Source organism: Equus asinus, chromosome 2 (assembly GCF_041296235.1).
Source record: "Equus asinus isolate D_3611 breed Donkey chromosome 2, EquAss-T2T_v2, whole genome shotgun sequence".
NCBI classification, from domain to species: Eukaryota; Metazoa; Chordata; class Mammalia; order Perissodactyla; family Equidae; genus Equus; species Equus asinus.
This window is the reverse complement of record NC_091791.1, coordinates 95,882,289-96,026,467: the sequence shown is the minus strand read 5'-3', so window position 1 is coordinate 96,026,467 and position 144,179 is coordinate 95,882,289. Positions and strand designations below refer to the sequence as shown.

Here is a 144,179-nt window from a genome sequence, read left to right as displayed (position 1 = left end):
CGTCCAGGCCCTTCCCGAGGCTCTGCAGTGGGAATTTGTAATTTGTATTTGTTTTCTTAAAGAAGATCCTTCAGTTGTATGAGCTTCCGACCTCGTGACACCTGAACCCACCGCTGCTGACCAGTAACCACTCAGACAGAGTTGAATCTTAGGAGGAGGAGCCCCCAAAATATCTCCCTCTGTGTGGCTCCCTCTGGGCAGATGGACAGGCCTTTGAGGATGAAGGGAGCTCCCCAGAGCTGCTCTGATGACTCCTGGGGCCTGACCTCTGAGCATCTGGCTCCTAAACACACCCTCAATGGCATCCGCCCTTGCATAACTGGGGGGAGAGCTTCCCCATCTTCACTGAGGACTTTCCATGGACTCAGAATCCCATCTGACAACCCAGGCCCAGTGATGAGCTCCTCCCATCCAGTCCACCCTCATGAGGGACCAGAGCTTCAGAGGAGCCAACCAGGCTGAGGAAAGAGGGCCAGGGGCCTGGGGAGCGACCTTATGGGAAGAGAGGAAGATGCGCCTAAAACTCTGGAGCTTGGAGATCAAAGCTCTCGTGGACACTGGGACTAACTGGGTGTGACTAAGAGAAGCTTATTCTAAAAACAAGTTTCAACAGCTACTGATTTGGAGAAATATTCAGAATTAGACTAGACAGGACACCACGATTGTAGAGAACAGATGGCGGGGAGGCGGTAAGAATGACCTGGGTGGAAGGTGGTGCCCTTCACCGTGTGGGAAATGCTGGGGGAGGGTCCAGTTCACGGGTTGGAGGAGGGAGATGTGGAGCTGGTTTCAGACATTCTGACTCTGTGGGGCCTCCAGTTGGTGTTGGGACGTGCTGCCTGCCGGGCGAGGGGCCCAGAGCAGGGAAGAGCTGTGGTGAGACACTGTGGACAAGAGCCATCGGGCTGGGGGATGCGTAATGGGGAGGCCCCGTCCAGACCTCCTGAGGAACTCACGCCCCAGCTGACGAGCTGGGAGCAGCTCGCGCTCCTGCACGGAGCCCCAGCGACAGCGAAACTTCAGCAGCATCAGCTGAGTAGAAGGCCACACGCTCCCTCGACCTCCACACTAGCAGACCAGAAGCAGCGGTGAGCAGAGGAGGAGGAGGGAGAGCAGAGCTCGTGGGGCAGGGCAGGAGGAAGGGCCCTTGCTGGATGTGAGTCAACGTTTCAATCTGGATCCAGAAGTTTCTAGATCTTTCAGGACGACATCAAAGAACTGAGAAGAAACGCACAGTGCAGCCGGGACGTTTTCTAAGGCAATTCCATGTCTGTACCCACTGAGTTCAGACTGTTTGACAGCCAGTTATATCATTATGGCTTGTTTATCGTGGACAATTTTAGAAAACACTCGTCTGCAGAAAGGTGGAAATAAAACCAAGCGTGATCCCACCACTGAAAGAAAAGTATTCTTGACATTTTGTGGAAAACCTCCCGGTTTTTAATGTAGTTTTTTGATGACTTTTTATTTTGATGTAACTTCAAACTTGCAGAAAATTTGCAAGAAGACTATAAGGAACTCCCACATGCTCTTCACCAATTGTCCAGTGGCCCCAGCGGCTTTATCCTTCTTTATTCTTCTCCCCCTTTCTCTCTCTATATAATTATTTCATAATATATTAAATATACTTTAATATTTTTATAATATACTAGTTATTGTGAATACTAAAATAATAAATTTTAACAATATACACATATATTTTAGACAGGCAGACATTTATTTCCTGAGGCATTTGCGATGCAGTTGGAGACATCACGCCCTTTACCTCTGAACACGGCAGCGTCTGCCTCCTGAGGATGGGGTGGCTCTCACACAGCCACAGTGTGCTGTTAGTGCCCTCGAGTGGTTCTGACTCCCAGCGCCCTGTGCCCAGCAGAGGGAACCCTGCCTGGTCTCTTGTGCCATCCTCTCACCCTCCCACACTGTATCAGACAATGCTCTGCTGCTGTTCACAGGGTTTTCATGGCCATTTCTTTCAGAAGTAGGTGGCCAGGTCCTTCCTCCTAGTCTGTCTAGTCTGGAAGCTCCGCTGAACCCTGCCCACCGTGGGTGACCTGCTGGTGTTTGAAATCCCGGAGGCAGAGCTGTCAGCGTCACACATGACCACAGTGCTGCCAGGACCCACATCAGGGAATTGGCATCGATACTGTCATCCAAGCCACAGTCCTTATTCAGGTGACATCAATTGTCCTAGTAATGTGCTTTACAGCAGTTTTCTTCCTGGCTCCGCGGCCAATCCAGACGCCACGTCACCCTTCATTTTCATATCTCTTTAGTCCCCCTGAGTCTGTAAGAGTCTCTCAGTCTTCATCTTCCATGACCTCAGCATTTTAAAGAAAATGGGTCAGTTAGTTCATAGGACAGCCCTCAGCCGGGAGAATTCTGATGCTTCCTCACGCTCCAGGTTGCACTTTGGGGTACAAATACCCCAGGAGCGGGGTGTGTTCTCAGCAGGTCCTATCAGATGCCCACGAAGCGGGTTCATCCCACTGTCAGTGACGCCGACATCCTCCACCCGGGGAAGGCCGGCCCCTAGGAAAACTGGGCTCCCACAGGATACGCTGTTTTATAAACTGCTGTTTCACTTGACAATCTATTAGGAATGTTTATGTCTTACATATTCTCACACAGCATCATTTTAGTAGATGCCTAGCTTCCCATTATATGCACATCATATTTACTATAACTTCTATCATTTTGCCAAATTTCAACATTTCGCCCGTGTGAAAGTGCCCACTTCACCACCTGCCTCCTTACATCCTCCCCAACACAGGGTTTTGTCATTTTCCAAAACTTTTTGTTGCTTTAACTTGTAATCCTTTAGTTAGAATTTGACTTTTTTCATATATTTTGGACAAGTCATGTAACTTCTTATCTTTAGTTTCCTATTCAAATCCTCTGCTAGTTTTCCCGTCGAGTTTTCATGTACTGTTATAATTTATAGTTCCCATGGTTACTATCATATGAACAATTTGTAAATTCAGTTTTGAGCTCTTTCTCGCTTTTTTCCTTTGTGTGTGTGTTTTTTTAATTTCCAAATCGCATTTCCCTTACTCCATTTGTAACCACAGTGCATTTGTACTTGCATTTGTGAATTTTTTTTGCACACTAGTAAACGTAGTTGTAAATACTTGCTCTGTTTGAGTTAATTGTGGTGTCATGTCTTCTGGTTGAAGAGCACACCCTGGAAGCAGTCCAGCGCATCGGCTAAGGGGGCAGGCTTGGGGTCAGGCCGACCTGGCATTGAGTCCTGACTCCCCGGGGTGGCTTTGGGTGGGTCAACCTCACGGGGCCTCAATTTCTCACCTATAACATAGGGTCGTAGTGGAGATTGAATGGGATGCTGCGTGAACAGTGCCTGCTATTGGTTCTTGATAGAGGTTGGCCGTCGAGCTTGTTCTGTTATTGGAACCCATCCCCTTGAGGAACACGTTTAAGGAGACACTGGTTCGCAAGGACGGGTGTAAAAGAGGCCTGAAGAGCAGACACGGGTGCAGACAGAGAGCTGCAAAGACGGGAGGCTGGCTTCCAGAGATGACATGGGAAGCCAGGGCAGAGTGGAGGAGTCGCTCCCACAGCCACACTAATGCTCCCCCACAGTGCTGGGCAGTCGGCTGCGGTGCTCCTCGCCCTCCTGACTCCTCTGGGCTGGGAGTAGGGGGGCCTGGGTGAATAAGCTGTCGTCATTTTGATGATGGTTCACTTTTCTCACTGCACAGATACCTGTCCCCTGGAGACATTCAGAAGCTACCTAAGGCCCCCAGATGTCTATCTGCTGGCTGCTGACTTGGAGTTGCAACCTCAGCCAAAAAGCACTTAAGAGCCTCTGACTGAGGGAAGATGACCCTGGGGCCCCCGAGCCCAGCGCTCGGCACGTGGAGCACGCATCCCCAATTCCTCATGGACAGCCACTGATCTGAAAGAAGAGCCGGCACCAGCCCAGCTGTGGTCCTGCTCACGACCCACGTGTGACGCTAGGCAAGCCCGGCACTCTTGGAACGTCTCTTCTCCTCTATACAGTCATGCTTTTTGGGACAACTTTGCTCTCACAGGACCCTTCCGACTCTGACATTCTCTGATTTTATCATATAGGAATTCGCATAACTGCTTATCCATGAAGCTCACACTCGAGATATTTGTACATCAGGAACCAAAACATGAGGCAGGAGACGCAAACCGCCCAGAGAAGGCAAGGCCTCCGCCCCTCGCCTCCCGTCCTCTGACCTGCTCTCCAGGCGCTGCCTCCTGGCTGAGTGACCATGGAAGCTCCAGTCCGTCTGTGGCCCCTGAAGCCAGGCTCCTGAGGGGCTCCACCAGCAGCCCTCATGACAGACCCCAACCATGGAGATGCTGGTAAGAAGAGCCGAATTCTTTCCAGCCTCAAGATGGAAATTTACAGAAAATAATGTGAGATTTTTGTGGATAACTGCACATTCACCACCACAAATCGTACCATCGCAAAGACAGAAATGTAAACTTTCAGACTTGGGAACACGGCCCGGGAGTGACACAGTAAGAACGGGAACAGTTTGGCCGACGACAGCTGTCCTGTGGTCCAGCAGAGGGAAAAAAATGAAGTTTCTAATTACCCAGCCACAATCCTGTATTTTGATGTAAAAGAGAGGAAACAGCTGAGCTCTGTTCTAGTCACAGACATGCCACAGAGTCGACACAAGAGCCTTCGGCTCAGACCACCGAGGAGCCCATTGCCGCCCCCATTGACGCCCCTCAGACGAGCCCTCTGGAAGCCAACAGCGGCCCCACTCTGTCCTCGGCCCATTCTGCAGGGGCAGCAGCGGCAATTTCCTCCTCAAAACTTACCCCCGAGCCACTGTGTCCTTTCTCACACAAATCTGTCGGGGCAGAAGGAACTGGGCTGGGCAGATCAAGTAACGACCCTTGTTTACTCAAAAATAAACAAAATCACAGCTCATCCGCACGGGCATTTCTATCTGGCCCCCCTCCCCCCCGGATTCTGTGCTTTCTGAAGCTCTGACACATCCTTCATCTCCTCCACTGGGGCCGTGACGTCCGCCAAGATCTCACGTTGGGGTGCAACAGGAGCGACTGGAGCTTCCATCCTAAGATTTTTGGGGCACAGCTAATATCCCATCTCAAGAATTTGTCAGAAGCCTCAGCACAGACAGTCTGGCGTGAAAGGAGGCTTATTCCTAAAAACGGCATTTCTGCTTGGGAAACGCTTAGCTATACCTCAGTTTCCCTTAGGTGCTGCAGGTGCTCAAGGCTGAGGACTCTACAAGGCCCAGAGGGACGATCATTGCGGTGCTTCCTGTCTCAGGATAGGAGCACCCAGCGCAGCTCCTGACCCCAACCACACTGGCAGAAACACGCGCCCCTGGCCAAGCCTGCCCGGGTTTTTCTAGTCATTTGCTTTACTCAGGATGCGTGGGCAGGAGAATGAGACAGACTGCACCGGGCGGGCGCAGAGAAGAGGAGAAGAAATTTGGAAGCAGGAATGAGGGCTCCTCTTGTTGGAGTTGGCTTGCCCCCCAACACCACGGACACTTGACGTATTAATTTGATTTTTCTCTTATCTCAACAACAAATCATTAAAAAATCAGCTTATCAGAAAATATAAAATGAAAAAATATTAACGTGTGGTTGTCATGTCCCCCTCCCCACAGCACAACAGCAAATCCCCTCTCTGGCATGTTCTCCTCCGGCTTCTTCTCCTGGCGGGGGGATCCGGGTGCCCCCGGCTCCTGGGCTTCTCTTCCCGGCAGGACGTGGCCACATCTTAATCACAAGAGGGCAAAGTGATTTGCTCAGTTGATTTGGAAAAAGGTAGGAAAATCGCTTACAGGGAAAAGGAGAGGCTGAAAGGCGGGAGGAGGAGGGAGTCAAGCTGGAGCAGAGCTGGACTCAGGGCGGCTCTCCCAGGCGCTGGCGTGAGGAACCGAGAAACAGGTGCTTAGGGGGAGCTCTGCGACGGGACAGCTGGGAAGAGCGAAGGTCGCAGGAGCCAGGACCCGCGAGGACCCGCGAGGCGTGAGGTGTCCTCTGACAGTCTTCCAGGGACCCCAGGAAAGATTCGGAAAGAGACCTGGAATCTGGGTCCCCGCCCCTGATGGAGCTCTTGCTTATTCCTCAGACACTCGGGAGAAGCTGCTCCAGAAGCCCTTGTCGTGACCTCCCGGTGACCTCGCAGGCCTCGGAAGTCCTAGGCGGCCAGTCCCCTCTCAGTCCCAGGGTCCAGCAGCCTCTTCGAGGTGAGCCCTGACTTTGTGCCGCTGGACCGAGGAGGCGTCTTAGCCCCTTCCCCTGCTGCAGAGGAGCCCAGCGGAGCGACGGGAACCCTCTCCGCCCGGAGCGGGAAGCCCAAGGTCAAGGCGCCTGCAGGTCTGGCGAGGGCTTCCCGGCCACAGACAGCCGTCCGCTGTGTCCTCAGTGGCAGAGGAGCAAGGGGGCTCCCAGGGGCTCCTGCAAAAGGCACTAACCCCAAAGGGGCCACCCGAAGGACCTGACCGCCTCCCCCAGGCCACCTCCTCACGTTACAGGGGCCAGGTCTGCACATGCGGACCTGGGGGACACGCATCCAGTGTGCAGCACGCACTCGCTTCCTGCATATTCTGGGGCACAAACCGTGCGGGGGACTCGAGCCCCGGCAGCTTCCCCTCGGTGTGCTCTGGAGCCACAGCCTGGCTCCCGGGAGGAGAGAACAATACCAACGCCGTAATGATAACGGACTGCGCCGTGCTGGGCGCGGGCTGAAGGCTTTACCCACCTGTCTGCTTAACCCTCGAGGAAGCCCCGGGGCACGGAGGAGGGAACCGCGGCTCGGAGACGCTGAGCGTCCAGGTTCACCCGGCCTGCGAGCGGCCGCACCAGGACCCCGACGTTGCCTCTCCCGCGGCGTCCGACGCCTCCTCCTCCGACGGAGCAGCCGCTAGCCGCGCATGCGCCTCCGCGACAGGCGATCGAACCCGGCCGGGTCCCGAGGCCGCGCGCCGTGATTGGCGGAGCGCGGAGCAGTGCCCGCCCCCAGAGTCCCTATTGGCTGCCTCATAGCTGCGTCCCCGCCCCCCAGAGGCGGCCAAGGCCTGAGCGCTCTGATTGGTTGACAGGTAGGGGCGGGGCTGTGGGCGGGCCCTCGGGAGAGCGGAGGACCGCGGGGCGTCCGGGAGGGAGGGAAGCAGACTCGCCGGCCCGCTGGGGTCCCGGGCCCGGCGGTGTAGCCCCAGGAGCCCCGCATCCCGGGACCCTCAGTCCTGGCGAACCAGGACCGCCGGTCGCCGGTCACCGCCGAGCAGCCGCCGCTCCCTGGACTTGGGTCCAGACGTCCGAGGGTGTCCGAGGGCCTCTAGAGCCCCAGGACTCGACCCCGCCGAATGCGAGACCCCGAGCAGCCCGGCCCCGAGAGGAGGGTCAGCGCCGGGTCAGACCCCGGGCCCGAGGACCTTCCGGGCGGAGGGCGTCTCAAGCAGCACGGGGTCCACCCACCACTGAGCAGATGGGGCCCTGGCGTCCCGCGGCCTCTGCTGAGACCGGCAGCCCGCGCAGGGGTGGGACTGGGCTCCGGAGCCGCACCCTCCGCTTCGGTTCTTGATTTCATCGTGTTTGCTGAGGGAACTTGTTAGAGATGCAAACCCCGGGCTCTGAGACCACTGAATCAGAAACTCTGTCTCAACAAGTCCCTCCGGCGATGCTGATGCTGATGCTGATGCGGGGCCAAGTGTAAGAATCGCTGCTCCGAGGGCGTGGATTTTCCAGAACACTGAACTCCTCCAACGCCGTCCCGTGACTGTCGCTCTCCGTCCCAGGCCAGCGGGACGGGCAGCCGCAGCAACGGGCTTCGGCCCTGGGCCCCGGGCATCCAGGGGGAGTGGCCCGGCTGGAGGGAGTGGACAGGGGGCGCCTTCTCCAAAAGGGACATCTGTTTAATACTACCCTTTAAGACAAGGTGGAGAGTGATAGGGCGACACTGAAAAGAGGTTGGGCAGGCGGCTGAAACTGGGCGGTGAGGTGGGTGGAGACAGCAGGCGGAGGGTGGAGCCTGCTTTGAGCGATAACGTCCCACCCCCAGGCCTCCCCTGCGGATGCACTCCGTGTCGTCAGAGTTCCAGAGCAGCGTCCTCAGGAACAGTGCTCCCTCGACAAATTGACCGCGGAGGAAACTCCTGGAAGCAGTTTACCCAAACAGATCGATACGTAATTTCCAATGAGCAATTTTCAATTAGATCCTCAGTTTGCCGTCTGATCGCTCGCCTGGAACCAGCGCAGGCCTTCGCTCGGTCAGCGGCCGCGCACAGCTGACTCTACAGCCAACGGCAACCTGGGCGCTCGGTTCCATCGCGGCGGCCAAACAGAGGCCTCGGGGCCGTCGATCCTGACTGAAGCGATTTTACCCACCAGGGGAATCTGACAATGTCTGGAGACATATTTGGTTGGCACAACTGAGGGATCTACTGGCATCTAGTGGGGAGAGGCCAGGGATGCTGCTAGACATCCTACAATGCACAGGCCAGACAGCCCATAACAAAGAGTGCCCTGGCCCCAATGTCCACAGGGCTGAGGCCACCGTGGGGGCTCCTCTGCCCGGCAGCCACGATCACCTCCCCGACGGTCTCTCTGCCTCCAGCCTCACTCTGAAGGGCATCTTTGCTCAGGACACACCTGCGTGCGCACACACGCCCATTCCCAGCACCCACCACCCGCAGTTCAGACTGCCAGGCTCTGCAAACCTGGGCCCCCTGCCCATCCACTTCTGTTTCCCCACCTCACTCCAGTCCCTGATCTGCAGTCCCCATTCCAGGGGACTCTTAAACTTGACTCTGCGTCAGAATCTCCTGCACTTGTCAAAACACAGGTCACTGGGCTCACTCCCCAGAGTTCTGGACTGTGTGGGTCCACACCTGGCTGCAGAATCTGCCTTTCTTCTGGGGGATGCTGCTGCTGCTGCTGGTCTGGGGACCGTACCTTGAGAACCACTGTCCTACACCAACTTCCCTTCACCTCCCATCCTGTCCCGAGGCTGTCGCTTCTTCCCAGGACACCCTTGTCCTCTGTCCCATACACACCCGCGTTCCACCCTCGAGGTCCATCTCGATGCCACCAAGTTGTCTCTGACGCCCGGGTGGAAGTGATGTCTCAGCCGCTGCCCTCAGCACTGGGCCCCTCTCCACGGCCACTGATTTTCTTCTTTCACTGGACAGGCACTGGATACATACCTACCAGACAGGAGCAGCTGAACAAAGTTTAATCAAAGGGATCATTGACAAAGACGTGGCAGGAAGAAGGGAAACTAACAACATGGGCGAATTGCCTCAGAGCCAGCAGCCGCTGGAAGCCACGACTCCTCCTGGGAGCAAGGTGGGAAGTGGCTCCTGGAATCTGGAGAGGGTCGCCTGACAGGAGCTGTGGCCTGGGGAAGAGGAGCACAGACCCCGCCAGAGGGTGGGCTGGCAGGGCGGGGGCTGGGAGAATAGACACCCTGGCCTCTCTCCCCTGCGCCCAGTGATGTCCTGCGCATGCCTCCCACTCCTGGACCCACCAGGAGAACAGAGGGCGGGTGGAGAAGGACGGAGAGAGGAGCTGGGGGGCAGACAGCCTCCAGCTCACGGCTTCTCTCCCTACTGCGAAATCCCAGAGTGCAGAATCCATGTCGGACCACGCCAGGATCCACGGCAAGCCCAGGCCTTGGAAAAGAGGGTAGATTATTAATCAATGTTTGCTGAGTGAGTGTCGGCTGGTGAGCGTGTCTGGTGATTAATTTTCAGACTTTTTATTGGAGCTGAACCACTCGAAGAAGCGTCTCAGAACATTCCAAGAGCGTTCCTGGCTCCATAGGAAGACCTGCGGCCAAGCTCCCGCGACACAGCTGGGAACCAGCTCGTCGCCTTTCCCGCAGCATCCACCACGCCCACTTACATGTCACCTTGACTTTCGAAGCAAAGACTAGAGAGGAGGGACAGGTTTCCAGCAGTCGAAGAAAACACGGAGAAACAGGATCAACGGCAGTGACACTGATCTCCTGTGAGTGAAACGTAAGCAAACTGAGTTTAAAGGGAGAAGACTGACTGCAGGACACACTTGCATTAGCAGTGGTCACGGGTTCAAATTTATGTAATTCTTGTAAATATCGAAGAAAAACAGCTGGAGCTTAAGAGAGAAGTGGTCTTCCACTCTAGCTCTGCTGGGCCCATTTATCAAGCACCTACTGTGTGCTGGGGACTCTGCTAAGTGCTTTATGTATTTTATTTCATTTAATCCTCACAACTAGCGTTTGAGCTACAAACAGGTAAGATTTCCATTTTTACAGATGTCGAAACTGAAGTACGGAGAGGGTCCTCAAATCTCCCTGGTTCTCATAGCTAATGAAAGGCAGAGTGGGAATTTAAATCCAGACTTGCCTAATTAAGTCCAATTCTCACTAGAAAATAGACGGTTAAAAGTTGAAACATTAATCACCATAAGAATTCAATTCAGTGACTCTATGGTGCCATTTTACACCTCCTAAATTGGTTAAACACTTATTTTTTTTGAGGAAGATTAGCCCTGAGTGAACTGCTGACAATCCTCCTCTTTTTGCTGAGGAAGACTGGCCCTGAGCTAACACCTGTGCCCATCTTCCTCTACTTTATATGTGGGACGCCTGCCACAGCATGGCTTTGCCAAGTGGTGCTATGTCTGCACCTGGGATCTGAACCAGCGAGCCCAGGGCCGCCGAGAAGTGGAACGTGGGAACTTAACTGCTGCGTCACTGAGCCGGCCTCAAGTTAAACACTTTTTAAAATGTATTATTATTCAGCCCCAGTGCTGCTGACCCATTGGTAGAAGGTGCCCTCACAGAGCTAGGCTGCGACTGGTGAGGCTCCTCTGGGGAAAGCCACCCAGCAGAGCCTGTCGGAAGCCACGCCCACGTTCTCAGAGTCCCTGCTGTGATGGGAAGGCTGGTCATGGTCTGAGGGGCATTGGCTCTGCTCTCTGGGCAGGAGGGAGACGGAGTCTTCAGATATGGGACCAACTGTGCTTCGTTTCTGTGACCTAGCCCCACCGAGGAGCAGCTTCCTCCAAAGGATGGGCGTGGGGTGGGGCACTGGTCCGCCCACTGGGCTGGATCAGGGACAGGATGGGGTCCTCCTGAAGCCCTGGGATGGTGTGACTCAGGGACCAGGACCAAGCAAATGGGCACAGCTGTGTCCAGAGCTGTGTTTGTCCCATCCAGGCTCTCTGACCCGGCCACGGCCGGTCCTGGAGGGGACAGACATGGGTTTCCAGACGGTGGGCAGGTGGAGAGGGTGGCCAGTGGAGGAGCTGCTTTGCTGGCCTGACACCCCTTCCTGAGCTGGAGGAGAGTGGTCTTCTGCCACCCCTGCTGGGGGCTCTGGGAACCGCAGAGGGCTGTCCGCCCCCATCCCGACTTCTGGGGCACAGCAGGAGGTGCCTGCTCTGGGCCCCATCGGCCCTGCCTGAGCTGCGCCTGTATTTCAGCAGGGGCAGCGACCTGGGGTCCTGTGGTCCCGCTCTGTCGCTCACACACTCTTCCGTCTTGGGTGAGCCACTTGGACTCTCATGGCCCTGCCCTGTCAACACAGGTGCCAGTGTCACAACCCCGTCATGCGACAACGCACGTGACGGGTTACTAAGGGCCTGGCATGTAACAGGGACTCAGCAAATATTCGTTTCTCCCTTTTCCTTATTTTTATCCTCCCCATAAATTAGGGAACACCTCTTTGTGGTCTTCATTTTGTACCGTGAGGCCACCTCATTTGGGGCTTTAATCTCCCTCACATTTTTCTTAGATGGTTTCAGCTCCAGGAGCATCGCCAGGTGGGCAGGCTCCAGCAGAGGGGAGTGGAGGGCCGGGACCGGGTCTGCATGGGGACCCAAAGGCGGGACGGAGACCCGAGGGGCGCTAGAGGCTCCAGGAGACCCTGCCCAGCTCTGTCATCAGAAGCTGGAGGTGTAGGGGTCTGAGCTGCATCACCAAACTGGAGACCCTGGAGGCAGAGAGGCCCGGGCAGGGAGGAGCCCAGTGCGGCTCAGGAGGAAGAGGAGGCAGCTCGACAGAGGCCCAAGGAAACCCTCTCAGACGGGGAGACAATCACAGCAACAGTCGCTGCCACTGACCGAACGTGCTGATGTGACAAGGACGTGATTCGGGACCTCAACCAGCGTATTTCCATCTGTGGTGACGTCTCGTGCCAACCCAGCAGACCCCGGCCTGGAGCCTGCTCTGGATGCAGAGGGGCCCCGTGATTCCGGGGTCCAGACCTCGGGAAGCATCATGTTCAAGGAGCCTCTTCAGACAGAGGAGGGAATGGAGCTGCCCCTGCCTCCTCCCCACAGGCTGGGAAGGAAGAGAGACGGGACGGGTCAGATGCACATCACGATGCCCCTGCAGCCCAAATCCCAGGATGCAGGGGCTGGATGCCACGTTGGGTTTCGGGAAAAGCCAGAGTGGAGGACGGCCAGCCTCTGAACTCCCGGAAGAGATGTCCTCCCAGGGAGCCCCTCACCTTCCCAGGGAGCGGCCACACAGTGATGACGGAGACCCAGCGGGTAGGTCAGAGGGAAGGCCCGAGTGAGAGCCCTCGGCCCTCCTTGGGCCTGGAGGGGACCAGAGAAGCCAGGGGATGAGAAAGCCACCGGTTGAGACCCAGGACCTGCCAGGGTAAGGGGTGGGGTGACCCCACCATCAAGGCACAGTTTACAGAGGTCAGATGGAGAGTGTGTCTGAGACTCAGAGGCTGTGCCACCATGCGGAGCAGGCGAGGGCCGGGTCAGGAAGGGAGAACAACTGGGCCCCAACCAAACAAGAAAACAAACTTTAATCTCCACCTCCCAGGAGACAAAAGCCAAAGTAGCCACGGGGATCCTGGCCTCCACCTCGCCTCTCTCTCTCTCTCCAGTTCTAGCCGCTCCCATGCTCCCCTCACAGCTGCTGCCTGGCCCTCCTCAGGCTCTCAGTGATGCCACGCCCCATCCAGCCACAGGGCCTTTGCATATCCCATGTCACTTCCCCTCAAACTCAGCCTCCACTCCAAACGGCACTGCCCCAGGCAGGTCTTGGAGCCCCTATGTGCTCAGCCCTTGAGAAGCAGTCCTCATGGCGACAAAGTCCTCTCTCCAGGCCACCCAGAGCCCAGGAGGCCTGAGGCTGTGAACAGGCAGGGCCGGGGTGCGCACAACCTGGCTGTGCCAGTAAGATCCTTTTTTATCATGATGGGAATTCTGTGGTTATCACACTGTTTGGGGACAATGGGACCTGGGTTCACAGTACCCAAGTGTGTGGCTGCTGAACTGCCCTGTAGATGACTCTCCCGGGTTAGAGGTGCCCCTCACCTTCCCCCGGGACAGTGGGGTTTCTTCCCAGCCCCTCTCTGGGCTCCAGAAAAGCTGGAGCAAACTGGAAACACCCCAGAGCCTACAGAGAGCGCAGACGAGCCTTCCCAAGACCACCGTCAGGCCTCTGCCTTCGAGCTGCAGCGGGGGCCTGGTGACCCCCGCCCAACTCCACGCCCGTCAGGAGAGGGAGCAGGTGCCAGACGGGCAGCCAGGGGCTCAGACAGGATGGACGAGCCTCCATGCCCCCCATTTGGTCCAGACCCTTCTCTGCTGAGGGCCTGCCTGTGAGCTGTAGGACGTCCAGCGGTGTCGCTACCCTCTGCCCACAAGAGGCAGCGGTGTCTCCAGAGGTTGCAGTGTCTCCCAGGCAGCATCATCCAGGCTGAGAACCTATTCCAGGTTCTCCAATAAGGGTCCTGTCTGAAAAGCCAGGAGAGTCCAGAGCTGCGGACGGCAGCTGAGGGTTCCACCGTGTCGGCACCGTCTGGTGCTGGGCAGTTCCCGTGTCCGGGCCCTGTTCTGATGGGAGCTTCGAAGTGGCCACCAGGCCGGTCCACCGGGTCCCTGCGCTGGGGCGGCTGCCCAGGGCCTGGCTGACAGTCCACAGGAAACAGTCCTGTCACCGAGGGACAGTTAGTGAGACATTTTCCTCCTGGAGGTGCTGGCCCCTGAGTCATTGCTGGCACTGCACTCCTCCCCCGCTTCCCCCTCACACCCTCCCCCAACCTAGGCCTTCAGCCTGTCCACCCTGGGCTTGACCTCACGCTGCACAGCCTCTCTGGCCACAACAGAGCCGCTTCAGGTGGCGCCCACTGGCTCGCACACTTGCTGCTGTGACCTCCTTTCTCTCATGTCGCGGAGTGGCTGCGTCCCAGGTTGCAGGGTTACAGCCTCCGGAGCCGCCCGGGGGCCACGTGCACCCCCGCGCCCCACGGGCTCTGACGCTGTGGCCTGGACTCCTGACTCAGTGGATCCATTTTGTACCCTCCTCCCACTCCGGGCGCTCGCAGCCGCGTGGGTAGAGCTCCTGGACTCAAGACCCCCACCCCGGTTCTGGAGCTGGGCTCTCAGGTACATGGGGGCTCCCTGTCACCGGCAGAGGTGGATGGGCACCGGGCTCAGAGGTGGACACCCCGCCACCCACCTCCCAGGTCTCGCCACACCCGGGGTTCCCTTGTCACCTGCCTAGAGCTCCACCCCCAGACCCCTGGGCCCCCATCCCGAGGCCTCATGGTCGTCCCCGCTCCTGGCTCCAGGGGAAGAGGCTTGTGGACCCGCGAGCCCTCAGAGCAGCCCGCGTGCTCCCGGGTCCTCCCGCCTCTCCCACCTCCAAGCCGTCCAGAGCCACCGTCCCCAGCCCACCTTCCTAGCAGCCATCCTCCCGCCTCCTTTTACGAGAGAACAACCCCAGACAGAGCTGGGGCCCCCCAAGGGCTCGCTGTGTGTCACAGATGACCTCTCCCTGTCGCTGCTGCTGCCCCCCAGGCTACGCCACAGTCCCCTCCTGCTGAAGGACCACAATATCTCTCACCTTGGCCTCCCGCCTCCCAACTGGCCACCTCAGAGCAGCCAGAGTGAGCAGCTGAAAACATAGGCTAGCTCTGGTCACCCTGTCTAGCATTGTGCAGGATGTCCATTCCTCTGAGGAAAAAGATCAAATTCCTCGAACGTCCTTCCAGGCCTTGCCTGCTCTGCCCCTTCACAGTCCGGGCGGGGCCTGGCACAACCCTCCCCAGGCCCTCTCTGCTCTGGCCACGCTGGCCCTCTCTCAGTGCCTCAGACCTGCAAAGCTTCCCCTGCCACAGGGCCTTTGAACATGCTGCTCTTCCTCCTGCAGCATGATTTTCACACCCATCCTGGCCTAGATATGCTCAAAGGTCACTTTCTCAAAAGAAGCTTTTCTGATCCCCCAGGAGGTCAGTTCCTTTGACAGACACTCTTTCCTTCAAAGGCACTTACGCTGGATGGCTGGAATGTCTTCCTCCCCAACTCAGCATGCTCTGTTTTGAGCACCAGTATCCCCTGAGCACCTGGCACAGCAGGGGGCACGTAGCTGGAACTCAGCCAACGTTTCTTTGTTGACCGAATCTCACCTCAATCCTTCACCCTCAGCGGGCGTCCCCCGGCCTCTCTCCCTCTCTGCCCACACCCCACACCCCCGAGTCCGTCCAAGGGGAGCTTTCCACCTCCGTGCCCCTCACCACACACCCAGACAGGCTCTCTCGTCGGAACGGCACCTGTGTCTCAAAGTGGCTCTGAGGCCCAAACTGGGGACTCCAGAGCTGTTACCAAGCGTTTGTCCGAAAGCTGCGAAGTTCCACGGGAAGCCGGCCCGGGGGCATTTCCTGGAAACCACTCGCTTCTCTGAAGGAGAGTAAGTTTAATGGTCCCAGGGTCCTCTTGGTCTGGCTGGAGGCGTCTCGTGGGCTCCACTTTTCCGAGCTTTCCGGCTCATCTGCGTCTGGGGGCAAAGGCTGAGGGACTGGCCAGCCTGCGTCTGACCTGTCACACTGCCGTCCAGCCGTGCGACCCTGAGGGATCCACCCAAGTTCGCTGAGCCTCAGGCCAGCGCCTGTCAACGGGGACGGAGCCAGCACCACCTCGTCCAGTCGGGGGCAGCCTCGAGGGGCGTCTGGGAGCGTGCGGGCCGGCGCCTGCGTTCAAATCCCAGCTCTGCCGCTCGCTGGCTGTGGGACCTGGGGCAACTTACTGCACCTCTCTGTGCCGGGTTTCCTCATCTGTGAGATGAGCACCCACCTCAGACGGCTGTCCTGAGGCATTAGGGCGCCCAGCCGAGAGTGAACTGTTAACGTTCTGGAAGATTAATTGTGAAACGCTTGGTGTGGTCCCGGATCCCAAGGGCCCAATGCGTGGCAGCTGCTGTTATTGCAATGTACTCCCTATTTGCCGAGAGCTGGGGCATCAGGGCTCCCTGAGTCTGCCTGTTTGTGCACATGCGGCCCATGCGGAGGACTCTCGCAAGAAGACCCGGGAGAGAATTGCACATCTGTGCGAAGGCAGCAGAACATTGGTCCTACTCGACCCCTCTCTGCCTCCTCGGCCCCTTCATCTGGGGGATTGTCTCAACCAGGGCGCAGCCAAATCTGAGACAGCCCACCTGAAGATGGAACACAGTAAAGCAGGAAGAATTCCTTCGACTCCGATTTTAGAAGTCCAACTTCGTAGATGGAGGTTAGCAGAGAAAAACTAATAGTCAATCGATAATACTGGCCTCTCCTTGGTTCCAAGTGTGAGTGTACTTTCCAGTTGACAGTAAGAAGTCGGGAGTGTAGGCAAGTTTGACCCACATTTTCCTATTTGGTGCAAGATGACAGCCCTGAAGTCAAGAGCCACAGGGAGGCAAGGTCCAGGGCCAGGCTGTCCAGGCTGAGGCCTCCCCTGGACCACTCCAGATCCTGGCATCCACGCCACCTGCCCTCTCTCATCACAGCCGTGATGTGGGACAGCAGGAGAGTAGATTCCCGTGGACAACAGTTAGGATCGGCCCCGGATGCTCACGAGGGCCTCATGGATCGAAGAACAAAAGTGATGCAACAAGTGGGGGCTCGCCAATGATTTAATTGACCACAAGCCAGCACTTGCATTACGCTGAGCACGTTCTCTGACCCCTCTGTGCCTCAGTTTTCTCGCCCATCAGAAGGGTTATTTGGCAGTTATGCTGATGTTTATGGAGGCAATCCGTATTAAATGCTTAGAATGGAGTCTGGCATATGGTAGGAGTTCAAAAAATAACATTTATTAGCATTATTACTGGTATTATTCTAAAAATGCTGAATCACCACATGGAAGAATAAGTACCTTTTGTATGAGATAGGGACCCGTCTCAGAAAGAATCCCTCAGGAAACATCATGTGCTCTTTTCCTCGGCTTCCACCATGACTGTATGAGGGCATCTGCGCTCTAAGAAATGTGTTTCTTGTATGTAAATAATGTCAAAATCCAGAGGGAACGTGACCAAGGGTCACTCCATCTAATGAAAGAATCGGTATCTGTGTGTGTGTGTGTGTGTGTGTGTGTGCGCGTCCCAAGAGCCCATAAGATTTGGAAAATGCACCATTACGTATAAGCAGCACTTCTCCAGGCCGCACCACCCTCTGGCTCCCGTCCGTCTGCTGTTGCAGGTCTTGGGGCCTCGGGTCTCTGCCGTCTCTCCCAGGTGGGCGCTGGAGGGATGAACGCTGTGGAGCCCACGGTGTGTGGAGACTGAGCTGTGTTCTGGGCAGGACAGGAGAGGAGTCTCTGTCCTCTGCACCACGAGGAAGGAAACGGCACTGGCTTGTCTCCCAGAAGGCAGCTTTCTGTGTTCACTCACCACCTGCAATGGGTTCACGGGAGGCTGGTCCAGGAGGCAGCTCTGAATAGCAGATCCTAGTGAGCTCAGAATCGCCCCCCCTCCTCCCCTGGTCGTGGTCCGGGGCAGCATTCTCAAACATCTGCGTGCACGGGAATCAGCTGGAAAGATGAGAGGCCCATCCCCACTTTCCGGTTCAGCAGGTCTGAGGTGGGGCTGAGAAGCTACAGTTCGGACCATCCCACAGGTTAGTCGATGCTGCTGGTCTGGGGACCGTTCTGGGAGGACCACTGATCCAGGTCTTCATGACTGACTCAAGGTGTCTGCCAAGTCCTCCTTCTGGAGTGGGATTCTGGGACCCAGGCCGTGTGCCCCTAGGTCACCTACGTTCCTCCCCCCCTTGCAGATGATCCTGGAGAGGAGTCAGCGTCCAGCTGAACTGGGTGCTTACAGCTGGTGACGGTGGAACGGGGCGTTGTGTGTGCACCATTCTGGGAACCCCGCAAAGGGGAGGGGTGTGCAAGGGGACGCTGAGGGTGTTACCGAGCAGGATCTACAGTCCTCCATCTTCAGATATGCTCCCTAGGCCCTGGGGACTCCATGGGCTCCGCCAGGAGCAGCGGCCTCTCTCAGGGCCAGATCTGAGGCTCCTCTTCCTCCCCGCCCCCTGCCCTCCACTCCTGCCGCAACAGCACAGTTCCACTGGCTTGCTTGTAGGTGGGAATGTCCACAGTAGATTTCTTTTGGAGAAAGCACTCCGTGGCGAAAGTCAGAGGAGTCCAGGACTGCACCCTCTCCGTGTGCCCGTTTAAGGATGAGCAGACATCGCTCAGGTTTCCCTGCCGAGGAGAGGGGGATGCGGAGAGGACAGGACCTCAGTGGTGCAGCCACAGCTCCTGGGAACCTCGGGGGGGAGGGCGGCCAGGCCCCTGGACAGGCCAGGTTACTCGGAGGCAGAAGTGAGATGTGTTTAGGCTCGGAGGACCGGGGGCAGGGGCTGAGCATAGGGCTTCAGTCTGGTGAATTCACAATCCTCTCCACCTCCCCCCGCCCCTGGTGGGGGGGGGTCTTCGCCTTTCTCCTCCTTCTCCTCTTACAACTGGCTCATTGTCTCCAGGGTTCTCCATTCAAATTCCTGGAGGACCCATCCTCAGTTTTCCTTGGCCTTTTGACCTGTGGCTGTAACCGTGTGGTCAGAATGTGCCCAGTTCCGGGCCAGGAGTGTCCTGGGGCCCTGCCCTCAACAGAGGCTGTGGGGGGCGGACTCCTGATTCTTTAAGCAGCTCTTCCCTGATGGACTTTGGGACTTTTCCCCTTGGGGGCATCACACAGCCCCGTCCGGATATTTTGTGCACTTGCAAGAGTGTTTCTGTAGGAGAGATTTCTAGGAAGGCGCGAGGGTTCAAGCGTATGACTGTTTACATTTTGACACGTTTGCCAAGTTGCGCAGGGCCACTTCTCAAAGCTGCTGGTCCGTGTCAGTCAACAGCTACCGGAGGATGTCCGTTTCCCCTCTAGCTCCACTGGCCTCGTGTCCAGTTATCAAGTCTCACTCTGCCATGACCTCTGGATCGACTCAATGGAAATACAGCCACCGCCACCAGCTTCTTATAAAATAACGGCAGTGGGGGTCTCTGAGGAGGTATGGGTATGGCAAGGAGCTAGACCGAGTTATTTGTAGGGGATTCTGAGGAACTTATCGGGAGAAAAACATAAAGAAAGCAACAAAAACAGTTGGTTGAATGAGTAACAGAAGGGGAAAATGGTTCTGTATAGAGCTGGCGAGGCCATTTGAATCCATCCCAAGCCTGGACTTTGGTCTTACGGAGAGCAGGGTGCCCAGGAGCCACCTCAACACTCAGAAAAACCCCAGGACACAGACCTTTCCAACACGACGACACGAAGAGGAAGAGACAAGAACACTCCACCTCCACAGCTTCGGCAGCAGTGCGCCTCAGTGAGCGGGGGCCACTGGCAGGGGACCTACCTGGATGCAGGTGAGAGGCGGCAATGAAGCGACAGTTGTGGAGGAGGAAGCTGTGACGCCCCCAGCTGGGTCCTCAGAGCAAGCACATCTGACCCGAGCTGGAGAGGCCGCCAGGAGCTGCGTATTCGAGGGAGGAAGCCGCCTAAAGGATCAGGGCCTCGCACGGTGACCCTTACAGCCGGTGAACTCTGGGTATGTGGGGAAGGCCCCCTGCACACTCCTAAGAAATGTCAACCTTTTCTGGAGAAGGAAGTCAGTTCTCAAAGAGAGAAGACCAGAGGGCGTCTCAGACGTGAGGCAGCTCTGCCTTTTCAGGGAAATATTTGACCAGTAGGCACCGCTTTTTCTGTTCCAAACTCCATCCCAAATGCTAAATCCTTTTTGAAGGACTGAGGGGATGCTGGTGGTGGTGGGAGCAATTTAAAAACACTTCAAAGCCTGTGAAAACGACCAAAAGAATTCACCTGTAATTCACATTCTCAAAAGTGAAGTTGTTTTAATAAAAGAAAACATCTTTGGAAAGGGTAGCATATAAAATAGAAAGTGTGTATTTCCAATAACCTCAAGCAATACGCGTAACAGAAAAATTCTCCCAGCTCTGATTTTTCTAGACACTCTTTAAAAAAGATAAAAGAAGGGGAGTGAACATTCATAACTAGACATTTCATAAGGTCACTTTTTTTGAATTAGGGCAAATAAAAAAAGAACCATCTAAATCTGATGTTCAAACGACCCTTTCCAGTTTGACTCAGGCCTCTCTCAGAAGTACATTTCCAAGTGCCCCAGATCTTTGAGGGGGGCACACCGTCCCTCCCCTCCTTCACCCCCACTGAGTCTGAAAGGCAAAGAGCGTCTGCCTCCATGCGGCAATGTTCTGTCCAGAACAAGTGCTGTGCAGATGCTCTTTTTCAAGCTAAATAAACTTTTCTCCTTTGACCTTTACTTTCTCAATCCTAAAATAACAGTGTACACATTTAGACTTCAGAATTTCTCTGTTTACTCTAAGGTGGAAGGAAGTTAATTATCCAAATGAGGCCTTGCAAATTTTACTTAAAATTACTCTGAAGATGAATAGTGTGCACTTTCATTTGTAAATCAAGAAGCAGTTAAAAACTTCAAACGTGAGAAGCGTCGTGTAAATAAGCGTCAGTTAGAACCTCGATGCAGAGGCTCAATCTTGAGCGTGCATGGGAATCCCCGGTGGGCTTGTCAAAGAGCCTGCCGGGCCCTCGCCCCAGAGTCAGGCTCCAGAGGTCTGAGGGCCGTGGGGATGCTACGTCGCCCACAGGCTTCCAAGCAGCGCTGATGTTGCTGGCTGGCCAGTGGCTGCACTTTGAGAACCACTGCGCGACAACACGTCCCCTCTACTGAGATCTCTTTCTTGTAAAGATGGAAGGGGGGCGTCCCAGAAGCCCTGGGATATTCTCGATGTGGCTCCACCTGACGGAACGTGTACTCTTGAGGCTCCTCAATGCTCTTCCACCAGGACTTACCGAGCATCTGCTGTGTGCAAGGCACAGACCTTCCAGAAGCTTCCAGATCAGTAAATGGGCGAGATCTGTTCACAAACCACTACCACACTTCCCAGAACATCCTCAGGAAAAGATAAGTGTATTTGGCTGGCAGAAGGAAGGTGACATCCTCACAGAGACGGCTTGGAGGATGGAGCAGAGACAGGGCAAAGGCGCGGGGACGTGAGGACCGACCAGCCAGGACAAGCAGGAGGCAGCATGATGGACAGTGTTGTCTTGGCCAGGACTCCTCATTGCTTGTGACTTAAACTCAACTCAAATCGACTTCAACACAAAAAGCGGAACTTACCGCCTCCCCTAACTGGAAAGTTCGGGGCAGCATGTCTACCGTGCAGAAGGCAGAAGCTCCAGGGAGAGTCGAGAAGCTGGTCGCGCATCCTCTCAGCTCTGCTTTCAGCTACTAGCTGACTCTCTGGTGGGGTCCAGCCACGTGGAGACAGACGGCCACCGGCAGCCCCACACGTTTATTTCACCAGCACGGCAACCCAGATCAAAGACACTGTCTCCCAACACACTGCCTCTTTATCCAAAGCCCCGCAGCTGACATGCACTGGACCCTGCTGGTCACGCATTCTTCCCATGAGGCCAGGGGACTGAACGTGCAGATCGTCCCAGCCTGGGTCATGGGCAGGTGTCGTGTGTGGTGCCGTCAAACCCACTCATACCTCAGGGAGTGGGTAGAAATGAGGTGGTTTCCCAGAAGAAAAGCAGGTGTGTTCCCAGAAGGTTTTGGTCTATGGGGTATCGTACAGGGAAAACAAGTAAGAGCCGCCACACGTGTGAACAGCCCAGAGTTGGGACCACAGGTAACCGTCAGAGGGGGAGCCAATCCAACCAAACGGCCACACTCACTTCTCAGGCCCTTTGCCAGCAGACTTGGGACAACCTGGCTTCCAGCCTGAATCTGGTCCAGGGCAGCATCCTGGTCCTCGTCCCCTCTGCCTGCAGCCTCTCTTCTCTACAGCAGCAAAACCCCCACAAGGGGAGCCGTTCAGCTTGGGAGGTTGCGGTGGAGAAGGGCAGTGGCGGGTCCGTCTAGAACAGGCCTTGAAAGCCAGTCTCTGGTGTGTGTGTCATCACCAAAGGTCTGGTCAAGGCAGGGCCAGCGCAGCCTCTGTGCAGAGATCTCCCACAGCCTTGAAGTCCACTGTTGCTCCCCTAGAAGGCCCTGGGCCTGCCCTGTGCCTCGTGGAGGCTGCTGTGCACTTACCAGTCAGAGCAGGAGCCACTGCTACTCATCACATTCCTCCTGCTGCACCAGTTCCACTGGAGACCAGGCTGCTGAGCCGCTCCCCATGGTGGGCTCCCTGGAAGCCCATCCCTGAGTGACTGCAGCGCCAGCACTGCCGCCTCCAAGGCCCTCTTGTGCCCCTTGCTCTTTGACCAGGGCAATGAGTGGCCAGAGGCAGAGGCGTTGGGGCAGCCACAGAGGGCCGGCGGAGGGAGCCTCGGCTCCGGCACTGAAGGCAGCACCACCAACGGCCATGGCGAGAGCAAGGCCACGCAGGGACGCTGGTGTTTGGCGGATGTGGCTTGATGGAGAAGGAAGAGTCAAGTGTGTTGGTGAAAGTGTTCACAGAGACTATTGTTGGGGCCCAGGCTGGAGGCAAAGAAAGTAAAGCCAAAAGGGGGTAAAAAACGTAGGAGGAACTGGTGGTCTGGCAGAGTTGTGGTAAGACTCACGGCTTGCCGGAGTGGGGAGACAGAAGGCACGGTGGGGTTCACACCGAGGAGGTCCAGGCCCGTGGCAAGGCCCAGAGTAGCCACGATTGCCACCTCCGGAGGAGATGGGCAGGCAGGAAAGGGAGCTGGTCCAGAGCATTCAGGAACTGGGGATGCTGGAGAGGCCTAGACAGGCAGGAGGCTGGCGTCCCAGCTGGGCCGAGCCCTCCTCCAAGCAGCTCCTCCTCCCACTGAGACAGCGACTACTGCGGACTCGCCAAGGACGAAGGCAGTTCCACGGCCAGGTGGCAGGCTTGCCCACTCTGCCTCAACCAGAGTTATCTGCTTTGCTATTCTGTGAATCCTATCAGTGCTGTGCAGTTCAACCAAAATGTTCTGTTTTTTTCTTTAAAAAGAACTGAAAACTATTTTTTGGAAAAAATTCTACAAACGGTCACTCAAAAATTAATAAATCACAATTCTTCAAGATCCCTGATTGTGCAGGAAGGTAAAAGGGCCTTTAAAGTTGGGCGCCGAAAGCTGTTTCTTTTGGAGAAATCAGTGCGATCTGGGACAGCAGGACCAGGGCTGTCACGCCCTTCGCCATGAACCCGAGTCACACAGAATCACCGAGTCCCTCACACCAAGACCCTCCCTGGCCTGGGGGCGAGATGGCCCAGGGGAGGGGCCTGCGGTGGACACAGTCGTCCAGCGCTCTGGGCTTTCCTCAGGAACGCCAAGAAGGCCCAGAGGAGGGGAGCTTCCTACCGCTCGAGATCAAGCCTCCAGTCTCCAGCCCAGGCCAGGAATGTCCAGCCGGGAGGGTGCTGGCCCCTTTCTGTCGGCCACTCTAGGGAACCCTCACTTCTGCTCCGCCTCCTTCTCTGGCGGGAGCTGCTTGCCTCCCTGGGTCTGCCACACGCAGCTCTGCTCTGGGCCTCGGGGCAGGTGCACCACGGTGTTATGGGCACATGGTTCTCGTTGTCCCCAGGATGGAAACCAAAAGACACAACAACAAGAGTAGAGAAGCAAAAGTTCATCAGCTCATGCACAGGAGAGGCACAAGGGAGCCGCTGGGAAAGAAAGGCAGGTGGCCGGCTCGTTAGGGAGCGGGACTGTGGGCATTTATTAGGCAAAGGCTGGGAGGAGCGCCTTGTCGCGGCAGGTACAGGGGGCTGTGCTTGCGGCTCCGCTGTCACGTAGCACGAAGCGTGGGTCATGCGCATGCTAACTCTCCGCCCTGGGTGTGATCTTACTACGCTGATGGGGCCAGGGTCACCTTCTGTGGCTTCCTGGGGGCTTGGGCGCATGTGTGAGCCCAGAAGCATCCAGAGGCTGTGGAACGTGCATCTTGGTGGCCTGATTCTCCCAGCCTGCCGCTTGGTTAGGGCCAACCTTGTTAGGCAGGGTGCCGTGCAGATGCCCTGTCTCGCTAGGCTGGCCCCGTCTCAACAGGGTTAGAAACCCTCTCACTCCTGGTTGCAAAGTCCCCAGAAGACACTCTCTCAGCTGCAGGCTCCGTCTACAGAGCACAACACTCAAAGGCAGGCTCAGCAGTTCCTTTGCTTGGTTTGGATTGACATTTATAATCTTCTATTTTTAGAGTCTGATCTAAATCCTTGGCTTTTATTATTAATTTTATCAAATTTTTTCTACCTGAGAAAGTTTCAAAAGAAAAGATGACTGTGACTTCACAAGGGAACACCTTCTAACTCCCAGATGTAATGACCTATTCGTCTGGAAGGCTCTGCCTCCCGAGCCTCACGGCTGTTGGAAGACAGGAGAGAAGGGGCATTTCACACCCAGTTCCCTGTTCTCAGTCAAGTACACAGGTTTAACCCAATTTCTGAAATCAACTATTTTTCTAAACCTTCAAGCCATAAATGTGAACCAGTACAGATGATGATTCCGAACCCGGGACACGGAGGGCATTACCCAAGTTCGAGGCACAGAACAGAAACACCAGCTGCCCCGAGGGCTGAGGATCCGACCTCTACTCAGACATCTGGTCCCGACACCAGGCAGGTGGCAGTCCCAGAGCCCTGTGATGCCCTGGGAGCAGGGCTCACCAAGAGCGCAAGCGGACGAGAAATGGACCATGGGCTGAACTCCACTCTCATCAGGCCCTACATTCCTGTTGGATATGCCCAGGGTCAAAACAGGAGATGGGTATTTCCCCTCAAGTCCATGGAAAGTGACCCAGGAAGGAGACCCCTTCCAGCCTCCCCTGCCCTGGCCCACCTCTGCCCCAGGGTTGGCTGAGAAAAGGCATTATGTTGACTTCACCTGTGCCCGTCCCCTGAGCAGGACAGCCCCCTCTGGACCTCAACGCAAAGAGTCCTCCAGAGTGTGAGGGTCCTGGTTTTGGCCCTTCCTCAACCCAGCCTTCCTCACTGCTCCTGAGGCCTGTCCATAAAGGACTGCAAGAAGCCAACCCCACCGAACAACCCCACTTCCACTTTGGGACTGACGACTTCTTGGTTCACTTCCACTGAACTCAACACGTGAGGCTGGGGCTGGGCGGCCCTGAGCAGGCAGTGCAGACACAGTCTCAAAGGCTGCGGCAGGCAGGCAGGGAATCAGCGGCTGGGGTCCCGGCAAGAATTGCCCAATAAGGGAGACCGCTCACATGGAGACTGGCCATACCCTTGGCCGGGCTGTCCTAGTCACTTCACCGCTCACTGTTCTCTCCCTCAACAGGAAGAAGGAAGAGAGGTGATCTGTCACCCTGGCGAGTCCTCCCACACTGGCACAGCTGCAGCCAGGACGATGGTGAGGGAGCCCCAGCACTCGGGGGCTGAAGCCCTTTCTCGACCAAATGCAGCCTTTGTGATACAGTGCAGTCTAACAGCACTTTTTACAGCACATCTGGCAGTTGGAACGATGTTACTTACAAATGCTATAAATCCATGTGCTAGCTTTTCCCATGTTATCAAAGATTCCAGATAAATCACTATGAACATCACTCCTCTAAATTAATCCAGCTATCAGTGTCTGCTAAACTTAGACAGTGAGTCATCTATCCACACTTTCCCAAAGTCTGGGTCAACTACACTTGACCAGGGCCTTAAAGATTAAAGATAAAATGCCTACAACTAGTATTAACAATGACGTAGTTTATTGAAAAAAACCCATTAAAAGCATGTCAAAAACAAAGTCTGGTCTGATAATTTTACGTGTTTTGAAAAGAATCCGTCTTTTAAGTGGCTATAAAAATTACTAGCACAACATCAAAAATTACAAAATCTAGTTTTGACTGAATTGCATTTGTTCCTTACGTGGGGATCTCCCCAAATGAGGCCAATGAGGCAGCTTCAGAAAAATCTTCACAGTAAGGGGAGTAATCTCAAGCACATTAGTTACTATCCCTTCAGTAAGGCTAAGAGGAAGCAGCCAAGAAAACTACAAATTTACCTTTTTTTTTTAAAAAAAGAAAAAGGTTTAGATCATCATTTTAACATTTATCTAAATGTGAGTGATGCAATTTACGAGTGTAAAAACACAAAGTTTAAAGGCCAACAACCGAACATTCGTTGTTTTGCTGAATAAACCACTAGACGAATGAGCTATAAGAGCAGCTTGGTTTCACTAACGAAAAGGCAGCGGGTCTCAAGCACATGGTCTCTCCAACACAGCGTTAACCGCTGTCATTCACTGATTCAACACGAAACATGTGCAAGTGGAGGCTGTAATCTCAGCGTGATACTGTGGTGACAGGCACAGGCGCGGCTGCTCAGTGCAGGGGACGCAGCCCCGTGTCGGGTCTGCACATGGAGCCCCCAGCACTGAACAGGCTGCCGGCACCACAGCCCACATCTGACCACCGGGGGTTACACACAGGGAAGCAGTGTGTCGCACTGCAGCGTTTATAATGACTTCTTGCCTTGAACCAGCATCAACTAAAAACACTCTGGAAATGTGTTTTCTAATACCCTCCTTACAATATTTACGTGGACCAACTTTACTGAAAGTGAACGCAGAGATAACGCAGTGTAAAGAAATCGTCCCAGTGTCAAACCTGGGCGACATTTTTTAATTTATTGGAAAGAGAAGGACCCTCCAGGGGTGACGGCTACTTGTTTCTGCCGAGGGTCCTCTGCTTTTCCGCGTGCTCCACAATCTTTTCTTCCACATGAAGCCCCTTCCGCTTCCGCACAGAATTCATGTACTTCCGGGCCTGGTTCTCCGAGTCAGCCTTCTCCCCAAAGTGCAAGTATTCCTCCTCAGTGGTCGGCACCCAGAAGGGGTCGCTGGGAATGACCTTGTCAAAAAAAGGGACAGAATGTGCTAGATTAGGCAAATATCCTTTCATTTCAAACCTCAATTCACACAGTCTTAAAGAAAAAAAGTTAAGCAACGAACAGTCAAGTTTGGTATAAACAGAAGACTCGTGGGAGGGGTGAACAAAGGGAAGTCGAGTCAACAAAACTCACATATTATTCTTTGCTCAGAGTCACTGCAAAACACGAAGGAATAAAGGAAACCATTAATTTTGAATAAAGGACATCTCCCTCCCGCTGGGACAGATGTGGGGGTTGGCGTCTTTTCATTCATCTTGCCTTTGTCCACATGTAAGCACATGTTGGTGACTGAGCTTTTGCTCTGGACGTCAATGGGGATCTTGGGGAGCTGGACCTGGAGGACCAGACTTCCCCAGCCAGAGGCAGACATAAGCAGCCTCTCCTCTTTTCTCTGGCCTACGCCTACTTACTACTCTGATGGTGAGGAGGCCGAGCCCAGGGGATGCCCTGGAGGACATTTCTCTCTGAGGCTCCTCCTTGAGGGGCAGGGAAGCAGCTGAGGAAGGGGCTCAGGTCCTCTGCAGCCAAGTCGCGATGTCTCAGGAGGCAGGACCTTGACACGGACTTTCCTCGGGCCCATGTACAAGGGGCTGCCCTCCAGAACAGGATGGAGGGCTGTGCCTCTGCTCTAGGTGGTCCCCTCCGCCTGACGGGCCCCTTGTGTAGACAGGGCTCCTGAGCCTGACAGTCCTGCCTCTGTGCCCTCGCCCCTCGCTCCCCATGAGTCTGCCTGGCGACTGAGAGGAGAAGCCGATGTGGGGAGCCCGGCCTCTTCTTTTCCCCTCCCACGGGAAGCAAGCTGCCCACAGGAAACACAACCAGCCCTGTTCCTCCAGCCGTTTCCAGAGCTGACCTGCAGCAGGAGCCCGGCCTGCCCTGCCCTGGGCTCTGGAGACGGTGCTCGGAACCCAGTGTTGCCTGTGGACCAGGACCACACGCTTCAAGATTCGGCTTTGTTAGCGACAGAGGTGAGAGTCTGACCTCTATATGCTTACTCTTGCTGTTGTTGTTTCTTATTTCTTAATTGGGCAGAAAGGCCTGGTATTTATTGAGTGGCCTCAAATCCCAACACTTTCCATTTAAAATACAGAAACGAAAGAAAAATATATTTTAAAATAGTCACTTTTCAACACAAGAAAAGGAATTTCTGTGGACGGGGAAGGGAGCGGTTTTTGGAGAGAGAGGAGCCCACAGCAGTAAACAGGGCACAGGCCCCGTCCGCATCCACAGGAGCCACGACAGACGTGAGCTGGGAGGCCGGGAGCTCAACGCCACTTCAGATGGGCCCAACACACACTCTGGGCAGGTGGGCACCAGGACCACCCGGCTCTTCTCTGGAGCGGGGAGACATGTATCTGCCAGTGAGTCACAGACCACGAAGGAGAAGCCGTGCCGTCCTCACCTGGACATCTGAACAGAAGAGCAGGGCCGAGCAAGGGAGCTTCGCCCGCCTGATGGCACCTGGGGAGCTGGTCCCCTCCTGCCCTCGGACTGGAAGCCACGGCACGGCCTCCCCTGGGCCCCCAGCTTGCCAGCGTCCACCTCGGGACTTGGCAGCCTCCACAGCCTCGTGAGTCATTCCCCACAAGTTTCTTTCTGTACGTTCCGCTGGTTCTGTTTCTCCGGAGGACACTAATACACTTTTACTCTGGGGTGATGGCAACGTTTTCGAACTAGACAGAAGTGGTGGATGCATAATATTGTGAATATACTAAATGCAACAAAATTGTTCACTTTAAAACAGTACATTTTATATTATGTGAATTTCACCTCAATAAATTATTTTTTAAAACAGATGGGGTAACTTTCCAGAATATAATAGAGAGATAGAGATAAAAAAAATATGAAAGGAAAGTTAAGAACCATAAGACAGGTGCAGGACACGTCTCAGAGGAGGTCTGGAGTCAGAGGCCAGAGGGCAGGAGGAACGAGTCTTCAGACTGACCCTCTTGCGGGGCCCTGAGGAAAATGGCAGAGCCACCACGCTGTGCTGCACACCTGGATGGCCTGAGCTGAGGCTCCAGGATGGGAGGTGCAGGCCAGGACGGCGCTGGCCCCGAACAGAGGCTGGAAACAAAGCAGCAGCCCCGTCCCTGCGCCGAGGCAGGCAGAGACGACAGACAAGCCGGTTGCCCCCAGAGAACCTGCATGGGACGGTGACAGGCTTTGCAGCAGCAGCAACAAACGCCGGAACACAGCTTGGTGCTTTCGGCGCCAGGGGCCTCAGGGAGAACCAACAATTCCTCACCCAGTTCAACCATTGCCAAGAATAGAGGAGGCCTCTGAGCAGGGGCTGCTGGCACAGACCCTCAACAACGGAACACCCTTAGCAAAGAGATGATGATCCCGAAGAAGGAAGAAGTGAAATTCTCAGTCTCTGTAAGAGGCCAAGCGCAGGAGCTGCCCAGGAGCAGCCCACTCGGCTCTGCTGGCGGTGGTGGGGGGGAGGGGGGAGGGGTGTGCCTGTTCCTCACGCCACAAAACAGGGAGGAGCCGAAGGAGTGAGAGGAGCGAGGTCCATGAGTCCAGGCCAGGGCGGCTCTGGACTAGCCAGGCGGGTGGGTGCCCCGTGGATTCCCGCACACCCCACCGCGTGGTCTGGGCAAGCCAGCTCACACCAGCCAGCGCCTCCGCCCCACCCGCAGGGACGCGGCACAGAAGCCCAACCGCATGGACTGCGCAAGGGTTCAGCAAGACCGCCGACTCAGGCAGCGCACTTGGAGGGCAGCAAGCACATCACCGCCCTCCCCACGCTGCTGGTCAGGGATCAGGACAGCGCCACGGGCAAGCACACTTGGATGTAAGGGAAAGGGAGGCCCAGAAGCTGGGCCGTGTCCCCAGGGCCGTGAGGAAACTGTCAGGCTGGAGCAATGGGAGCAGCGGCTCCACCAAGAGCTGCGTGCATTCTGCGCCAGCAGTTGGACCCCTCGGTGTCCTGTTGCCTCTGGGGGACCCTGCCCGCCCCTCTCCCCATGCCACAACCACACACAGGCGCCCTCAGAGCGAAGGAGGACGATGCTGCAGATGAGGAACCAAGTGCCATCAGGGTATAGGTTACAGAGTGACTAGCAAAGTCCCCAAGGGGCCAGCAGCAAAAGGCTCATTTCCAGAGGAGAATACAAGAAATGGCACTTAGACATGAGCCAGCAGATAGCAGGGGGAGTCAGGAGGGAGCAGGACAAGGGAGCAAAGATCATCAACTAAGGACGCCTCCTGAGGTCCATGTCTCTCTGAGCAGGAAGGACACCTGGCCCACCACGCCAGGGACATACACATGGGCGCTTCCTGTCTGGATTCCACTGAGCATCTGGCCCGGTCACTAACTGGTTGTGCGGCCTTGAGCAAGTGACATAAGCTCGCTGAGTCTCTGTCCTCTACGATACAGCAGGCTGACCGAGGCTGCCCCAACACAAGGATCGTCCTGAGCGTCCACACGCCACCATCTCACCTGCAGCCCAAGCCCAGGGCTGGCAGCAAACTTCCCGAGGAAGCCCAGCAGGCAGGTGGTGCAGCCTGCCCCGTGAGGCAAGGACCCTGAGGACACCGTGCCAGGCTCCTAAGTCTCCTCTCCTCCCACCATGACCCTCCGCTGTGGCTCTGCTTCAGGGATATACAAACGACTGTCTTTCCATGCGGCTGGCGCCCTCAGCCTATACTTGGAAAGCGCGTGTTGACGTGGACCCCTGCACACCTGTCTTGACTACAGAAGGCTGAGCTTCTTAAGAAGATGGGCGTTTCCTCCCCGTCCTGCACATTTGAGCCCCTGCACAAGCAGATGGGGAGACTGTACACCTCCGAGAAAGGCTGAGAAGGCGCCTGAGCAGTAAGAGGTGCTGCTGGCCCAGAAGTCTGCACACACTGTTGAGTGCACTGGGGGTGCAGAGGGGCCGCAGACGCGGGGGAGGACGCAGGCAGTCGCGGGCCGGAATTCTCTGCTGGAGACAAACGACCAACATGAGAGACTCCTGAAATTGGCTGGGCCACCAAACCGGCCCTAAGGGTCCGAGAGAACTGGACCAGACAAGGTGCTTCATGGCAAAGACCAGTGACGATGCAGAGGGCCCTTCTCCCCTCCCCACCATGCAGTCACAGAAGGCCCATCCTTCTCAGAGAGGGTAAGGGAGACAGCCAGAACAGAACACTTCCCTGGGCCATCATCCACAAAGACCACCCTGACAGAGACCATGACGTCACGAGTTGTAAGCTGGTTACTGGTGCCCTCCCCAACCAGCTGGACGACGAGCCATCATAGAATATAAAGAAGCTCCATGTTCTGAGCAGGTCTAAGTTGTGGTAAATAAATTTTTAATCTGTTCAGAAAGTGACAAGATTTTTAAAGAGAAATAAAGGAGGTGCAAGCCGACAGACCCAGACTGGCTAATCTAAGACCAGGGTCCTTGTTTCAAAAATATAAGACCCAGGTGTTTCAAAACAGTCCAGCTCTGCCTGAGCCTCAGCACACATGACTGAGGCTTGCTCAGTATGCTTCCTGAGCGCCAGGACTCTGCCCTCACCTCCATCTGCCCAGCGGAGCCCCTCAGGGGACTCGTTCCTGCCCCCCACCCTGTGGGCTTCCTCTGCCTCATCCACGGGTGCTGTGTTGCGGCCCCTCCCCACGCCGGCCTCTGTGCAGACGTCTTGAAGCCTCTTCCTCAACACACCCAACCAAGTCTCAGAACAGAGCGGAGGGAGCCACGCCTGCCCGGGTAGGCTCATTTTGACTTTCCTTAGTGGGGCAACGAGGCGGCGACCCCCAAGGGCATCCAGGTTGTGCTCTGCAGAAAGGGCCCTGGGGGCCACGGAGCAGGGCATGCTAGCAGCCTGGAGGAAAAGGCACTTTTCTCTGGCCGGCTCACTCAGGATCCACGTGCCCACCGTGGAGGGGTGTATGCAACCCCACAGCTGGAGGGGTGGCACTTTCTAACTCAGGAAGGCACAGCGCTGGCTGTTGGCCTGGGCGTTAAAAAAAAAAATGTCTAGAAGGAGAAAGCTGTGGGAGCTACATTTCAATGTTTTGCCCAGTTTTCACTATGACTCTGGCTGGCAGGTGGGAAACACCAGGTCCAGAACGGCCTTCCTGGGCGCTCCTGCAGCCTATGCGACCTGCAGCCCAGACGCGGTGGGGGGGTCTCGACAGTAACCGGTGAGCCTCCAGGTTACACTGGCACCGATGCTGAACAGCACCGGGTGGTAATATCTTTCTTTCTGTGCCTCTTATCAGCTCCTTTTCTTCCTTTTATAGAAGGAAGAGAAATTCGGAGATTGCTGACTTCAAAGGTTTCCTCATGGAAAACGACTCTAAGTTTATTTTCTCTATTTTTTGAAGCAGCTTCTCTCAGAAGCTCTTGGTAAATGACGTGATGTGGCAGAATACCAATAAGAAAAGCGCCATGGAGGGAGAGCCAGGTCTCAGCCGTGTTATTTCTACCCTAACTATGGGGGAACCGAGACGGCCAAGAACGTCAGGTCAATGACATTTAAGGATAAAGGAGTTTTCAAGACTTTCAAAAACCTGAAGCTTTGGGGAACAGCACCACGACAGGTGGCCAAGGGATGACAGGAGGACGGCAGCAAACTTTACGCGACTAGATTTTTTCTCTGAAGTTATTTATGAAGAGACATTTTTAATAACAAGCTATAACCAGGCCAGAAACTAACCTTTTCAAAACTACTAAGTATGTAGGATTAATTTTCGCTTCTTTTGGTTTAATTTTGAGAGAGAAAAGAGACTGAAAATTTTCACATTAACAGAAACTGCCTATTTGGTAAAAACGTGCTGTTTTTATCCTAGTTGTTCCTAAACACCCATCCTCCCCCGTCTTTGGTGACAGGTGTTTCAGGCGGGCACACAAGCCACCTGGGTCCCAGGGAGCAAAGCACACTTGTCTAGAGAGCTGGATAGTAGACATTTTAGTGTGCGGGCCATAGGTCTCTGTCACAACTACTCAATTCTGCTTGAAACTGGCCACAGAAAATACATAAATGAGTGGGTGTGGCCACATCCCGGTACATTTTATTTATCAAGATAAACAGGCAACAGGCCACAGTCTGCCGACCTCTGATCCAGTCAAGGCTACACTTCCTGCCTCCTTGTGAGGTGGGGCCATCTTAGACATGGGGCAACAGGACCAGATGAAGTGACTTCTGCGACACCCAGTTCATGTCCTTAAAGGGAAGGACTATGCCCTGCTCTTCCCATTCCCCGTTCTTACTGGCTGGAACACAGACGTGATGGTGGGAGGTGAACGGCCACTTTGGACCATGAGTAGAAGCCAACTGTTGACAAAGGCAGCAAACCAGAAGGAGCCTGGGCCCCACCACAGCGAGCCACAGTAGCCCTGGACCACCTCCACAGCCTCGAGAGCCTTCTGCCTTACGTGAGCTGCTCTATTTTGAGATCCCTTCCATGGAGAAGTCTTACATGTTTCCTAACCAATATATTTGCCAATTAGGAAATGATCAGAACTTTATAGATTTTCTAAAGTGTGCTTTATAAAATCACTTTCAAGAATAAGACTGACTTTAAAATGATGAGGTATTTTTAACAAACAACAGGAGATATAAGTTTTCCAATAACAACACCATCACAACAGCTGCTAACAGCTCCTCCAGAGCTGGATCCCAGAGAATCCCAGGGCTCATTCACCTACACCCCCTTTGCTCTGACCAGACACTGTAACCCAGTTTTTGCACCAGCGCTGATCAAGGCCGTCTTCCCGAGATGGACGACGTGCCATCTCTCAGACGTGCAGAAGCACAAGCTGCAAGCTCTGAAGGAGCTTCATGCAACGGCAGTACTGAGGAGGAATGCATCCTCCTCTCCAGGTCATCACTTTGAAGTGGAACACATCTCCCTGCGGTTCTAAATGTCACTTAGCCACACTGCCCTGGAACCACGTCGGTCACTGAAACCCAGGGCAGAGGACGCCAGTGGTGTTTCTCATTAGGAACATCGGTAACGTATTTACATGACAGACACTGTTGTTATTATTCAGGAGCTGCCTCTATAAATCCCATCCTTCTATTTCTTACTGGTTTGTGTTCTTATGTGACAGTTGAGTGCCAAAAACCCAAAACTAAAAAGCCAGAAGTTTGGATAAGTGAGAGATTACTACCCATGAGCTTGGGGATTAACGAATAATTTAAATGTCTGGAGCTACTGTTTTCCACATAATGAAATACAGTAACGATACCAATCAGATATAAGTCAGTAAAAACATCAAAACATCATTTGGTTTCTAGACAAAGATACAAAACACAAGAAAAACTTCACAGTAAATCACTGTTAAATCGTAGTTTGTACTGACAAAAAAAGGTAGCCTAAATTGGAACACTGACTTTGGCTAGATCAAGCATTAAGAACGTGACTTTTTTTTTAAGAAGGAGATACAACTGTTTCGGACTAGCAACTTCACTTGTATCAATTCAGACATGAACTTGCACGTTAAAATTAAATTTGCCCTGTCCCAAGTCAATTTTCCTGAAATGTCACCTTTCTTGACTTTGCCGATTCACTTGACTATAAAATTCATTTTAAAAAGAAAGTTCTCCTCAATTATTCCCATTCTCCCTTATTGTCTAAATTTAAACTATTCATTTGGAGTATTCTAGAGAAAGGGATCCATCTGGCTAAAGGAAGTGAGAGAAATAACAACAGCTTAGCACTGAACCTTAACCACGGGTTTAGGGGAAAACCCTGGACCACCGGCGTGAAGCCCAGTGCAGTGCCACATGCCGAGGGCAGGCCAAGCGAGCGTGGCGGAGACTCCGAGAATGACACAAGGGAACCAGCTTCACTCTGGGGCCACCAGTGCTGGGCGCCAGGCTGGACACTCCCCACGCCGTCTCACAGTGCAGCAAACTCAGCGAAGTCCCAGTTTGTCCACAGCAGGTGCAGAGTTAGAATTCCACACCAGGACCCTCCAACCCCAAAGTCAGCGCTCCTCCCGCTAAACCGCAAACCTCCATGGCAAAAGCGGACGAGAGGAAGTCATTAGAGTCCCTGTAAGCGCAGATGGCAGAAGCCGTGATCCTAAAACGACCTTTCTACTCACACCGACCGTCCTTGATGACAGGTTTCGTCTGGAAGCATCGCAAACTGCCTCTCGCACGTGCCCTCCACGTCCATCGCGGCCTCTCCTCTCTCTGGAGGGCCAGCGTCTACCCCGTCATGAATGCTGTTCAGGAGGGCGGCCCCTCTTGTTGTTACTTTCCCCTCTCAGTTAAAAAACGTGTTCACTTCTTTTCTTCTCTCCCAGCCACGCAGATCTTTCAGTCTTCGTTTCTGATTACTGACGAGGCTGCCTTTTCACCACCTTTGCCGACACCGACAACAAAGGGCTTCCATGAGCCGCTTCACCCCACACCTGAAGGCCGTGGAAACCTGGCGTCTCCATAGCGGGGACCGGAGAATATGCAAAACATAACCGTCCCCTTCTAAATACCGGAAATATTTTTCCCCCAATAGAAAAGTTCCTTAAAGTTTCACTTTCGAAATGTGTGGTTTTCTTTTAAAAATCTAAAATATACCTTTAGAGTGGAAAAAAGGATGACACATTGTGTCTTAACACAGAGAAGGAAGGCACACGTGTGTGTTACAAATCACATCCGGTCTCAGGATCACGCAACCTGGACGAGAAGCCTCTGCCTGGCGGGCGCAGATGCAGAATGCTGATGGCACGTAAGGCGGCCTGCTCCCCCGGCGTCACCGCTAGAAGCACACCCGCAGCGAGAACGGAGGACCGGCCGTGGGCTCTTACCTCCCAGTGGCTGAACACCAGCTGCGGGCTGGCCAGGCCGCTCGTCCTCTTCCTGATCTCATCCGCAAAGCCGAAGCTCTCAGCCACCGGCAGCACCGCCTTGATGGTGAACACGTCCGTCCCCTCCTTCATCTCCTCCTGAAGTACCCGACCTTCCCTCTTCGACAACACGGCGTAGACCCGACCTGCAAAGCCACAGAGCCTGTAAATTTCCTGACCCGTCATGTGTCTCCAGCCACACGAAGATGCGACTACTCACGCACTCTGTCACAATCCACTCACGAGCAACTCTGTTACCAATGATTCTGGTTTACAAAAGCATGGAGACTTTTTCTTAAAGAGTTTACTTGAAAAGTAAAGCAGGACAGTTATAGAAAAATTAGAGATAAAACGTGCAGTCCCCTCAAACTGCCTCCCCCAAAGGCAAGCCCTTCAACACAGCAGGAGAAGCCGGAGACTTTTAAAAGGACGCTTTGAGGCAGTTTTACCCATGAGCTGTCTTTGGGTATGAAATCCAATGAGAGGAGTGTGACTGAGCTCCATAAATATTATAATTGTAATAATTATGAGACATTACTAATGTGGCGATGATAATTATGATGATGACATAGGCTATTTGGGTCTAGTAAGCAAACAACTGGCACAATGACATTTTTATGCTAAAAATTAAAACCACACATATAAATGCTTGCTCATATTTTCTAACTGACGATATTTAAGTGGCACAAGCGTGAGAGTTTTATTCCCCTGAAAAGTGACCGTCTTGGGACCTTCAGTGTCTGCGAACAGTCTCTATCGCCACGCCACAAGGATTTGAACAAATTCTCTGGGCTAACACTTGCACTTCGCCTTTCAGCACAATTCTGCTCACACCCAGGAGGGAGATGGCCCCCTACTGGCTCTGGGTGGCGCCTCTGGGTACTCAAAGCTTCCTCCCAACCAGTAAGCACAACGGACTCTGCAAGAGCAGATGGACTGAAACGCACAGACAGCTGTGAGGAACTCGCTGCGGGTGGCAGACATGCACACTGAAGCGCCTTCCCCACCACTCAGAGCAATGCTCTAGTCACCTAAGTGACCTGGGAACACCTCACCCTTGGAAGCTGAAGCACTGCCGTGAGGGGTAAGTCTCCCCACTGAGTCCTGGGCTCTCCTCCTAAGCAAAAGGGTGATGACCTGTCGTGCCTGCACCACCTTTGCTTGTTTATTTTTTAAACTAGGAACTGAGGACACAGCGTAAAACTGTCTGACTTCCAGCCTTTCTCTCTGACTCAGATGTCCCCCTGGCGGTGGTGATTAAGAAGGATAAAGGTAAGCAAAAGGCAGGAAGCACATGTCTCAGGGTCTTAGGAAAAAACCCTAAAAACTCTCGCGGGCCTCCCTCCCTCTGCTCCCCCCGTTCAGCTGAAAAACAAACTACAAATTCCGCGAGAGCTGAGAGGCACCAAGTTACTGTCTCTGCCCTCGCTGGCCGCCACTTTCTCCCCACATCTCCCATGGGGCAGCTTCTCGCCACCTCGCTGTGTGCTCTTTCTCAACTCCCAGGCTCCATGGGTTGCCCTGCGCTCCATTAAACCTGTTTCCTTGAACTTCATGGTAATTTTTGTATCGCAAATGCCTTTTCTCGGTATTCGTTCTCCACCATCGCTCTGTGGTTTCTGAAGCTGCTGATCAACAGCTCCTCTGACAGCTCCCCAATCTTAGCGTTACCCTCCTCGGACACCCGGCCCCCTGACCATCCTTGCACCGTTTACTTCAGTAACTATTAAAGGGATAATGTTTTCCTAAGAGCAGTCTTTGAGGCTCCACACCCTTCTCTGAACAGACTCTTCGTGCAGAGAGCCAACTCCTTTCTCAGGTCTGTGGACTGAACGATTGATTTCATGCCTGCAGCTGCTGAGACTCTATTTCTAAGCCAGGCCCCTCACTCGACCTCCAATCCCTAGAGGATGCCTGCCAGGGAGGCTGCACCGTGGAGCCTGACTCCCTTCCAAACCCAACACGGCTAAGATAAAGCACATTACCTATGGCAAAAGCAGCTCCACTCTCCCAGTTCTGAATGGTCATTTCCCCTGTCACTCATTCTGTTCAGTCACAGAACAGTGGGTTAGAAGGGGACTTGAGGGTCAACAAGCTCTGCCAGAGTACACATTTAAACTCTGCTGCAGACTTCAAAACTCACTTCCTCCCAGGGCAGCCCATCCCACTTCTGGAACACCCTAACTGGCAGATAATTCCTGAGCCCCTTATCTGCTCCCCTGAAGTTTCTAACCGTTGGTTCTAGTTTTTGTCACATGGGACAAGGTTAGTCCCTCTTCCACAGATCAGCCTTTAGGCTATTCAAAGACAGCTGTGCAGCCTTCTCTGCTCCCATCTAAATACCTCCAATCTTTCTAGGACACGACCTTTCTTTCCTGTTCCATCCTGACAACTTTCCTATCTGAACTGCTATGATTTCCTTACATCTGTCTTGGAATGTGGTACCCAGAACTGAAAACAATACTGTAGGCACAGTCTGAAAAGCAGAACAATTATTATCTTTATCAATGATCTCCTTTAGGCTATAGATTATTTGCCTGAGATTTATACGAGGGGAAAAACACTCTAAAAGCTGACACCAGCAATCTTTATCTACTCTGCTACCTTACTCTAGGAAAAGTTTTAAGGTGGTTTATGGAAGTCAATACCAACAACGGGGTGGGGCGGCAGGAGGAACGAGTAAACGGAGGCACACGACTGAGGGGCCAGAGGCCAGCCGCCGACCGCCCTGGGGTGAGGCCAGCAGCTCCACCACCTCCTTCCCGCCAGCAGGCTTGGATCAATAACTGTAACCGAAACTGAATGTAATTAATCATGCAACTTTTAAGCCATTCAATTTTAATTCCACTAAAACTAAATCCTAAAACTGGGGTACAGTGATGGATCACCGAACAAAGGAAAACAGCTACAATACAACCTTCCAAATGCGCTGGGCTCTCCCGACAGGCGCTCCCAGCACTGGGATGCGTTCGGAGACCCTCAACCTGCTGCTGTTCCCTCAGAAATCGGTGTGCCCCGTCAACCAGCACTTCTGCTCCGTGGCCTCTGACTGTGAATGCTGGGTACCCCTCAACCGGCGTCTGTTCCACCATCACACCTCAGTCACGTGCAGCCGGCTGAGTAATAAATACTTTGATGGAACAAGGATAACTAGGTAAGGACCCAAATTTAACAAGACACAAGCTAGCACAGTAAACACAAGGTTTTACAGTTGGGTTCAACCAACCAGGTGTCCAGGATTAGAGAGAGAATGCCGACAGCAGTTCCTCTAAAACAAACTATGAATGAGTCTCCTTAGAGCTCAAAGCAGCCTCCAGCGTGTGGGACAGAAAAAGCCAATGTAGCACTTAGTTGCTGAACTCAAAATTATTCCATTAAAGCCCATTTCAAAGTACTATCACTTTCAAAAGACCCACCCTGTTTCAAATTTTGCTAATCCAAATTTCTTATAAAATTTCACTGGAAAACCATGTTTATTCACTAAATTCAACTGTATTTTACTTTCTAATTGTTTTACACAATTAAGCTTTGTCACCTTAACTCATCTCTCAAGAAGGAATCACAATGAGCATGGTGTGGCATATACCACTTAATACATTTTTGTTAAATTGAATTATGAAATGCTGATGAAATGTAAAAAGAACCCCAAGTGTAGAATAAGAAAAGGTTCTTAAAAGTAAACAACAAAACCTATTTAAGAATGTTTCTGATGCATTAAGGCACACACATTCTAACAATGCAAGCATTTACTCCTCTATATAAAAACAGAAGAACTACAGTAAGAGAAGCTGTGATTAAAACTCTGCCTAATACTGTCAAACAGAAAAAGATTTTTATATGTGAAGTTATTCCCAGAGACAAGAACAATGACGAGCAACAATAAAAAGAGTTAGTAGGTTAGAAGAAGAAATATGAAGAGACCATTTACTAGTCACATGACAATTAATTAAAAACACAAACCAATTCTGATGTCCATTTAAGGCACTTATCACGGGTGAAAAATAATGATAGAACCACACCTTTGGAAAGTCCATATTACAAGTAAAGAGCGTCATTTTCTTGGGATTATTTCCCCAGATAAAATGATTTTGAGAGGAGTATTTTTCTACAAAATTTCCCATTTTGACCATAAGCAATTCTATCCATATATATAATGATTTCTTGTAACAATCTGTGTAAAAAGAACTAAGTTTTAAAAAGAGACTAAGGGAATTCACTTTTGCTAAATAAAAAAGAACTTGTCTTTTCACTTGTCTTGTGCCGGCTCTTGGAGAATTAAAGTAACTATCAGCAGAGTCTGAAGTCTTCTTGGAAGATCGCCACCCAAGCAGGAAGCAAAAGGCCTTGGAGATATAAACGTCTCTTCACTTCTTTCAGTTGAAAGTGGTGATTTAGAAAGAAAGAGGAAAACACGAGAAGCAACCAGCTTCTACCCTGACGGATCCTGGGCACTAGAAATTGGCTGTCATCACCAGAGCCCCTCAAAGCAATGAGAACGAGCTCAGGGAGGAGATTTTCCAAGCTAAGCAAGAGGGCTTCAAACCAATTCAGGAAAACAGAATCCTAGACCAAATCTAAACATAGGCCCTCTGTAAGGCAGTGGTTGTGGCAGCCATCACACAACCACTGCATGGTCTCTGAGAAACGGGTTAAGATGGCTGCCCAGCGACAATGGCACAGAGACTGCACAGGAACGATCCACATGCACACAGCTGCCACCCCCAGGGGTCAAGGAGGCCCAGCACAGTGGGATCTGTACCTGGATAAGACAAGGCAAAGACATACCTTGCTCCTAAGAGAGAAGAGGACAAATAACCCTGAGGGTTAAGATATGCATCTCTTCCTAGAAAGCACCAGAGCTGAGTCTGACAGTGCCAGGATGAAAACAAAAGGACAGGATGACAAGCGCTGTTTCGAGGAACCGTCCTAGGGCTGCCTGGTCACATGCAGGGTCCAGGTGGTGATTTCTCAATAGAAATGAGAAAATGGGCCCAGAGGGTTGACTCAACAAAGGTGACTCAAGAGTCTGCTGGGAGTTTCCGTCTGATAATCACCAAGAGCTGATCCTGGCTTCACAGGTTGTGCTGAAAATTTGTCTTCTGAGAGAGCAAAGGACAAATGCCACCCCAAATGAATAACATAGGAAAGATGGCAATTTGGGGAGGAAATATGTGTTCCTTGGGACTCCAAGGGAGGGAAAGGATAGGCATAGATGTAGATGGACCCTGGACTTCAGGAGGGATCATTTCACATACATAAAGGAAAAGAAACAAAACCACCCCGGTTTTAGGATAACAAACCCTAAGATAAAATTCCTTTCGGGAATAACAGGAGTCTGAAACATCAATCATGAATTAACCCCATGAGAGAAAAAAGGAGGAGAGACACTCGCCCACCAAAATATGGCAGTAGCTTCACAATAAATCTATTGAGTCCTGGAAGGCACTCTGTTGTATCTTCCAACTCCCATTTTAAAAGGACACACACAGCAGACGGAAGAAGGGGATCCCAACTAAGGGTAGATCAACAGCATGTCCAGGATGTTAAAAACTAGAAGAAGCTAAGTCTACCAACATAACAGAGCTCACGACAACAAGAGAGTCTTTTCCTCTACTTTCGGAATAAGAATGAGACATACCTACTACAGTGAGAAGCCAGTGTAATGGTAACAGAACAGCAGGAAAGCAGGGTTGGTTCTCAGCACCCAGGTACCTGCGTTCTCTTCTGTAAGGACTGTAGCAGGCAGAACAAACACAGCAGACACTGAGTTCGAAATAGCTGAGAAGCGGATGAGCAAAGACCTGGCCTTCTTAAAGGAGCTCGTCTCCAGGACCAGAATTGTATCTCACGGTCCTAAACAAATTTGCCCTTTTGAGAAATTATGGGTAGCAGGGTAGCTGCCAAACTACACCTAAAAGGTAAATGATAAGTTTATTTTTTGAGGATAAAAACACTGGATTCCATAAGCTGCAGACTAGAAAGCCACTTGCTAATTTCCTGTAGAATTTTAAAAACACAATACAAAGATATGTACATACTTACATAAGCATGAGGTAAACCTCCGGAGATGACAAGGACTTTCTAAGACAAAATCCATCCACCTAAGCTTATTTCTTCTTCTAACGTGCTGGTTACGTCGATAGTTGGGAATGCTTTACACATAAAGGACCTTAACTTCATCAAAACATTCGATTCACTGCTTACTGAGTGTGACCAGAGAAGAAAAGTTCCCATGAAAAAAAGGGATCAGGGGCCGGCCCCGTGGCTGAGTGGTTAAGATCGCACGCTCCGCTTCAGCGGCCCAGGGTTTCACCGGTTCAAATCCTGGGCACGGACATGGCACCGCTCATCAGGCCATGCTGAGGCGGCATCCCACATGCCACAACTAGGAAGACCCACAACTAAAAATATACAACTATGTACCGGGGGGCTTTGGGGAGAAAAAGGAAAAATAAAAATCTTAAAGGAAAAATAAAAAAGGAATCAATGCATTAAGATCATGGTGTTGGGACTTCTTTCTCTCAGCATTAAAAAAAACAAAAAAGTTCCTTCACTATTGTTGTAATGTTTATTACATAATATATATATCCTAAGGAAAAAATTAACTGTTTAGGTCCAGTTTACTCATACACAAATATAGGAGTTCTGGTGGGCCTACATCATTTCAATCACTGAAATTTGGATTTGGCTTTTTGGTAAACAAAAGGGGAAGGCATAACTTATTTAAAAAAACAAATGGAGCTGATCCTGACTTTTCACAAGTCAATGACAAGATGCAGCGGCTAAACTGCATTAAAGAACGTGGTACCACGTTGGGGAGGTGACAGTGCGTCTGCGTCCTGCACTGGTCAGAGGACATCTGAGGCGCTGTGTTCAAATGCCGTTGCTTTACTCAAGTGGGAGGGTGACCAAATAAAGTGCGTCCAAAGGACAGCAACCGGAATGCGGGAAGGGCACAAAAAGTCCTATCATGAATAATAACTGAAGAATCTGGAGCGCTTTCTCCAGGATATAAGACTAGAAAAATAACGCTGTCCCCAAATATATAAAGTGCTGCTGCATGAGAGAGGGGCGAATGGTGGCACCATGGCTGGACACTGGTGGGCGACAAGACTCTTAGACTCTTGGCTCACCACAGGAAAGACACTGTCTAACTGTGGAGCTGGCTGTGGGTAAACAGAGGATTCAAACAGAGCAGGCATCCGTCGGGGTTGGAGAGAACGGAGCAGAGCTCTGAGTCTTCAAGGGTGTGAAGGAATCAAGATTCCCTGACTGTAATTCCACCTCTGCCTCCTTGAATTGAGAAGGTTCTCCTCTGGGAACGATCTAGACTGGTGCTCCTCAAACCAATGTATGAATTCCACGAGACGTGGACAGGCCTGCTGCATTCACACAAGGCTGAGCAACACTGCATGCACTCACAGACGTGACCCTCAGTGCACGCTGGCTGAAGGTAGCCCCACAGTAGCCAAGAGTGTGGAGCGCTCTCTCACCCAGCTGTTTCTGAGATGCTGCTGTGCACGCCCAACTAGTCTCAAGAAACCTTACTGTGAGGCAAATCTAAATTTCTTTTGGTAAGATAAAAAGACAATAATTTACATTTCTGGCTTTAGGAGTTAATCAGCAAAAGAACCTTACTAAAAAAAATGTAAAATAACCACATACTGACTTGAAGGACCGGAGTGCTTGAGAAAACCTAACAATTTGGTCCACTCTCATCCGGTGCTCGATTCCCCTTTCTACCCTCACCAGTGAAACCGTTCCATGATCTCAAGAGGGTGAGAACTATTGTGCGCCAGGCACCGTTCTAGGCCCTACATTGTGTTCTGAGGCTCATCTTCACAACCTCCAGACAATTATCTTCCTTTCTAGAGATGAAGAAAGTAAGTCTCAGGGAAGTAAACACCTGTCAAAGTCAAACGGCTACTAAGAGCCAGCGCCCCATCTCTCCTGAGATCCCCAAGGACCTTCCAACGACAGGAAAACCGGGAGTCAGATTTAATATAATGGTTAGCAATGAAAAAGGCCCCAAATAATTCTCTTCTTCAGAAAGGACCCAGAATTCCCAGAAGCCCTTTTGCGTCAGGAGCACGAGAGCGTCGCCTGGCTCTTGGATCCTGTTCAGGACAGATACGCCCACTCACTTGAGGAAAGAATGCTGTGCGGGTTTGGACGGTAACATAAGCAGACAGTTTAAACCTCATTTGGCAGAACTTTCATTACAGAAAAGGGTCTGTTTGTTGCAAAAGACAGGATCAATAGTAGTCAGATGCCCCCCACCCCTCAGGATTTTAATACTTAAGGCCTCTGGGCTTTCAAAGATCTTAGTTCCTTAGTAAATTAGATGATATAGCTTCTGCAAAAAAAAGGCCACAGGAGTTTCAGTTTTTGCCCTAGGACTCCGTTGCTGGGACGCGGTCTCACTGCCGGTCCCCTCCCTCCTTACCGAGCACATCACCGGTGGCCATGATGTCGCAGGTATACATGGCCGCCATGAGACGCTGTGGCTTCACCTGCAGGGCGTAGCGACACGCTTCCTTCATGGCGGCGATCAGCTGTCCCGAGAAGGGTCCGTAGCAGTCAGCGAGGGCAGGCTCTCCCTTCGGGGGAGCCCTCTTCTCAAGGGGCTCTGAGCAGCCACTTTGTGGCTGTTGGTTTTCACCTTCCCCCTGTCCCTCTTGCTCCAGATCACTTTGCTCTTGAGTCCGCTTATCACTTGCTCCTTGTTCCTCAAATTTACTCAGGTCCCATTTTTCCAGAACAAAACAGACGCCCATGAGAGGCTCCTCACACATGGGGCCAGAGAGCGTTGCCAGCTGGAAGCCACTCACGATGCTATTGCCCAAATCTCGGTATCTACTGGCTTCTTTTGAAGCCTTGCCAGCTGCGCCTGTCCAGACTGAGCTCTGAAAGTCTTCACTTTTATTTACTAATATGTTTGGCCCACATTTTCTTGGGCCAAATGACCAGATTCGGTCAACAGTGTTCCTCCACTTTCTTCCTGTTAGATGCTGCTCTAGTTTTCCTTTGAATTCCCAAATTTTCTCTTGGATCTTCTGGTGAATCATGCGAGTATTTTTACCCTCATTCAAAGACGATGTCAACTGCTCCATAGAACGAATCAAATCACTATTTTCTTCCAGAATCTGCGTGACTTCTTCTGGAAGGGGCACAGCTCGAACGTGGAGTGTGGCGAGCTTATTGGGAGTTGTGATGGTGACCAGTCCATCAGAGTCGACTAGGACTCCTTCAGGAATCTTGCTTTGATCTTCTTTTGTTTGGTGTATGACCGCAACTTTCTGTTGTCTGCCTATTTCTTCATTGACCATGTCAACTTTTGGGGGTTTTGTGATTGTTTCTCTGAATGGAATAATGGGTTCAGATACACTGATTTGAATCTTTGCAAACCTACAGACAAATTCAAGAGAAATAACAGAAGGTTATAATCAAAATGGCATCAGAACTCCCAGATAGAAATATTACGCAATGAAGATTCTGCAAAAACACAGAAATGTAAAAATTATTTTACTATGAAAGATCAGTAATTTACATTATATCAGAATTCAAAAACTGCTTCCATTCCAGATTTAGAAGACTACTGCTAATGGGAACATACCTTCAGGGAGCTCTTTGCATGTGTTAGAATTTCACTGCTTTGTTCATTCTCAAAATAAATAAACCACGCTTTTAGATAAGAATGTTTTCAATGGAAAATAAATGTTTTAGTAAAATTTGACATATCAATTTCTTTAAAATAATATTTGCTGATTTAAGAGTCTGGAGAAGAAAAGCTCAATGACTGTAACTCTAAACAGACGAAGAATCACAGAACTTCAGGACATCCAGGCAAACCCTGATGTGTGTCCGGCTTGGGTAACGAGGCTCACAGCAAGGCCCGGCGACCCGGGAGTTTGTCCAGACCAGCACCTTCCAAAAGAACTTTCCGCACTGACGAAGATATTCACCTCAAACGTGACTACTGAGCATTTGAAATGTGGCTAGTACAACTGGGGAAATAAAATTTTACCTTTAATTAAATTTAAACGGCCACACATAGCTACTGAACATTTGAAATGTGGCTAGTGTGGCTGAGGAACTAAATTTTTAATTTTACTCAACTTTAATTTAGTTTTAAACAGCCACATGTGGCTAGTGGCTCCCGTAATGGAGGGCACAGGTCTTGAACCTCAGTCTGGCCTCTGTTTCACATGCTCTCAAGTTTAGTTTCATACTCATTTTCTTCCAAATGAGCTATTAGCTCACAGAGGGCAGATTCTGCAAACTGGCATGGATTGATTCTGATGACAATGACACCATGCAATCTTTTTTTCTTATTGTCTGCCTACCTCATTCCCAGGTAATACTAAAGCTGGGTCTCGTCTGTGTCTGCTACTGGCATTGTGGAACATTTACGTATGTATAAATGTTCGTACATGTATGTATGTACACACATATACTGTATCTGTGTGTGTACATGTGTATGTTATATGAAGTTTTGGGATCCTGGAACAATGCTTTTCCCTGGGAAAAGTTATTCAATAAGGGAACCAAATACTAAAAGTAAAAGTTTTTGAAATACTTACATTTAATTCTAGATTTTTTTCTGCTTTCTACATTTTGTGGGTGTGGGGTGGCTATTTGGTTTACCTGATTTTATACTTGTTGATAAATTTGAAAACTCAATAAATGGATGGTTTTCTAAAAATACTATGTACCAAAATTGATTTTAGAATATAGAACCTAAACAGATCACAATGTGTGGAAAAAGATAAAAATGTTGTGGGGAAAAAATTCCTTCCAAGAAAGGTTTTGGTTTGCCAATGAATTTGCTCACTTTCAAGGACTGGCTTACTTCAGGGCTACACATAGCTGCAGAATATACAATAAGATGGATGTCTACCTGACATTTTATTATTTTACAATTACTTTGATACTCAAACCTGAGAAAAACAGCATACATGGACAAAACTGTAATTCAATTTTACCTAAGAATTCAGATATAAAGACCTACGATAAAATAATGAAAAAAGTAAATATGTGTGTATTTTTTATTAACCACTTATTACATATGAAGCGTTGTGCTACATGTTTTACACATATTATTTCTTTAGCAGGTACATTATTATCCTCACTCTGCTGAGGAGAAAACCAGGTGAGAAAGATCAAGTAACTTCTCCAAAGTCACAGAGCTAGCAAGTGGAGAAGCTAGAATTCAAGCCTCAGTCTGACCTCAGAATCCATGCTCTTACCCATTATGCTACACTGAAAAATCAAATTAAACATATTAAAGGAATAATTTACCACAACACCAAGTAGCTTTTATCACAGGTTATAAAAATTGATTTGTATTAGGAGATGTCTTAAAATAACATATCGCATTTAAAAATGTCAAAGTAATCTATGTTATCATCTTTAAAAATGCTAAATTGAGAGGCTGGCCCAGTGGTGTAGTGGTTAGGTTCATGTGTTCCACTTTGGCAGCCTGGGGTTCATTGGTTTGGATCCTGGGCGCAGATCGACACGCTGCTCATCAGGCTGTGTTGTGGGAGCATCCCACAGAGAAGAACTAGAATGACCTACAACTAGGATATACAACTACGTACTGCAGGCTTGGGGAGGGGAAAAAAACCAGGAAGATTGGCAACAGATGTTAGCTCAGGGCCAATCTTCCTCACCAAGAAAAAAAGAGCTAAATTGACATTCAACAAAATTTAATATCCATTCCTGATTTTTAAAAAAGAAAAGTACTTGAAATCTTAGGAATAGGAAAATATCTTTAAAATTATCATTAAAAAAAAAATGTTCATATACTTAGAACATTCAAGAAAACCAACTGCACAGCTATTGAAACCATGAGAGTGAACACATCTATGACACTGTCCTCTTTTCATTGCATTTTAAGGTCAAAGGGCTTTCAGTCCTATTAGTCCTTCAAATTTCTGAGGTTCCCAAGAAGTCTCCTGTAGCAATCACTGATAAGATTAATTAAAACCACTCCTCCCGTGGAAGTGTGCATGGCATGACACCCGCCAAGTGCCTCAGGGCCAAGGTCCTTCCAATCCTGGCGCTGTAGAGCCCATCAGGACTTCAGGAAGAAGGCAGCAGGCTCAGACCACACTGGCTTGTCCTGTGGCCTCCTGCCATCTGGAGATTTGGATGCTGACAACTCTGACAGGTTCTAGGGCCTGGTCTCCCATTCCTGTACGTAATACATCCTGAAAATGTCTGCAGAAGCTGAACAAAAGCTTATATATTAAAGGCAGGTTCTGTCCTACGAGATCTAAAAAACTCTAGAATTTTATACCTGTTCTTAATGTAAGCATAACTGTGAAATTTAAGTGTCACATAGACCAGTAAACAAAAGCCCACTGACCTATGGTTCACCACAAAGCCAATGGCCATGTGAGCCGCCGCCACCCGAGTTGAGAAACAGCCTTGCCGTACCTCAGAAGGACCATCAAGCCTGCTTCCAGTCCCAGAGGGCAATTGCTATCCTGACTGTTACTGTCACCCCCTTTTTTGAATTCTTTTTACCACCTAAACATGTCACCCCTATCTCTACAGTTCATCCTGGCCTGCTGTTTGGACGTCGTATAAACAAAATCAAACAATTTTTCTTCAGTTGGCTTCTTCTGCTCAACAAGACGCTGAGAGTCAGCCACGTTTGCAGAGCTGGCTTGTTCACTGAGGCAATGCTGTACAAGTCCATGGCATGATCATATCATAAGTTATTTATTTACCTATTTTGTGGCTTGAGTTGTTTCCAGTTTGGGGCTATTAAAATTGCTGTGTCCATGAATATTCCTGATGCACATTTGTCCAGCTTTGTGTTAAGCACACATGGAGCAGAAATGGCAGATCTGCCACCAGAAGTGCCCATCCCCCCAGCAGAGGACACTGGACAACACTGCAAAGCAGCTGCGTGGCTACCACTCCACTCGCCGTGCAGGCAAGTCCTACTGCTCCACGTCTTTGCCACCCTTTGATATTGTGGCTTTTGAAAATTTCAGCCACTCTGGTGGGTATGCAGAGGCACCTCACTTTGGCTTTAATTTGCATTTCATTAATTACTAATTACTAATACCTTAATACTAAATACTAATAATAATTACTAAATACTAATAATAATTACTAATAACAATTACTAATAACTACTAATAAGTTCAATATCTTTTCATATGCTTAATGTCTTTAGACTTCTCTTTTGTGAAGACCTGTTCCAGTCTTGGTCCCCTTTTCTAGGGGATTGTCACCTTCCCCACTTAGTTGTAGGAATTCTTTATATACAGGGGCTGTATGCTCCTTGTCTAGAGTGTGCATCACAGAGGTCTTCTCTAACCCTGTGGCTTACTTTCTTACTCTTTTAAGTGTCTTCTGATGGTTAAACCTTTACTTTGTCACTGATGCTTTATTTTAAGAAGCTTTTCCCTATCCCGAGGTCTTGAAGATACTCTCCTACACTATCTTTCAGGCACTTCATAGTTTTGCCTTTTACACCTTAATCCACAGTCCACCTGGATCTGTACGGCACGAGGGGAGGTCAGGTTGCATTTTTTCTACATGGATATGCAACTGGCCAGCACCATTTGTTGGAAAGTCCACCCTTTCCACGTTACTCCGCAGGACTCTCTATGCCAGCTCACTGATCTGTCTGTCCGTGTGTCACCATCACATAATTAACCACTGTACCTTTAAATAAGTTTTGATTTCCAGTACAGTAAGAACTTCCATCTTGTTTTTAAAAGATTTTGGCTATTATTGGCCCTTTGCATTTCCACACAAATTTTAGAATCAACTTGTCAAGTTCCCAAAACAAATAAACATAAAGTTAACGAGATTTTTTCTGGGATTGCTTTGAATGCAGAATCAGTTTGGGGAAAACTGACATCATTATAATAATGAGTTTTTCAAATTATGAAGATGGTATATACCTTTTTTATATTTCATAGTTTTTGCTTAGAGGGCCTATAAATATGAATGCATTTTTAGTCCTAGGTATTTGATATTTTTGTTGTTACTGTAAACGGTAACCTTAAAATAATTTTCATTTTGTTTATTAGTGATATATAAAGATACAATAGATTCTGCGCATTAATCCTGAATATGGCGACCTTGCTGCATTTACTTACAAATCCCAGTGTCTATAGATCTCTTTGCATTATTAGTTACATAATCATATCATCTGCAACTGACGACAGTTTTAATTTTTCCTTTTCAATTCTTATATCTTCTATTTTTTATTCTTTATAATGCTGCCCAAGATCTACAGTACAATGTTAAATAAAACTTGTAAGAGGGGTACCCTTGTCTTATTTTTGATCTCAAAGGAAAGCTTTCAAAAAGTTTATCAGTACGTGTTTGCCATAGCTATTCTGAAGATACTGATATCAATATAAGGAAATCTCCTTCTATTCCCAGATGGCTAAGAACTGTGATCATCCATGGAGCTGCATTTTATAAATGCTTTTTCCTTTGTCTAGCGAGGTGATTTCTCTCCTTTTTTCTATTAATCTGGTAAATTTACACTGATTGCTATTTTTAATGTTACTCCAACACTGAGTTCCTTCGATAGTTACAGGACTATCAGGTCTTCTATTTCTTCTTAAGTCAGATTTTTCCAGGAATTTCCTCATTTCCTTTAAAATGTATTGGTATGGAACTGCTGGTAATCTTCTCTCACGTTTCCTGGCCCAGGAGAAGCTGCCCCGAACCCAGCACATCAGGGGCCCTACACTCTACGTGACACTGGGACTTGAGGTGCAGTGGCCTTTGGTCAGCACCACTTGACTCCGCTCCCTCTGGCTTCCAGAACAGCACAGCATAAAGTAAGGCCTGACGGGCCTGCGGAACTGTCCGCTACCCTCCCCGCTCAGTCTAGCTGACTTCCTGCTGACTGCCCAGACGAGGGGAACAGGGAGATTTCTCCCTACCTGGGCTCTGGGTGACCTCGCTGAGTTCTGACAGAATCCTGAGCTGAGGTTATTCTCCATCACACCAGGCCACAGAGCAAAGGAAACTGGTTTTTTGTTTCATTTGCTCTTGGAGGGAGGTGTTACCACTTTCAGAAATTGGAATGTTGAGGAAAAGCAGTTAACAAATACTTCAGAATTCGTGAAGTATCTTATTAAGGCAGTATAAATTTCTTGAAAAGCAGGTGTGTTATTGCTTTTACTGTCCTCAATCTATGTCTAAATTATTTTTAGGTATTTGGATATGGATATTTTCTGAAAAAGGTTTACATAGAGTGGTTTCCAGAATAAATTGATTTATTAAAATATTTTAACGCCATGTTAAGGGCACGCATTTCTGGAAAACTAATTTCTCTTATTATATAGCTTTTTTCTCCTGATACTAAAAAGCACTCATAATAAAAACCATGAGATAAACATGAAAAAAGACTAAACAAAGATACAGATAAGTAATTCAATTAAAATTAGTTTTTAGGTTTAAGGGGGAAGATTATTTGAAACATAATTCTAAGTACCAAAAAGTATTATTTTCAAAGTGGAGTTAACGGCCTGAGAAACGTGAGGTTATTTAACATGGATTTTAATTTGGTAGCAAAGAGTGTGAAAAGAGAGAAAGTAATTTAGCTCAAAGACCTCAAAAAATAACATTTCAATCGTTTTTTTAAAAACTCTGAGAATTAGGTTATTTTATACATTATGTCTTACAATTTATCCAATTAGCATTATTCTCTAAGCAACAGCAGAACCTTCAGAAATTCCTAGAAAACGGCAACAAGCGTGACAGACACAGAAGGCCCACCTCCAAGTCTATACTAACTTCAGCTATAAAACACGCCAAGAGGAAAAGCCACAGCACCGTTTCACCCCGAAGAACAGAAAAAAGCACCTCCCGACGTGGCGGGAGTTTCTACAAACCCTGAACGGAGGCGCCGCAGCAGCTCCTCCTGCCCAGTCTAGGCAGCCTCGTGGGCAGAGTTGTGACAGGACTGTTACTACGACTACGAAGTACTGTTACTACTACTACTACCAACTTCACTGGGTTGTTACAAGGATTAAATGAGACAAATAGTGTTTAACACAGTGACTGGCATGTAATATCTAGTACAGAATTATGTTGATCGTTTATAATTATTATTTTAGCTACGATTATTATAGTCCCAGAAAATTTAAAAATAAAGGGAAGGAAGGACATTACAGGGCAGTTCATCCAACAACAAAAACACATGGCCAATAAACACATAATTAAAAAGTTTCAATATCATCAGTAAGTACAGAAAATGTATATTAACAATGAATACCTTTTGTCTTCCAGATTGATAAAGTTTTAAAAAAATGATAATATATAGAATTGGTGAAGGCTGGGAAAACACTTTCAAATACTTCTTGCTAGTTACAGTGTAAACTGGAAGAGTCTTTTTTTGTTTTTTTTCCCTGCTTTATCTCCCCAAACCCCCCCCGTACACAGCTGTATATCTTAGTTGCAGGTCCTTCTAGTTGTGGGATGTGGGACACCGCCTCAATGTGGCCTGACGGGCAGTGCCATGTCCGCGCCCAGAATCTGACCCCTGGGCCTCTGCAGCAGATCGCGCAAACTTAACCACTCGGCCACAGAGCCAGCCCGTGGAAGAGTCTTTCTTATGCCAGCAATATATGCCACCTTTTGAGCCAGCAACAATACCTGTAGGAGTTTATCCTAACCAATTACTCAGAGCTGTGCTTAAAGACCTTGCATCAAAGAGACCAGGCATTTATGAAGCCGAGTGTAATGGTGGCTGTCTCTGCAGGTAACCGAATGATTCTTTGTTTTCTTCTGTATTTTCCTAATTGCTACAATAAACATACATTGCCTTCGGAACAAAGAGGAAAAATGTTATTTACAAAAAGTGATTTGGGATACCTGCTTTACGGCACTTACATATCACCATGATGGAGAAATATAAACACTGTAGAGACCACATTCATCACCAAAGAAGTCTGTCCAAATCACCGCCTAAGTTTACAAAACATGATGCTATTTTCTTGTCCTGATATACTGTGCGTGTGTGTATATACTTAAAGTAAAATGAAAATATTTTATGACTCAAGCTAAAAACGCAAAATTATTCAAACAGAAGTGAATGCTATTTGTGAGTTATTAGAAATTAAACCTATGATCCAACAACATGATAACAGCTCCTGTTGGAGCTGAGGACATTTCCTTTTTCTACAGAAACAAACCATATTCTAAGTTCAACCAGTTTAGGAAACACTAACCACAGCCCACTGATCTGGGACCTATCACTTCCCCATCTCCATCGCCTCCTAACCTTTCTTTTAAATCATCCAGGCATCGCTGAAGATGGACTTCCCCTGCTGTGACCAAGACGTGTTCTCCTGTCTCCTGAATTAAAACCTGGACGCAGGGATCCGCTTGGTTTAACAGCTTCATTCCTCTGACGAGCTGAGGCATTTCACCTAGGTTAACAAAATGAAATACTGATTAAATACAATCTAAAGATGATGTCTATGGCCAGTGAAGGGAAAAGTACAATAAAATCAACTCTTAAAATAATGGCTTATTTTTCTTCCAAATAATTCAGCGACACGAAGCAAACTACCTTCTAGTAATTTATTTGTACAGAGAGCTAACATGAGACACTTACAAGCTTATCCTCAAGACCCCAAAGCTGATCTATAGCACTTCTTCAAATACTCAGCAAATATATAAACTGCCATCATCATACTTGTGACTCCACCTCAATCTTATTACAAATGTACATACTATATACCTAGAAATGTAACAGAACTCTTCCCCAAACAGAACCTATACAATTAACAAACAAGCAAGAGCAGCGTTTAATATGATACTCAATTCAAGAAACTGAACCAGAGCCTCACGTTTAAACTGATTATTTATGAAACTGCTTGACAGAACTGCGAGCTTGAGAGGAACGCTGCCCTTGGGTGACAGCTGGACCACATGACCAGCTGCTCCCGCAGGAGCCACGGCACCTCTGCATCCCATTTTGCAGGGGCTCTTGGAATATCACAGCTGTTGCCCTACAGGTCATGGGAGTTGAGGGCATGGATGGGTGTGGCTGCTTTTTCACCCCTTTCCATAGACTCTGTGGCCACTATTCACTCCAACAGGTCAGAGGAATCCTCTTGTGTCGACCTAGCAGAGACCTTAGCTTTGAAGGCATTTTTACGCAGTCTTGTTTCACTTCCACACTGGAAGGAGGACTCAGCAATTCCCCCATGCCTGGTTTTCAAGATGCCAAACAAACAAAACCACAGGAGCTTTCTGCAATCAGGGGTTGTCAATATATGTTATAAAAGTTGATTATCCATATCTCTTCCATGACCAGTTATTTTTTCACAGTACGTATTTTTTGAAATGAAGCTTTTCTAACGATAACAAACACTTTATAGTGCTAACAATATGACAGACAAGCACTTTACATATATGAACTCATTAACTAAGAGACATGGATGATTACTGTTCTCATTTACAGATGAGGAAACAGGTATAGAGAAGCTAAGGAGCTTGTGCTCATGGCCACAGTCACTAGATTTGAAGCCTGCAGGCAGACAACCACAGCGCCCTCACTCTGTGATGGTCTCAGCACCCTCACAGATCAGCAGCAGGAGCCACGTGTGGGATGCACAGAAGCCTGAGGGAAGACTGCGAGTGGGGCTTCACTCCGTGTGGGGCTGAGAGGAGCATCAGTATGAGAAAGAAAAGAGGACCTGGGGACACATGTTCTGTTCAGAAATAAACAATGCATCTGCCCAGTGCTTCCTGGGGGCAGTATTACTGGAAAGTCTAGGAACAAGAGGGTGGGACATCCCAACAGCCATCAGACACGTAACCCATGGGGAGGAGCTACAGCCCCAAAGTAAGGATGGGCACAGGAAGCAGGGCGAAGAGCAGACAGACAGTCATGTCTGAGGGCTCACAGGAGTGAGGAAAGCACGAAGACAAGTATTCCCAGGCGCCCCACATGTAAAACAAGATGTCGACACTGCAATGACACCAAGAAGACAAACAATGAGGTTAAAATGCAGACCCAGAAATGCAGAATGGGGTACCTCAGTGACACAGTCAAGAACATGCAGGGTAAATGCAGCAAAAATATACCTAACGGGAAAAAGGAGCAACAGTTCTTTTAAAATTATGAAGAAAATTGAGTGCCCCTTCTAATCATTTTAGTTTACTTTTTACAAAGTTCAGACAAATCTAACGATACACATAAGAAGAAATAAACTTTGGCATCTGGATGAATAACCCTAAACAGTCCTACTTGCTGGATACTTCATTTATGGAAAGGAAGCTGGTCTTACTGAGCATCCGTCTGGCACAGGCAGTGCGCAGGGCACCGGCACCCCTGGCCTCACACAGCCGGGGCAGGGTCGCTGCCGTTTGGGGCCAGGCTTGCTTGGTTGGATAACAGCATAGAACAGCACACAACCGTCACACAGACTTTAAAAACTTATAAATTTCTAGTAAAACATTATGGGTTAAACTCTCAATTATTTCTTTAATCTCTATTTAAAACATTTAGATATAAATGGAACAGAAAAAAATTAAGTAAGAAATAAGATATAAAAAAATACCAGAAACACCTAAGAATAAACCACCATTGCCAGACTCAAATGTCGCAACTTAAATAAAAGTGAGTGTCCTTGTGTTGTATGTGCTCCTTAGGGCTGGAGGCAGTTGACAATGGCCAGAGCCAGCCCAGCAGGTAGAAGACAAGAGCAAACAATAAAGAGCCAGGATCTACTGATCGGTGGTTACCAGGGAAAAGGGGGGGTGGGGGGAGGGCACAAAGGGGGAAGTGGTGTACCCACAACATGACTAACAAAAATGTACAACTGAAATCTCACAAGGTTGTAATCTATCATAACATTAATAAAAGAGCCAGGATCTGGACAAGCCCAGAGAAGAAGCAGGTATTACAGAGGATGGCATCAATCCATGCAGCAACCACGGCCCTGTCAGCCCCAATGACAGCCCAGCAAGAGCGTCTCTGAGGCCCAAGGCAGACAGATGGTTATTTGCTAAGACTGGGCCCAGAGGTCAGAAGCAGTCCTCCAAGCATCTGCTCTTGGGTCCCAGGGACCCTCAATGGCTAAGAATATGTCTTAGAACTGGAGGCAGGGGCCGGCCCAGTAGCACAGTGGTTAAGTTTGCACACTCTGCTTCGGCAGCCCAGGGTTCGCGAGTTCAAATCCTGGGCACAGATCTACGCACTGCTTATCAAGCTATGCTATGGCAGCATCCCACATACAAAATAGAGGAAGACTGGTATGGATGTTAGCTCAGGGACAGTCTTCCTCACCAAAGGAAAAAAAAACCTGGAGGCAGAGATGAGCTTTCAGAAGACTCCAGCTCTGGAGACAAGAGGGATAGAGAGATGCAGAGGCAATGAGGCCATCATATACCTCAACAGAAAACTACCATTTTACCCATTTGTTCTCTGGTTCCCTGAAAGCACAGCCTGGAAATTCTTCACTGACAACCACTAAGCACTGGGAACAGCAAAGACATGGGGAATAAGGGGTTAGCGACAGTCACAGGAAGCGAAATATAAGAGTTGATGAGGACTGGTCAGGCACATGGCACAGACCAGACCAGGGATGAGTTATTCCACGGTCTGGCCTACATGAGCATCACACAGCCAGGGGGAGGGCAGGAGACAGACAGGAGATGCTCCGTGTCCATAGCATCTAGCAAACTCAGAAGCACGAGGCAGATGAGGGATTCCTAACCAAGGTGCTTAGGACAAGGTTGTAAGCACCAGTCACATGACGCACGAGCTCTGCTGAGACACAACCTTTGCCAGGGCTGTGCAGGATGCAGAGACGAGCCTGTCCTGCCATGAAGAAGAACGCAGTCTCCCTGGAGAGAAGGGGCACCATGCTCCTAAAACCAAGGTTCCCAAGACAAGGTCTTGGGAGAGCTGGCTGTCTGTATGGCGTCACAGCTGCAAAGACCACTATTTTGCACCTGCATGAAGATGCACAGTCTACTGCTGAGGCAAACGGTGAAGAACCAATTACTAAATGCACACACTGAAAAAGTGTGATGAACACCATATGCTTTAAAAAAGGTCACCTTACTTGGGTGTTTCGGTTCAACAGCAACCCTCACAATAGGGGTGGCTTCAAAGCTGAGTGGTATAAATGGCGGGCAGCATGGTGAGCTGCACAGCGTTGCAGACTTCAGCACAAAGTCTTGAAGGCCTCCTATTCCTGCAGGGAAGAAAAGATCCAGAGGGTCAATAAAGGATGATAAATTCTGAATTTACATGAGAAAAATAACAGTATCAATCCAATATATATGTGACAGAGGAAAAACACTTAAAAATGTTATAGTTGTTTACTGGATACTATTTAGTTACTGTTAAAAATGGAGAAATTCTGCTAGTTTTTGTTTTCCAAATGTACAAATCCTGTTACAACAAACTGGACTAACACATACCTACTTTGACTACAGAAATAATTATGTCCAGACACATATGTCTGAAAATACTAATTATTTCTAACTCTTAGTTTTTAAAATATATTAATTTGATAAGTCTCTAATAAAATAGTCCTTTTTACTAAATCTACTTGCATTTGGGTAAAGGGAATTTAAAGACTTAAAAGTTGATGTTCCTATGGAGCACGTGACCCTAAGCCACCTTCCACATCACCCGGAGTTTAGAAGAAAACATCAGCCCCCCCCCAACTCCCACCTCCCGGCCCTGCCCCATCTCCACTTCAGGCTCCTGGCTGAAGACTGCATAAGACTCTACAGGGTGTGTATTTGTCTTCGAGCAGATGGGAACAGACAGAATGCCTGAGAGAGAGAGATGGAGGGGTCACACTGAACCTCACATCCAGAGTAAGGGCAGACAACATTTCAGAACAGATGAAGAAACATATACAAGTGCCATTTTTGTGCTTTTGGGTTAAGGTAAAGATTGAGGAGGGCATGGAAAGGGAGCCACCTGTTTTAGGGGAAGGTGACATAGGAGAAAGGGGCAGTGACAGTTACTCAGCATTCTACGACTGGACCTGAGCTTAGAAACAACGAAGGAAAGGAAGCAAAGGAAACAACTGTGCTGCCCTCAGCTGAGAAGCCGATGTAAGGGCCAGGGCGACGGGATGCCACACAAGCTCCAGTCCACTGGTGGGGATTAAGCAGAGGCTTCTCACACACAAGCCTGGAAGGCGGCTTAGAGGCTGACCACACGGCGTGGAGCCCCTGCAGCACCCCACCTGTGGGCATCCAGAACTCACCCCCACACTGCATTGGAGGAAGCTCCAGCAATAAGAAAATCTTCGTCACATGATGCTAACCCATCTCCCCCCATCTCTACACAGTTCAGTGCTCCAAAAGTCCACAGAAAACATGCTGCTTCACGTGGACCAACTACCCTTCGGACTTTCAAGGTATTTGTCAGATCCTTTTAGCCCTTTCCTGCCTCACATTAAACATCACTGGCTCCTTTAACTGTTTGGCGCATGGCACGATTTCTAGACCTTTCACGCACAGAGCCTCTTCAGACTGAAGTTTCCAAGGTGCTCACTCCAGTCCTGTGCCTCCAGTGCAATGACTTGGTCAAGGTCTACGTTTCTTATCACTCTACCTCTTGGCCCAGCACAGAGAGGTCTATATATGGCCACAGCTTCTTGTTAACTTCCCCAGCTGGCACATGATGTCACAGTTCCAGGTCTGCCCAAGTTTCCACCAAATCTACTAGAGACAACAACATCTCCCGTGAGGCCAGGGGGTTAGGAACACCCCACAATAAACTTTCCCTTCAAACCTCATCCATTCTGCTTCTGACCTCTGACCAGTATGCACTTCCCTCCTGCACACACAGCACATGGCTTCAACGACAAGATAAACGCTGGTCTTTCCTCTGAATCACCAGGAATGTAGGCTGCAGACAGTCAGTAGATTTTGAACACTGTCTCTCTGAACTTCTAGTTTACATTTTGCTGTTCAAATTACCATTTCTACTCTTGCTATTTATTTAGATATGCCCAGACTTTTGAACACAATTATATTTCTCCCAAAAAGAAAAAAGTCAATACCACAGTATTCCTAATCAAGATTAAGATTTTTATGAAAAAAGAAATGTTCCAAAGATAGTAAAAAAACTACTTGTACTATATGTTAGCATTTTTACTTATTCTTAAACATAATTTTAAAATCTAGGAAAAGAACCATTAAGGTTATTTGGCTGAATCGCAACAAAATGAATGATTTAAAAATCACTTTGAGAATTTCTTGATATACTATCAGATAATTATTAAGGGTACAATTTGATATTTATACAAAATATACTTTAAAACAAGTTTTTGTTTTAAAAATGCCATCAGGTACAATTTTGAAAAGAGAACAGTATATCCATAATCACACCATTCTAATACTGTCACTATTTTCATTTTGATGTATTTCCCTCTTTCTTTTCCTCCTCTATTGGCACACATAATTTATGCTGTTAATAAAGTCCAAATAATTTTGTATCCTTCTTTCTGCTTAAATCATGTGACTTTTCACTTCAGTTGCTTTAGTCACAATTATAACAATTGAGGAGGAATAATTCCTTCACATAAAGTACATTTGCACTTTCAACTGGGGTTAGCGTGAATGGCGTGCTTCCTTCATGGAATCATTTCAGAATTTCTGGGATAGAAGTGATAGTTCAGAAAAAAAAAGAAATCAAAATTAGGGTGATTTGTTCCAAGGATTGAAAAGGGTGCAAGTTTTTTTTTTTATGTATATCCAAAAGACGGCATATGATTTAAACAAAAGAGAGAGAAAACAGGTTGAGGAATGTGGAGCAAAAGCAACTTACTAAACACTAAGAATTCCAGCATTTGGGGCCAGCCCGGTGGCGCAGCGGTTAAGTGCACCCGTTCCGCTTCTCGGAGGCCCGGGGTTCGCCGGTTAGGACCCCAGGTGTGGACATGGCACCGCTTGTCAAGCCATGCTGTGGTAGGCATCCCACGTATAAAGGAGAGGAAGATGGGCACGGATGTTAGCTCAGGGCCAGTCTTCCTCAGCAAAAAGATAAGGATTGGCAGCAGTTAGCTCAGGGCTAATCTTCCTCAAAAAAAAAGAATTCCAGCTTTTTATCCAAATACCAGTAACTTTTGTCTGATTGAAGACACGAGATCCCAGTCCTCTCTGATCTTGATTCTTCTCCACACAAGTAAAATCAGATACACAAGTGTGTGGACACTAGCTCAGACAGGGTGACAGACACAGCCCGGTAAACGCCAGTGCTTCCACCAGTACACACGCCCCTGCCAGGCTGTAGACCACAACCTTCAAATTCTTTTCAATCGAAAATCAGCATCTTGTAAACACTGTCAGGCCAAAATTACTTCTGGGGTCTCTAAAATTCCCTTTAAAAAGCATTTCAAATACAAACAATATTAAGGAACATCTTTCATGTCTCATCTTTTACAACCCGAGACTGAAAATATTGTGTGAGGCCTGGGAGATGGATTAGCCTTCTGTTGACAACATTTTTTCTATTCTTTTTTTTGTTTTGGTTACTAAGATTGGCCCTGAACTAACATTTGTTGCCAATCTTCCTCTTTTTGCTTGAGGAAGACTGTCCCTGAGCTAACATATGTTCCAATCCTCCTCAATGTTGTATGGGGGATGCTGCCACAGCACGGCTTGATGAGCAGTGCATAGGTCCGCACCCAGGATCCAAACCAGCAAATGGTGGGCTGCTGAAGTGGAGCATTTGAACTTAACCACTACGCCACCGGGCCAGCCCCTTCTGTTCTTAACAACAACTACTGCACAGGCTGAATCAGTCTAGATGAGGTCACACTGGCAGGTGGGAGGATGGTGAAATCCTCCAGCAACTCTAACAGCACTTCCAGGGCCCAAGCCCGTCAGTCATCTGCACAGAGCACAGCACCACCATCTTTAGGGAAGTTTGGATTCGTGAAGGGCCCTTTCATTGCCAGGATAAAAGCATTACTGAAACTAAAAACGTTTTGTGGGAAAATATGTTAATGCCCTAGTTACAATACGGTCTCCTAATTACTAAAGTTTTATTTCACGCCAACTTTAACATTACTACACCTGAGAACCATCAACCTGTTCCTCTTAATCTGTTTAATAAGCCTGAGCTAACTGATTCCTTTAAATCTTTGTGGTAAATGCAAGTTACACATCGTGGACATCGACAGAGCCTCAGAGAGCTTGGAGAGCAATGAACACTACCTTTGGAAGGGACATGAGGATTCAGATGGGTATAAAAAACTCTCTTTTTAAAGTACAAGTTCCCAGGGTGAGAACCATTCTTGGAAGACCACCTTCCGCCCTAGGTCCTTCTGTCTTTGGATAGCAAAGCAGCCCATAAGCTTCTCTTGTAGGGAGAGATGGAGCTTATAACCAGCTAATAATACTTCTTAAGCAAGTTACATCAAGCTTTGGGACCCTTTTCTCAGAAGACAGACTACAGTAAATAAGAAAAAGTAATATCTAAAGAAACAACAAAAACATTTTTTTAGAGATGTGTAGGTTTGCTACCTTTGTCTAAATTCAAGAATAGGTAAAAACTTGCTCCTCAGCGTCCTGAACCAGGTAAGAAAGGTCTAACTGAGTGTCACTATCAGGTCACAAGTTATGCCCCAAGAAAGGGTCATCAGGGACCCAGACCAGCACCACTCCTGCAGGAACAGCCTCACCCAGCAGAGCCCAGCTCTCGCCGAGGAAATTCCCGTAGGGCTGGTCTAGGCTTAAAACAGCAGAGGAAATACAGCTGTGGCTGGAGATGGAGCAGAGCACCTGAATGTACCTGACACTGTCCCTCCAAGCAAACACACGGCCGTCAGTGAGGGAGCCTCTGGCTGTTCCTCGGTGTATCAGACCAGGACAAAAGGATCTGCAGAGGCTAGTACATAACCAATTAAAATATTTAAAAGTAATGCTTCCTATTAGAACAGAAATAGATGTGGAAGATTAAGTTATAGAACGGTGGGGAAGGGGGCTCCAGGCCAGGGACTGAGCATATAAAGCCCTGGCGTGTTCTGGGAACCCAAAGCAGTTCAGAACACCCAGGGCAGAGAGCACAGCGAGGGGCTGACTGACACGAGGCTGGAGGGAACAGAAACAGACTATCGAGGGACTTGAATACGATCGTGCTAAGTTTAGACTTTACTCTGAAAGCTGTGGATACAGAGGGACACAGCTGAAATGAGGGAGGCTGTCAGGTCTCAGTGATTGGTTAGGAGTTGGGAACAAAGGACAGTAAACAAGGATAAAATCCAGGTTTCTGACTTGGAAAACTAAGCAGATTATTACTTGGTTCAAAGCATTTCTTAATCTTCTTTTAGGTTCAAAATTTCTTCCTACCGTTTTATTTGTTCTTTATGTAATAAACATTTTATCATATTTTTTTCCTGCAGACTATAGTTTCTCTTTTTAGTTTACTTCTATTTTTTCTCTCTAGCACCTTTTTGTGCTTTTTCTATTTGGTTTCTAAGCTTTAGAGTTTAGAAAGCTGTGCTTTCAAAGAACTGGTAAATATTTATTCAACTTTCTGTTAGTTTTTCAATGACTTCGTTTTCAGGGCACAGGCACAAATAGGCACTTCATAAAGTTTCTTCAATGAACAAATGAACATGAGCACAGTTCCTGTCCTCAGAGCTTAAAATCCGGAGGGAGACAATGGCAGATAAACAGGCGATTACAATATAATGTGATAAATGTTATAATGGGAAAAGTACAGGTTTGTTTACGCGAAAAGAGAAACTGAAAAGTTACAGATGTCCTAGAGAAGTCGACGTACAGAAGCACCAAGATAACTATGCAGATACTATGGGAGGAGAGTGGGGGGTGGGGAGGGCACCAAGGGAGGTCCAGGTCCAGTGAGGAACCAAAGTCATGACCCACAGCTGCAGCGTGGAGCATGCGCAAGACTGAAAAGACACTTTTATTCCATTCATTTCCACTTCTCTTGAATCTTGCAACTGCTATCAATTCTTCTCTTTAGCCAACAAGCATTCTTGTTATATTCGATTTGGAATCAGAGGGACTTGAATTCAGTTAAAGCTCTAACCTTGTGCCAGCTACCTAAGCCCTCCCAAGTTTCAAGTTTCCACGTACAGAAGATGCACATAATACACGTGGTACTTTCACAGGGTGACTGTGAGCATTAAGTAAGATAATCAAATAAAGAGTTAACGTCCCAGGCACAGAGGGAGCATTAACGAAGGGGAGTGGTGGCAGTAGTGGTTATAGCGGTCATGGTACTAAGAGTAGTCTTATTAATAGATTTGTTAATCAATTTAGATTTCTTGGTGTACGGTATGAAATGCACATTTAATTTTTATATATACTATTAACTAGTTAACTGTAAAGAAGGTTGTAATAACTTCTCTATGAGGCTCAAATTCATATTAACAATCAGGTCCATTTATGAGCACTGTTTCCTGTCTTGCTGACTTAAATTTATATTTTATATAGCAACACACGGTTTTAAGTGATGCTCCTTGAGGATGTGCACTCCAATTCAAATGATTTAAATAAATGGGGGAAACATGTAAGGTTTAGCATGTAAGAAGCATAACATGCTTAGTACAGTTTAAAACAATGCTGGAAATTTGTTTTAAGACTTAAAAAAAAAACGAAACAGATACGGCTTTACACAATCAGTAAATTATAACCAGATTTCTTCTACTTTTAAACTCAAAATATTTCCAATTAAAAACAGAAAGCAGAGTCACTTCTGGATGAAACGGCAGTTTCATCACAAGTATACACAAGATCATGACTGGAAGGATCGAAGAAAGAGAACCAAGGAGAAGCTGAAGGAGTAGTGAAACTAGAGAAGGGCGCTTCACACTGAGCTCCTTCCGTTAGCTGGGGGTCAAATAAAAGAAGAACAGCTAGGGTCAGTTCATAACTCCTTTCTTCAGAAAGTAACAAAACTAGTGCAATGAAAAGACAGGCAACCCAACAGGAATATGGGCAAAGAATTAAGCTGTTCCAAGAGAAGACACTGAAAGAAAAGGAAGCCCTAAGCAGTCAAAAAACATATTAAAAAGAATCTTAATCTCATTAATAACAAGGTAAATGTAAACTAAAACAAGGAGATACTCACATCAATACAACTGGTCTAAGTCGGAAGAAACCATGCGTTGGCAAGTACATGCAGAAAAATTAGGCCTTATGCACTGGAGATGGGAACAAAAATTGTAACGACTACGTGGGAGAACACTTCTGCAACGTATAGCAAAGTACGTCCAGACTGAGCAACTCACCAGTTTGATTTCTAGTTGTACATCCCCAAACAGCGTTGACAACAGGCACAACAGTGTATCAACAGAATGCCACACAAAGAGGTGCAATCCAGTGGTAGAAATCTAGGCAACCTGGTACCCGGTCGGGCATTTCTGCTTGGGGCCTACTACTGGCAGGCCTTACAGTGTGTGGAAGCGTCCCACAGGAGGAACCTTCCCCAGTCACACAGCTTTTGAGTATTCTGCTGGACAAACCTGTTTATAATGATCTGAGCTTAAATCTAACTCCATTTTAATAATAGTATTTTTTTGCACAGTTTAATATACACTGAATTTTCAGGAATTTTGTTCTGAAAATGAGTTGTTCACCATTTTATCAATAGCCACTCACACACCTGAGTCATCACTGCCACACATCCACATCAAGCTACATCCGTAGCTGTAACATGCATGTGACTGCAAGTACCTGACTCGACTGTGCCATCCGGTCTAGTCAAACCGCAGCATTGATAGACTGCAATGTACTTTCTTTTAATGTAAATTATTCCCTTTTTATTTATCCTTTATATCACAGTTAGGGTATTGTATTGATGTTTTGAAATTAAGTAGATTATTTTATTTTTGAATTTCATTTCTAGGTGGATGTTCATTATACTACATATACTATTTTTATGATTATAAAACTCTTTTTTTAAACCAGAAGGTAAAAAAAACAGCCTTCTTGTTGCTTCTGTGCCTTGAATACTTGCATTGTTTGAATTACCACACAGCAATAAACCCTGGGATTATGCCGTAAATCCATCACATTTGTATTAATCAGTTTAGGCCCTAGAAACTGAAACTGTGCTCTCCCCTCTGGACTGGCAGACTTGGATTTCCCGGTACTGGATGCCCGCAGAGGGAGTCTTGGATTCCTATCTGATGGGGAGCTGGAATGTTTCTTCAGGTTAATCAAGGTCCTGAGCGTGAGGAGTCTGGCAGCCTTAGGCTGACAGCCCTGCTCCATCACAGGAAGACCCTAACCTCCAGACCCTTCCACAGGCCACCGTGTTGCCTGCATCCCCTGACGCCACCTGTGTCCTTCACCATTTGGAACAATCTCTTTTCCAACGGTTAACATTTTCCTTAAAGTCAACTCAGGAACTACGGAATTTAGGGGCCCACAGAACCTTACAGTCTAATACAGTGACTTATTTGAGGGTCAGGCTCCAAACACTTGGTGAAGGAATACTTCATGTAATTCCTGAGCTTCTTAGATTTAAGTCATCAAATAGCTACTGACCACTCACGTTTACAGGTCTGTGCTGAGCACCATGGAGGAGACAGAGATGAATTAGACCAAGATCCCACATTCAGTTTTCTCGCATTTTGTAAATGTAAGTGCCCCCACAGCATTTCTAAAACTCAGTCACATTATTGCTGATGATTTATTCCAATCCCTGAGCCTTGGAGCTTGAGATCTCTCACACGATTGCCATGTGTCTGCATCCTGATGTGGGAAAGTTACAGCTTCCTTGTAGAACCTACCAAGGACATATAATTCATAGAGAAAAAAGGAACAAAAATAGAATCCTAGCTAAAGTTCAAGCAAACGTAGGTCATTTTAATTCAAGCCAATGCTTTTTCCAGTGTGCGCTTTCCATCCCTGTGAGAAGCAGCAGCTTGTAAAGTGGTTCTGTTATTATGGACTGATCATTTTATAGATCAATGAAACAAGAACTACGGGTTGAATATTTTATGTTAATATCACTTTCAATATTAGTAGTTATGGTTTTAATTTTATATTATGGAAGCACAGTTGGTTAGTACTGGCACTGTAGAGCAGTCAAACCCCTTTATAAAGGACAAAGGAATCCGTCCCAGAGGGTTGGATTAATGGGCACTCAGTCAAAAAAGAGACAAAAATAACCAAAGATGGGGCTCTCGATATATCCATTCTCATTTGCTACCCTCTTATAAAATGACAGATCAATAAATTTCTACCAGGTAACACTTGTCATCACCAACTAAGAACATCCTAAACGCCTAGCAGTAGAGGGCTGGCTAACGAAGTACTAAGATGCCACACAGCCACCAATAAACCGAATCGTGAACACTACTTAGACACAGATAAAGCAAAATACAAAACTCTGTGTAGGTAGGGTTATATAAATAAAAGTTAACAGAAATAGAACTAAAAATAAAAATTGTAATAGTGTTAGTGTTGAGATTATGAATGACCATTTCAGAAGAAAAAATATTGTAATTTTTACCACAAAAAGTTATTAGACACAAGCTGCAAGAACTTTTGATCTTTTTCTTAAGAGCTGCCATTAACAGAATCAAATGAATGCACAATATATTGACACAAGGCAAAGCTGACACCACAGCGCACTGGAGGTCTGGTAATGATTCTACGTCAATGGCATATCCACAATGGAAGAAACAACTGGACCCCCATCTCACACCACTTACAAAAACTAATTTCAGATGGATTATAGGTCTAAATTTCCCAAGTAAAATAAAAAAGCTTATAGAAGAATAACACAGAACAACTTCTTGACTTTGGAGTAAGCAGATTTCTTAAACAGAACACAAAAAGCACTAATGATAAATATTAGACTATATTAAAATGAAGAACTGCTGTTCATCAAGAGATACCACTAGAGAGCAGAAAGGTAAGCCACAGAGTGGGAGAAAATATCTGCAATAAATATATCCAACCAGGGACTTTTAATGCAGAATATATAAAGAATGCCTAAAATCAATACACAAAAGGCAGATAATCTAAAAACAAAGACTTAACAGGCATTTCATAAATGAGTAAAAATCAATGGTCAATAAAGAAATGAAAAGGAGCTTAACTTCATTAGTCATCAGGGAAATCAACTTAAGATACTACTCCATATGCACCAGAGCGGCTCAAAGGAAACAAAACAAGCGATTGCAAAGATATGGGGCAACCCAACTTCCAGATGCTCCTGGTGGAGGCACAAACTGGCACACTCACTAAGCCTGAAACACACGTCTACCCTATGACACAGGAACTTCTCTTCCAACAGAAACATGCACAAATATTGAGCAAAACACACATACAAGAATACTCAAAGCAACATCTGGAACAGCCCAATACTAAACGTCCACCAAGGGAAGAGAGGTAAATTGTGGCAGTCACACAACAGAGCAACGAGAGCAAATGAATCACAGCCATGGGCAGTGACACGGGCAAATCTCACAGCCAGAACGGTGAACACCAGGAGCCTGGCACGAGAGCACATTCTCTGATTCAGTTCACGCAAAGCTTCACAACAGGTCAAGTTAATCTACGATGTCAGAAGCCAGGAGAGCTGCTACTCTTAGGGGTGGAGGGTGCGGGCAGCAGTAACTGGAAAGGCACATGGTTCTGGACGCGGGTAATGTTCTGCTCCTGGATCTGGATGCTATAACACTGGATATGTTGAGTTTATGAAAATCTATCTAGCCGTGGTTTAAGATTTGCATACTTTTCTATATGCCTATTATGCATCAATAAAAGTTTACTTAAAAATGTTATTTGACACAAATTACATGGGTATTTAAAGTGCTTTGAGTCTTTTAGAGATGTCATTAACTGCAACTAATAAACCATTTCAGAGCCTTCAAAAAAGAGCTGGCAGTAAAAGAGCCCATGGTTTATCTCCTTGTATCTTTTCCCTCCACATCAGACAATGAATAAAGAAATGTGTCTTTCACTGCGGTGTCCTCACACGAATTCTTCCGAGGAGATCTGTTCTTGAGCAAATCACTCCCTTATTCCAACAGGCACAGCCAGCCTCCTCCTGGCTGGGTGCTTCCATCTACCCTCCCGGCTCCCGACACGCTGTGGTTCATTCAGAGGTTGGTCCTTTTAAACACCCATTGGAAAATGCTCAAAATGGTTTATAAAACTATTCTTTAGTTTTCGTCTGTTTCATTTTCAGGAAAACCAAACAATCCCCAGCAAACATCATATAATTCTCTACTGCCGCCTTTATTTATTAAAACCATCCAACACATAACCCAGAGAATTTCCAAATGTCTCCTTCCACTCTTACCAGCTACCACTGCTGAAATCTATCTTTAGAGTAAAATAATCTCAGCTCACATCACAGGAGACGTTCCTTTGGCTCTAAGAAAAACAAAGTGCTGTAAAAAGGTCAGCAAAATAATGTGCAAGTCATTTCGAGTTGACTATTTCCATAATATGGGCCCCAGTGGCCTTATGTACTGAGTGTCTGGGCAAAGACCCCAGAAATATTGTGAGGTAAGATTATCATTTCTAACTGGCCCCAAATAGAAAACCCACAAAAAGGGGCTGTCAGGAGAACCTCCTTTACTCTACAGGGCACCTGAATGTGTCTTCTCGAACCATCACAAGTGTGCTCCCAACTTATCAACAAGCTCTGTCCAGTGACACCTGTTGCAGACTAAGAATCCCACTGTGTCACGGTTCCGAAAGGCAGAGGGAGCACCTGTGGAGAAGGCTTCAGGAGACCGGCTGATGCAAACTACCTTCTCGAGGCTTCCCAGGTCGGAATCACCAGTGGAGCTAGAGGAACCACAGCCAAACCCCACTGGCTCTCCGTCCCCACGAGTACACAGAGGGCCTTATTTGGAACCTGTCCATCAACTTCTCTGGGCTGTTCCTCCCAAGCCCATGAGCTCACACGCACCACAGATCCTTAGGCCCTGGTGGCGTTACAGTGCCAACACACTGCAGGGGCCTCTGAAGCAGGGGAAATGCTTCCTCCATATGCTATATTCCTCAGAGGGCATAAGACATTGCTTGGGATGCAGTGTCTAACAGAGGTCAGCTCTGCCAGGTTTTACTCTTGCCTTCCAAAGGTCTTGGTCATGGGAGCAACAGGACTGGGCCACAGGCAAATCAAGTGACAGGATCACACCTCCAACCCTCTGGACTAAGGCTTGGCTACTGGATTACTCTGTCATGTCTGGTTTCCTGTTCCTTAGGAGAAGTTTCCTTCCAGGGGGTACCTCAACTACCTTCGAGGGCCCGTTCTACCAATAATCTGGGTATGTCCCACACCAGCAACCCAGAAAATGATTCAGTCCACGCTGCAGTCAATCCTGGGTGGTAACCCTTTGCGGCACTATTCTGCACTGAGAAGTGGCTCATGGTGTCTGGCTCAGGCGGCAGAAGAGGAGGCTGCAGCAGCCCTCCCAAGTACACCCAGGTGGGAGCCTTCAGGAGACCCGGGGGGCAGCCCAGGTTCCAGATTCACCACCAGAGCAGGCTGGTAAATGCCTTATCTGGAAAACAAAACCATCTCTAAAATAGTCTCTGTTTTAGTTAACGTGAAGGAATTTCTTTAAAGTTCTGAAAACAACTTTTATAGCTTGCTCGTAAAACAGCATTGTCCCTGCTTTAAAGACAAACATAAAAGGAAACTCCCACGAGCCCTCAGAGCTCACCCACTTCCCAGACGAGGGGTCTTAGGGGCACGGTGGGCCCAGGCTGGTCCCAGATCACAACCAGCGGTGGTGGAGAAAGCCCCATTTCCTGACTCCCAGGCCACGGCTCCTCCTCTAGGCCATGTCTCCTCAATGTATCCCAGATGAGTTACCTTGTTCCAAGGCCAACCAACACTCATCCTATTTCTGCTCCTTTCCAGAGTCACTGAAATCTCATGCACATGCCTTTCCTCTACTGAAGGACAGTAAAAAGTGCCAAATCTGAGAGAGAAGGAGAAGACAGCAGGAAGGACTGGAGTGAACAGAGAGGCAGTGGGTCCCCCTCTCCTGCAGAGCTGGCTGGCGCACAGGAGCAGGGTGCACCAGGGTGGAGAGGACAAAGCGACAATTCCTGAAGACTCCAGTGTCTGTGCCCAGGATCCTCCTGAGGGGGTGAAAGGGCTGGGCAAGGAAAGCCTGGGTGCCCTGCCTGCAAATATCCAGACAGGTGAAATCGGGTTAAAATTAACATCAACTGAAACCCACAAGAGACAAATGAGGGGAAAGGTGCCTTGACAACATAGATACAATCAGTAAGAAGACCGGGAGAGAGCACAGGCTGTATGTGCCCAGCTCCACCCCGCCAGGTGACACTGGGACTTGCAGGGTCTGCTGACGCCCTCTGCATGCTCCCTTCCCGTCTGTCTCTATCCCCGCTCCCCATCCTCTCCTGCTCACTGTGGCTTCTCTGCTCTCCACTCGGACGATCCCCAGATCAGCTATGTTGGCATGGAGTCGGCCCTCCAGAGATACCTGCTGCAAGAACAAATGCAGGAAGCTCACTTATGTTAAATGTTGATTAAAACGAAGCAGTAACTGTGATTACACTGGCAAAAAAAGAGACCACCGCAACAGAACACAATGACGGTCACTCTAGCATTGTCTGAAATGGGAAACAACCGCCACAGCAGACTAATTATCCATTAGGAAGGGGGCTGGTTTAAAAACCTTGTGGTACACTCATAAAAATTATTTAGCCACGAGAAAGAATATAGTAAATTTGAATGTGATAACATATGCTAAGATACAGTACTAATAAAATATCTAAGATATATTATAAAAAAGCAAAGTAGACTAAAACAATATTAATAATGAGGTTCCCCCCTTTTGTAATATAAGGAGATACACTTGGAATATGCTGGTAAACATGGTAAGAAGATATACATGGTACATGGGTAAACTTGATAAAATCTCAAGAATGGCAGCCAGATCCTTAAAGTAGGCCCTCCCAAAGAACATGGAATGGATAAAATGATATCACCAGCTCCTTTAAGCTCTAAACATCGAGGGTCTTATGATACCATCATTTCCCTTAGATTCATACATGGCACGCTCTATAAAACTCAATGTGTGCTTCTGTCCTGAATCTAACTGACTGATAAAACCATCTTCAGATGACCAGTAAGACTCGAATTAAGACCCATTTCTGCACTTTGCATACAAGTGCAGGAAACAATTTTTCAACCCTCTGAATATCATTTAAGATATACTATGTGACTAGAACATGGGAAAGAAAAAAAACAGCAGTTACTTGATACGTATCAGATTTATTATCCTCAGCGACAACACAGAAAATAACAATTAATCAAGTAAACACAGAGCTGCAGAAATGGAAGGACCCTGACAGGCTATTTGCTTTAAAACCCCCTGCTGCAGTATGGAACCCCACTCACCACATCCAAGAGGAGAGGCTGCAGCAGCCCACTTCCCCAGGGAGGAGCAGGAGTTCTCATTCCTGTGTGCGTGCGTGCGTGTGCACGTGTGCGCGCATATGTGAACTCGCCTGCTCCCCGTGGAGATCTACTGCCCGGGTGGCTCTTTGGTAGGCAAATGAATACGACATTGCCTCTACCTGTCAGCTCTTCCGGGCTTTCTTGTGTTGTATTTAGATCACATTCCTTGTTATAAAACCATGCCTCTGGCTTTACTTCTGGAGTAACACAGGCCTTTAGATACTTGAAAGCAAGCTATCAAATCATCCCCAACACTTCTGTTCTCATAAATGCCCCTAAAAACTTCCAATTCCCTCTATGCTCCACATATAAATTTACGAGAGTAAAGTACTATATTTAGGTTAAAAAATCATTGCACACAGGTACATTTCTAAGCAGTTACTTGTGTGAAAACGGTCTTTAGTTTGTGGTTGACTTTAGGTTTGTTGCAAACTAGTCTGAGGTAGCTGTTAACTCAGTTTTAGGTTTTCTCAATGGGGTCTGCAGGTGAAAAGGATCACCTAGCAGGAAAGAGAACTTGGCAGCAACAGCCCACTTGTGACCCAAGGTTTCGGGGGGAAATGGCAAAACTAAGTGAGGACCTGTCAGGGGAATTTTACTATAGAATCCCTTTGGCTATATATTAAGTAGCCAAAAAATATCAATTTCTCAAATGTGGGGTAAAAGAAAGTTGATAATCATATTTTATAATAATTTTGTCCTTCTTTGATTCCTTTAGTAACTCAAATAAAGCATTGCCTATGCCAGGGTATATGCCCGATTCTTCAAGCACACAGGCTAAAAATAAACTCGGCAGTCAAGCTTGTTTTCTTGGCATGCGGCTCTCTCACTTGCTTCTCTGGTGAGTGGGTCTCATCGTTTGGTGGGGGGAGAACCTTCGTCTCCACAGGGTGTGCTGTCATACACCACTCCGGGCTCCTTTCACTGCCCTCTGTCCTGCTGCACGGCATACATCCGCCACCTCTCCACAGACGGCAGCAGAGGCCAGCTGAGGCCAGCAGGTCCAGCCTCCCCAAATCTGATGGAAGGAGCTGGAAGAAATGTAGTAATAACAAAGGTTCTAAGCATGGTCCAGCAAAATTTATTCTGTAGCTCGGAGGCACTGAATTTTTAGCCATTTTGAACACTACCACTGGGTTTACAATAGGTCCTTGTGTTCTTTGTTTATGAATAGGGTCAGCTGGCAGCTGGCTAAATTTCTTAGGGAGTTACTGCAGCCAACACGAAAACAAAACCAAGCACAAGATTCCCTAAAAAGTGCAAAGCACTGGGAAGTCTGCCCCGAAGGACAACGTCAGGTTATCTTACAAGTCCAAGAGCAGAACACTCTAGCAGCACACTATTAACGAGGGGCTCACCTTTCAAGGTGGCAGAGACAGTCATGCTTTCATCCTCATGGTTTGGGTTTACTTTCTATGGGGCTGTGTCACTCGAGGACATCAGAGGTGACGAGAGATGTCAAGCAGGCTAGAACAGTGGCTAAGAAAAGTGCCAATCTTAGCTCTCATCATAATCAGTGGTTAATAGTTCTTTTTAATCTAAACATTTCACCTTTGATATTGACAGAAAAGTCGTGATCATAACTGTCTAGTCTTGGAAAGGCCTGACTGCTATGTTACTACGCAAAAGACGTGCAGTTGAGATACACAGGACTCTAAGCAGTGAATGGCACTCCTGGTCCCTGCAGGACACAGCAGAAGCATCAGGAAAGTTCAAGCAGTGACTGGTAACACACACTCACAGCAACCTGAGAGAGATCTCAGGTGTTAACTAGCTTCAGAAAGGTTATTCTAACAATGAGAAAGTCAGGTCGACTTGTGAACCTCGGAGCTCAGTCCCCTGGAGGTGGGGGTTAATCAGCACAGGGAGCCTTCCGCCAGAGCAGAACCTGGTCCTCCTGCTGCTCCACCAGCCACACTCACTGCAAGGTAGGGCCCAGCCAGACCCTCCCAGCAGGACCGACCACAAAGAGAACTGGGACGAACAGGGCCATGCCCCCGTCAGCACAGACAACACTTCATAGGGCTCTCGCGTCCCGTTAAACTGTTTCTCCAGCAGTTCACATCCTTTATGCTATTTTGGAAATTTTTTCCCACATCTGGAAAAAAGTTGAAGCTAAGTAGCTTATAAAGAAGAGGATGAAAATTCCTCACTCCCAAATTCCTCAGAGGTTGACAGATAAGGGGTTACTTGATAAAATGAGGTGAAACAAGCTACTATACAGCCAAAATACACGTAATCATAAAACAGAGAAATGTACAGTTTCTCATCTGAGGACTGCAGGATGAGGACAACTTGCAGGGTGGGGTGAAAAATTAGGAGGCCTTCATTTCTCCAGACAATCAACACGAAGCAAACTCTTCAGTGCAGAAAAAGAAGAAGAAACCGTCTTCAGGGCCCCACCACGACCTCTCAGAGACAAAGCCAGTGTGAGCTCTGCTGATCACAGAGAGGGTCTTTCACCACACGCATCACCCCTCCCAGAAGACACGCAACTCAGAAACGCCGTGTGTGTTTCTAGGTACACCCCACTCCCCACCCCTCCATAGAGTTAGGACATTACATCACCCATTTTTGAAAATAATTAAATTTAAATTTACCTCTCTATCTCACACAGTAAGCCAAGATAAAAATCCAGATGGATCAAAAAGTGACATATGTATGCATTTTGTTTTTATAAGCAATTCACAGTAAACACTAGTAAAAGAAGTGTTTATCAGGAGAAAGGACGAGACTCCTAAATTTCTCTATACGCCACTCTTTTGCTTAATTCATTGTAATGCATATCTTCTTAAAAGAAAGAAAAAATGAAGTAAAAAAAGTTAAAAAATAAAAAAATATTTCAACTTCTAAATACTAAAAAAATCTTAGAAAAAATTATATCTTTGCTCAAAATTTTTTAAACTTCTCTATGGCAAAAATTATAATAAAGTTAAATCAAAAATTGAAAAAATTATTTAAAGTATATATCAGAACAAAGATGAATAGCCTCAAGATATAAAAAGCTTTTTACCAATAAATGAGAAAATGAATAAAAAATAGCCAAATTAAAAAATGCAGCCAAAGACACAAAGAAACAATTCAAAAAAAGAAATACAAGAAATCCAACTTACACTTACATATAGTGTTCAACCTCATTAAGAATAAAGTAAAGGCAAATTTAAGTTAAAACTCAATACCATCAGCTGCTGACATATTGAGAACTCTATATTCTCTATCCTCAGCCTCAAAAGGAGAAGTGTTCTCTCACAATTTAAAAATCTCTGTGTACATTACTTTATTCCCACTCATTCCTTGTGTACGTTTTCCCCCTTCCTCAATGAGAAATTTATCTATTGTACTGATCATACATATCCGCTATTCATCAATTCCAGCGTATTATCTTCCTATTTTCCTTTTTTAAATTTATTTATTTATTTTTGGTGGTTGTTCTTTCTCTGATTTTCTCAATGGAATGATTAATTTTTTCTCTCATTTAATAAAAGCAAAAGCTAGTTTTTTATACTCAGAGTTTTGGAACCACATCTACAGGCTTTGATCTTACTCTTGTCGACTGAAAATTCACGCAGCCACTTTCCTTTCCACCTCTAATTAACAGTGGTCAAATGCAGGGCACTGGGCAAAAGGCAAGGGGGAGGCCACAGACGTGACACAAAAACCTTCTGCCTACAGGGCTAAGGCATCGGCTCTCCAGGAAAGCCCAACCTAAAAGGACATTCCCTATGTAAAAAGGCCAAGGAAGTGGATGCTTCAGCAGCCGAGCATGCAGGATGAACTGAACCATTTCCAAATGTCAGGCGGTCCAGTTTCACTGCATTCTGCTATTGCCAGAGCACCAGTCACTTATTTTTGGATCCATTTTTTACTTAACATCTTTATTTTTTATATAATTAGCTGAACTACAAATTATATAATTTAGGGGGTCAGCCCCGGGGCTGAGTGGTTAAGTTTGTGCACTCTGCTTCAGCGGTCCAGGGTTTCACTGGTTCAGATCCTGGGCGCAGACATGGTACTGCGCTCATCAGGCCATGCTGAGGCAGCATCCCATATGCCACAACTAGAAGGACCCACAACTAAAATACACAACTATGTACTGGGGGGAATTGGGGAGAAAAAGCCAAAAAAAAATTATATAATTTAATTTTTAATAATGGCCAAATTTAACAACCGGTTGGAAAAATTCCTGAGAACTTACGCACTGGCTCCTCTGAGCTGAGGTTCCCTTTTCCACGGCCTGCAGGCCTGTGACCGACTGTCCAGACCGGCTCTCAGTGCCAGCTTTGTGGAGGCCCCAGTACACATGGTTTAGTTTTGTCCTCATCCTGCAGGAAGAGGCTACAACCAGCACAGTACCCGAGTCCTTTCTGATAAACAGGCTCCCCTTGCTCTCCACTGCACGTCCTTCTGCAACCGATGCCCACAACGTGGTGGACAAAAGCCGGGACCTCAGGATTTGTGCAGGCAGTCTGTGCGCACCCCTCCCTGGAACTCCAGCCTGAAATGACCAGCTAATTTCTAGAGCTGTGCTGTTCACCATTTCCTTGAACTCTGTCTTTGATCACCATACTCCTTGGATTTTTGTTTTACCTTCTTACATAGGCTATTTTTAAGAGTAGTTTTGCAAATGTTCTCTATGACCCGTCACCTCACAAAGGACGCTGGCTGGGGGGGTCACAAACACGGTTGCTACTGTGGCACTTCTCTACAGAGGAAGATGAAAAATGATGAAAAAAATATTGTAAAATGGGTATAAGTTCCACTAAGGCTATTTGGTCAAAATGAAATGCAAATGTTTCAAATCAAGGGATTACTATATCCCATAGTTGCAAATTTAATTTTTACTTTGCTCTACAAGTGACTTAAGAGATTGTATTTTAATATCTAACTGGTGAGAATTATTTTGAATAAATTTTTATTAATTTTTAGTTTACTTTATAATAGCCTGTGCAGTTTATATTTTGGGGACTTTACTGAGATTTTACTTGTGATCCAGAATCTAATTTTTAAGTGTAATTTATACATGGAGAACAGTGTTTTAGATATACCTATTATATCAAGCTTACATTCTAATGAGGGAAATACTTGAGCCCAGAAGCTTAGGGAATTCATGAGTCACATTTTCCCCTCTCAAAATTCTGGGGGCAGGAAGAGAAACCTGATGCTGGTCTTATTTTCTTTTTTAGTGGGTATTCTGCTTTGAATCATCTGGATGTCCTGGAATATTTTCTTTATTCTTGAAATTCAGATTTTCCTCTGGAATACTTCTAGGAGTCCTCTCTCCCCCACCTCTGTCCCCTGCCCCCAACTATGCCTATTACTTACGGTGTCCTTTCAATAAGAGGTCCCAGGTCCACGGAAAATTTTCTCCCATTATTTCTTTCTGGTGTAAACACACACACACACACACACATACATATTAATATACACATTTATTTATACTGAATTCTCTGTGTCTATTTTCCATGTTTCCAATCTTTCCACTCAGAATTTTCACCTTTTTTCTTGTGAGTTCTGTTAGAATTTCTTTAGCTTTCTTGTCTTCTCTGATTCAGGTTTCTTCAGTATTCTTCAGGATTGAATCTGTTCCTTACTGCTTTGTTTTAAAATCCTACAACCTGTTTTTGATTTCTAATAACTTTTTCTGTTCTCAGTTCATTTGTTTTTCTTGACTATCTACTCTGGTTTTACCAATGCAGTACCTTCCTAATCTTACTTCGGATAATTATTTTTCTAAGTTTTCCCTGGTTTCTTATAAGAAGTATGTTTCAAACAGTCCTCTCACTTTTGTTGGTTGAATTCGTCTTTCTTTTGAAATGCTGTATCTTTCTGCATGTCCACTGATTCTTCCAAGTCCACTCCAAGAGAGGCAAGTATCCATGTTTGTTTTACGAGCGTTGAGGAGCTGTGCCAGAGATCACGCAGGTTTCTGTCCAAATCTTTAGTCCTCAGGAAAAGAGGAGGGAAGATTTTGGATTTATGGTAAATTTCTTTGCCATCTTGACGATGCAATCATCTGTTAGGTATAAGAAAGGATCAGCAAGCAGAATCCGAGCAGGGGGTTTACTTTTGTCTCAATGCCTTTTTCACATCTTGAGTAATGTAAGCAATAATACTGATTTAATAGATATATATGTGTGTATGTGCAAATTAACCTTAATGTCTATGGAACATTTTAAAAAGGGATATTACATCACAAGTAAAATCTCAGAAAAGTCCCCAACATATATACTGCACAGCTATTATTTTCTGATTCTCTCCTTGATTTTTTCCATCCTAATTAGCATCCACCTTGTGATCAAAAAAGAGGAATTTTCTCTGCTGAAAATGATTTAAAATTAATTTCCACCACCTTAGGTATTTAAGGAAAACTGAGTTTTTTTGCCCCATCTTTTCTCCTTGGCTACACCCATAGCTCTCTCTACACATATTATTCATTATCCACATCTCAGTAAATTGTATATATTCATTATAAAAAAGAAAAACAACACTAACAACAAAAGAAGTGAAATCTCTGGCGTTGCTAATTTCTAAGATTACTTCAAGCAGTAAAGTTTTCTTTTATAGAAAAGAAAGTTTAAAGTTTCATCACGCAAATGTAGCCTATCTAAAACACCTGGAAGTGACTTCAAAGTTTTCAAAGTCGTATTCTAATAGGTATTACTTCCAATCTAACCATTGCTGGCCTTTGAAATACAGAAGCTAAAGGCAGACTGGACAGATCAAATAGTATAGATAAAAGCATTCTGAAAAGCAGACAGTGCTATAAAAACATAAGGTGGTAGCATTAAAAATGGACTTGGACATGAAATCCCAAACTCATTCATTTCAGTGAGTCTCTAAGTCTTGGACGAGGGCAGGAAGCAGCAAGACTTCAAGCCAGATCCATTTCTGCCTCTTACTGGGATCATTTCAGGCCAGTGGACTTCAATCAAATTACACTCCATCTATACACGATTAGAAACAAACTGAGAGGTTTTGGTCAAATGCTATAGTCTTTCACTCAAAGCTACCATGCTCACTTTCTTGGAGGACATTTGGAAATTATGTGATCAAATCCAAAAGTAACTTTTCAAGAGTGGCGTGTGGTCTTTCTGACAAAGCAGAGCTTTATATTTATGGCAAAGTTAAAATCTCTGGCTGTAGCTAATTAGTTGTGATAAAATAATCACAACAATGGACACGGAATACAAATCCATAACAAACCTTAGACTCCAACGCACACATATTAACTGAATGAAATTTATTTATTTCACTCTCGTCCATCCAAGAAATATATAGCCAAGATCTAGCCAAGAATATGGAAGAAATGAACTGCTGAAGATACAACTAATGGGAGTTTGTTTTTAACATCTGTTGAGACAAAGAAGGTGAGGCACACCACATCTAAAGTAAGAAACACAGTAAGCAAACCCGTGTGGAAATGTATGGAGCCTACTTAAGTGACTGAAATATAATCAGATGCACCATTTTGTCCCTTAGGAATTACAAAAACCAGAGTCATTCATAAATAACCATTAGTAATTATTGTCATCAAGTCTTACTGCGTTATGCTTAACTCAGTGCTTTAATAAACGTCCCCTTATTTTGGTCTCACAGCATCATGAGGTGGAACGCCCTTGTGAACTGATATAGGGATTAACAACAGTACTGAATCTGAAAAGGTGTCAGCAGAGAACGCGGTAAATTGTGCAAGGGCACAGATCACACATACCCGAGGGCACAAGGCCTCCTGACACTTGCGTGAGCAAGAACTCAATATGGAGCTACTGAACGGTACCAGACTAATGATATATTCAATGCCAACTCTACAGAACAGATAAAGAGGCAAAAATTGAGTGTGTGTGTTTTTACTGAAGGATACAAGGCAATTTGTTATCAACGGTTTTATCAGAGAAATGGCTGTAGAGATAAGGCTATTAATTTCTGACATTTTCTATTGTTTGGATTTTTCCTATAAGCATGTATTATTTTTGAAATCCAAATGAGTGAAATCAAAATAAAAACATACCAGCTAAATTTGCCAACAAAGAATAGGTATTACTTTTAAAACAGAAAAATCAAATTGTAAGTATTTACATATATACATATATATATATATATATATATATATATATATATTTAAATAAAAGAAGAAAGAAAACCCCCAGCATTATACCATGGTTTGAGACTACCAGATCCTGAAAACAGAATAGTGAACTAATGATCAAACATATTCACTGGAGGGAAAAAAAAAAAATACAGATTCAACTATTATTTACTGAGCATCAATCATCATGCACTAAGCAGTTACCTAATAACTTAGGGCTTAGAGAATATTTGCACTCAATTTATCCATAGCCTTCTTTATTTACACCCAATCACACCCGCTTCCAGCTTTGCAGATACGCAAACCTTACACTTAGCACACAATCAAATACTTCCTCATTATCCAAGGTTTTTACTCATGAGAGTCTACAGCATCATTACATGTAAGAACAGTTAAGTTGTCCATATTCTGTCTAAATTTGGAGGCACTTAGCTCAAGTAAAATTTGGCAAAGCATTTAAAAAGCATAATTTTTTCTGCTGTTGTAAACTGTCAAAATACAGTGGAAATTTGCAACTAAAATTCTAAAAAATGGCATTCTTCCCTCAGCTCATACCTGATTGATTAACTGTTACAGAATACACCTAACTTTCAAATTGAGCAGCCAAACCTATTCTTTAGAAATACACATGGCTCAATGAACCGAATACGCTCACACAACTCTTGGGTCTCTCCCATGAACTCCTTTGCATGGCGCCCCAACTCCTGTCTCGCTTGATCTTGCCCACTCAACTCCAGGGCCCGACTCTCCCAGCTCCAGACACAGCACCGTCCCAGCACTGCTGGCAGCCACAGCAGTTGAATCAAGCTACCCTCCGTCTCTCTGTCTGGTTAGTGGAAAACTCCTTTGCCTTTATATTTAGTAGAACTGCAGTCTTTGAGAAAGAATTTTAATTGAAAAAGAGTTTACAGAAAACTTATTTGGGAGTCCCTAGGTAACAAAGGAAGATAACTGGAATCTCTTCCAAAACTGTGTTTGGTCAGTGGTGCTGTGGGTGAGCCGATCCTCAGCCCCAGCTCAGTCCCTGCTCCTCTTCCTGCAGGACCTCACATCACTCCCGCACTAGACCGAACTCCACCCTTCACTCTCTAAGGACAAACTGTTTCCTAAGGTTCACTCCATAAACATTTCCTGAGCACCCACTTAGTTCAAAGCATATTACTAGAAACTGTCAGAGATACAAAGATGAATCACGTACCATCCTGAAAAAATTCATAGAGTCTAAGTCTTAAACTGGTGGCACGCACAGGATAACATTTCAGTGTTGACTCTTAAAGAATAATTTGAAAAACATAAAAGACAGCCATTAATAGAATTAAAAATAGGATGTGCCTTTTGGATCATTAGAGAATCTAAAAATACAGAAAAGTAGAATAAAAAATGGACTAAAGAAGCATTAAAATCTAAGCATAAAATAAAATAATCAAGGACAAAGTACCTCAGTCATAACTAGAGTGACCACGGAATTCATCATCCAAGCTAGGATTTTCAAGAGTGAAAAGGGCACTATTAGTAACTTATCCAAGACGACAGGCATAAACCAGGATGTCCTGAGCAAGCCAGGTTGTGAGGTTCCCCTAGTTAAAAAAATAAATAGCTCACTTTACTAAGAAAGGGAGAGGGAGCTAACAGTCTTGTTCTCAGAATCTAAAAATCAACGAGGCATATTGAAGAAAATGGAAAACAAAATAGGATACACAAAAAATATTCTATACAAAGAACAAAGCTACAGACTTGTTACATTTTAAAATAAATTTAAATTTCATCATGATCTTGTGAGTTTACCTGGCAATACAAGGAAAACCTGAGAAGAGACAGCACGTGCTGAAACAGAGGTACGGAAATCCTGACGTATTCACTGTTCGTGGGAATATCAATTGATTCAGCCACTATAGAAAACAGGATGGAAGTTCCTCAAAAAATTAAAAATACAACTACCAAATGATTCAGCAATTCCACTTCTGGGTATATATACAAAAGAAATGAAAACAGGATCTCAAAGAGACATCTGCACTCCCAGGTTCACTGCAGCATCATTCACAACAGCCAAGACATGGAAACAACTTAAATGTCCATCCACGGACGAACGGATAAACAAGGTGTAAAATACACACACACTCTCTGGAATATTATTCAGCCATGAGAAAGAAGGAAATTCTGCCATTTGTGCTAATGTGGATAGACTGTGAGGGCATGACGCTAAGAGAGATAAGTCAGACAGAGAAAGACAAATGCAGAATGATGTCACTTCTATGAGGAATCTAAAGAGCTGAACTCACAGAAACAGAGAGTGGAATGTGGTTCCCACAGGCTGAGAAGGAGGGAAGCTGGGCATATGTTGTTGGAGGGGACAAACTTGCAACCAGTAGGTAAGTCCTGGAGATCTAATGCACAGCATGGTGATTACAGACAAAATACTATATTACAAACTTCAAAGTTGCCAAGAGACTAGATCTTTTGTGTTTCCCCCACAAAAAAGAAACAATAATTCTGTGACGTGATAGAGATGTCAGCTAACACTACAATGGTAATCACACTGCAATATGTAAAAAAGTATCAAATCCACATGACACACACCTTAAACTCATACAATGTTCTATGTCAATTATATCTCAATAATAATAAATCTTTTTAAAATCCTGATATATTCAAGAGTGGTGAGAACTGAAGCCGGGAGTTTGAGGTAGAGAGAAGCAGACAGACAGTGAAGGGTCTATGAGGTCTGCACACAAAACACGTCTAGGCTCCCAGGTGTGCGACACCAGCGGTGAGTATAAGGGGCCGGTGGAAAATACTCCTTGGGGGGGCTGGGTGGGGGAGGGTCTCATTACCTCATCTCTATAGTGTCTCACTCCAAACCGGGTAAAACTGACAAATTCTCATTGTTCAGCTTCTCTCTCCTCCCTTTTGAGAGGAGCCAAGCTATTTCTCCTCCCATCCTCCCCAACAGTTTTTTCCCTTATAAAAGACCTGGGCTCTAGTTTCAGCTCTCACTACCCAGGCTTAGAGAAGACCCAGTCTCTCTCTGAGTCTCAGACTCCCTCTTTACAGGAGGACGGGACTGGACGACATGAAATATGAAATTCAAGGACTCTATAAGCAGAATGTCAAAAATCATAGCATATTTTCATTTGAACAATCATAGAAAGTGAGGAGAATCAGTAACAGAAGTATTTAAAATAATCTCAGCTACACAACTGCACACAAAACAAAGTCTAGCCAGTAAGGGATGGCTGGGATAGTGTAATTTGTTGCGCAAGTAAAAACCTCAGTCTCCGTTTTCCTATCTGCAAAAGGAAGATAATAAATTTATCACTCAAGTTTGTTGTGAGGCTTAAATAAGAAAACATGAACAAAGGGACTCACTGAACATTTGGCATGAAGTAGGTACGACATAAAAGTTGATTAAAGTTGGTTTGATATATCTTTAAAGTCATTTATAAAAGTGGCACCTATATTACTATCAGTAACAAAAGATATGCAAATATAATGACATTGATTATGCAAACTGTTTAGAAAGCAAAATTCTACAACTGTCATTTTAGAAAAATTGAAGGCCTGTAGCTTTGAAGAAAAGCAACTATTATACAGTAAATCTACTAATTGCTGCTTCTGTAGGGACCTAAAAGAAAACATTCCCCCTCTCACACCCCCAGGGGACAGAGGTTTTGCCTTTGATTTTCAAAGCATATCTGATTTCTTCCAGCTATTACAGAGTCAAATAATAAGAGAGATTTAGATACAACAGTGAAGGAATAACAACCTTACTTCAATTCTGCACTTGAACCAAGAGACCCAAATCCCTTGAAATATGATCCTCAATGCAATTGTGTGCTGAACTGCTGTAAATTAACAGTCATCTGGGAAACATAAAACAAGACCAATGACAATGTGCTTCCAATTTCATGGAGATCAGGATATTAGTGATATTTTATATTCTGCTTTATTGCCCACTAAGCAGCATATATTTTCATAATAACGCTTTTTCCAAGTAGAAACAACCCAAGGAGTCATAACTCAGTTTCCAAGATGAAGAGGAAACCAAGGGAAAAAACATACAACTGAAACAATGCCTTTAGTATTTGGAAGAGAGGTGGGAGGGGCAGGAGAGAGAAAGAAAGAGCCAAAATAAATTTAAATGGCTGCTTTGAAATCGTTCTTCAGGTTCAAACAGCAAGCTAAACTGATCTCAACTTCTCTATTCTAATAATTCAGACGTCTCCAAACCTCCGACAATAAAAAGTGCCTGCCTGCGTGTGCAGGATGTGGCTGGGCAGGGAGGTAGTTATAGCACCTTCACAGAGGTCCCAGGCTGTGAACAAGCTCCAGCCCAGCGAGGCACAGACCACTCAGCACTCATCTGCCCTCCACCCACTGGCTCGCTGCCCCTGCAAACACAGTCGAGGTCACCAGGCTCACGCGTGGGCTTTGGCGCAGAGCACAGGCTCAAGCACACGTGCAAACACCCAGTCTTTGTTCCTCTGTCTTCAGATCTGAGGTAAATCCGTGGAAAGGCTGCCCCCTTGTGCTCATCTCAGTGTGGCGGAGGCCCTTGCTAGAGCCAGACTGGCTGCGGATGCCTGTTTCCTTCCCTGATGGCCTGAGAGAACAGACCCAACCACCCAACCTCTGCCCAGAAATCCAGGATTGGGCTTCCAGGGAAAGTGTCAACGCTTCTGAGTTGGCTCACATCGGAGAAAGGAGGCACAGCCACGTGTAGTGGACCCTTATGCATCCAATCAGGATGAGGACTCATTTTTTTAAAGCTCCTGGTTATGAGACGAGATCTCTAGGGGGATGGGATTCCTATCTATCAAAAGGCCTCTGGACCTCTGGCCTTCTGACCGTCACTCAGAGCAATCCACAGATAGAGGCGAGGGCAAAGAGGTTCTGTGGACAGCAAAGCAACTTTAAAAGAGATAGGAAATCCCAAGTCATGGGCAGTGGAGAAGGTTCCTAGAAAACCAACTAAGAGAAGAAAAGGCCATAAGAGCTCACCAGACCTATCCTTATTTCACACGGATGTAGATTCAGGGCTGGAATTTCCCACAAAGTGGCCAATTTGCAGGAGGTCTCAACTTGCAAATCCAGTGCTGTTTCTCATATATAAGAGGCTGTCTTGCTGACTAGTTTGGGAGCAAAACTGTAAAGGGCCTATACATAATCTGGAAGATTAAATTTAAGCACCCAGCATGAGAAATCTAACCTAGTGGGCGGAACAGAGCCCAGCATGGAGTGAGCACAGAACACACGTGTGAGAGCAGATCCAGCTGCAGAATGAGGCAGACACAGGGGCGTCTGTTCAGAGCAAACAACAGTTCACTACATGTGACTCTGGACCAGGAGAAAGGAAGGCTCGTCAAAGACAGTGACACCTCCCCTTCACCTCCTCAAATCCCTCCATCCCAATCTCAAGTGAAATGTCCAAAGAAAGGTAAAAATTAGGGAAAGGCTACGTGAACACAGGAAAAGGTCTCATCCAAACGCGAGAAACAGAAAAAACAGAACTAGATGAAATGTCACCCAGGGTCACGAGAATTCACTGATGCCACAAAGAGAGCAGCTGGCCTCTCCCGAAGTTACAACAGGCGATCCTGACCTCACAAACACTCCGGAGGAAGAAGGCCAAGGGGGAACCCCGGGCAGAAGAAGAAACTCTGCCTGCTGCCAGTCGGCTCAACTGGAGAAGCTGGGCTGGGCCCACAACAAAAGACCTTGTGTGAAAATGGGAAGGGCTTCTCCCCAAAAGAGACGAGGACTGGGACGACATTAACTGTTCCAAACGATCTAGTGCTACTATGAACTTCTTGTACACGTCTCCTTACTTGAGCAGACTTAAAAGTTCCTCTAAGAGATACACCTACAAGTGGAATTGTTGCATCCTGGGGTCACGCATTCTTCAAGGTGGTTGTACCAATTTACATCAACAATTTATAAATATTGCCACTGCCCTATATCTACAACAAAGGATACTGCCAGATTTTAAGATTTCTGTCATTCTAATGACCATGAAATGATGTCTTGTGATTTTAAAATGCACTGCCTTAATTCCACATCTCATGGGTCTGCCGCATTTTAGTTCACACTAGAAACATGCTTCTCCCTTCAAGATTACCTTCCTCTAAACCACATATTTCAACTTTTCTGAAAGACCAAAAGAGATATTGAGCCTTCATAATTACTGCTACCACTCAAAATCCAGTTACTGTTATCACTCAAAATCAGCTTCCCACAAACTATCTTCACAGTCTTTGAAGAAATACCTTTCTTTCTGGAAATTTTCTTAAAAAATTCTACTTAACCATTTACCCTCTCCCCCAAAACTATAATAAATATCCTCATACCGAATCTTTGTGCATAATGTTAATTATTTCCTCTGAATCATTCCTAAAGGTAGCTCTTTCAGGTCAAAGAATATAATTATTTTTCAAGATATAATTATCTTTAAAACTCTTGATATATAATGCCAAATTGCACTCCAAATGTACATTTTAGGGGTAAAGAGTATATTTCTTGATCTTCTTGACAATCAGTTGGTTGTCTGCTGGAAAAAATAAAATTTGACCCTGTCACCAAGAAGACTATGGTGTGAATCATCAAGGATATCTTCCAAAACTTCATGAAACCAGAACAAAACTCAAGTTACTTCCCTACTCTGTCATGCATTAGAAATACTAAGAACAGAGGTCAAACGTCTCACCATCAGTTTCTTGAACTTGACTCTGCTTGACCTATTACCACCCACCCTTCCTGCTTCCTACACCTGACATTTGACTTGATGATGTTTAGCTAAACTCCAGGCTCTGGACTCCCCGGCCTGTCCAGTGTCAGCAGGACAATCAAGCAGATAATTCCTCAACTCACAAGCATGTTTCCAATGTCACTTGAAATGGAATATGACCTGTAGTACATTCATTATGTGTAACTCCTAAATACAACTGTTCATTTTTTCAACTATCTGAAATAGGTTTAGTGGGGCCAAAAACACAAATGGAAATGAAGAAACTGAACAAGCCTATCAGCTGAGTTACAGAAGGTGGCTCCACGGCAGGAGAGCCTGCCCCTCCTTGCCAACCAGAGGGCGCGAGGACCTAATGCCTGTAGAGAAGATGGTCTCAGTGGTGTTTCCTCCAAGCTTACACCTGGGACGGCCCCACACTGTCTAAGAACAGCCTGTAGTCCCTTCCTGACTGGCATTCAGGCCAATCTTATATTTCCACGTCTGAGCAATACTCGCTGGACTTCCCGTCTCCACTTCTTCCCAGGACCTCACTGCAATTTCATTTAGTCAAAGTACCATCTGATGATCTGCTAGCAGATATTTACTGTGGCTTCTCTATGCATTTATCACATGCTGCAAAATCTCATTCCTTCCCATGTTTTCCACATTGTTGCGTTGGGAGAGCCTATACACTTTATACCACTAATCATTTCAGTTCTTCACTGCATCCTTCATCTTTCCCCTTTCACTACCTTTTTCACTCCAAAGACCAAGTACAATGGAATTCTATTAAACACACAGACAGACAGACAGAGACACACACACACACACACACACTCCCTCACTCATTCTCTCCTTCTCTTTCCCTTGACCCAATCATTCCTTCAAACTATTATCCCATTTGGCTCCTTTCTTTAACTGACCAACTTCAGCAAAAACTGTTTCAATTATCTCTTGTTTCATCTCCTCTGAGAATCTGGTCTCTATCTTGTAAGTGCCATTTAAGAGTAAAAGAGGAATATATTTTTTGGAGATGGAGGGGAAGAAAACTCCCATCAATAATCCTTGTTCTCATATAATGTCTAGAGCGGCAATGAGCTTATTAATAGAAAATTCTTAAGTTATAAAGCTGTATTACATTCAAAAGAAGTTATGCAGTTTTAGCCAGTTACTTCAGTCAGTGAAAATGAGGATTAACAGACACATCTTAACCTGTAAAATAAGCATTTTACCAAACTACATGCTAACGATTTGATCCGAGGTAACAGCCAAGGGGACTCCAGCCATCCTATAACCTGCTTGGCTGTTTTAACGGCTAAAAGGATAAATAGCTTGTCGCATTTGTAAAGTGCAACTGCAGTCCACCGGCTGGAAACCACTGAATTAGAGCACACATAAAAATCTAACAATAAAGAGAAAATGCATACAGAACCAAAGAAATCCAGCCAGAGTTAAGACTAAGATTCAGGCCATAAACACGTTCATTTGAAAAAGAAAGAGAAAAAATGAACAAATTCTTCTAAATAAAAACAAAAAAGTAAAGCAATATATGATAAGCAGAAGGTAAGATTTAATAAAGATGCTGAATAAATTAATGCACCCCCAAAAAACATAACACATAAGGAATTGATTCTTTAAGGTTGGAAGGAAAGACACAATATGACAAACCACCAAATAAGAATGCTCAAGAAAAAAGGGGGGAAAAAACCCAATTAATACAGAAACAAAAAAGGGTTAAATAACTACAGATACAGAAGCAAATAAAAGTTCTACCTTTCTATATATACTATTATGTGACCTTGGAAAGTTACTTAATCTTTATAAGCCTCTATTTTTCCACCTGTAAAATGTATTTATCTCATTTTTCAGGGACAAAATAAGATAATCACTCCTGAATATACAGTAGTTTCTGGCAGAGTAAGCCCTAATAGATGGTAATTTTCGACATCATTGTTATAATCAATATTAATACTAGACTCCATGCAAACGAACTGGATAATCAATCTGAAATATGATTATCTATGAGAGCACAAAGTACCAAAATCAACATAAGGAACAGGAAAAAGAACGCGAAAAGGACAAGTGATAACACTGTCAAATCACAACCTTGATCAACCAGGTACAGTTGGTTTCATGGGTGTTAATATCAAATGTTTGAAGGCCCAGAAAATTCCTGTGCCATGAAACTGTTTCAGAGAATAAAAAACAATGAAAACCATTCCCTGCTTTGTTACTGGTTTCATGCAGCTAGTATAATGCCGATATCTAAACTCCACAAACATAAAATAAATACATAACAGGCTACAAATACCGAGAAAAGAGCTTATCTCTGAGAGAAAAATATGCAGGTCATAAAACATCACAGAAAGTATGATTTCTTGTATTAAAAATATACTACTACTGAACTGTACACTTAAAAATGGCTAAGATGGCAAATTTTATGTTTTATATTTATCACAATGTAAAAAAATATATGTGCATACATGGATATAAAAAGACTGGTGGTTACCCCTATGGTACAAGATAACTCTTTTTTAGTCTATCTGCAGTTTTCAAACAGACCTATATTATGGCCTACACTATACTGAAAATTATCTTCTAAAAAGAACTTAAACACATAGCCCTTAGAATTCATACATAAGTGCTATTATATGAAATAGACAAATTTATATAATAAAGAAATAAAGCAAGAAACATAAACACAGAATTGGTAATGAGAAAGACAGTATCCTGGATTGAAAGAATCAAACATTTTATGTATCTAGCCCAGATGATTTTACAACTGAACTACTTCAAAACTTTCAAAGAAGATTATCCTACTCTACAGAAAGTTCTCTAGAGTAGCACTGTCCAGCGTGGCAGCCAACAGCCACAAGAGCTTAATGAGCACGTGAAATGGGACTCGTGCATCTGATGAAGTAAACTTCTAATGTTACTTGATTCCAAACTATTTAAACTTAAATAATAATGGCCAGTGGCTACCAATTAGAGAGTGCAGCTCTAGAGGGTGGAAAAGATGAAAGTATCCCATTCTGGAACTGCCACGATACCAAGAAAATAATGACCATTTTATTTATTAAACAATAAAAATCTGGATAAATTGCTATTAAATTGAAACTAACAGTGTATGAAGAGAATATGCAATGATCAAGTGCTTGTGGTGTTTTTCTAGGAATGCAAGGACATCTTAATCAGAAAATAAACATAATTCATGACATCAATTATAGCAAGGGGTAAAGTTCTATAACTTTGTCTTCAGATGCTGAGAATGCATTAATAAAATCCAGTGTATATTCCTAATTTAAATTAAAAAAGAAAATACTTTCTTAGCATGATAAATAAACAGATATGAATCAACAGGCATCAACAAACCTGAATCTAAAATACTAGGGATATTTTTATTAAAGTCAGGAAAGAACTAGACAGAATAGCAGCTATAACTATTATTACCTATTATGATTTTATAGGCAATGTGAAAATAAAAAGAATTAAGACACATAACTATTAGGAAAGAGGAGAATAAAATCCAATTATCATCTATAAAAGAAAAATTATTAAAACCATTTGAAAGTATTAATACTAAGAAGTGACTAGGAAGGCTGCTGGTTATTTACTGATTAAAATAGGTGATTTCCAAATAGAAATGTTGATAATAAAGTATATTTACAAGAAATTCACTAGTAAGTGAATTTAAAATATTATAAAACTACCATAAAGGCTTAAAAGTCACAAACTGTTGAGATTTCCCTTTTAATAAATAAAATCAAATCTGCTAGTAAAACTCTTCAAAGGCTTCTGACTCAATTATCCCACATAACTAAGGACACACACACACACAACTTCATTTGATCCACATTCCTATCAACCCACCAACCAACCACAGCAGAAGTAAAACCAGTTCAGAAAAAGGCTAATTAATACTTCATATTTTCCTCACGTTGTGAAAAGAGGAATATCTTGTTCCCTCTTAGAACATGCCCCTGAAATTTTAAAGATTTAACCACATGGAAGAGATCTGAAAGTATACAAGAAAAGGCTAAAGATTTGGAATTTTAATTTAATTTCCCCTCACATTTTAAAAAGAGCCTGTGACAAACATTTATTTTTAGAGATATTCTTAGTAGGGAATTGAACAAAAGGCTACTGTGTGTTCAACATGGTAAGGTCTCTCTGGTCCCATCTATACCAACTTTTCAAACATGAGGTTGAAATTATATGATTTTAAAGTTTAAATCAACTATTTCCAGACCACAAAACCTATTCCACACTCGTCAGTGCAAGTCCTCCAAGCTGAGTTCAAATGTGAAATCCGCATTTTCCAGTGCCGATAAAAGAACTCTCCTTTAGACTTTGCTACCTACACAGACTTGTTCAAGAATGCCATATAGTGTTTTCATTTCCTTCTCCAACAAAAATTTCATCTGCAGTTGATAAATCTGACTCAGCACTATTTCTGATGAAAAGCATATGAGTATCAGTCATATCACTTCTCTAGTATTTTCTTATTAAATAGGACTTACAACTTACTCTCTAACGAGAGTAAAAAAGATGGAGTTTACAGGTCTGCCCTAATCACTATAAGCATCACTGTGTTAATGTGTGATATGTGTCCTGTCATTGACCTGCTAAAATATAAAAGGAAACAAGAAATCATCTACAATTAGTGGTGGTTGTTTTAAGACATGTCCACAAATTCTTGACATGTCTCCGATCAGAAGGTGGAGCTACTTCCCTCCCTTTGAATGTGGGCCAGTCTTAGTGATTCACTTCTAATAAAGAGAACACGGTGCAGAGAGGCTGAAGGTTTTGGGGCGAGGTCCTAAAAGGTGATATAGCTGCGTGCCTCCTGCTGGGATGCTCGCCGGCAGCACCTAGCCACCACGCTGCAAGGGAGCCCAGCAGCCACATAGAAAGGCCAGACATCCCAGGCAAGGTCCAAACCAACAAGAGGCATGAACCACCAGGCTTGTGAGTGAGAAGAGCCCCTGATTCTAGTACCCAGCTCTGAGCCCCTCAGGTGACACTACGGAACAGAAACGAGCTGTCCCACCAAACCACACCCAAACTGAAGATTCCTGAAAAAACAAAAGCTGTCTTTGTTTTAAGCCACTAGGTTTTGGGTGGTTTATTATACAGCAAAAGATAAGTGGACACATAGATTAGTTCAATCAAATTCTGTCATCTATCTTATTCTTTTCATTTCAACTCCCACCGAGAAGACAAACCTGTTTTAAGTTTAAAAAAAAAAAAAAAACCTGTGCTGACATACCTGGTCTCCATCAACTCACCCAGCCCCCTAATGGCTGCAGCCCCAGCACTCAGGCCCCTTGGCTACCAGCTGGCTTTCTCTTGGGCTGTTTGCTTCTCAACTCTTAATGTACCAGAATCCTTGGCCTCCCCGTCCTGCCTTAAACTTGCTCTGAGCTGTGAAAGCCGCTTTTATTAAACACCTAGCTGAGGAAGCTGCTGCGACCGCTACACGCACTCCAGTTTTCAATCCATGAACAAGTGAAACTTGCCTGAAAAGGTAATTCTGACTCTAAGGCTGGTAACTAGTTCAAGATGCTCTGATGGAGCCATTCAAATGGGTTACCAACCCAACCAAGAAACCATATCAAAAATTTACTGTTCCTCCAATAATAACAGGAAAGGAAACATCCCAAATACTGAAACAAGACTTTTCTCTAAGAAACACAAGGCTGAAAAGTAAAGCTAAAAGGGATTTTGGAGATAATCTAGTTTATGATTTTTTTCAACCAGTGGGATGCTGACATAATCCAGGGAAGAGTTCTGCAGCATGGGCACTACGGACTTCTACCTTACTCTATCCTCACTGAAATGCCAACCTGCTACACTGTAACAGCAATTTTAAACTTCAGTTTTGTTTGTATTTTATAAAGGAAAATGTACAAAATGCGATTTTGTTTATATTTTATATCTACGGCAATAAAATGTGCACCATACAATGCTATTTAATGTTCTGTCCTCAAAGTTCAGGACGTATGCCAAATATAATAGTATATGATAAATATAACAAAAGCAGCCCTGGGAACCCATAAATAGTCTTCTTAGAAAAAAAATTTAAAGAGCTGTTCTATTTTTACCATAAGAAATGTGAGTAATCACTGCTTTAGTCCAAACCAGCTGGGGAAACGGTAGCCCAGAAAGGTTATGCAATTGCTGTGAGGCCATATAAGCGGTTAGTGGCAAAACCATGACCAAAAGTTTGGTATACTCATGTTTTCTAGTCATGTATGAATAGATTTGGATTAACAGAAGGAAAATAATTACTGTATGTTTCAATTCAAAGGCAAGTCAAGGGGCTGGCCCCATGGCCGAGTGGTTAAGTTTGCATGTCCCGCTTCGGTGGCCCAGGGTTTCACTGGTTCAGATCCTGGGCGTGGACATGGCACCGCTCGTCAGGCCATGCTGAGGTGGTGTCCCACATAGGACAACCAGAGGCACTCACAGCTAGGATATACGACTATGTACTGGGGCTCTGAAGAGAAGGAGGAGGGAAAAAAAAAGATTGGCAACAGACGTTAGCTCAGGGCCAATCTTTAAAAAAAAAAAACGGTAAGTCAAAGTGGTTGGCTGGATTTCACCCTCCTTCAATATTACATTCATAATCCTTCTGGTGGACTATCTACCTCCTTAATGTAAAGAAACAGAACCTTGATGGAAGGCCTCAGGCAGCACCAGGCAAACGTGTGGGAAGGCAGCTTATAGTGCCGACTGGCTATTCAAAAGCCATTCACAGCCTTCCTTGCCTTGACTGCAGAGGCTGGAAGAATAAAATACTCAGTCCCTGGCTCCAGAGCAGCTAGGCGTGACCATACGACAAAATTACAAACCAAGCATGGACACACAAGTCACTACGAGGGCATTTCTTCCCAAATAGAAACATTACTGCTGTGAAAAGGCTTTTGGCCCTCGTGTCCTCTTCCTGCCAGGAAGGTGGATGTGATTCCTGGAGATACAGCAGCCATCTTGGTTCCATGGGGACAAAAGCCACATGCTGAGGATTGTGGACAGGTGGAGAGAAGGAAGCTGGCTCCCCGATGACACAAGAAATCCATCACACGAGCTCTGAACTGTCTATCCTCAAGCTTCCTACTGAGTGAAGTTTAAGACTATGGAGTTGGTTATTTTGGTTACCTGTAGCTAAATACAATCCTAACTCTTAAATGGAATAAATCTAGCTTTTCTTTCCTTTTTTTTTTTTTGGAGGAAGATCAGCCCTGAGCTAACTACAGCCAATCCTCCTCTTTTTGTTGAGGAAGACTGGCCCTGAGCTAACATCCATGCCCATCTTCCCCTTCTTTATATGTGGGACGCCTACCACAGCATGGCTTCTACCAAGTGGTGCCATGTCCGCACCCGGGATCCCAACCGGCGAACCCTGGGCCGCTGAGAAGCGGAATGTGCGAACTTAACTGCTGCGCCACAAGGCTGGCCCCTAAATCTAGCTTTTCTCCTCAATCCATCTTGTCCCAAAGTGGTGTGTCCATCTGTCTTATTTTTATATAGTTAAATTTGGTAAATATTTAGTCACCTTTGCCATCACCCCAGCTCCTATCACCACCCACAACCATTTTAAAAGATCAGTAAAAGAAAATGAGGTACATCTCTTTTCTCCAGGAGGAAGAGTTTTTAGCTTGCTTGGTCTCCTGTAGCAGATGGCAGAGTCAAGGCTGCCTCGGGAGGCAGATGAAAGAGAGATGGTTTCCCTCCTTATTAAACACTTAACCTCAGTCTTGGACAGCACAGGGAAATCCAGAAACAGAACAAGGGGAACCAGAAACTACCACACATCAAATTCCCAACCTCTACTGGGGAAAAAGCACAAACACTGGGCCTTAACTGGAGGAGATATTACAAAACCATTCACTCAACAAATACCTTTTCTTTCACTTGAATATTGTGTTGGAAATCCTACACCTCACCTTCCATTTGAGAAACGAAATGGAGTGGTTCTCAGCAATACAGTAATCCCCAGGAAGGCTTACAAACAAAAACGGAGTGTTTTCCATCCTTCCTCCCATGTCCTTACTGATAAAGCATTTTGTTGGCTGTGGCAGCTCAAGGAGCTACACCAACTGTTATAGTTCAAAGGTATTTCCCAAAGGGATGGAAAAGAATGGGTGACACTGATGAGAAGCGAGGAATTCTAATTTGATGCCCCCCCTTCCCAACAAGGAATTTAAAAATACAGGAAAAAAGGTATCTCTGCAAGGGAGTGGCAAAGTGCTTTGGCAAATTTCTTGGACTAAAGTTCACAAACTCCGATAAATCATTAGCTGTTCTGGACCTGTAGTCTGGACCACTTCTCTAAAACATAAAAAGAATTTTCAGCCGAAGCAACCGCCCAGTAAATAGCTCTACAGCCGACAAGGACTAAGGGCTCAGAACCCAGCAGGAACACGGGATACAGCATTCCACGGCACACTCAGTTCCTGTGATGACCCAAGAGAAACTCCTTAATCTGAGACTTTAGGGCTCTACTGAGGACCTCAAAAAGTGAATTCTGGACACAAGGAGCAGAAGCCAAGCACATAATAAACATGAAAGAGATGAGGAATAACATTTATAGATATAAATTGATAACTACTGTTAGTAAATCAACATTCGATAGAACCAGTAGCGTCATAGTCATCAAGACTGACTTGCTTCCAAACAAATGGAATCCCAGCTTAGGATAAAGCATTCACAGATTACTTAAGCAGTACTTTTTTTTTTTCTGGTGAAGAAGATTGGCCCTGAGCTAACATCTGTTGCTAATCTTCCTCTTTTTGCTTGAGGAAGACTGTCGCTGAGCTAACATTAGGCAGTACTCTTTAAAATAGAACTGCCACAATTCACAGCAAGTTATTGATCTCCATGCTAATTACTCAAATGTACTAAGTTAAAGTCTAAGGATGTCAGAAAAAAATTATCAAACTAAAAGAGACATCAAAGTCATTTCCTTCAAAGATGTCACTAAATGTGTGTGGCAATAGGTAAGCTCCCAGAACAGAACGCAGAACTGCCCTACCCAGCACATTTCCCGGAGGGACTTCCTCGAGAGCTTCCAGCTCCCTTCCCATGAGAAGATACAGGTGATCCAGAGAGCAGCGTGCCAGGTGGGGGACCGGGGGCAGGTCGTCCAGCGGGGCTGCAAAGCCCAAGGGCACCTGGCAAAAGTATTAAACAAAAGTGTGAGTTAATAGCTATAAAATTATTTTTATTCATAAGTAAGATATGACGCGGTCACATTTCATGTAAACCTGAACACACAAATTTGAGAAAGTGTAATATAAAAATATCTCACTTTATGAATAAAATCTGAAATAGTGAAATCTCTCAATTATTTGAAATTGCCAAGAATGCCACATACTCATAAGCCTACAGCTAAGTAATATCAATTATCTGTGATATGGCAGCGCCACATTAGCTAATAAACAAAAATCCCCCAGCCCCTTGCTGGTATTCATATGAACCAAGTCATATACTAGTTCTGGTGATTACTGATATTATTTCAACAGAGTAATATTTCATTATTACTATTATCACTTAAAGTTATTTTAATCTTATTATAATGTCCTTCCAGCATTCAACAAGGCTGGTCCTAGTGCTAAATAACACACGAAAATGAATAACTGTGGAAGAGTAGTTAGACCTAATAAAAATGCCAAGAAGATGGCCAAGCAACTGCTATTATATGCTATGTGGTAAATCTGGAGAGAGCACACTGTGAAATATTGGGGACACTGATGAGAAGACACAGCACACACACAGCAAAACACGCTACAGGATAACAGATTCACGAGCGTCCCCTGCATCATATTATTCTTATGCAGGTATTGCCTCAAATTATTCAAGTTTTGTGAAGAATTACTCAATATCTTGAAGAGCACTTGAGATATTGTCTTGGATTATTTAGTGACCTCCACATAAGGCAAGTACCCTGAAAGCACTTCAATCGACCAACTTATCTTTGGTACCCACAGGCCCAAGGCACTGTGCTAGTGCTATGAAGAGAAAAAAGGTTAAGATACAACATACACAAAGATGGATAACATCACAAACATAGAATGAGTGACAAAAAAGCAGTATGGGCAAGTAAATTCATAAAAGCTCAGAGGAGGGAGACGCTATTATGTTAGGGTAGACTCAGAAACTTCATGAAAATGAAGGCCTTCAGGTACATGCCACATCTGAATGTACAGGTTTTAATTCAACGACAGTTCTACAGGGTAGCTCTAAAGATAGGGTGGAAAGAAATAAAAAACAGAAGGATTAAATAGGAAGAAACAGAATTATCCGCAGGCCATGATCATCCACTTAAATTATAGATAAATTATAATTAGTAAGACAGTTTAGTAAGGTGGCGAGACACAAGGTCAATATACAAAAGTTAATTGTACGCCTATATATCAGCAAGATCTATAAGATCAGCAAGAGAATATCTATTTTTTAAAACAGTAAATTTTGAAATAGCAACAAAATATAAGATAGCTAGGAATAAGTCTAACAAAAGTGATTACAGATCTTTATGGACAAAATTATAAAACCTCAGTGAAAAACATTTAAAATAACCCAAACAAATGGATATGTACACCTAATACATTCATGGACAGAAAGATTTTATATCGCAAAATGCTGATTTACGCCAAACACATGTACTGATTTAAAGCAACACTAATCAGGGGCTCCAGAGGGCTTCTCAGGGAACCTGACAGACTGGCTGTAACCTTTGCATGGTAGAGTCAAGACTTAGGAATAAACAAGACACTCACAAAGAAAAACAAGTTAGAAGGACTGGCCTTTGAGACGTCATAACAACTGGAAATGAAAACAGCACTGAACAGAGACAGTGATAGACAAACAGGAAAAATACAGTCTAGCAGTCCAGAGACAGACGAGTACACATGTGACATGTGACTACGACAGCCGGCAAGGCCCACTAGTGGGTAGAGACGAATATTCAATGAACAGTGCTGGAACAAGTGGTTAATTGTATGGGGACAAAAATGAAATTGGATCCCTTCTTCATATCATATACAAACACTGAATTAAACATTCAAACATGAAAGGCAAAACATTAAACTTTAGAAGGAAACAGAAAATTTTTTCTTCAGCATAGTCATAAGTTTAATTTTCTTAAATAAGATACAAAAAGCAAAACACATAATGGAAAAGACTGATAATTTCAGCTACATTAAAATTAAGAACTTCCATCCACTAAAAGACTCTAAATAGAAAATGTGACAAGTTCGAAAATTGGAGAAGGAATTTGCAAAACTTAAACAAGGAATTAGTATCCAACATTTACAAAGGACGTCTAAAATCCAACATTAAAAAAATATATATAGCACAACAGAAAAATAGGCAAATGAACCAAAGGCATATCTTCACAGGAAAAACCATGACTGACCAATAAACATATTAAAAGAGTAATACGGAAAACCACATCAAAAGACCATACTGTATCCCTCAGAATGGTAAAAATTAAAAGCCTGACAAGAGCAAATCTTGGTCACGATGCAGACAATTGGAGCCGTGACACACTCCCACTGGGAGGGTAAACCAGAGCTACCTCGGAGGGCAATGTGGAGTTAACTCATTGAGCTGAAGACATACATACTCTATTCCACCATGTTGTATTACCTAGAATTTCTTGCAAATGTGCACAAGGAAATATGTACAAAAATATTCAAGGTAGCACTGTTTAGATTAGCAAAAAACGAAAGCAGCCCAAATATACAGTAACAGGAAAATGGATAAATAAAATGTTTATTTATATAATGGAATACTATGCAGCAGTGAACAATGAATGAACTACAGGAACAGGCATCAACATAGATTAATCTTACCACGTTAAGTAAAAAAACCAAGTTGTAGAAGAATAACTACAGTAAGATTCCATTTATATGAAGTTCAAAAACTGTGTCTTCTTTCATAATGCACACACACGTTGTAAAACCATAAAGAAAAGCAGCAGAAGGATGCAGCAGACAGACTGATGGTGGTCCCACAATCCCTGCCTCCTGGTGCTCAGGCCTTTGTGTGACCCTCCCCGAGTGCGAGAGAGGCCGCGACCTGCTGCTCAGGCAACAGGCGCCACCTTACGACTATGTAACATCACGAGACCGTCTGCTGGCAGATTCGCCCCGAGTCTCCTGGCTGGTTGGAAGGAGTACGCAGCCAGGCTTGGGAAGTCCAGACAAGATGCTGCAAGCGGCCTTTAGGAGCTGAGGGCAGCCACGGCCTGCAAGAACCTGCAGTGCCCAGCCTAGAGGGACCAGGGCACGAGTTCCGCCAGCACCTAAGGGAATGTGGAGGCAGACCTTCCCCAGTGAGGCCTCCAGGCGAGAGCTCAACTGGCTGACAGTCTGTGGCAGCTCGGAGACCCTAAGCAGGACCAGCTAGGTTGTACCTGGACAGAAAATGTGCGAAGACAAAAGGGTACTGTTTTCAGCTGCTAAATTTGTGGTCATCTGTAATATGCAGCAATAGATAAATAATACAAAGGATAAACACAAAAGTTCAGTAGGGTTTACTTCGGGGTAAGTTTGAAATATTTCACATTTTTTAAAAAAGTAGGTTGGAGTTAGATTTTATGGGGCTCCGATTATGGAAATAAGGAGTCATTTGTAGTGTCAATTCATTTTATCACTACTCCTCGAGTCATCTGACACATGAGCAGTTGATTTCAACCTCTAGCCCCACAAGAGCAAAGGTATACTATGCACCGAAGATGAACTGGAGTGCTCATGGACTTCATAACGCCCAATAAATCAGAGTTCCACTAAGTTACAACTTATTACTCAACTGACAGTTTAAAGAGTAAAAAAAGAAAAAAACCAATACTCAAGCCTTACTGATAAATAACAAACTCACTATGCCTAAACCAAAACGTCAAGATAGCACAAACAGGTTTTCTACGTGCCACTACAGCATCCTCAGCCCGGCAACAAAACCACCCCAGAGACAGCTACTGCTGCGCTCCCTCCTGCAGAAGCAGAGCAGCCACAGGCCAGAAAGGACTGCGGAGCTCTGCGCAGCACTGTCAGCTCCAAGGCTTACACTGCGAAAACTGACGGAATGAGCACTCAAGGCAAGGAAAGCCGACGGCAGGCCTCCCTTCCGCGGCCACCTCCCTCTCCCACTTCAGCCAAGCACAACAGCTCCCTGACTCCCCTGCGCAGAGAGGGGTACCTGCTGTTCTCTCGTGACGCTGCACACCTGACAAGTTCTTACTGAGTCCTGCTTATCCAGACTGGCTCCGTGGGCCTCTGGCATCTTCTCATCTTCTGATCCTTATTATCTAATTACAACATACATACCTTCCAATGTCCAAAAATGTTCTGAGAAGCTCTAGCCTGTAGTTTCTTTTTGCCCTCTGGCTCAGGTGTATTTAGATGCTGGCTGCTCACCTGCCCACAGACCCTCCTGACCAGTTGCTGGGCTCTCCCTGCCACGCGGTTGTCGCCTGTCACCTGCTGGTTGCCCATGCCCTGGCCTGTGCCACCTAGAGTTTGGATCTCCATATTTCCTAAAGATTTGCCATTGCCCTGGCTCCAGCGTGACTTCTGTTCTTACCAGTCCTTTCCTCTGGCCTTGAAGAGAAAAGCCTTATAATTAATCAAATAAGGCCTGAAAGTTGGCTCATACACTGGGGTAGTATTCTAAATGCTGCCAAGTGAGACAAGTTCACCAAATGCTGCCCAACAGGGACATATGGATTCATCTGAATGTGCCCTTCTCAAGACAAAATAAACCTACCAGTAAGGCAACCACCAATCTTAGTGGACCTGAAAAGATACCAGAACCTTGAAACAATATACTGATGGTTTACTTCCAATTCTTACCCGCTGCAAAAACTCAACTGGACTGTATTTGGGCCCCAAGACAAAAATTTTCTTTCCTCTTCGAGCCACACCACTGAACACTCGAGCGAATGCAACAAAAGACTCCTGGCTGTCTCCTTCCTGGGACACAGGCTTAGGGGTCACACTCTCCACCTGTTGCTCATCACCTGTCAGAAACAAAAGAATAATGAGTGCCAGGAACGCTCTGCAATCCAGAACTGCCTAGAAACACAGAGAGAACAGCGAATAGGAGCTATTTGGCTCAGTTTCAGGAAAGAAACACCAGGAAAGAAAGAAGATTGATAAAAGCCCCAATTAAAGCTAAAAAAGAGTTAGAGGATGAGTGTCCCCACTTAAGTAAAAACATTTGGCACCAAGGCCTATTTGGGAATGCCATACCTTTTGGTTCTCCTCCCTCTGGACTTGTTTCAAGGGCACTCCCATCTTGGGTGGGCTCTGAGGGCGCCTGCCCCTGCCCGGCTGAGCGCTTCTCTGCATGCCTTTGTCTCGCACGCTCACGTCTCTGAGCAATTTCTTCTTGAGTGAGAGGTCTAAATATATCACAGATATGTTAACAGCTGGTGACATGGAGCATCTCTCAGTCCCTTTAAGCACGGAAACAGCAAGTACTAGTGTGGCTGGATAAGATAAAGACTGGCCCCAGGTCCCTCCCAGGCAGAAGGCTTCTCCAAGTTCTCTCCCTAGCTGCAGCAACAGCAGAGAAGGCCTGTCAGGCTTTCTTGGAGATCGCCATGTCCCCAGCTATTCTGAGCTTGTGAACTGGCATGCAAGGGCCGATGTCCCCACAGAGAGCCATCACAATAGCAGGGGACCTTTCTCAGACACCCACATTCCTTCTGGATGAGGCAAACAACAGGGAAGGGAAGGAGCAACAGATACCAGGGCTCAGGACACAGCTGCAGAGAAATAAGCATAAGACCTCAATAAGAAACTGAGGTTCCTCCACAAGTCATGTTACCTTGCACCTCCCTCCCCTGCTGTCCCTCCCTTTGGCATTATGATTCCAGCTTACTCTCTGATCGCTGACTTGACACCTGACTGATAATCTCGTCCCCTACCTTGCCATGTCCCTTTCCCCTCCTCTCTCCTTAAACACTGGAATCCTTTCAGATGGCCATTCTGAAGATGCACTGTCCATGTGCATTTCTAAATGACCACATACTCTTGGAGCTCCCAACACCAAGTGCCCTAAAAACCTCTTCCTCCTTTTTACTACTCCATGTGGGCTACCTTGGAAGGTGACTGCTTACTCACTGACCGTCCACTGCTGTCCTCTTCAGACACCTACCTGCTAGGTAAGACCACCTACCAGGACTGGACACTACTTCTACCTCCCTTAGAACCTGCCCCTCAGAATGGATGAGCTCAGCTGTAGCAGTTGGCCCGTTCCATGCAGACCCACCCGCAGTGGGTGACAGGGCTGCACCATAGGATACAAAAATACGAGACCGCTCTGCGAGCACAGCTTGGTCAGGTGTCGCTAGGCCATCAAACCAACTGGACAGAAGCACCGACTTCCACTGCGAGAGATAAGCCCTCTTTACTGGAAGCACTCAATGTTAGAAAGCCTTTCAAGTACAGGATGGAATCTGCTCCCTCGTAACTTCTGGCCACAGCTGTTCTGTCCACTGGAGCAGCATCCAACAAGCCCTCCTGCCTCCACTTTCCTCTCTGCCACCTGCACTCACGCCTTCTCCTCGCCACTCTTCTCCAGGCTAAACACTCCAGCGGTACCTTCCATCAATCCTTACATGACTTATTTTGTTTCTAGACTTTTACTAAAGTCTTTTATAAGAATATCTGGAGAGTGCGAATTAAGATATAAATGCAGAAGACAAGATTATCATGAGAACAGAGAGGAAAAGACACCTGAGGCAGCTGTTAGCACCTGAAGAGAGACGGTCTCTTCCCACGGGCTAATCACTGGCGTATAGACATGGTGTCGATCTCCTGACATATATCACAGCCCATATTTATCACAACAATAAACGAAGGAGATGTTATCATTACCCCTATTTTACAGATGAGAAAGCAGAAGCTTAGGAAATTTAAGTAATTTGACCCCAAGTCACACAGACAATAAGTGGAGGAAGCATAATTCAAATCCAGATCTGACTACAAACTCTATGCTTATTATCACCAGGCTATGTCTCCTGGTCGGAAGGAATGAAGGATGATAAAATCATCATCACATTAAGTAAATGTGGTTTGATTTTAGCTCTGCTTAAGAAAGCAGCATATCTGTTCACATATATTAAATCCTCATTTTGCCGAGGTTCGTGACATGATCTGAAATAAATCAGCATTTCTATTCATGAAGTTAGCATCAAATGTGCAGAGGCTTGCTGTCCATCTATCTATGTACCCAATCCATCCAGTTAACACCTACTATGTGCCAGGCACTGCTGTGGGCCCTGGCAATGGTGGTCTAGGGAAACAGAGCAGACAGAAGAGAAATCAGCAAAGGTGTACATGAAGTACCCATTGCACATCTAGTATTTATTGAGAATAAAGCAGCATTTATTTGCAAGAAAACAGAGCTCCACTAGTCAAGGAACAGTTGCAGGTGGTGGGTTATTTAGGCTGCAGCTGAGCTAACCATGCATGATAGTTCCTGAAGTGGCAGTAGTTACCAATAGTAGCGATGAAGGAGACCAGAGGTGAGAATGTTGACTGGAGATGCAAATGGCACATTGGGGAGGTGAATTTGGAGGGGAAAGGAAACAAGACAAGAACACAAAACATCCATCCTCAGGATTCCAAGCAGAATGTTCAGGCTCTGGCCTCTGTGAAGCTGGTCCCAGAGTGGGCTCGGAGAACGTCAGAGAAAGGGTTGGAAGGCTGGCTGCAGCGGGTACTACAGGTAACACACTACCAGGTAGCTGAGATGATGGGAAGCAAGAGACCAAGAGACATGGCTTCTGTTTGAAGACAGCATCTTATTACTAGAAGAAGTTGGTTCTCAAGAAGGAAGCAAAACCAACACATAAGCTCAGGGATTGGCAGGAGAGGAACTGCCTGAAAGACCCCCTAACAGAAAGTTACCCAGCAGTACTTACCACCACGTAAGTATTCAGTAAGAATGTCTGACAGATTACAGCTGAGAACAGCAAAAGCAATGCCCAGGGTCTAAAAAGGGAGGCAGGCTGGAAGGCTGCCCGCCAGCCTGGATTTGGAGGTAGAGGTTGAAAAACCACCTAGGAAGACTACGGCCAGATCCCACACACTAAAGTGGAAGACCACAGGCTTTAAAGATGGACAGACCTAGATTCAAATACTGTTTGGGCCTCCTCCGAGCTACGTGACCTTGAGCACACTACTTAATCTTTTTAAGGCTCCTTAATTTCCTCACAAGTAAAGCTGAAATGCTAAATACTTCTGCGGCAGAACTGTTGTTAGATCTAAATGGCATAATCAATGGTGAGGCAGGAATAGCATAAGAGCTTAAGAAACTGCAGCCAATTGTTAGTGCTATCATCATTATTATTTACAAGATAGAGGATTAAGACTTGAGATGCTGCCTGAGGTCCCAGGAACTTCTTAAGAAGTAGTGTTCACACTCTTCCTCTCAGGCTACGTGCCGGATTCCTACACAGAATGCCCAGAGAAGTGGGCAGTACAGAAGAGGAGTGCCAAGCACTCACATCACATGAACCTTTCATTCCACACACCAAACCGCACTGAAGGGCAGACGGCACAGGGATCGGCGGAGCTGGAGCCTGGGGCAGGGGACCAGCCAGGAGGCTAGGGCGATAATGCTCACAAGAAATGATCAGGATCTAAACTAGTGGGGGAGGCAGTGGAACTGGGAGGGAGGGGAATAAATAGGAAAAACCCAGATGAAGTAGAGAAGATTCTCCAAGACACTGGAAACCTGAGAAATAATCCATCTCCCAGAGCTGCCCCACCCCCAACAACACACACAGAGATCAGCAGCGATGCTCACACATGCAGTCTCCACTGAGGTGGACAGGCAGGCTCAGCTGAGGCCTTGCCTCACCGTCAGTAGAGGCTCACTGTGGCCACTACCACTACTACTCTTCTTCAGATTCACATCACTCCAAATCAACAGCCCAGAGCTAATTTCAACACCTATCTCCCTCAGAGCATCACAGAAAGACACAGTACTGCGCACATTCTGTTACCATGGGGTTTGCTCAACATGCATTCTGGGTTGAGGAGGAAAAGCATTCGCTGCGCTCTCCCACCCACGCCCCCACTGGACCTGCCAGCACACACCATTGCCCTGGCCCAGCCCAATCTCCCCTCATCCTTACCTTGGCTTATTCTGAGGCAAAGCCTTAGCATCAACTGCAAACATTTTGGAAACAAAGATAATAACTGGAGCAGTCTCTTCACGTCCACATTTCATAAAGGCTAAACAAACAGGAAGTAAAAATTGTCACTATTTTCTCCTATTATTAAAAAACTAGATTTTTCTGGAAAACAATCAAGAAATTTAGAATACAGCATCATCTAAATACGTAAGCAGGCTGTTCTACAACTACAATACAAGTTCCACTTTAGAAAAGTATACAATTGCTAGAAGAGAATACTAGAGCAAGAGCAAGCAGAACTGACAGGAACAAGGAAAGAAAAGGAACATTACCCAGATGGGAGGAGGGCTGGAGACTCCCGTATACAGCTGCAGCTAGAGAAGGGGTTAGCCACCTATTGCAAGCCTAATAAATTTTTCCAGTGGAAAAGGGATAGAACTGAGAAGTGTTACCAAAAGTCAACAGTCAACAAGGTAGCTTGTTAATAAAATACATAAAAATCAGTAGCTTTTCCATAACAAGTTAGAAAATAAAATGGACAAAAATATCTTATCATGATAGTAACAAAAAAAAAATCTTAGAAACAAATTAAGATTCAATACTATAGAGATGTCAATTTTCCCTAAATCTATAAATTTTAAATTTCCTATCAACATATTGACATTTTTCTTAACCTACACTGAAGGTATAAAACCACTGGTTAGTAATTTTTTTAAAAAATCACCCTACATCAAAATAATTTACACATAAAGAATTCAACAGTAAGGAAAACACTCCGGGAAGCAAGAATTAAACATGTATCAGAAGTCTTGCCTGGGAAACCTCTGAAAGGTTTTGAGGAACAGAATGACATGCCCTGACTTACACCTGAACAGGATTGCTCTGGCTACAGTGTTGAGAAAACAATGAAGAGACTCCAGAGCAGAAGGAGGGACATCAGCTGGCAAGCGATTACAACACGCAGGTGAGACGTTATGGCTGCTTGGCCCAGGGAAGCAGAAGTGGAAATGGTGGGAAGTAGTTGAATTTTGGATATATTTCACAGGAAGAATAAACAGATTTCGATGGATTGGATGCAGGGGTGTGAGTTAAATATAAAAGTCATGGACGACTCCAAGGTTTTTTAGACTGAGCACATGAACGGATGGAACTTCCTATAACTGAGATGGGAATAATTAGGTGAAGCAGGTTTGGGGGTCAGATAAGAAGCCCAGTTTGGGATATGTTAAGTTTAAGATGCCTCTTAGACAGCTGAGAGGAGAGAGGGAGTGTGCAGCTGGACATGAGTCTGGAGTTCAGAGGCCAGATCTGCACTAGAGATATAGATGCGGGAATTACAAGCATACTGTTGTCACGTAAAGCCTCGAGACTGGATGAGATCACCAGGAGAGTGAATGCAGAGAGAAAATAGATAAGGCCCAAAGACTAAGCCTTGCTTGGAGTACCCTACAGTTAAAAAGCCAGGGAGATGGAGAGGAACCAGAAAAAGAGATTGAGAATAAACAGCCAGGGAGTCAGGGAGAAAAGGAGTAGCCCATGGAAGCCTGGAAGGGAAGAAAGAATCCCAAGGAGAAAGGAGTGACCAACTGTTCAATGCTGGTGACAGATCTGGTCAGATGAGGACTGAGAACTGGCTGTTAGATTTAATACAGGAAACAGCAGCCCCGAGAACAGCAGTGGAGTGATTTCAGGGTTGGGGGTTGCAAATTCAATAGAATGGGACGAAAAGAACAGGGGAAAATGAGTACACACAGGTGAACTTCATGGAACCTTACAGAGCTGGAATGGGAGGCTCCCCACTCATGCAGAAATGTGTATATGGATGGGGCTTCTAGTGAGCAGTGCAGCCCCCAGAACCACTTTTCTACAGGCCCTAGGGACAGAGCAATGGCAGTGATGCAGCAGCTCAGGAGCACGTCGTGGCTATTTAGGACGATGGAATACAGAATGATTATGACATGTGATCAGGGCAGAAGGGAGGAGTCTCAGTCTCCGGTCTCCTACCCCACCGGCAGAGCAAAACAGCCGTAGCAAGACTGAAACATTAGGGGAAAAAACCACAGTGAAATAGTCATTTGTGAAACTGTTTATTTGTGGAATTGCCATCTCGCCATTTAGCAAACTAGCATTTGGCAAATTGGTCTAGACCAGCCTTGACTTTAGGACAATCAAAACCATGGTACATGCCATGTGCATCTTCACCTCACCTGCTTTCAGTGCCTGAGTTTCTGGTGGAAGAGAGTCAAACGTTTGTGATCCTGTGCACATCAGTTTCTCCACTCTCTCAGCTGTAATATCAAGGGGACTAGGAAGTTTCTGACACACCATAGCTGAAGTCTGTGGTTAAGGACTCAACACCCTCCACCATCTGGGCCCTCCACCAGGGCCCAGACTCACAGTATGCACTAAATACTGAGGTAACAATGTCTGTCCATACAAGGCCTGGGCTTAAGGCAGCATTACTTTGTGCATCTCGTCTCACATCAGGGATACAGTCTCAAGGAGTCCATAGCTCAGGAAGGGTCCTCACAACAGACGCTCTAATACTGCAGCCCATGGAACAAGTGAGGACAACAGAGCTCAGGAGCTCAGCTACCTGTGACCTTGAAGTCCTCATAGTTTCAGTCTATATAAAGTGTTATAAAACCACCACCAGCCAGTAGCTATGATACAAGAAGGTCCCCTACCAGAGCCAGTGTCACATAGGGGTATGTGTCCATCACAGCTCTGGGCTGGGATGCCACTGCTGGTCAACTCCAAGGACACTGCACCCCCAGCCCACCACCTGGGGACTGCTTGGCACACACACATCAATGAAAAGAACATAGTACACATTCACCTATACAATTACTTTAGTTAACGTAAGCCATCTAAAATCAATTCTTTTTGGAATCACTAACATGATAGGAAATACCAACAAGCTAAAGAAAATATGATACTAAAATGAAAAAGTGATCTAACACAAACATCTAAATTATCTACTTACACGTAAATCTTAGTCCAAAAGTTTTTATTTTTATGTATTACTAAACAACAAAACAGTCTTTTTAAGAGAACATTCATTCAGATTGGTATCAGTATTAATACTAATTAGTATTGGCATATTCATTTTTAAAGTAGTAAACATAGTTTCATGGTAGAACACTACATAACCACAGAAGAGTTGCTCTGGATTAGAATGCGTTATTTCCAGAGGATTGCCTAGTTGCCAGTGACACACTGTTTTTTCTCATTTTGTCAAATGTATGATTCCATAAAAGACCATTAAAATAAAGGATACCAAGAACAGCCTTGGATATGGGTAGCCACTGACTGCAAATGGCATTGATTTGAACTTTAGGATCTGAATGCCGTGCCTCCCGGGCTCCAATTTTTAATCCTAAAGAAGTCACGATTTTATCAATTTTTTCTTTGTCCCTAGTGTAAACACACAAGATAAGGGGAGAAGATCACATAAAGACATGAAGGAGCAGTGAGGAAAAGGAACTCAACATTATTTGACATATTTATTCCTAATAAATTACTTTTTCTACAAAGACTAAAAATGCTGGGAAGGGCTCCTGCCACAGCAGAGGACTGCTTAACCTTTACTCTCAGAATGAGAATCCCTTTAAAACTACTTCCCATGAAGCACCATTCCACGGTATCCTTAAACACACTTGGTCAACTGATAAAGCGGTTTTGCAAATAAGTGCTAAAAAATCATTATTCCACTTCCAGAATAACTTAGAAAGTAAATTTACTAAAGCAAACTTTCTTTTCCACTTTATCAGGCAAGTTATTTCCCAAGTTCCCCATTAATGATCCAAGATATCAAGCACCTTTTCTACTACAATTACTATTTTATTTTAAATTGGGTTTGTACAAGTAAAGGTCCAACGTTTCCATCTGTCCTTTTCTCTCTCCGCCTCAGCACCCTATAAAATACTGCTGTTCTGTCCCTCCCGTCACGCCTGACTTGGGTCACAGACTCCTGTAAACTATGTCCAAGGCCTGAATCAACTCATCTGTGAAGGCTCTGCTCACTTTCTCAGTCCATCTCAGCTTCTGAAATGACTCCTCATGCTGGGCAGCGAGGCAAAGTACACTGACCAAAGATAAACAATTTCATTAAGTCTTACTTTTTCAAGACGGCATCATACAAACTCCATATATTTTCCAGGATCAACTGTACAAATAGAGGTTTCTTTCCTTTTGCCTGTGAAAAGAACATATGGGCTTAAATTTTTGAGTATTTAATAGACATCTTATATATTCATTCTTGACCTGTTTTATTATGTCTCATTTCTACTTGGAAACATTTATTCAACAGTAAAGTAAACGAAAGTAGTTGTAAGAAAGTTCTTTGCTGTTAGTGCCCTCGAGTGGTTCTGACTCCCAACGCCCTATGGACAGCAGAGCGGAACCCTGCCTGGTCTCTTGTGCCATCCTCTCACCTTCCAGCGCTGTATCAGACAATGCTCTGCTGCTGTTCACAGGGTTTTCAAGGCCAATTATTTAGGAAGAGAATGGCCAGGTCCTTCTTCCTAGTCTGTCTTAGTCTGGAAGCTCCACTGAAACCTGCCCACCATGGGTGACCCTGCTGGTGTTTGAAACGCCAGAAGCATAGCTTTCAGCATCACAGCAACAGCAGTTGCCACGGTATGACAACCGACAGACGGGTGGCATGGTTCCCTGACCAGGAAACAAACCAGGGCCACAGGTGTAAAAAGCTAAGAATCCGCAATCAGTAATAACCCGCTGTTCCCTTCCTCTGAGAACCATGGACTTCACAAACAACGAGAGCATTTGGGGGACATATCACTGCAGCTGCCCCTCCACTGCCGTCAATGAAGACACAGTACCCAAGCTCAGCGCTAAAACTCCACTCTGTATGTGCAGGCCTTTCCACAGACTTCGCTCTAAAGAATGTTCTCAGACATAAAAAATGTTCAACTTCAGGGACAAGGATATTAAAACAACCTACCATTTCTCCCACCAAACTATGCAAAATAGCAAGAGCACCTTGAGATGGACACTCTCACATACACACAAGACGGAATACAAATTGATACCTCCTTTCTGAAGAGTTACTGGCAAGGTATTAGGAAATTAAGACATTACTTTTGAATGCTTGGTTAAAAAAAAGTCATTGCGAAGACAAAAATTTATACAGAAAGATGCCCATCGTAACTTTATTTACAATATCAAAACATTTGAAAAATAGAAATAAAAAGTATGCCCCCATCTTAGGAGAATGATTACATAAGTGACGATCCACTCGGAAAATAAAATAATTACAGGGCACTTCTCATGTGCAGGAGCTATTCTAAGAGCACTCCTGGGATTACTTCACGCAAGCATCACCACGGCTCCACGAGGGAAGGGCCGCTCTCCACACTGCAGGTGAGACGACAAGACCAGGCCCCAGAGCCGCCAGTGCCAGAGCTGCAAGTTGGACAGTCAGACCCCAAACCACACTCCTTCCCACCTCACCAGACTGGCTCCTTCTTAAATAGACAGTTTATAAAACGCTTTTGATGGCATGGGAACATGTTCACGATAGGATGTCGAGCAAAAAAGCCGGTAAGTTGTATAAACAGTACAATTCTCAACTGAGGGATGTATGCCTCTGTCCAAAAGCAAGACAGAAGTTAAAACCACAGTATCAGCGGTGCTGGCTTCCAATGTTTTTCTTTCCTGTGGCTTTATATATATGAGTACTTTCTAAGAGGCATATGTATGCTCTTTCATGAGAATAAATTTATAAAATCCTGAATTTTACATAAAAAACAAGCTTCAAGGAAAGCACCTTTCAAGGTCTGTGGCTCAGTAGTCCTGCATCGCCTCTGTGCACAGAGGGAAGGGACCCAGGGAGCAGCTGCCTCGCCATCAGCACTGCACGGTGACTGGGACTCAGTGAGAGGCCTTGGCTGAGACCAGGAACACACACAGTGTGGGCCACACGGCCATGGCAGAAGGAGATGTCTCTTTGTGGGGAAGGGGACACAAATGTATGATGGAAAATATGCATCTTCAAGTGCCCAGGATCTGAGACTTGGGCTCCTCTAAAAAATAAAAGGAAGTTCTTTATTCCCTGTATTTAAAGAACTCCAAGCAACACGTAAATATAAAACTCATAAGCTCTAACCGAACACATACAGTAAAAAATCCCTCATGAACTAACCCACATAAACCAAAGCTGAATGACACCTACTAAAGGTGGTGTCAGGTTTTCGCAGGGCAAGTGTGTGACCAACAATACACCACATTACCTGGTCAACCTTCATAATCTTCTTAGCCTTCATATTTACGTAGTAATCTCCCCACAAGGTTTTCAAAAGAACCTCCTTTCTGATGCCAATTTTCTGACTGTAGATGTCGGCAAAGTGCTCAATTCTGAAAGGAAAGCAAGAGTCCATGTTACTGACAATGACAAAGATGAGCATGAGCACATCGAACACCTGAGCATTTCTGTGCCAGGTGCTGTTCAAAGTGCTTCAAATATATTACACACGTGAGTATTTCAGCCGTCCCCTGAGGAGGCACTAAGCACCTCCCTCACCTTCAGAAAAGGGTGATGAACCACCGGGCTGTCACACAGGCAGCAGTGAAGCTGGGATTCTAACCCACACAATGCGGCTCCAGAGCACGTGTTCTTGTCCTACCCTCTCTACATCCACGTGAACTGCAATTCATGCTATAGCTCCCTTTCTTAATTCTCCACATATATGGAAGGGAAGAGGAACAATGGCCAAGGAAGTACAGGCCCCAGTTGCCCAACACAACTATGCCAACAACAAACTTCACTTCAGCCCTTCACTGCTACAGGTGCCTGTCGCTCACAAAGAAAACAAACTCCAGGGCCAGAACCTGCCAAAAAAGGCTTGTTAACATTCTGGATTAAACAGGAAACATACACGCACTTACTTAACTCTCCTCAGCCCTTAGAGAAACCCATTAGCTCCCGGCCTGCTCCACTGAAAACCCCAACCCTGTGAGCAGTCACTTGACAAATAAGGATGCTGTTTATGGTATATGCATTGTCTGGATACAGGACCTAGAAAAAATATCTTCTCTACAGGGAAATCTAATCTAAGGTTTGCGTCTAACTCTCAAAGTACCAGCATCTTAAAAGATGCCTGCTCTTTCCTCCATTGCAGAAGGAATCCTAAGTTAACACACTCTAGACAACTCTTTCCATGTCAGTCAGTATCTGTGGTCTACTGGAACCCAGGGATTCACTACAACAAGTCCAACTGGCTGATATTCTCTCATGATAATGGAAGCATGGAGGGAGCAATAATGAGCTGGAGAAGTGGAAGTTAATAATTACGGTTCAGAACCAGAGATGTGAAGAGCATCATGCAGTAGCTTAGAAGCAGAAGCAGACCATACAGAAACCACCGAAGATAAATATCCAGTGTCCCCTCTCACTGAGAACCAAGGGAGAGCAAAGTACCCAATCAGGAATAAAACTTTAAAATCACACAGTTACAGACCACTGACATTCCGGAGCTGACCTCAAAGGTCTATTACTTTCAAAGTAATTTGCTATTGTAAACTTTATTTCCCATCTGACCCAACAGTTATTTATTTAGTAGAGTTTTTAATTTTCTAGAATTTTAGTTTCTATCATTATATTACTACTATATTATTAATTTATAATTTTTCTGTCTTTTGAAGGAGGGAACCTTTCTTCTCTCCACAAATTCTTGCCTCTCTCCGCAGACCTATAGCCTTGCTAACCCGGAGGGCTGACAGGAGCCTCTGGGTCTCTCCTGCGTTGGCCGCTCCTCCACAGTGAGAAGGCCAATCGCTGCCTGCACGGGGAAGGGTGCTCACAGCACAGAAAGGAGACAGGCTCTCTGCTGCCCACCCTAGGGACAGTGGAAAGCGCAGGGCCTCCTCCCTGGCTTCCTGTGGTCAAGTGCACCTGGGGCAGGGCACAAAACCCTCCTTCAGGATGCAAGTCAGTAGCCCCAGATCTCCCTGCAGCTTTCCATGTGTCCACACCTGACTGTGCCAGGCAGGCTGCACTCCTCCATGCAGCTCTGCAGATGCACTCCAGGACCCACAGGAGGGAACCACGAGGAGGCAACCACTGAGGCCTGAGGGCCCAGGTACCTGCTCCAGTGCAGCTCTACCAGAAAGCCCTGCTCCCCAGTGATGCTCCCAGGGTCTCAGGGAGTAAAGCAACACTTTGATCACCATGTTGGCAACCTGGGTCCATTCTTAGATAGTTAAAACTGGAGATAATGACTGAATGATTAACACATCAAACTTTCAAAAGTTTCGTATTTTTTGAACTTGCATTATGTTTTTTTGCCTGATATAGAACCAATTTTTGTATATCCTTCACTCACACTTAAAACAAATTCTGACTTTAATTATTATACTATTCACATGTTTAATGTGTCTGTTTATTTGACCTGTTAACAATCTGACTGTGATATGATAAAACCTCCCCCAAACCACATGCCTGTTCATTTCTACTTATACATCTACTGCTGTCTCATGCACTTCGCTGTTACGATTGTTGACACACCGAGTTAACCCCTCATTACTGAAATGTGTCAATTATCCACATAAAAATGATTCTTATGCCATAACACACTTGCTGTAAACTCTGCTTTATCACTAATATTGCCAAACCTACTTTTTGTTTGCATTTGAGTGACATACTGAGCCCAAGTTTTGGTCTTTATCCTCCGTCCGTTATGTTTTATGTCTATCTATTCTATGTAGCAAACCTGGATCTTTTTTTTTTAATGAAATTTCCTTCTTTTAAAAAACCTCATCTCCTCAATGGGGGATTTCATACATTTACTGGCATAAGTATTCTGATCAGGTGGATTTCTAGTACGATTTCTCCTCATGTTCCTAGGATTTTTTTCAAATGTTGATTTATGCTACCCAGATTGTTAGATTTTATCTTTTACAACAACGTGTCAGACATATGTTCTGTTTTTAATTCCAAAAGTGGTAAACAAATATTTTCACAAATACTCTAAAACATGTATCAGAATCATAAATCGTAGGAAGAAACTTGTCCATTTGCTTAGGCCACTGTCCTCAAACCCTTTTCCAGTCCATCATTTATCTACACATGCATACACACAAAGGTACATAAATCTTTCAACATTTTATCCTTTCATTCTTTTTCATCCCACAGTTACCATAAAATTTCCTTATTAAACATCAACCCTTTATTATTGCTTAGTGCTTTTATTATCTCTCTCTAGTTAGTTATAATTTTAAAACACTGACAGTTTCTAGCACAACTCCTCCATCTCTGCATTCTATTTTAATTCATTTCCTCTACAGAGTAACTTCAAAAAGATTCTCAGAAAAGATTTGTGGAACATTTCCCAAGACTTTACTGACCAATCTGTCTTTTGCCTATTCTCCTGAATGACAACTTGGCCAAATTATTGGGCCACATACCGTTTTGCATACAAGATACCCAAGAGATTGCTAATTGCAAGATTCTAAGACACTGGTGCCCAAAGACAATGGAACTATTAGGAAGGGCTTTGCATTGCCTCTCTTTCCTGTCCCTGTTTTACAGGGTTGGGCTCAGTTCTATTTACCTAACACAGGGACCAGATGCCCGCTGCCCGCTACCCAAGTCAACGTGCTTCTGCTTTTTCAGAGCAGATGCTCCTGGACTGACAGCTATTACCACGGTGGATTGACGCTGCAGACCCAGCTTCAGCCACTACTCATGCTTCTGAATCCTGTCCCACAGTAAGAGAGTTTATGGAACCATCTTCAAATTCTGAAATGTGCTCATTCTCCACTTTTGTGATACAAGAAGTCACCAACTTTTCCTATTCACTGACATTTTAGAGGAAAATTACCACGAAAGTGTCCCCAGTGCTTTCACTTCTACCACCACTTCCCATAAATTAACACATGGACTTGCTGAGAACGGGCACTAGCAGATCTCTAAACACGGCCTCGTCTAACACAGGGGAGTTCATCCACTGACTGGAAGTGTGTAAAGTGTCCAAAGTCCTGAGGGATACGGAAGTCATCCTTATTCTACCCGTGCAAGCCTCTCCCCATTCCTTCTCCCTCCACAGTAAACTTTTCCCAGTCGTGAGATTTAGACTAAAATTCACAAAAACAGTAAATTATTTATGAAAATCATTACAAGAAAAGGAGAAGCCGCCCACCTTATGTCTCATAGCAAAATGCTCACAAAGGAGGAAATCAACAAGTCCGACCCTGTTATGTGACTGAGTGAATAACTGTCCCTTTTAGCTCAAAGAAATTCTTAGAAATCACCTTAGCCCAAATTTGTCTTTTTTCAGAGGAGAAAACTGAGTCCCAGAAAGGTGATATTGGCAAGTCGTCAACCACATACGAAACATGCAGATTTTCAGCAGGGTTATAATTTCCATTTTAATTATACAGCCATTATCTGAATTTAAGTCTAGTATGATCTTTATAGGAACTAACTGGACTAAGGAATCTATAATTTATTACAAACTAACACGGAAAATTTACACTATTATAACTTAGTATACTGCCCGAGGCAAAACGGAAGATGAAGAGCAAGTTCCTGTACAAAGGAGGACAAGGAGCAGCCAAGAGTGGTCAGCCTACTCCCAAGCTGTGCATGCTGGGCAACTTCCGGCCCTCCCTTCTTCCCCACTTCCAGGTCACACTGACATGCACTCCATGGATAGGCTCTGTTTTCACCTGGTGCATTATTTCTGGTTCTATCATCCCTGTAAATTAAATCCAAGATTAAGCCCATGACTAAAGCAAATTTCATTATAGTCTCACAACCGTTTATCCAAGCTGAAAACATTTTTCTCAAAGGAATAACTCTTCAATTACATTTGAATTTTCTGATTCCACAAGTTGGTGATGTTTGTAGTTAAGAAATGCAATCAATTACCTACCACATTCTAAAATTTGCTATCACTGTGGCTCCAGCCCTGTGTCCATATCTAGAGGGGCCATGAGCAGAAATGAGGGTCCCTATGTTGCACAGGGAAGAACCCGCAGAAGCAGCATGGTAAGAAAGCAGGAACTTCAGTGTCAGGTAGACCGTAAACTTAATACCAACGGTGCCACTCAACAGCTGAGTGATGTTAGACTGCTCAAAATCTCACATCTGACACAAAAACTAACTCAAAATGGATCACAGACTTACATGTAAAAAGTAAAACTATAACACTTTTACAAAAAGCGTGAGAAAATCTTGAGGATCTAGGGCTGGCAGAGTTCTTAAACTTGACTCCAAAAGCATAATTCATAAAAAGGAAAAATTGATAAACTGGACTTCCACCCCAATTAAAAACCTTCCTCTGTGAAAGACACTTTTAAGAGGATGAGAAGTAAACTACAGACTGGGAGAAAATATTTATAAAGCACATGAGACAAAGGACTAGGAGCGAGAATATTTAAATAACTCTCAAAACTCAACAGTAAAAAAACAATATAATGAGAAAATGGGCAAAGGAAAGAATCAACAAAACGAAAAGGCAACCTACTGAATGGGAGAAAATATTTGCAAATCATCTATCTGATAAAGATTTAATATCCAAAAGATATAAGGACTCAATTGCAAAAAAATAACCAATGAGGGGGCTGGCCCCGTGGCTGAGTGGTTAAGTTCGTGCGCTCTGCTGCAGGCAGCCCAGTGTTTCGTTGGTTCGAATCCTGGGCGCGGACATGGCACTGCTCATCAAACCACGCTGAGGCAGCGTCCCACATGCCACAACTAGAAGGACCCACAACGAAGAATATACAACTATGTACCGGGGGGCTTTGGGGAGAAAAAGGAAAAAAATAAAATCTTTAAAAAATAAATAAATAAAAAAGAGAAAAAAAAACAAAGAATCCGATTAAAAAATGAGCAGAGGAATCTAAATAGACATTTTTCCAAAAAAGACACACAGACAGCCAACAGATACATGAACAGATGTTCAACATCACTAATCATCAGTGAAGTGCAAATCAAAACCACAAGGAGATATCACCTCACATCCGTTAGAATGACTATTATCAAAAAGACAGCAGATGACAAGTGTTGCTGAGGATGTGGAGAAAAGGGAACCCTTGTGCACTGTTGGTGGGAATATAAATTGGTGAAGCCACTATGGAAAACAGTATGGAGGTTCCTCAAAAAATTAAAAAACAGAACTACTATACGGCCAAGAATTTCCCTTCTGAATATTTATCTGAAGAAAATGAAAATACTAATTTGAAAAGATATGTGCACCCCCACGTTCACTGCAGCATATTCACAACAGCCAAGATATGCAAACAACCTAAGTGTCCATCAATGGATAAAGATGCAATACATATATACAATGGAATACTACTCCACCATAAACAAGAATGAAACCTTGCCATTTGCGACAACATGTATGCACCTGGCAGGCATTATGCAGAGTGAGACAAGTCAGAGAGAGAAAGACAAATACCGTATGGTCTCACTTACATGTGGAATCTAAAAAAAACAAAGAAACCCCACCAACTCATAGACCCAGAGAACAAACGGGTGGTTGCCAAAGGCAGAGTGAAGGGGTCAAAGGGGCAAACTCCTGGTTATAAAGTCAGTAAGTCACGGGGATGTCAAGTACAGCGTGGTGACTATAGCTAATAAAACTGTATTCATATTTGAAAGTTGCTGAGAGAGTACATCTTAAAATTCCTCATTACAAGAAAAAAATCTTTTGTAACTACCAGACTCGTGATCATTCTGCAATATATGCAAATATCAAGCACTATATCATACACTTTAATATTATGTTAACTATACCTCAACTAAAGAAAGAAAATGTGCAAAGGACACGAAGAGATATTTCACCCCAAAGAGTAGACAGACGACAAATCAGCACCAGAAAAGATGTACAACATTACGAGTAGGAAAATGACAATTAAAATCACAACACATCAATACACAGCTATCAGAATGGCTTTAAAAAAAAAGTGACAAAAGACCAAATGATGGTGAAGACGTGGAGAAAGTGGATCATTCACATGTTGCTGGTGGAAATGAAAAATGGTACACCCCCTCTGGAAAACAGTTTGACAGTTTCTTTAAAAACTAAACATACAACTACCATATGACCCAGCAAATGCACTCCTGGGCATCTGTCCCAGAGAAATAAAAACTTAGGTCCACATAAAAACCTATACATAAATGCTTACAGCAGCTTTACTCAGCCAAAAACTGGAAAAAGCCCGGATGTCCTTCTGGGTGAATAGTTAAACTGATAGAGCCATACCATAGAATACTAAGCAATAAAAATGAACCGACTATTGGCACACCCAACAGCTTAGATTAAGTCTCTAGAGAATTACAACGAGTGAAAAAAGCCAATCTAGAAAAGGTTACATATTGTTTGATTCCATTTCTATAACATTCTTGAAATAACAAAGTATAGAAATGGAGAACAGTTAGTGGTTGCCAGGGGTTAAGGAGGGGTTGGGGGCAGAAAGCAGGTGTGGCTAAACGAGAGCAATACAAAGGATCTTTGTGGTGATGGACTGTATTAACTTCAATACAATCCTGTACTAGTTTGCAACTCGTTACTCTTGGGGGGGATACCAGGTAAAGGGTACAAGAGAACTCTCTGCATTCTTTCATACAACTGAATGTGAATCTTCAATGATCTCAAAATAAAAAGTTTAATTTACAAAGATCAATGGTATATAAAACCCATAGAGATGTAATTAGATCCACAAGGACTTACGAGAAGCCCCAGCCATCCACCGCACTTGCGAACACCACATTTCCCTGGTCTGGAGAGAAGTAGAGGTGGGAATCATCGGAGTCCTCCAGGCCAGCGCTCCAGTCATACACCTGCTCCCCTTGTTCAGGGTCTAGATTCACCTGGGATCCAGCCTCCCTTTCTGCTCTTTCTTCTAGGACTTTAGAAGTAAAAAGAGTTCCTGTGAGTGCGTTAATCTAGGAGAGATGGTGAAACAGCAGAAGGTCACTCAGATGCTCTGCATGCCCACGGGAGGAGACACACAGTCCAACCCTGGTTAAGCCTAGAGTCATCAGTCACAACTGGGGCTCAGATTAATACACATGGATGCAGTTGACACTTAGAACGATAAATAACTTCTATGTTCTCAATCCATTCCTTCTAAACCCAGCAAACTAAACTATCAGGCTTCTGAAAAGTCATTTTTGTGATTATTCACTCAACGCAAACATGAGTGTTCATATCTTTGTTTCTATCTTTAACTTGTTTCTCGGTACCAGGGCCCAATGTCACTAGGAACTCACACTTTCCACCCCCACCGTGGTGTGTAATCTCAGTCAACTCCCTCGTCATTTCTCACATCAGCTGTCTGAACTTCTTATCTCCTCTGCAGGCTCTCTTCCTGACCTCTAACCCTCACGTACTCTCACTCCCAAGTAAGTCATCTTGTTTCCTATCTCAGAGAGAAAATGAAACCTACCATTCAGAAACCGCACAAGTTCCCCCCCTTCCAAACTTCAGCCCCCACATCTACAAACCCACCAGCCCGTCTTCCACTGCAGGGCAGGAGCATTCTCCCTATGCCCATCGCTGTGGGTCTCCACAGGAACTAGGTCCACTGAGGCATTCCTTTCCACTGCTCTGCCTTCAGCATTTGCTCCCGTTAGTAAGTAAACATTCTTAAACTGGTCTCCTCAGTGGTGCTTCACTGTCTTGAAGAAGAAAGGTCAAACCTCCAGGCGTGGCCACAGGCTCACCCCAGTCTGAGCCCTATATTCCTTTCTACTCTCCCTCTCATCACTGCTTAACAAGATCAATTCAGCTATAACAAACAATGTGCAGTTCTTTGAATGAAACATTGCATGATGCTTCTTCTTGCTTTTATGTCTTTGTACATCTTATCCTTCTCTCTTGAATGCCCTGCCACAGTTCTCCATCTGGCACACACAAGCTTCACTCCATCTCGAGGCTTCTGTCGAGAAGCTTTTCCTAACTTTCTTCCACCCGACCCAGTCTGGGTGAGGTGGCCGTTGTTTATGCTCTCAAATCACACCCAGGACTTATCTCATTATTCTCCAAATATTTCTTTTAACTGTTTGTCTCTCCCACCACATGTGAGAACTTTGAAAATAGGGACTCTGACCTGTCTGTCTTCATAGTGACAATCCCTAGCACACCATGGCCATCCAAGAATTCATTTATTCAACATATAGCTATGTAAATGTTTGCTGAATAAATGAATGAATGAATGCTTGGGTAAAATTTCATCTAAAGACAGTAATAAAAACACCAAAGAGGGGCTGGTCGAGTGGTGTAGCAGTTAAGTTTATACACTCTGGTTTTGCAGCCAGGGGTGCGTGGGTTCAGATCCCAGGCACAGACCTATGCACCACTCATCGAGCCATGCCGTGGCAGTGTCCACATTCAAAATAGAGGAAGGCTGGCACAAATGGTAGCTCAGTAACAATCTTCCTCGAGCAAAAATAGGAAGATTGGCAACAGATATTAGCTCAGGGCCAATCTCCCTCACCAAAAAAAAAAAAGAACAAAAAAAACCCAAAGAGCTTCTCAATATTGCTTCACTTTGGAACCAAACTACAAGACTTTAAACAAAAGCACATGAAAACTTATTGTCCAAGCTTGATACTGAAGGATGCTTCCAGGAGATAGAGTGGACTCCCGAGAGGATGCTTGTCCTGTCGCCTCTGCTGTCATGATAACTCCAACACACAAATCTTCAGTGGAAAAGTCATAAATAAGAGAATTTTCTGTAGCTGTGCCTCATAATCAACTCGGCAACTTCCTTACAAGTCTTCTTTGAGCCCTAATTTTTAAAATACTAAAGTAAAGGATAAAATACCTGTTCTAAGATATTCTTGAGGTGAGAATAGGCCTCCTGGGGGGTGAATTTCAGTTCCACTATCAGGCGATCTATCTTATTAATCACTAAAACTGGACGGATGTTTTCAAGCCAGGCTTGTCGCAGAACTGCCTGTGTCTAATTAAAACAGAAAGGAAAATGTAAACTCATGATTTGACATCATTCAAGCATATTAGAAAATCTTGGTTAATAATCAGCTCATTTCGATACTGCTTTATCACAACTCAGATCACGCCAGCCAGACAGAGGTGTTCTCTAGACCTGCCTGAAGTGGGTAACACCGAAGCAAAGAACCACAGATGAGACACCGCCTTCCCTTTATGGACGGCACAATTTATTTGAGAAGGATAAATAAAACTGTATATAAGATGGTAAAACCTTTGCTGGAATTACACACACACACAGAGTTTAATTAATAATTAGAAAATAAACACCCAACACACAGGTCAAAAACAGAACACTCCCCACAAGTCCCCTGGACACATGCCCCTGGTCTAACCCCCAACTCGCAGAGCTAACACGCAGCTATTCTGAAGGCAGGTGCATTGATCTCCCTCAGATGAGGACGCCCAGACACCACACAGGCTGTGGCTGTGCTCCTCAAGTCGGCACCAGTGCCTCAGGGGAACTCAGACACAGCAACAGGATAATTACAGCCTGTCCCAGAATTACCACATTTCCTCCATTTGGGTAACTTAAATCTTTTTTTACTCTGTTTTAAAAACACTGAAACAAATACGGGTAAATTAAGAAGTAGGATACAAAGGTGACAACCTTTTTAAAGATAAAATATAAAGTTTCAAAAAAAACTTATTAAAGAACTGCACGTAGAGAGCACTCTGAGCTCCGAGTCCCAGGGCCCCATGTTCGCTCTGGCCTGAGGGGCTTTTCCAGCTCTGGAAAAGATGAGAAAGACTACACAAGGACCAGGGAGAGTCAAGGAAGGAAGGAGGGAGGGAGGGAGTGTGCGGAGGCAAGCAGAGGCGTAAGTGTGGACCAGAAGCCAAAGAAGAGAACTTCTTTTACCCAGGAGAACTAGCTCAGCATCTTGCTGTCAACAATCTCTCAGCTCAGAAACCTTCCCACTGGAATAAAACCTCCAGATCCCCCAAAATTCACCCTTTCCCCCATTCTTGCTGAGTCCCTCTCTAAAAGGATGTCACAGACACTCCAGAGCGTCTAAATTTAAAGGCGTCCTCTCTGAGGTCCCTTCAAAACTCAGGGGATTAACCCCCACACACACACTGCCAAGTGTGAAATGTGCCAGCTGACACGGCACACAGCGACCCGCGTCAGTCCCTCCTCCCCCTTGCTGCCCAGGTGAGCACGCTCACAGGACAGTCCACTACCTGCGGGCAGACTCCCTCCACTGCGTCCACCACGATGAGGCACCCATCGCAGATGCGCACGGCTGTGGAGACCTCCGAGGAGAAGTCCACATGCCCCGGGGAGTCGATCAGGTTGATGAGGTACTCCTCGCGACCTGTGTGAAGTGAGAACAGGCCCGTCAGTCACACGGGTGAACGCAGGCCTCCTCGGCATTCTGGAACAGGACGCTTCTGATAAGGCAGTGACGAGAGTGTCAGGAGCTGAAAGCCCGGTCAGCAGCTATGGTTCTGAGTCAGGACTCCCGTGGACAGAACTGTTGAACCAAAGAGCAACTGTATGAAGGCTGCAGGACGTTATCACTCTGACAGTCACCACCACAGAAGAAGGGCTGCCGCTGGCCAGGCGCCAGGCTGGCTGCACGTCACTGAACCCTGACAAGACCCTAGGAGACACACGTTACTGCACTCACTTCACAGGTCAGCAGTTGAGACCGAGAAAAGCCAGCGCTGAGAGAGCTGCTCCAAGGGGCCAGCGCAGGATGGGCCGGTGCAGAGAGACACAGAGAGGCCGGCCACACTCCCCACAGTTACGCAGGGCGCTGTGAGTGCTCAGTCACCATCACACTTGATCCACGCAATTAAGGAGCAGCTACTGTGCACCCAGCAGTGACCTCTGTGCTCTCACATGCATCACCTCCTTTAATCCCCACACAACAAACAAGAGCACTCGAATCACAGGAGGGTGACAACTCAGGCTGACTTGTTCAGTTTCAGCGCCAAGTCTCACATGCCACCTCACCCCAGTCAGTTCCCATCCCACTAACTCCTAAGTCGGTCCCAGACAAACCAGAACAAGGGCCACGCTAGGTTACAGAGGCTTCCCATTAAAACATTATTAAGAAAAGCAGCAGAACAAAACAAATTCATTAGAATTCTATACACTTATTCCTCTTTTACTGCTAAATCTGATAGAATTCTGTCAAAGGCAAAATAATTATTTGAATGCTCAAACACCTACATATATACTTTATTCAGTGCCTCCTCTCAGCTCAGTGTTTTTCAACTTCCATGTGCTCCAGAACCGCTAAAGGGCTGAATATTATAATTTATAGGCCATTTAAAGGAATTTCCCCCGTGTAACCTTAACACCTTGACCACGTGACTTCTGCCCCAGGTGACACTGACAATGATGAAACAGCAACAACACAGCAGCCGCAGCCAAAGCCCACATCTGTGGACCGTCTCTCTGTGCCGGGCACGGCTCCAGGTATTTCACAGACATTATCCAGTGTCTACTCACAACCACCCTCTGCCGTACTTGCTTCTACTGGCCTGATTTCACAGAGCAGGAAACCAGGGCACAGAAAAGCTAAACGCCTTTCTCCAAGAAATCCAGTGAGAGCCCAACTCTGAGGAAAACTGCCTAACATCAAACAGTTCAAACGGCACAGCTCAGGTTCAAACCCTCTGACTGCAAAGACACCTTCACATGACCCTCAAGAGGCAGAGGCCTCGTCTCACACGCTGAGATGCCCCTGGTAGTGTTTCCGACACTGGCTATGGATCCTGAAGTGCACTAGGGCTCGGAGAGACTGCCATCAATCAGCAACAGGCTGCCTTCTTAAATACCATCCTCCTGGTGCCCTGGTCTTTCCATGCAAACCGCCTTATAGGAACCTGGCTCTGCGGCACCCAGCAGTTCCAGGCTGCAACCAGAGGAGACTGAGGATACCTGAGAGGAAAATCCAGTCAGTCCAAGAGCCAGGGGCCTGGAACGACAGCACTGCACCTGAACAGAGCCTGCCACCATCAGGTCTTAGGGCACCACTCTCCCAGCCACCCTCTGATCAGCACCAGGGCCTCATCAAACAAGCCAGAGGAAAGTCAGCAGCTGCAGCACGTTCAGGCCCCATCAGCTCCCATCACAGAAAACACGAGCTGTGAGGCTCTTGACACCACTTGGCATGTCTTAGCCTACACCCTTCAGTTCACAGGTAAACTAGCATGTCTGTCAAAAGGAGAGACTCACGCAACGCCACAGCATGAGCAGCAGGCCAGGACACGCCAGGTCTAAGGAACTCACCTGCTGCCTAGAAGGGGCTGAGACTCCTTCCCCAGCTCTGCAGCTGGGGAAACGACACCTGCATGTTCATCCGGCCAAACCCCAGGCTCTAGAGCAGGAGAACAACAAGCACCTTCCTACCCTGACAATACCTGGACCTGATGCAGAAGTTTCCGAGGCTGGGTCTGCTGTCTTCACAGAGTCTGAAGACACTCTCATATAGAAACCTCGGGCTTCCTATACAACAGTGCTCTTGTCTCGTATTGGGTTACAGACTTTTTAGAGAACACCCAGAAAAGCAAACATCCATCCACCCATATCTATCTATCTACACCACCCAATTATGCATCCAATTCAGACCTCTTGAAATTCATTCAGGGACAGCAGGTTCAGCTCTAGAAGGGAACAGAAAGCTAGTTATATATCAAGTGTTTCCACCTAAAAATATGCAAAATAAAAAATAAGAGTATGTGATCAAATAACTGGAAAATTAGGCCAGCCCTGGGGGAGGAGGGCAGAGGCTCACAACACACGTACATATTAAAGACTCAGAAAAACTCAAGGAAGCCTGTCCAACTTTGTCTAAGCGAGTTTCTCAAATGTATTTGATCGTGGGAAAGGGAAAGAGCCACGGCTGGTCACAGAGCTGACAAACGCAGGGCTCAGCACAGAACCAGGTCTCCCACTCCTCTTTCAATGACCTTTTCATCTTAACTCTTTCCAAATAACTCCAAACTAAATTTCAAAGGGAGGTGAAAAGTAGTCCAACATCTTTTAGAGGAAAAACAGGCTGTAGGCACAACTCCTCTGCTGTGACTTCAGCCACATTATGCCTCGGGGAGACCTGCTTCCTCGAACGCCATCTACCACCTTTTGTGTGTGAGGATCAAAGAGAAAGACACACACACAAACAGCTGTGGGGTTTACCATGTTAGATATTATTACTGCTAATGGAAATTATAACCTTTTAGGCATGCTAAATGATCTTTCCAACGTGTGACGCAGTCCTGAAGCTGTGTACTGGACTCATCCCTGCTACGGCATCAAGGGACAGCCACTTCTGCTGCCTCATTTCCCAGGCGTTCCAAAACAAATCTCAGTTCAGGGGCAGCTGAGCCCCAATCCAATTTTTTTTTATGTTCCAGGTAACCGAAAAAAAAAAGTTGGAAGACCTGAAGTTAATTATGGGAGACATCTTTCAGACAATTTCTGCTGCTAACAGAGTTATGGAAAAGACCCTCCTCCTTGCCCATAGAGTCCTCTGGTTTTAAAGTACCGGGGTGGTGGTTTCACTGAAGGCACACATTTGTCACCAGTACCTGCCAAAATATCTCCTCTGCGAACGGTAAAACTTCATGTAAGGAGGTCATTGTCCAGTTTCCAGAACATTGGAGATGCTCACTAAAGCACACATAGAAAGCCGATGAGAGGAAACTTTCCTTAAAATGAAGGAAGAGAGAAACACTCAAACTGTGGATGAAGATCCGTACTCCGCGCAAGCATCCTTTGTTTCAGAGCATCAGTAGAAGAACACTATTTCTAACAACACAAGTCTCAGCAACAGAGACAGGACCTGAGTTAGCTGCGCCACGTCCCTGAGTACTTTCTTCATAGAACATGCAACACGTGTGGACATGAACTACACGCCAACTACAGAGCAACCACGAGCTCCCACAGGAACTACCACTACTGTCCCTTATACATTTTACATCAATATACAGAACAGAAGGTGCAAGTCCACAATACAGTTTACTCCTTAACAGAACCGTACGGCCCATTTTATCTCCTGTGTGTTGACAGAGGTAACACGCATGGCAGGGTAACCGACTGTGTCCTCATGAGAAAGCTGCCACAACAAGAGGTTGTGGGTGGTTGACTCTGATGGTACAAATGTCAAAAGTGAGGTGTTTCAGGGAGGAATGAGGGAACAAGGATCTAGAAACAACTACAACCAATCACATATAAGTTAAGTTTTCTTGCTGCATAAGCCTATCCCAAAGTTCTCTCCAGACCTTCCTCCAACATGAAACAAACCAGACCAGGTCAGAGCCACTTCTGATTACGGTTTCTCTCTCCTGCTTCTGGTTTCTCTCAGCATAAGGCCAGTGCATGTAGCCACCTAGTACTACGTCCACACTGGAACTCTGACATCACTGAGAAGCTCTCCATCTTTGACATCCTGCTGTGTAGCTAGTAAAGCTAGTAATTACACGCCTACATCGTCTTGATTCTTCTACTCATTGGCATTTTTGCTTGGAAGGATAAAAGAGTAAGAGCAGAATAAGAAACCCTGTAATAACAAAGGTAGATGTTCACTTCTTGGGACACACGTAAGGGCTCCAAACCTTTGCAACCTGCTTGAAATCTCTCTATGCTTACATCACCCTGGAGGGAAAGTCAGAGATCAAGGATCAACCATCTTTCACTCAATTTCACATTGTTAATATATGCCATTACTAAAAGGCACAGGTTCTACTATCAGAGCAACTGAAGGAGTAACAGCGATGTACCTAGACTAAGACTGTGCAGAGGGACATGGAGCTAAAAGGATATATACATACACACACACACACACATATAGACACAACGATATATATGTGTGTATATATATATTTCTTAAGATGAGACAGACTTGAACATGCTTAAAAGCTGATGGCAAGGCATCAGGACAAAGGGAAGGGAGAGGCTGAAGATACAGGAAACAAGATAATCAACAGTAGATAAGTCCAGAGCACAGGACTTTCACAATGATGGGGGCAAGCAAAGATACTAACACCACTACGTTGTGAGGTGCAGTGGCAAGCAGTTGAGAGAATTCTTCCATTTTCTGTGAAACAGAAGGCAAGGATGTCTGCTGAGACTGTCGGGGAGGGGATGAGAAGAGACCAGAAAGCGCAAAAGAGCCGCTAGAGAGAATGAGCAAGACTCCCCCATGGGCTGGACTGACCTACTTCCGAGACTCCCAGTCCCAGTGAACAGGCTGGAAATGTAATGACTCGGTCCCCAGAACCATACCTGCTAACTGCTCTGTCCTTGGGAAAGTTTCCTAACCTCTGTGAACTCCACTTTGCACACATGTAAAGTGAGGATAATATCCATCTCCAAGGGTCGCTGTAGGATCCACAAAATCATGCACATGAGGCAACTAGCTGAGGATCAAACCATCACATACCTGGTTTCTTAGACCTGGCATCAGCTGAATGTGTCACAAAGTAAAGCATTCATTATCCTCCGAGAAAAAAATCTAATCTTCAGCCAAACAAGGGACAATGGAACTCTTCCCTCCCAGCCTCAGTCCCAAAGGACTAAGCAACAGCAGGACCATGTATTAATGCTCACCTACATGGACAGAAAGGGAAGCTACTGCCTCTAAATAAGAAAGACAACGTCCTGGTACACACTGGCCTTGTGAATCTGGATGGTGTGAGTCAGTTTCCCCATGGCCTCGTCTTTGGAGATCAAGACCAGAAAGCAAAAGAGCTGAAACCAACAGGGGCATAAATTTTCCACCCACCCACAGCTACTAGCCCCTAAGTTGGGGTTTACAAAGAGGTGAACTTGCATTTGCATCTCCGCAGAAAGTCCTGCCATATCCGTGGTCTCCACATTTGGAGTGCATACAAGCTACATGTGGTTGCCACTTGGGTGAGTCCCAGTGAACCAGGCTGTCAGCGAGCCTATGCCTGAAGTTACGAACTAAAAGTCTGTAGGTTAAAGCCCACTGCGATTTGTTCTACGTGGTATTTAACAATTTTTAAATAAGTTGTCAGTATTTTAAAAACTGGAAGATTTTACCAAAAATCTCGACGTCAACTTTTCTTGAAAAAACCGATTCCCACAGGCATCAATCAGCTGGAGCTGAATGGCACTTGCCCCCACCCGGAGGAGTGGAGAGGGTGTTTCAAAGGGTGGGCATAGTTCACTCTGCAGCCCTTAACAGCTCCCCCAGACTGCTTCCCTCACGTATAGGTCAACGCCAACACCACACCAAGAACTAAGAATACAGCACTTCACAATCACCTGTGACTGGTGTTGGAATAAGCAGTTAACTACTGGGGGGAAATTAAGTTAGATATCTACCTCACAGCTTGTACGCGTGCACACACACATGCACAATTATGGTTGGATTAAATATAAAAATTGAAAACAAAACAATTGGTGGTGAAACTAGGAATGATTTTAATTCTTGTGTTTTACTGTATATACTATAACATACTGAATTTTCTATAGTAAACATAAATTTGTAAATTTAAAATTTTTAAAAAGATAAATTAGAATGAAAAGTCCATTTCAGAAGTTCTGCAATGGCACTATTTGCTCAGTGGTATGAAGAATGGCTACAGAGTAGAAATGACAGCAATATGCCTTTTGAGATCATTCAAAGAATAGTCCATGAATTTCAAATGATTCAAACCATTTGAATAGATTCTAGACTAAAGGATTCTAAGGTATTATATCCCCTTAGGATTTTTTACAAAATGTGTATTCTTGGGTGTATTTCCTAACTCTTGAAATGATCAGATAAATGTATGATATCCTTGTGGGAGGAGCACAAAAAGAGGTGGGTAAGAAACAGGAAAATAACAAGGTTTAACAATATGGTCCCAACATTTGTAGCAAAATTGTGGTCACAAATGTAAAGATGAGAGAGGCTCTATTTTCTCAAGGAAGAACTAGGCCCCTGGAAAACGCTAAGATAGGGTATCACACTGATAGTTTTCAACATCATTTCTATAATAATGCATGGTTTTCCTAAGCTTATTTACCTTAAACTAGAAAAATACCTTATCTTTCAATCCAAATAAGGATTTGAAAAAATTAGGAGTCAGAAGCAGAAAGGACTTACTTAACATTCAGTACAGAGATTCTCAAGTCAGAGAGCATCTGGAAGGAGGCGGAAAGGAGGGGAAGACATGGTGAACAAAATCCACCTGTAGAGTCTCTTCCACCTGCAGGCTTCCCTCCTCCAGAAGGGGTCTCCCCTTCAGACTATCCCACCTTCACAGCAGGAAACACCCCCTCCAGAGCATCAGTACTGAGACAGATAAGAATATACCTCCTCTCTCAGGTGCTCTGAGAGCATACCTCTCAGTCAACATCCCCAACTTCTATCCCCATCTTGCAGACGTGGAAAGCAAGGCTCTGCACCAATTGTCACGTGTGATAACTGCCTAACCACAGCCCCTCTGTGCAGTCATGCTCACGGAGAAACAGCTGTGACACTTTATGACACCACTCCAACAACCACTGATCAGACTGGGAGGTGACCATCTAACCCAGGGGTGGCCAACCCATAGGTGCAACCTCTGCCATGGTCTGGCATAAGGAGACGAGCTGGGCCATGTCCTGCTCTTAAGAGCGTATGCTCAGAAACACAAGAGAAAGAAGCTGTAAGCAATGGAAATAAGGCGAAAAAACAGGAGTTGAGAAGAAGGGTCAGGGCAAGGTGGGATTATGAGCATGGAGACACTAAGAGCAGGCAAAAGCTATGAGATAAGCAAGAGGCTTATAGGGTAATAAGAGAGAGAAAAACACAGAACTCAACCCAAAGACAGCAGTGGAGTTCCAGACGGAAGGTCCAACTTTTACTGATGGTCTCTATGGCAATCTTGGGTCCAGAATCGACAGGTGATTTCAATTTCTATGAGATGTCACTCCAACAGCGCTTCTGCTTTTTGATTTTCCTGAATATTGTTTCCAATATCATTTCACGCATATTCTTTCAATAAGCCACCCCAACCCAAGCTGGCTTAAGTCTCTGTTCTGTGCAATCAAGAAAGCCTATCTAAAGCAAACCGAGATCGAGATGCCCAAGATCAGAGTCCAACAGAACAGATGGGAGACCCCTCAGTCCCCAAGGTCCTAGAGCCCCTCTCTCTCAGTCCCATACCAGAAAGACGAAAGTGAACTGGAACAGGTGAATGCCACGTAAACCTTAGTAAGACAGTTAAACAAAGGGGTGGGGGAACTGGAGCCAAAGTGCAGAGAGAGCAACTAAAACTGACACTAGAGGAATCTTCAAATAAAAACTCACTAATGATGTGAGTATAGAGAAAGGACAGCGACAGATCTTCTGAAGTCTATAAAAATAAGGAGAGAAGAGAAAGAAACTGACCACTGACCCATTCGCTGGATCACAGAAGGAGGACGGATCCTTTACAATGTGAGGTAGTTTTAAAAAACAAGGCATTACTTTAAATATTAAACACTGAGAATTCATGTACCTGAGAGCTTCAAACTGGTTTAGTACAAAAATAATTCCAAGACTCCCCTCAAAGGGAACCGTCATGCCTCACAGGGTGCGTCCCTTGGTGTCAGCACCAGAGATAACGACACTATGAAGGACAAACCACACGTCAGGCCAATAGGGGAATAAAATATATCTTTACTATTTTCTTCTAACTGCAAAAACACACATTTTGTGTAAAATTTTCAAACAGTACAAAAAAATAAGTATTTTGAAAAGTGCAAGTTTCGCATAATCCAGCCCCTGGAGATAACTACTGTTAAGATTTTGGTGTGTGTCCTGCCAGACATCTTTATCTACATGCATAATGTATTTTTATTACCAAAACATTCATATCTTACAAGTATTTACTCTGCAACTTGCTTTTTGTCTCTTAGCATGTTTTTCTATATAATTACATGTAGATCAAACAATTGTGTGAACAGCTGCACAGCATTTCACAACACGGTGGTACAGGTTTACTTAACCACTTCCCAAGGACAGACATTAAGGTTGTTGGCGTTTTTTCACTAACACAGACTTTTTGGTGAATATCAATGAACATCTATCTCACAGGTAGAACTCTGTATGACATTTGTATGACGATTTCTGTCAGATAAATTCCTAGAAGTGTTACTGTCAAAATGACATTCTGACTTGGGGACAGCAAGCTTGAAGGATCATGGAAACCCACAGTTAAGTAAGACTCTAAACCCAATATGCAGGCCACGGGACAGAACAAGGACCAGCCAGGAAAGGGAGCACTAGGGCTGAACCAGCAAGGCCCTAGGACTCTGACTTTCCTCAGGAAGACACCCATCCCATCGCCTGGTGCACAGGGCCAGGTGTGAAAGGCCAGCGCTGCTCTTAGGCCAGTCAACCATCCCCATCTGCATCCAGGTCTGGACAGCTGGACTCTGACAACAGATCATTTGGAGGGGCCAAAAGGAAATTTGCAGAACATAAAGCAAAGAAACCGAGGCACACAATTAATTCAGGAAGAGAAAGGACACGGAATTATTTTCTTAAAGACACAGACTGATTTACCTTCTGTATAATGGAGTGAAATGGCACTGGATTTCATAGTGATCCCTCGGATCTGTTCATCTTCTCTGCTGTCCATGTACCTTAACTGTAAAAATACAGCACATGCATTCTTACTGCCCAATGAATTAAAATACAACATTAAAAGGGAATGATTTGGACATTTACTTCAAACACTTAAATTCCTTCTGTTCACCAAGAACACGGCCCTTCTCTCCCGGTTCATAGTCTGTTCCACAAAGTCTGAGCAGACATGGAAACAGACAGTCTCTAGAGGCAGGAGAAGTCCTCACTCCTTTTCCCAAATTAGCACAGTTTAAACTCAGTTTTAGGAAAGAGCGGCACAGCAGAAGGTCCGATCACATGAGCACCTGGCTGAAGAAGGCTCGCAGAGGTCTGCGCCCACACCACCCCTCATTCCCGGCTCTGCTCAGCCTAGCCCTGCCCACCGCCTGACTCCCTCCCTCCCAGAAGGACCTGTCCCTGCCCACCTATTTCTCTGCTGCCAAACTCCCAAAAAGCTCTTAACCTCACACTCACTCATCTGTTCCACTCAAAAGCCTTGAGAAGAACTCACCGACACAGGATTGCCACATTCATTCACCCACATTAACTCCTCAACTTCCAGAAAGGGTCCCTTTCCACAGCTCAGGCAAAAGCAAATTCCTAAAAGCTCCCAACAACCTGCGGCCAGACACAGCTATCCCTTCTGCTCTCCCGATATTGGTGTGGTATTGCATAGAGGTGCTGATGACCCTCGTGTGCGCATGCACACGCCACACACGTGCAATTCCTCCAGGAGCGTGGACTCTCCTAGTTTCCTTCCTGTTTCCCCTGAGATCCCACCGCTGGCTCCCCTGCACCGCTCTGACCTCGAGGGCCTTCCTCCAAAACTCTCAGCCCCCTGTTCTTCTTCTCTAGGTGTGTGTTTTTAAGGACTGAATTTATACAAAACATGTATAGGGCATGAAGAATAACAAGACAATGAAGATCTGCGTATGCACCATCCTACTTAAGAAAGGAAAAAAAAAAGGTTTCTGTTACTTTTGAATTCCCCTCTGCCCCCAGCTCAGAGGTAACCACCATCCTGAATTTTATCTTGTTCATTTGCTTGTTTTCTTTATAATTTTAAAAACTGAGAGTATCACTAAACAACACATCACTTAGAGCTGCAGGTTTGGGGCCTTATATAAATGGAAATACACATATATTTATGTATTTTTCTGTCACTTTGTCTTTGATCTATATTCCTGAGATTCATCCACACTGATGGATGTAGTTGTAGTTCATCGATTCTCATTACCATAGGACTCCACCACACAAATCCACCACACCTCATTCATCTGTTCTGTTAGTGATGGACATGTAGACTGATTCTAGTTTTTTGTAACTGTGACTGAGCTGCTATTACCAGTCAGGTGTGTGTCCCTTGGTACACTAGCCAGGAATGGAATTTCTGAGTTATTAAATGTGCACATCTTCAACCTTACTCGATGCTCCCACTTGTTTTCTACAAGAGCTGGACTACCCCATGCTCTGAGCAGTGCCACAGCACTTCTGTTGCCTCCAAACTCAGCAACACTCGATACCGTCGGACTTCATGCTTTAAATCAGATGGATGATAAAGAGCATTTTGAAGTTTTAATTTACATTTCTCCAATTATTAATGGGACTGAGTACCTTTTTATGAGTTTACTGTATTACCATTTGGCATTCCTGTTCTGTGAGTTTCTTGTTCATGATTTTTCTCCATCTTTTTAATGGTTGCATCACAGGTTTGTTTTGCTTTGGATAGGAGTTATTTATAGTATTCAAATAGTAGACCTTAGTCAATTATATGTGTGTTATTAATATTTTCCCCCAGTTACCACGCTTGTCTCTTCATTTTTGTTATGGCATCTTCTGATAAACAGATGTTCTTAGTTTTAACGTAGTTGAGCCAATCAAACATTCACATAACGGTGTGCACTTTTTGTCATGTATAAGAAATCTTCCCTTAAAGACATAAAAGTATTGTCCTATATTATTTTCGAAAAGTTTTACAGTTTTGCCTTTCACATATAAGTATTTTAACTATGTGCAGTTGATCTTTGTGTGTGCTATTAAATAGAGGTCCAATTTTTTTCCCACATAGATATCCAACTGTCCACGGACAACGTACAGAGAGGTTCAGCTTTTCCCTACAGACCTGAAATGCCAGGTCTGTGATAAATTAGGCTGTTTCCAGGCCTGGTATCCTGGGCCATCAGTCAATTTTACCCCTCAGCTGACTGCAAAACACAAGTTACAACAGAGTCATAATGAGGCTTGCCACCTGGTAAGACACACTGCACACCCTACTCTTCTTCAGACACGCCTCGGCTATTACTGGCCCTTTGCTCTTGTGTGTGGATTTTAGAATCAGCATATCAAGTTCAAATAAAAAAAGAAAAGATTGGAATTTTTACTGGAACTGCCAAATCTATAGATCAACATGAAAAAATCTGTGATTTTAACAATACTGAGTCTGCCAATCCACAAGCATGGTATATCTCTTCATTTATTTAAGTTTTCTCCAATATCTCACAGGTACACTTTTAATGCTATTTAAGTGATATACATTTTTAAATTATATTTTCTATTTATTGCTCATGTATAAACTCTATTTTCAATGACTTTTGTATCCTAAAACCTGTTAAATTCTTATTAACATCCTAGCAATTTATCTGTATACTCTTTGAGTTTCCCACAGTCTTGTCATCTATTAATAGTGTAGCTGTTTCTTCCTTTCCAAAACTCATACTTTTTCTGTCTTGCCTTTTTGTTGCAGCTAGAACCTCCAGTGGAATGTAAAACAGAAGCTGTAACACAATGACCAGAAGGGTGCAAAAGCCACCCTTGCCTTATTCTGGAATACAAATAGAAAGTTTCAACACTTCATTGTTAAGCTCAATCTTCACTGTAGGCTTCCTGTAGACTCTGTATCAGATTATGGAAACTCTCTTCTAAACCTACTTTGCTAAGAGGTCTTATCATATAGAATATTGAATTTTATTGAATGTCTTCTGAATCTACTGAAATGATTATGATTTTCTTCCTCTAATCTGTTAATATGGTGAAATGACAGCAAACCAATCTTGAATTCTTCAGGATAAACCCTATTTACTTATGAAGAACTTTTTACACAACTCCAGATTTTGTTATACCTAAAACCATAAGGTTATGGCATAACGTTCCTGTCTTGTATCATCCTTAACAGACTGCTGGGATCAAGCTTATGCCCTCTTCCTATGATTCGGAGAGTAGTCCCTGTTTTTTCCTCTGCTGTACTTTGGAATGGTTCATAAAGGTTTGGTAAAACTATAGAGTTAAGCCATCTGGACTTCTTTGTGGAAAAATTTTTGCCAACAATCCAATTTCTTAAACAACGATAGATTTATTCATGTTTTCATTTCTTCTTGACTCCGTTTTGCTAAGTAACAGTGCTCCAGACATATTTCCATTTCTCCACTTTTAAGCTTACTGTCATGAAGTTGTTCATTATGTCCCATTATTACCTTTTTATGCTGCAGGATTTTTCTTTCCTAGTATCATGTATTCCTTCCTCTTTTCTTTTTCACTTCATCAATTTTGCTAGATATTTATGAGTTGTATCACGATAATCATAAATTGTCTACAGTGCCAGTAATTTTTTTAAAATTAATAGACTTTATCTTTTTAGAGCAATTTTAAGCTTACAGAAAAATTGATTGGAGCATATACAGGTTCCCAAATACCCCTCCCCCACTACAGTTTCCTCTATTATTCACGCCTTGCATGAATGTGTAGTGCAGTACACATTACAACTAATGACCCAGTATCAATACACTATTATTAATTAAAGTTCATAGTTTACAGTAGGGTTCACTCTTTAAACATAGAATAACATGTCCATCATTATTGTATCATATTTGTCAGCTGTATTAGTCTTTTCCAAGAACAAATTGTGGCTTCATTGATCTTTTCTATAAAACGTTTGTTTTCCACTGCATTAATTTGTGCTTTATTTACTTTCACTACTTACTTTAGTTATTGTACTCTAATTTCTCAAGTAGGAAAAATGTAAGCACTTTATTTCACTCAACCCCGATTTTTTTTGGCCTCCTCTAGACACCATCTTGTGCCAGTTCCCCATCCAACCCGCCTCAAATGTCCAACTCTTCCCACGGTCTCCTAGGTCTACATGATCCAATTTTGCCGCTCCATCTCTTCTTCTCTCTATTCCCAGTTATCTGATAAATCCTGCTCATTATATCCTAAATTCATTAAGGAGAGAAATATCTCTATTTTTCTACTGCAAATAAGTTATTCCAAGTTCTTTCAAGTCACAGATAGAAACAAAGATCTCTTTAATTTCATTTCATAAGTCTCAGGCTTCAGAAGCCTTCCTTGGGTTCTTGGGTTAGCCTTCAAGGTTTCCATAAGCTGACACACTCTCCCTACAACACACGTGCTCTCTCAGTAGTCTCTAGGCAAATGTTCCACTCAAATCAAGCACAACAATACAAATTAGCCTTCATCCACTTTACCCATGTTATTTCCCCCATCTGATGGTTTCTCTGCTTTCTCCTCCAACCACCCAACTCATCCAGCTGTGAAGAATCTCTTCCTCAGTGAAATCTTCCATAATCATGCCAGGCTATCATTTGCCTGGTTGCAAAAATTCATTTTTACACTTATAAAAATAGAGCAATATGTAAATAATTTTTCTCAACTTTTTTTTTGCTGAGAAAAATTGACCCTGAGCTAACATCTATTGCCAATCTTTCTCTTTTTCTTTTCCTCCCCAAAGCTCCAGGACATAGTTGCATATCACAGTTGTAAGTCCTTCTAGTTCTTCTATGCGGGACGCTGCCACAGCTTGGCTTGATGAGCGGTGTGTAGGTCCACGCCCAGGATCCATACCAGCAAACTCTGGGCCACTGAAGTGGAACATGTGAACTTAACCACTGTACCACCGGGCCGGCCCCTCTCAACACCTGTTTTATCTTGCTAAAAAGACTGACAGCTTCTTAGATGCATGAACTATGCTATATACTTTCTTGGATCTCTAAGAACATAGCAAATGGTTTATCACATTGTAGACAGCTAAAGCTTACTCAAATGCAGCAAGTATTCATCTAATACAGCAACATACCTTGCCTGCCAGGCGGCTGGAGATGATCCCATTGCTAGATATGAGACAGTCAGCCAGAGTCGTTTTTCCTGTTAAAATAACAATATAATTCAAATCTTTTTTTTTTTTTTTTTGGGAAGATTAGCCTCGAGCTAACATCCACTGTCAATCCTCCTCTTTTTGCTGAGGAAGATGACCCTGAGCTAATATGCATGCCCATCTTCCTCTACTTTATATGTGAGACGCCTACCACAGCATGGCTTGTTGAGCAGTGCGTAGGTCCACACTCGGGATCTGAACCGGTGAACCCGGGGCCCCTGAAGCAGAAGGTGTGAACTTAACCACTGTGTCACCAGGCTGCCCCCCCCCTTTTTCTTTAAGGGGGAGATGGATTGTATCTACAGATCTAACATCTGAGAATTGGTTTAGCAAAGAATTCCTATTTATCTATACTAAGTGAAGCAAGACATAACAAGCGTTTTAAAGAGTTAATCAGACTTTTAAACAGAACAGCATCTGGAAGGACACATCCCAGCGCCCCACAGTGCTGTAATACGCGTCTCCAACCCTTGTGGATCGCGTCAACCTCATCTCAAAAGTTGACAAGCAACTTTTTTTTTTAAGCACAAAACTTTTCTAAAAATTGAGGCATAATTTACACCGAGTAAAATGCACAGACTCTTACATGACGAGACAAACCACTGTGCCAATCAAAATACAGAACACTTGACAAACGACTTTTACAAAGTTACTCACATCACTCCTGCGAGAATTTGATCAAGTTTATGGTAACTATTACATCAATCATCCGATATCCATAGTGGTGACCACACCTATAAACTTAAACCCGTAATAGCTCAGAAGGACAAAAGGACAGTACAGCAATCATTTCTGTGTCTGAATAGTATACTGGGTAAAACAGCACCAAGAAACAGAACATAATCTTCTGCCATGTTTCCTCGTATGGCATTAGCTGGCATTTGCCAGTTAAACTGTCTCAAGAAAAATACTTACTTAGCAAAGAAATTCAGGAAATTTACCCTATCTCCCACTGTCTGTACGCCTGTGGAGGGCATCGGCTACACTGCAGCTACTGATGCTACCTAGTGTCCACAGAGACCTAGGAGTCTGCTCTACCATAAAAGAAATTCTTTGTATACTCAAGTACACATTTATAGTCACCTTTATTAAGTCGACACAATTTCAAGTGGTACAGACAGGTAACTTCGTTCAGAGAACGCTGGGCGTATATACAATTACTGCAGCTGAGAGTTGGAGTAACAAAAGGAGAGTTTTTTCCTCAGAACAAAGAAGTCTACTGCAGCCTAGGAATTTTAGCAAAGCTATGGAATCTGTGTGAAATACTTCAAACCAGAGACCAATCAGCAGAAGCACTGAGGACCTTTAACACTGTGTCACCTGTGCGCCACGCAAATGTCTTGTCAGCACACAAGCCCACAGCATCGCCTTCCTGCCACCCCAGGGAGAACTCACTCCAAGCACGGCAAGCACAGATCCCCTGGAAAGCAAGCGCCACAAAAGCAGGGACTCCGCTTTATTCATGGCTGTACCTCCAGGACCAGAACAATGCTTGGCATGTAAGAAACACTCAATGAACATTTGTTGAATGAATAAACAAACGACAGGTTTTCCAGGACAGTACTATTTTAACATAACTTTAAAAAGTAAATTTAAAAGTAATTTGTTATACACACACATGCCACTGACTTGCCACACGATTTAATTCACAAAGCAAAAAAATACTGTTGTCGAACCTCATGTCCTCAAAATGTGAGCAGCATAATTAGAAAAACTCATGGGGCAGGGTCGGTCACTGGATTTGTATGACACACATTCTCAGTCAGCTTCACCTATAAAGCAACCCATTAACTCCTCCTCTCAGTTCCCATACTTCTTCACTTCAGCTATTTTATCAAAGGCAACAGCCACCTAACCTCCTTTCTGCCTTTCAGTTCATCCTAAACTTCCACCAGACTGCCCTTTGTAACGTCTGATTTGATTACAACACCCGCACTTATTCTGTTCTCCCAGTGGCTGCCTAGTACCTAACGATTAATGTTAATGATTGTCTTCATAACGAAGTGTGTACCTGCCATGGACTTCCTCTACCATCACGTTTAACCCTCACAGGCCTATAGGGCAGCGACGGTTTCTGTCCCAGTTAGCAGATGCCGGATACTGGAGCCAAGGAGCAAAGGAACCTGAGACAGAGCTCCGCACTCAGGTGGTCTGGCTGCAGAGCGGGACACTGAGCCCCATCCCAGAGCTCACCAGGATGAAGGCTCTGTGGGACGCGCCCGCCCAACTCTTCATCCTCAACTGCGACTCCCTCACCTTCAGCACGGGGACCAGGCTTCCTCTCACACACCCACTCCTGGCACCCTGCTGTGGCTGCCCAAACTGAGCAGCCTGAAGCCAAGAGCCGGCTGAGCAGGAAGCAACGTCTGGGTGTAACAGCCACATCTGCCCCACCTCGACCCTGCCCTCCCTGTCCCGCGCTGCGGTCTCACACATTCCCTCCTCCCTTGCTGACACGATTCCCGCCTGGAATGTGGTCTCCACTGCCCTCCTGGTTCCCCTTCCAGGGTCATCGGTAAGACGAACTATGCTGGGACGCCTTTCCTTGACCCACACCGAGCTTCCCGAGCCTCCGGTTCTCCCGACCCCGGCAATCTACTTTTTGCCTCATTTTGCCCCGCCTCAGCCCCCGTCTCCTCTACAGCTGGGCTGACGCCCTATTCAGAAGTCTGTACCTTCCGACACACCCAGCAGAATACCTTAACCGAGCAGATATTCACTAAGTCCCTGCTGAGTTCAACAGAACCACAAAACATAAGTTCTGAGAACATTATGTCAAGACTACAGGCTTTTCCTATGACAAAGCCATTTCAAAAACTCTTCAGATTTTTAACAAAAACTCAAGGTCGCGTTAAAAACAGTGCAGTATACGACACAGAAGAACGCTAACCACTAGGTAGCTGTTCATTTCACACGCCTTCCCGCGAGCTTCTGACATCAAACTTGTAAAGGAAATAAGACTCGCTCCTCGGCGACCATCACTGTCGACCGCCCGCGGCGTCGCTCCTCTGACACGGGTGGAGACACGCCCCTCAGTCCCCGGAAAGACGGCCTTTAAAAGGGATTCTTACCATGGTCCACGTGAGCCAAAACACAGATATTCCTGATGTTGGCGGTGTTTTTCTGGAGCTGAACCATCTTGTCCAAACTACCGAGCACCATGGTCGCTTACCTCCCGTGACCGAAGATCAAGCTCCTAACGAAGGCACCTGAGCCAGAGGTGGGGTCGTGAAGACTGCCCTGCCCTCCCCGCCCGGCCCCGCCCGGCTCGAGACACGCCCATCCCGCGCGGCCGCGGGAGGACGGGGCGCGTAGGGAGGTCCCTGGGCGGGATGAGGGAGGATGCTGAGCCCGGTCCTGCCCAGGCCCGGTCCGCGCATGCCCACTCCCTCCACCGGAAGTGACGGCCGCCTCGGAGCTCTCGGCAGCCGAACCCAGTTCCGGGTCCCGTGCTTCCCGTCGAGCAGGCGCACGAGGGTATTCCTCCCGTCGTCCCGGGGCGACGGGGACCCACCCCACACCCCCGCCCTCCGCGCGGCCCGCAGCCGCGCCCCTGAGGCCCGGCCCAACATAGCGGCCTCCGGCCGGGCTCCGCCAGTCCCGCCCCGCCGCCCGCGGAGAACGCAGGCACCACGCGCACCACTAGCTCCCGCCGCCGCGCCGCCACACCACGCGCCTCCACGCCGCCAAGCTCTGCGCGTCCCCAACGCCGCGCCGGGGCGGGGCCGGCCGGCGCACGACCGTTGACCTGCGCGCGTCCCTATCGCCGCCGGAAGCGGCGCCACGCCTGACGCCCGGAAGCCGCGGTCGCCTTGACGACGGCGGGCGCGCAGGAACCGGGAGCAGAGGTGCCGCCGTAGGAAGCGGCCAAGAAGAGGGCCGGGAGGGGCCCCCGGAGACGGAGGGCGCGGGCGCGGCCCCCGGAGACGGAGGGCGCGGGCGCGGCGGCGGCCCCGCTCATCGGGTCACGAGCGCTGGCTGCGCCCGCCGGCCGCGGCGTCACCGTGTCCGCGTGTAGACGCCCTCGCCGGTGCGGACCGGACTCCGCCGGCCGGGCGGCTGGTGTGCGCAGTGTAGACGCCCTGACCGGTGCGGACCCGGCCGGGCAGGTGGTGTGCGCAGTGTAGACGCCCTGGTCGGTGCGGACTGGACTTCGCCGGCCGGGCGGGTGGTGTGCGCAGCCAGCTGAGGCTGACCCGCCCGGGGAGCGCACTGCGCAGGTTGAATACGGCGGGAAGGAGGGAAGGAAAGGGGCGAGGCCGCGCTTCCCCTGCGTGCCGCGCCCTCCTCCAGCGCCGCCTCCGGCCGAGCCTGTCCCTGCTCCGGTCGCATGCTCGGATCTGGCCGCTGAGAAGGTGGCGTCTGCGCCCTGCCTCCTGGAGCTGGGCTGCGCGTCCTGCCCGACAGCCGCCCGCCGCCCCCTCCCCAGCTTCGCCGCCCCCTCCCCAGCTTCGCCGCCGGCCGGGACGGGGGCGCCCGTCCTCCCTTGTTGCGTCCTCTCCAGAGGAAAGACGCGTGTGGACGGAAAGCAGTTTCCCCCAGCTGCGTGATAAACGTTGTTTACAAGTAGTAATTAGATGTCGATTAGAAGATAAATTAATATTTAGGTATGAATCCCAAAATTCTGATGTGCAAGAAAGTTAATTTTTTTCTAATCTTTAAATTAGTTTATGTCCAGTCCAAGTTCCTTTCCCATCCAGCTGTGAGGAAGTTAAGTCTTCATTATGTCGGAGGCTCCCGTTTCTTCCAGCACGTGGTGATCCAGGGAGCTGAGGCTCTGCCAGCACAGGCGTCCCCTCTAGACTGTAAAAGGTGCTGATGTTTCCCACCACGTCTCGCTGAAGCTCGCATAATCGCTTCAGGAGTGGTGCCACCCCCCCCCCCGCCCCCCTTCAGGATAATGTTAGAGATCGAGAATCTTTAGCAAAGCTGAAAGCTACTGTTGTAGGGTTCCGTTCAGCCACCTCTTGGAATCTGGCCACCACCTGGGACACTGATAGAGAGTGGGGCAAAGATCCCTAGTCGTCTAAGAATCCTTTCTCATCTTTTACCTCCTTCCTCCCTCTGGGGCAGTCTTTCCCTCTTTTTCAGTCCAAGACTTCCCTTTCCTCTTGGGACCCTAAAAGACAACTATCTTTCATCTCCAGAGAGACACCTGATTTTGTGTCTTCCATGAATTGGTTTTTAAAAAGATGAAAACGTGTTGACTTCAGGCATTTTCTCTTTGCCCTGCCAAAAGCCCTGCAACAAGGCAACACAAAGGCCTTGATTGCCTCTTGAAATGAAGGAGCGGAAAGAACAAGGAGAACAAACTCACTACTGTTTCCATATATTGCTCTCTGTAGGAGGATCCAGTTTGTCAAGACACCTCTTCAGGGAAAGTTTGACTTGCTTCCGCTACTTTTTCGTCCTGCTGTTTGAATCTTTTTTTTTTCTTACTACATAGCTTTTTTTAAATATCTGTTTCACTATATCAGTCAAAGCAACTGTTCTGCCACACGCCCAGCTGGGTGAGCAGTGTGGGATAGGTTGTTAAGAGACTGAAGAAAAGCCCTGGAGACAGCAAATGAGGCATAGAGGTTTACTGGGGAGTTACAGGGAAGGTCCAGTGGCAGCCCGCTGGACAGGCAATGTGCATCTGCTGCCGTCCCCTGAGAGAATCGTGCTTAAGTAGGCAGACAAAGGCTGCGTGTTTGCCAAGGGGGACTGTCCCTGTATGACCTGCATTCCAAGGACCAGAGCGCCGCCCCCCCCCCCAGGGCCTCCATGTTCCCTCAGACTGTGAAGGTCTCTGTGCTAAGTCTCCCACGAGAAAGCAGCCGGGTTGGCGAAGCCCAGGACTGAGCATCATGAGTGCTGGTGCAAAGCCAAGACAAGGAGCCTCAAGGACACGTGGTTTTAAAGGGGCACGCCAGCTACTGCAACTACCCATGTCATGACATTTTCTCTGCAGTGTGTATATACAATTGTGCGTGTGAATTAAGTGATAGAGCTACATTATATTGGGAAACAGAGTTGTGGGATGCTAGGAAAACTGAGAGTTGGTAACAACCAACTTTCTTTGCAAACCTGGTCTGAATGGTTGGGTGAGATTTAGAGGAGGGAGGAGACAGAGGGAGATGTTTCGAAGGCTAGGAAATCAGTTGACTTGTCTGTGCCTCAAGTTCCTCATGGCAGATAAAAAGAGCATATTTCTTCTTCCTTTCCTAGGATCTACTGAAATAAAGTTATAGAAACTGAGATAGAAATAAACCTATGTTATTAAGTAGAATGGGCAGAGGACTAACTAGGAAATGAAATTTCAACAGATTTTTGGAATATGAAAAGATGAAGGGACACTGACAGATAAAACCAAAATAGATATATTGAAGGAAATATTCCGAAGCACATCTGGGAGTCTGTCTGCCAAACGCCTTGAGAGAGACTCGGTTCTAAGTGCACAGGTTCAGTGGAGGATGGAAGGGTAGGGTGTGTACAGAAGGAAGAATTTGAGGTCTAAATCCAAAACACCTGCACTGGTTGGCCTCCCATGTCCTGCAGTCTGCCCCCACCATGTGAAGCACAGGCGGCTGACACTCACCCCTGAGGGCAGGGAGGAACAATGCTTCTTTACAACATTAAATTGCTTGTCTGGCCCGCCCGGTGGCGCAGCGGTTAAGTGCACACATTTCGCTTTGGTGACCTGGGGTTCGCCAGTCCTGATCCCGGGTGCGGACATGGCACCGCTCGGCCAGCCATGCTGTGGTAGGGGTCCTACACATAAAGTAGCGGAAGATGGGCACGTTAGCTCAGGGCCAATCTTCCTCAGAAAAAAGAGGAGATTAGTAGGAGTTAGCTCAGGGCTAATCTTCCTCAAAAAAAAAAAAAGTAAATAAATTGCTTGTCTAGGGAAAGTTAGGACTCCAGTTGTGGAAACCTGCCGTGAAGAAAGCGGACTCACTAAAATAGATGGTGCGATAGGGTGAACGTCTTCAGCGCATGAGGAATTAAAGGCACTAGAAACTTGAGGAAAATTAAAGGTTACACAATAAAGTTATGGTTCAGAAATGAAGTAAAGTAAAATTTAGAATGATTTTTAAGTATTGATAAGTGATAACATGAAGGAAATGTAGTTTCCTTAATCTTGACGCTGGGAACCTTTTGCTTTGAGCGCTCTTCGGGCCATGGTGTTGACCCCATGGAACAGAAAAGGTGCTCCCTGCACTCATTGAGCGCCTAGCAGTAGACAATATGTTGTAGTCATGGTAAAGTAAACAGAACACTAGGGTCACAACTTTTCAGAAGAACCTGGGTTCAAAGCATGGCAACTTGGTTTTGAAGGATAAAATCTAAACTTGTAATATATAATAAAAAGGTATAGCTGGCAGAAAGTCAGGTGTGAAAGGGAGGGGGAAATTGGAGAAAAATAATTAGGAGCTAATACTTTGCTCCATCATTTTACAAAGTGAGAAAATCAGAGAAAAGTATTTCAGAGCTGATATCCTCATCTTGCAAAGCGGGATGTCCAGAAATGCAGTCTGAAGTTGATGGAATCAAAAAAGAGGTTTAAGTGTATTATTTAAAGATACAAATGTAATCAAGGTATATGTAATGAAAATCCCTTTCATTCAGACCTTTGCTCAAATATAATGAAAGATCCTCTCAGTCAGATCTTTGCTCAAATGTCATGCTATCTAAAATTGCAACCCTCCTGCCCCACCCCACACTCTGTGCCACTTACCTGCTTCATTTTACTCCACTGCACTTAACCATTATGTGATGTGCTGTGTATTTTTCTGATTTGTTTGTTCATTGGCTCTCCCTTCCTCCCCTAGTAGGATGTTAGCTCAAGGAGGGGAAGGAATTTTTTGCCCTTTCTTTCTTGTTACTGTGTCCCCAATACCATTCCATAGTTGTTGGTCCTTAAATACTTGCTGCAGGGATGAATAAAGGAATGAATGACCATATCTCAGTAGGAAGTGAGTGGAGTGGTATAAATTAAATCTTTGTCTAGTATGTTAGGATTTGAAAGTTAGTAATTCAAGCTGATAAATCAAGATGTTCAGAGCTCATAAACAAGTGTTACAGATGCAGCCTCCGGAAAAACTAGGAAGCAGAGCTGGGAAGAAGTTGCCTCCGGGGGTTGGAAACTGCCCAGGAGGCTTTGCTTTTCTGTACCAGCTCTTCAGCACGACTTGATCTGTTACA

General features: G+C 45.8%; 1 protein-coding gene and 1 long non-coding RNA gene across 8 annotated transcripts in view; both read right to left on the bottom strand.

Annotated features, from left to right (window-relative positions):
- LOC106822525 (uncharacterized) overlaps window positions 1–7,836 on the bottom strand; it is an 8,342-nt gene extending 506 nt beyond the window's left edge. The window contains exon 1 of the long non-coding RNA XR_001395931.3: window positions 6,746–7,836. This is a non-coding gene — a long non-coding RNA (uncharacterized lncRNA). The remainder of the gene's footprint in view (window positions 1–6,745) is intronic.
- Window positions 7,837–26,784: 18,948 nt separating this feature from the next.
- EFL1 (elongation factor like GTPase 1) lies at window positions 26,785–140,221 on the bottom strand. 7 transcript variants are annotated; one of them, XM_014827774.3, is made up of 20 exons: window positions 139,633–140,221; window positions 139,064–139,201; window positions 135,915–135,982; window positions 130,763–130,847; window positions 121,449–121,582; window positions 120,079–120,216; window positions 117,981–118,195; window positions 110,535–110,658; window positions 108,402–108,478; window positions 107,561–107,697; window positions 106,488–106,610; window positions 104,281–104,380; window positions 100,382–100,533; window positions 99,983–100,149; window positions 95,164–95,302; window positions 56,975–57,106; window positions 53,176–53,323; window positions 44,347–45,308; window positions 35,862–36,046; window positions 26,785–27,062 (listed from the first exon to the last, which is right to left on the bottom strand). In XM_014827774.3, the coding sequence occupies exons 2-20, from the start codon at window positions 139,152–139,154 to the stop codon at window positions 26,874–26,876; spliced, it is 3,366 nt and encodes a 1,121-aa protein (XP_014683260.2). In that variant the 5' UTR covers window positions 139,155–139,201; window positions 139,633–140,221; the 3' UTR covers window positions 26,785–26,873. The 7 variants fall into 7 exon arrangements, with proteins under 7 accessions (XP_014683260.2, XP_070350230.1, XP_044616211.2 ...); XM_070494129.1 differs by lacking the exon at window positions 139,633–140,221 and adding an exon at window positions 136,144–136,210 and having other exon boundaries at window positions 139,064–139,177; XM_044760276.2 differs by lacking the exon at window positions 139,633–140,221 and having other exon boundaries at window positions 139,064–139,450.
- Window positions 140,222–144,179: the final 3,958 nt, after the last annotated feature.

Bases quoted from the DNA above. Each gene is read 5' to 3' on its own strand.
- EFL1 (XM_014827774.3), bottom strand. From the start codon at position 139,154: ATGGTGCTCGGTAGTTTGGACAAGATGGTTCAGCTCCAGAAAAACACC. The intron at 121,583-130,762 runs GTAAATCAGTCT...CACTTCACACAG, and splicing joins TTCACTCCATTATACAGAAG to GTCGCGAGGAGTACCTCATC. The intron at 108,479-110,534 runs GTAATGTGGTGT...TTCTTTTCACAG, and splicing joins AGATTATGAAGGTTGACCAG to GCAAAAGGAAAGAAACCTCT.